Genomic DNA, 144,179 nt, shown 5'->3' on the forward strand with positions numbered 1-144,179 from the left:
TGTCTATATATACACATCAGATAGATATCGATATAGATAAACACACACACACACACAATGTAAAACCAAAGCAGGATTCTCCCTTCCCATGTACACAAAGACAGGTCTCCCTTGCTAACTTCCCATTCATAACCATGGCTGCCCATTTAAATCCCCATGGTGCAATTCCCCCTTGCCCTGCACAATCTCTTCCACTGATGTATATATAAAAATCAAACATTCTACATATATAAAGGCCAGACCCATCCCATACATACAGTCCCAAGCCCTTAAAATCTCTCTGTCCCACATGGGATTCACTGCTCCAGCTGGTCAGGAAATGGTTTTCTCGTCCTATTAAAAAATTTGAGATTTCAAAAAAATTCACATTTTGTATCAAGACAAAACTGAGACCTTTTGACATTTTTTGCAAATAGTGTGAAAGCCCCATCCTGGACTAGCCAATAGCTGAGTGCTATTGGACTCACCTAGCATGTAGAAGACCCAGGTTCAAGTCCCTATTGCAAGAGTAAAGATTTGATTCTGGGTCTTCTGCAGCGCCATCCCTCCCCCCTGAGCGCCCTAATGAGGAGGCTATTGTGGGGCCTCATTGGCCAGAAATTCCATCCTGGACCTGAGGGACCATCCCAACAAAAGATTTTTTGAAATGGACTCTTTTGCAAAAAGTTTCCACAAATTGGCATTTTCCGACAACAACAAAAAAAGTCTCATAAAAAATTCCCCACTGGCTCCATTCCCAACCCTGCAAGGTAAATTCCTTGGCCTATTTTCTTGCTTCATGCACACTCCCTTTCTCCAGGAAAGGTGCAATGTTAAAGTTGTATAGATTTGTACTGGGCATGCAGGTCATACCATCTGCAGAGAGACATTTATCATGTAAAATCATAGAAGTGTAGGACTGGAAGGGGCCTCAATAGGTCATCTGGTCCAGTCCCCCGCAATCAAGTGCCCTAGAATGGAACATCGAACAACGAAATGGCATCCTAGGTGAGGCGCGTCTTCTGCGCCCTCCCCCCTCCATTTATTAAACTTTTGAATACCCTGTTTTTACTGCCTTTGTAGCCCATTTCACAACTTTTGATGCACAATTTGCATGCATGATTTATCCCTGTCATATAAGATGATACATTTGCATGCTAGGATCTGTAAATCTGTATTTGTTCATGCCCTATATAAGCAAAATGTAGTTCTCAGAAAATCTGGAAGGTTCCATGAGATTCTACAAAGGTCCAGAACTTTCTAGAAAAATGAATCCTCATACAGAATACTTGAAACATGTTATTTCAAACATTCTCTTTTCCCTTTTCTCGCTAACAACAAAAGCACCCCCCTGAGCTTGGCATCCCCCAAGCCTGGAACCCCAGGTGTTTGCCTGGGTCACCTGCCCCTAAATCCAGCCCTGGTTGTGGCATGCCCAGAAGCACAGCCAGCAGTAAAGTAACAAAATACCCAAGATACATTCTTAACACCTAAAAAAATTGGGAGCGGGACCTCAATGTGATTTACTAGCAGGTGCAATGCACAGAGAACTACCTCTTCTTCCTTTCCAACGGCCAATAATTCATTGGATTCATCTGCTGTCAGGTCTTACTATTTTATATATCAGATTGCTGGCTAATTTATGATCTGCAGCCATTCACTCATCACACAGGTCTCTGAAAAAACAACAACCCACACAAGAGTAAAAAAGCCTGCCAACAACTGACAGCAAAGAGATAATCCCGAGATTAATCACTGACAACCCCTATGATTTAAAGGCCTTCGGAAACACCTTCCCCTATCAGTCATCTGAGTGCTAAGAGTCAAGTTAATTTTCAGGGTAACACCACTGACTCCTGTAGAGTTACACCCCAGGGCTGAGTTTGGCTCAAGACATGCCCTGCCCAAATTCTGCCCAAAGGCTTTCTGTAAAGGGATAAACCATAATGACAGGCTCCAGGGGACTCCATCATACCAGGGATGTGGTTGATGGGATGATATGACCTGGTAACCAAGTGGGGCTGTGCTGACAGAGTTCTGTGGGAACTGCTTGACACCCCTGAGAGCAGTGTATCAGTGCTGGACCCACCTTCTACTGACCTTCCTCTTTTCTGTCCTGCCTGGAAGAGCAGACTGGGATGGGGCAAAAGAAGGCCGGACATGGAATCGTAGGCCTTGTGACCGGGTATCCAGTCAGGCAGCTCCACAGAGGTGCCCGGATCTGCTTACTGAAGTCAGTGGGGGCATCTCCATTGACTTCTACGGACATCAGTTCAAGCACCAAAAGCTCCCAGACTTTGGCCTCCAAGAACCTGCACCAGCAGACTGTTCACTGGAGCACTACAGCTGTTCTCAGCTGTCAAGAGGGCACATGGGGGAGAGGAGTGGTCAAACTCAACCATCCCAAAAGGAAGAGCAGTTTAAGCCAGGTTTAGACTTGATCCCTGGTCTCTAAAGTAGCCAGAACGCAGGCCTTTCTCAGAATATTTCAGCACATCAGCTCCTGAATTAACATGTCTAGTCAAAGGCACTTGGAAATTATAAGAAGCAACAAAACCAAGTTATCCACATTTTATTCCCCTCCCCCCTCCCACACACACAACCCTCTTAAAATACTCTAGTTTGGCTTGGGTTGAAGGGGAAGGTCCAAACCAGTCACTAATTAACATGGGGTTGTCTGGTTTTCTGGTATTTATGTGCCATAAAACTTAATAGGGGATTTCTTTGGGCAAATAAATGGTGAGTTGGAAGGTGCCACTTTTAGCCTTCATGGGTTTTTTTTTTCCTGTTGAGTCATAATCTCTCAGTGAGGTTTCCTCAGAATTTTGAGTCAGTTTCATCCCAGGAGCCTATACCGGCTTCCCAAAGCCTATGCTTAGAATGGGGAATGACTACAATCTCAGGTACCGTCATGCAGCCACTCTAGGGAAAAGTTAATTCTTTCATGTTGACCTCAATGGGCATTAGTATCCCGATTCTACAGAAGCAGGGAAGGGAGCCACAGGTTTTCCGAAGTGGCCTGTCATTTTGAATGCCTCCATTTTTTTCTGGGTACCCAAACTGACACAGCTACCGTCCAGCTTTCAGAAATGCCAACCACGCACAGAACCCATAGGGAAGTCAATGGGTGCTCAGTTCCTCTGAAAACCAGGCCCAGAGGGGTTTAAAGCTGGGCACCCAAGAATTGGACCATGAAAAAATTGAGAGCTCTCTCGAAAAAAATTGGCCCTATGTGATCTACTTAAGGTCACAGAGCCAGTCAGTGATAGAGTCAGGGATCTCACCTAGATCCCCTGACTCCCAGCCCTGTGCTTTAGCCCCCAGCACTAATCTGTACTAAGCCTACGCTAACTGCTGGGTTTGGGATTCCGTTCCCTTACAGCTACTTCACATTTCCATCTGTAATATCCAACAGCCTCCGCCAGAAAACCACCAGTAGTTCCATTCTAAGGGTACGGAGAGTACTCCATACTTTGAGTATACTCAGAATTCAGAGAAGGGTAAGCTTCAGAACATCATGAAGAACATCACTGATACTACTCCAGATCTTCTGGTGGAATAAATGGTCAGCAGAGCTCTGTTGATATCAATGGAGTGACACCAGTTTACATCAGCCAATCCTCTTTGAGTTGCTTCCCTCCCCTCCCCGCCCCCCACACACACTGAGTCATGAACCATTCTCCCTAATGAATCCCTTTCCTCTAATAATATAGCATCGAGAAAGAACTCCTGTTGGATAGAACATTTCTACAGAGCTAGCTCTTCTTGGAGGCCTGAGGAGAGCTGCAGGTGTCTGGCATGGGATGAAAGCAGGCAACTAACAATGCTGTTTTATTCCTGACACTAGTCCTGATATTTCACTGGGCTGAAGTATGTCAGTGATGCATGAGCCAAACCTTAAACTATATATGTAATACACAACATTGGGACCTATGTAATGGATTAAAAGGACACGATTATTATGGTTACCACGACTGCCGTGCCAGCAATACTGAGTCATGTTCAGCCAAGGAAGTATCAGGGAGACAAAATTTACTTCTTTATATACTCGAGGGGGGGTAGAAGGGAGACAAATGACTCCAATTTGAAGGATGAAGACACCAACCAGGCAAAGTTTGCTTCTTTGAATGATCCACTTTCTGAAGCGGCAACCACAAAACACAATGTTTAATCCATTAAAAGGGCCAGTCTCCAAGATTCAAAAGCTGGATTTTGTCAACACACCAGACCGCAACTTGCTGGGTGGGCTCTGGCTGGCTAGGTGATACTCTTGCATTTGGTTCCTTCAGGAAAGACCAGGGTGCCACTAGCTTTACGTCTGGTTATCCAAAAGCCTTCACTGATTGTCATCATGAGCACGATGGGACAACATATCATTATCTTAGAGTAAGTAAGATCAAATGTCTCCTGGTCAAAGAGAGACAGGATGCTCTTGTGGCTAAAGCAAAAGCCGTAGGAGAAAAGAAATCTGGATTCTCTATCTCTGGCTCTGTCAGAGTCTTCCTGTTTTACCTTAGGTACGTCCCTCAGAGCCTACCATTGTTCTTAGCGTGAGGAAAGGGGGGGAAGATTCGCCATTTTGCTCACTGGCGCCGTTGGGTGGTGCATGCTTTTGCAAGTCTGGCCAAAGAGGTACTAAGCACCTCCTGAGAGTGGATAAGTACCCTCAAATAGCACTGAGGTCAACTGGAATAGAGGGTACTCAGCACCTTTCAGGATCAAGCTATGGGCTTCTCCATGCCTCCCCTTCCATAAAATGGGGAGGATAAAACCGGCATCACCAGACAGTTCGGAGGCATCATTCATTCCTGAGCAGATCCTGGCCTAGAAGATGCGAGGAAAGGTCAAAATACTAAGAGACTAATAGATGTAGCATGAGAAGCAGGACACAGAACCAGAGATTACATCGCTCTGGTAGCATAGAGGGCCCATGGAGAAATCACATCAGCCCAAAGGAGAGTTCCTCTGGCATAGGAGCTATGTAAGGTCAGTGGGCATAGTTTCCTGCAGTCCCAAGGTAGGAAGCATGTTTGGGGTGGAGTTGGGGCCAGAAGGTGGAGTGGTCATAACCCTGAGCTCTGCACAGATAGGTGTCAGGAGACTGCCATAAGTTATGAGAGCAGGTCTATACAATCACGGACGGTGTGGCGAAAGTGCATAAGGAAGTGTTATTTACCCCTTCACATAACACAAGAACTAGGTGGTCCCCCAATGAAATGAAGAGGCAGCAGGTTTAAAACAAACTTAAGGCAGTACATCTTCACAACACGCACAGTCAACCTGTGGCACTTGCTGGCAGGGGATGTTGTGCAGGCCAAAAGTACACACGGCTTCAAAAAACAAATTAGATGAGTTTAAAGAGCATAGGCGTATCAATGGCTATGGTCAGGGATGCAACCCCATGCTCTGGGTGTCCCTAAACCTCCAAATGCCAGAAGCATCTGGCACTGGCCACTGTCGGAGACAGGATACTGGGCTACGTGGACCACTGGTCTGACCCAGTATGGCCATTATGTTCTCATGAACTACACTACTACCGTACTTTACACCGGGAGTCACACAATCCCCCAAGCAGGCCGAATCCATGTAGCACAAAGATAGCTTAAAGCCCCTTCCACCCCATCCCCCATCCATACTCGGTCTTGGACAGAGTCTAGTCCATATCCTACCGAGGTTATGATGATATGGGAGAGCTGGGTTCTTATGGGATGGCTTTTAGAATCACAACTACAGCTGGACCAGAAAACGAGGTCAGTATATTTGGCAGGACAAAACATTATAAAATAAATGAGCTTTTTCATGTTTGACATTTTCTGTGAAATTTTCCATTTTTCAACACAAAACTTCATTTTGTTTTGGTCGGAGAGGGGAATTTCCCCCCTTTTCCTCCCCACTGGAAAAAAATTGGAGTGGCAGGAACTAAAAGTAGTGGGGGAAGGATCTGGGGGTCTACCCTGACTTTGCCTGCCTGCCCCTAGCCTGGCCCTAACACACCCCTGGTTTCGGAGACAGGGCCGTGGACAGCCATGCCTAATGGTTAGAGCAGGAGTCAATAGTCACTAATCAGTTCCCAGGGTCATAGCCAGAGCCGGAGGCCAGCTGCCACAGCCAAGGGTCAGAGCTAAAGTCAGGAATTGGAGCCAAGGGACAGAGGCGGATTACCTAGAATGAGGCAAGTCTGGGCCCCGGGCAGGAATAGTCCGAAGCAGGAACAGGGCTGGAGCAGGACTGGGAACAAACAGGCGATATCACAGCCAGGGCCGGATTTCCAATTAGGCACAGTAGGCACGTGCCAAGGGGCACCAGCTTTCTAAAAGTTAAAAGTGGGTTAAAAGTTAAGAAGTTTGTACATACGCCAGTGGTTCTCAACCTGTGGGCTGCATGCCGCCCAATAAGCACACAGCTGCGGGCGGCCCAGCTGCATGCTAAAAAAAATTCAAAGTCTGCTGCTCCCAGATCCTGGCAAGGGGTGGGACTGGCTGAGGGGGAGACAGCCCCACACAGCCCTGCTGGAGCGCTCCTGCCATCAGGGAAGGCAGAGCAGCTCGTGTGGCAGGGGAAGAGCTCAGAACAGTCCAATGCAGGGGGCCCTGACGGGCAAGTGGGTGCTGAGGGAGCCCGGCCTGGGCAAGCCCCACTCCTGCTCCAGCCTGGCTGATGGCGCCTCTCCCGAGGGGCCAGAGCGATCCCCAACTGGCCCCAACCACGCTGCCAGTTCAGCCTGCTGGACACGGTCACCTCCCAACGGGGCCGGTGAGTGCGGCCGGGGGGGCAGGGCGCGGGAGAGTGGGTCTCTGGGGGGAGTTGTGGGGGACTGAGCAGCCAGGGGGTGGGGGTGCTGGGAAGGAAGAGGGTTGTGGGGGGTGCTGGGCAGTGGGGGAGATCTGTGTGTTTTGGGGTGCTGGGCAGCAGGGTGGTCTGTGTGGGGCACTGGGCAGTTCTGGTGGTGGGGCTGTGCAGGGGGTGATGGGCAGTAAGGGGTCTGTGGGTGGAGGGGCGCTGAAGAGGCTGTGCTTAAGGGCACATAAGGTGTAAATCCGGCCCTGATCACAGCCCAGGGCAAAGGCTTTGAGCCGCCACCGAACTGCTGCTAGTGCCGGGCTACAGAGCTGGTCAGCCAATCGGGCCCTATGGGCAATCAGGCAGCCTACTATGGGCCAGCTGCGCTCATGAGGTTGCCCAGAGACTGGTGCTGCTGCAGGCAGATACCTGGTCCTTCCAGGAGTTCCCCGTACACTGGGGGACTCCTGTGAAGGTGGAGCACAGCCAACCTGGCATAGGGGATCGGCTTTGCTGGGGGTAGGCCCCAGAGGCCCTAACAGTTGCCTGGTATCCCCTCTGGCACAAAGAGACTATGGGGCAGCAATAAAGTGGGCCCAAGGAGGGCTGGAGTTAGCCCTTCATTTACCAGAACCAGGTAGGGTTGCCGGGCGTCCGGTTTTCGGTGCAGCGGCTCCGGTCGGCAGTGCAGCGGGGATCCAGGGCTCGGGCAGGCTCCCTGCCTGCCCAAGCTCTGCGAAGCTCCCAGAAGCAGCCGCTGGGTCCCTGAAGCCCCTAGGCACATGGGCAGCCAGGGAGGCTCTATGCACTGTCCGTGCCCCGAGTGCCGGCTCCGCAGCTCCCATTGGCTGGGAACCGCAATCTGTGGAGGCTGTGGGGACGACGCAAGGGCAGCGCGCAGAGCCTCACTGGCCACCCATGTGCCTAGGGGCCTGGCGGCTGCTTCCTGGGAGCCGCAGTAAGTGATGCTGGGACCCCACACCCTCTCCTGCACCCCAACCCTCTGAGCCCCCTCCTGCACCTCAAACCCCTCATCCCCAGCCCCATCCCAGAGCCTGCACCCCCAGCTGGAGCCCTCATCCCCTCAAATGCCACCCCCCCTACCCCAGCCCTGAGCCCCCTCCTTCACCCCAAACCCCTCATCCCTGGCCGCACCCCAGATCCCACGCCCCCAGCTGGAGCCCGCACCCCCCCCCCGCACCCCAACCCCTGCCCAGTGGAAGTGAGTGAGGGTGGGGAAGAGCAAGCGACAGAGGGAGAGGGGATGGAGCGAGCAAGGGTGGGGCCTCGCAGAAGAGGCAGGGCCTGAGGGCAGGAGTGTGTGGTTTTGTGCGATTAAAAAGTTGGCAACCTTAGAACCAGCCTGTGCACCGGCCCCCTGCCATAAGGGCATAGAGAACAACTGGAAAGGGGGAAATAATGAGGTTTTGAGGAAGTGTCATAGGCAGGAATGTGGGGCTTTTTGTTTGTTTGTTTAAAAAAAAAAATCAGTGTGAGCTAAGGAGAAGTGTTTCAAATGTGTACTGTTTCCTGAGTAAAATAAAGACAAAATCATAAAATATGAAAAAATGAAGAGTCCTTATCTTGACATGAAAATATTATTCAGAATCTCTACAGATTGTTTTGCTAATTTCCAGAATGAATGATCAAATAGCGAGGGGGCCTTCTTCGGCTGCCAATATTTTTAATAGGCATCTTAGTCAATGTTAGTACAGCTGCCCTTGCAAATCAACTCTTGTGATGACTCATGCTTGGATTCAGAGGTTTCCCAAGGTTTATCTGCTCTCTTAATGCTCTTTGGTGGACGCGTCTTTGTGTCCCGTAGCAGGAGCGCGCCATCCAAAACACACAGCCCCACTGGGTAATAAAAAGGACACACACAATGAAAGGAGGTGAGGATGAACTGCTTTCCAAGAGCTCTATATTTATACAGAGCACTCAGAATCCAACACTTCTCCAGCCTTACTCATGGCTAGTTCACATCACCTGTTTCCCCTCTGAGTCGACATTTCCAAGAACTCTGGCTTCCTGACATGCCCTCGGAAAACTAAGAAAGTGAAGTCTTTGGAGTCACAAGAAAATACAGCTGATTGCAGAGCACTAGGAAAAGTGTCAACAGCCAATGCAAACAAAGAAGAGAAGGGAAAAACCTGAATATACACGAGACATGAGCCTGGTGAAAGACAGCAACAAACAAAACAATTCATGTTATTTTAGGAACCTAATTTCTCTTTTATTCTACATTATCTTCGTCACGCTGGCCTGGTGCTTAACGGCCGTCAGTGGACCAGCAGGATTCGGTAGCAGAGCAGGGGAGAAGGAAAATCAATAAAATCAAGGATGCAGCCTTCCGCTGAAAAAGTGACCCTAGGCCCAAAGGTAACGTGGGAAAGGCTTTGTTTAACTCAGGGATGTTGTTCCTTCTTCCAGACCAGTCTAGATCCTCCGATAAAGGGAAGCAATCTCTGAGCTGAACAGTCCAGTTTTGGAGCCTCCAGTAGATTGAAATATCTCCAAGTCTATTAAACCCTGAAACCAAAATAAGCATGTTGTCTTCCTTTCATGGAATCATATCAAAGACCTCTTAGGTCAACAACTTGTCCATTTGCCTGCCAATGTCAGATTGTGCTCTAGAGTATGTTCTCCAGGTCTTTGTCAAACCAACTTTTAAATGTGTTAAACAATGGGAAGTTCTGCCACTTTTCCTGGAAAGTCTATTTCAAAATCTTTTTCTTACGCCCTTATCAAAAACGCACCATAAATTAAAGAGGCAGAGTGGGTGAGGTAATATCTTTTATCAGACGAACTCTCTAATATCCGGGAACTGACACTACTACAACTACATTGCATAGCCATAAATTAAAGGCATGTATAAGTACCGATGTAATATCCAGCTAAGAATTAGCCTTTTCCTTTTGCATTGCTCCAGGGACTTAAGCTACTCAGCTATTCATGTATTAGGAAATGCGTTTCATAGGAGAGAATGCCTGTAGTGCCACTGAAGGATGCCTTTTTAATAAAAGGGTACTGTCCATTTTAATTGGTGCATTCAGTCCTCCTTATATAGGGCTGACACCTCCATTTCTCCTAGGGTTCTATATACTGCCTGTTTTAGGATTTTATACTTGCATCAATATATTATCTGAGGGCGCTGATATGTTTCCTACAGTCCCTATCCACGCAGCAAAGCTCTTAGTCATCGGCTAACTTTAAGCAGGTGAGTAGTCAGTAGATAATTTGGATTACTCAGGTCCTTAAAGTAAGTATGTGGTTAACTGAGTTTCTGAATCGGGGCCAAAAAACCTCACTTGACTTGGAGCCTGACCCAAAGCCTATTGAGGTTAACGGGAATCGTTTCTGCTGACTTCAGTGGGCTTTTGAGCAGGCCCCGGGTAGGTGGATATCAACAAAGGGGCACATGTTCTCTGTATTCACCATCTTATCAATTAAACATACATACGTCTGTTTCTAGAACATGTCCTCCTGCCTATGTTCCGGATACTACCATTGAGAACACATTCACTCTGCTATCTTATTGGCTCCTATCTTAAGTCAAGGGCCCATTGCACATCTTTTGCAGGCTAAACTTTCTGGCATTGATTAATAAGTATTCTGCATATAGTAGTTGATTGCACTGTCAGCTGTTTAGTATTGATTTATAATTGGTCTTCAAGGAAAAACTGGGCAGTTCCAGGTCGGCAAGACGCCAATGAAAATAAAGCTCACGTTAGCCGTCATCAGTTTTTTTCTGGTGCTAAGGATATGGGGGTGAGGTATAGCGGGGTGAACACCCGCTCCAGCCCGGAAGGGGTTGGAAAAGCTTTACGGAGAGCTGGGGCTGGGCAAGGGAGTAAAACCCTGGCTGATTGGGGGAAGTGGCTGCAGCTGGGGCCACGCCCCAAACTGGGCCTTATAAGAAGGCCAGGGGCGCCAGAAGAAGCAGCAGTCTCTCTCTGACTGGAGAGGGAGACAGGCCTGGCTGCTTGGAAACTCACCCATGGGTCCTAGAGTGAGGCAGGGCTGGGGAAAGGCCTTAGGAGCTGGGAAGCCCTAGGCCAGCAACTCCCCAGGCTGCAGGGCCTAGTTCTAGGCCCACCTAGGTATTGGGGTTGCAGAGGGGCAGCCGGAGGGTGGGTAAAGGCAGCCAGTCCAAACCCCGTGTTGCCTGTGATGATCGGCTGATAGACTGCAATCCACCCCAGGACGCGGGGGCTAAACAGAGACTGGCAGTAGATATGACTGAGGCAATGTGGGGATAGGGGGTGGGGGAAACCCAGTAAGACTGCGGGGTATTACAGGAGGCAGAACCCTGAGATAAGGGCACTGGGGTCCTGGGAGGGACACGGGGGGGGGCTAACGGCAAACAGATCACCGGCCTGCAGAGGGCGCTCCTGGCTCGAAGAGCTAATTCCCGGAGACGACCAGCAGGAGGCGCTGCAGGGGTGAGTCGTGCCTTGCTACGGGGGGCGAGATTTGTGCTCTGTTCACAGAGATACTGATCCTCAAACAGTTACCTCACCACAGTCCAAACCAAGGATAAATAAGGTGGGCTCCGAGCAAAGGATCGGGAAAGTGAGGGGAAGGCTAGCTCAGTGAAATACAAACAAGGCAGACGTTAGACTTTCCAGCATTCTGAAAGGGCAGGTTCTTTGCACAGTCAGGGAGGGAAAAAAACAGATTTACTAAATAGCGTGACATAACTTGTTTGCACAGCATTTGATGACGTCTATTTTATTACCTACACTACCTCCGCGTTAGCCCCCAGAGCCTTTTCCAGAGGGCTTGGGAAGAATGCATACAGTATGGAAAAGAAATAAAAGCAGTGTGAGGCTGGATGGCACAGCTGGGTGAAAGGAAAAAACCACCAGAAGCAACCTGGTTGTGTGTAAATAATACTGACCAGCGGGGGAAGAAATATGGTTCTTTCCCTTACACTCACTGTCATTTGCCCACTGGGTATAACTGCAAGCTCTGGTCCTCATTACTAAGATGTGCGCGATTGCTGGCACAGTGTGGTACTCCCATGAATGCCCATCTGTTTGCATACTCCGGCTCTCCAAGACCTGTTTGCAAACAAAAGGGCCATCGTTAACATGGCAGAAGGAGGGCACCTCTGGGAATGCTTTTTAGCAATTCATTTCAAATCAAGGCTGGGATAAGGCATAGACACCAGAGGCCTAGGGCTGAGCCCCTGAAGTCAAGTGAGAGCAGAATCGCCGTGTTAATTAAAAAATGACAACAAATAGGTAACCTTTTTCAAATGTCTCTCTGGCTTGCCATGTCATTTAGGCATCGTAGGCCTTGGCTACACTGGCGCGGTACAGTGCTGCAACTTGTTGCGCTCAGGGGTGTGAAAACGCCCCTGCCCCGAGTCCAGCGCTTTAAAGCGCCAGTGTAATCAGATCCTGCACGCTCACTCGCAGCGCTGCAAGCTATTCCCCTTGGAGAGGTGGAGTACATACAGTGCTGCGAGCAAGCTCTCGCAGTGCTGGCAGCACGACTACACTTGTGCGTCACAGCACTGCCACGGCAGCGCTGGGAAGTCCCGAGTGTAGCCAAGGCCTAAGTCACTTGGGCTTTTGAAAATTTTACCCTCTCTTCCTAACACTCATGGAAGCAAAGGAAAACTTGAAAACACTGACCGAAGTGTAACTGATGCCTGCCTGAGTTTGCAAAGAGCCTGAAACAATAACTCCAAGAGGTGTGAACTGTCCTATACATCTTAAATCTGAAACCTGCTGCCTCACCAAGAAGGGGTGGGGACACAGCATGGAGGGTGGGATGAAGGGGAGGAGCGGATGGGTTGTGCCTGAGTTCCCAGTTGCCTTAATTTTGCTCTGTTTCAAGGAATTCAAAAAAAATTTCAAAAAAATATTCCAATAAACATTCTCACTGTCTTCTAATGAAATACTGTGTTCAACTGGAGGGGGCTGAGTGGGGGAAGGTGTGAATTTCCCTGCACCGAGTTTCCTCTCCCTTTAGGGATACTGCTAAACCGCCCACCCAGCAATGACTTATCATCCCTTGCTCATCAAGAGTGAAATGCATCTCCCCTGCATGTGGTCTGCCCAAGGTCTGGGCACGATTTCCCACATGAGCTCACAAAATATAGATCTTCAGCACAGGACAGAGTTTGCCCACAAATCCTGCTCACCTTGAACAAAGATGGCAATAAACCATTAGCAATACTAGCCCTGACTGAAAATCAGAATGTTGTTCCCGGGGGGTGGGGCTGGGGGAAAATCCCTAGATTTCAAGATTTTTTTTTTTGTCCCAAAACTGGATGAAAAGTCAAAATCTCAGAACTGATCATTTCAACCATCTATATTGTCACGTTTCAAATTTTATGTTCTATTCCATAACAAACATCAAAATGATGAAGTCAGAATGAAAGGGTATTGTTGAAACAAAACATTTCGATGAAATCTGTCCGTCCCCACCAAATGCTTCAACTCCTTCTAATCAGCATTTTCCAGAAGAAAACGGTCACTGTGGAACACTTTCAGCCCTTGCTATTGAATATGGGTTGTACTGGGGCACTAACACCCTATTCTGTCCTGCAACATTGAAGAACTCAACAGGCAAAACCAACCAATGTTCACATCCAGCCCAGGCGGGCTGTTAGAGTAGGATGACCAGATGTCCTGATTTTATAGGGACAGTCCCCATATTTGGGGCTTTTTCTTATATAGGTGCCTATTACCCCCACTCCCATCCTGATTTTTCACCCTTGCTATCTGGTCACAGAGAGACAGCCTGGTCCAGTGGATAGGAAAATGGACTGGAGATCAGGAGAGCTAGATTCTGTTTCCAGCTCCATCACTGACCTTGGGCAAGTCACCTCACCATTCACTGCCTCTAGTTTTCATATGCATCCGAAGAAGTGGGCTGTAGTCCACGAAAGCTTATGCTCTAATAAATTGGTTAGTCTCTAAGGTGCCACAAGTACTCCTGTTCTTTTTGCGGATACAGACTAACACGACTGCTACTCTGAAACCTAGTTTTCATTGTAAGCTCTTAGAGGCAGGGACTGTCTCTCACTATATGTGCATACAATACCTAGCAGAACAGAGCCTGGATCTTGGTTCGGGCCTGTAGGTGCTGCTTAGAATAAAACTAATAATACATAGCTGGAGTTAGAAGATGTAAAGAAGAGAGCTGTGCATGAGCATCTAAGTAACTTTAATCACCAAGACCGGATATGCACACGCAGAGCAGCCCAATCTGATTCTGTAACATATTATACCTGAAATGAAATACCAGCACTCTCTTATTACCACCTGTGCCGTGTGTGTGAGTAAAAGGTTCTAAACGCCCTGCCTCAAATTGATCAAAAACAGGCCCATCACTAACCACCAGAACCAACACTGGGATTTGGACGGAGACAGTCTAACTCCAGCTATTTATGATTCGTTTTATTCTAAGCTGCACCTACAGGCCCCAACCAAGACTCTCGTATTTGATATTTTTCTGAAAGCCGCAGCTCCTGGCCACAAGTGATTACCTGAGAATCTCAGTGTTTTTATTTTTTCCCCCTAAGTACGTTTCTAGCCTCCATGGTTCGAAACGGTTGGAATTTCTGTTTTGTGGGAAGTTTTGTGGAAATCTATATGATTTTGGCAAAATCGGCATTTTCTGATTTTGATCCTTTTCCGCCCAGTTTTACTCATGGTTGCAGAGAAAAGCTTGAAAACATGCCCCCTAGTGTAACCTAGAGGCTCTGAAATCATGAGGCAAATAAAAAGAACCCAACAGCGATGGGATATTAGACGAACTGGATCCCAGCTCTAATCCATTTTGGTATTTCCTGTATTCTCAGGAGGCATGAGATGGAACGAACCCAGCCTGATGAGCTGATGTATTTGCAAGGCTGGCAGTGAAGAGAACACAGCTAAGCTCTTCAGGGCAGGCATTGTCCTTTTGAGATGTGTTTGCGAAGCGCCTAGCTCCATGTACTCCTGATCTCAACCCCGAGGCACAGCTGCAGTGCAAAATATAAACACCAATGAGCACATGCGATCTGGAACTGCTGAGAGACAAAGCAAACACAGAGACGCAGAAAATTACTTTCCAGACTAAACCCACCCTTCAGAGCTTTGAAACATCGGAGTTGCCTTTTTTTGGTCGCTCTTCTCACCCAGAGCATCTGTGAGCTGGAAGGGAGTTGAACAAGTCTTTGAACCAATATAAATATTAAATATCACTAAAAATAAAACAAAAGGGAAGCCACCGAATCTTGCTGCAAGGAGAAAAACCGGGAGGGGATTCTTCCGGTGAGAGGTGAAAACAAGAACAGCTGGGGTGACATCCAGTTTAAAATAATACCAACACATCAAGTTGCGTTCGTTACAGGAGAACGGAGTCTATGCCTTCAAAAAGAAGAACAGGAGGACTTGTGGCACCTTAGAGACTAACAAATTTATTAGAGCATAAGCTTTCGTGGACTACAGCCCACTTCTTCGGATGCATATGCATCCGAAGAAGTGGGCTGTAGTCCACGAAAGCTTATGCTCTAATAAATTTGTTAGTCTCTAAGGTGCCACAAGTCCTCCTGTTCTTCTTTTTGCGGATACAGACTAACACGGCTGCTACTCTGAAACTTTTCATCTATGCCTTCAGTTCATCCAGCAGAGTATAATCTGAGCTGGGAGAACCAGTTTGGATAAGTAAAGATGAAAACCATTGTCCCCATGCTGGAACCAGACCAAACCAACCATTAGAAATGAATGTCCCAAGAGTGAAGCGCTCTCATGAACACCCTTGCTGCAGAAATATTTGTTGCAAGTGTTTCTGTGCTAGCAGTGAAAGAAGCACACCCAGAGATGGCCCCTAAAGGAGGTGGGCTTCACCCAGAAGGAAAAGGCCCTTGTCTGAGGAAGTTCAGGGAGTGGGGATGCATTTGTGCTTCCTGATGGGGGGCGTGGGAGGAGAAAGCCAAACTCTCTTCTACATCAACATGAGCAGCAGGAGAGGAGCTACCTCTGCAGTGTCTCCAACTCTCCTGAATCTCACAATATTTGGTGTTTTTCTTAAAGCAGCAATTGTTTAAATCAGGACTTTATATGAGAATCTCCACTTTTTAAAGTAAATGTCTAGCCCTTTCCGTTGCAAAGAAAAGCTTGAAAATATGAAGCAAGAGCAACCCAATGGTCAGAGATCAAATAAAAAGAACCCTGTTTTTAAAAAAAAAAATTAAATCTCATGATTGCTAAACCAATCTCATGATCTATGGGGGGGATCTGACTCACCATCTTTCAGTGCTTGGGGCTGGCACCTCTGTACCCTTTTCCAGTAATAAACAGATGCTGTTCTGTTGTTCACTGGGCTTGTGCCTGTGTCGTTATTCGGAGGACACTGCCTGCTTGTGATGATCCACCAATGAGGAGAGCACGAGGAGGCATAATAATATTCAACACTACTCTGGCCACTTTCAGAAGCAACTCCAAGCCCAGGCCTTCCCAACTGATGCAAATGTTACTCTCCTACTTACTGGTAAAATTGCAGGTATTCAGTCTCTCTCTTTGATACTCCAAGAGTCGTATCACGTGCCTTATCACCAGGGTGATGGCATAAAACCGTTGTTTGCGATAACAAATTAAGTAAATAAAGAACAATGAATAATTATGCCCTAGCTGCAGGAAGTCTTTCTCCCCCTATTCATTTATCTGAACTCCAAACTCGTGCATTATTTTCTTTTCATCAACATGGCCTCAGCTTACCTTACCTGCCATACTTGGCATGAAACCTTCTATCAAATGCACAAAATAAACAGTAATAATAATAATGTGGCTTTAGCTTTCCCTCCTTGCCGACAGTCTGCCTTTGAAGTACAGGTGGATTATTTGGTTTCCAAGAAAAGATTTACACCTTAGCTGAACAGAATTGTTTGAAAACAAGACCAAACCTGACTTTTGGTTTTTTCTAAGATTTTTTTCTTAACAAGAAGAAAATGATTCTGCTGGTTTCCCACAGGCAAGGGTCACTTCAGTGCGGCTGTTTGACAGTCCCTGTAATTAATTTCTCAGATACATGGATTTTGTAATAATCTGAGGATGTAGCGCACTGGCCCTTTAAAAGACAACCATGTCCTTCTCCTGTAGCGCCATCTGGTGTTGGAGAGGAAGGATACACGGGGTTTAGGCACTGAATTGGGTCTCAGGAGATATCGGGGTTCAGTTTCTAGCTCTGCCACTTCCACTTTGGGCCTCAGTTCCTCATCTGTAATATGGCGATAAAAATCCTTCCTTCATCTGTCAGGTCTCCTTAGACTGTAAACTCTCTGGGGCAGAGACTGTCTCTTGCTATGTTTCTGTACTGCACCTAGCACAATGGGTCCCTGATCTCAGCTAGTGCCTCTAGGAGCTATCATGATAATAGTAATGGAGAGGGATCAGAGAGTGCTGTGAGACAGCAGGGAGGGTCTGGAGCTGACTGCCCCTTCTGTGTGCTTCTTCTGTCTAGCCTGAGACCCTCCTGACCTCCAAAGACTATGAGAAAGTCGTCTGAGGCAGTGGTTGGACCTGATGACATGTTCCATACCCGAAATTCAGGAAACTAATAATTGGATGGCCAAGAAATCTGATAAATGACAGTTAATGGGAGTCTTTCTATAGACTTCCATAGAAATTGGATCAGGCCCAGTGTTTATCTTATTTGGGGGTGTCACCTGCTTCTTGCAAGTTGGTGGAACAAAGTAGACCCTGGTGTCCAATTTGTGTTTTTCTCAGTGGGGTGAGCTAGGTACAGAATCGCAGAATCATAGGGCAGGAAGGAACCTTGAGAAGTTATTAAATCCAGTACCCTGTGCTGAGGCAGGACCAAGTAAACTTAGACCATCCCTGACAGGTGTTTGTCCAACTTGGTTTTAAACTCTTCCAATAATGGAGACTCCATAACCTCCCATGGAAGCCTTTTCCAGAGCTTAGCTACCTTTAGAGTTAGAAAGTTTTTCCTAATATCTAACCTACATCTCCCTTGCAGATTAAACCCAATACTTCTTGTCCTATCTTCAGTGGACATGGAGAACAATTGATCACTGTCCTCTTTATAACAGGCCTTACAATATTGGAAGACTGTTGGTTGCCCCCCAGTCTTCTTTTCTTAAGACTACACATGCCCAGTTTTTTCAACCTTTTCTCATAGGTCAGGTTTTCCAAACCTTATCATTTTTGTTACTCTCCTCTGGATTCTTTCCAATTTGTCTACTTCCTTCCTAAATTGTGGCACCCAGAATTGGACACAGTACTGCAGCTAGGGCCTCATAGTCCAAACAGACAAGACAGACCAAGGACATGTTACCATCCCACTATACAGATGGGGATCTATAATTTTAAAACTTAAAAAAAAAAAAAATTGGACCAGATTTGCAGCTGCTTAAAAAAACAAGGAGAAAATGTTATGAAAAATTCTCTCCATTTTTTTTCTGGATATCAAAATATGAGCAAAAAACCTGACCAGCTCTGGTCGCTAGCTAGCTAAGATGAGTGCAAATCTAAACTCCAAATGCCATGGATTTTTACATAAAGCTACTTACAAATACCAGCACTGACATTCGTGATTGCTGGAGATGCTGTCATGAGGGCACGTTCAACTCTATTAAGAGCACTTGCCTCACCCACCAAACACCAACGTAGATCTGATTCCAAGCATTCGAAACCGGTTTACTCTGGAGTGGAGGGTACCTGTAGGAGAAGCTTCGAGTCTGGAGGAGGGAAATCTTTGGCGGAAGCTCCATGCACAGCAAGCCAGAGGCCTAGTTCCAAAACATGCTGATGCAGCTCTAGAAGAGGAAAAAAAAAAAAAAAACCAGCAAAAAACCTCACCCCTGCCAATTCACGCAGGAGGTTCCAACCCCTCGGAATTCCATAAACGGCCCAAGCACATATTAACAAAAAAGCCAGATCACGTGTGCCTGGAATCTGTTGGCAAACAGGTCAGAAATGCAGATGTTGTCCTAATCTAACCTCCACCCACTAGTAATATAGTGCCAGTTTGCTGCTGACTGTCCTCCACCCACTGGGGCTGGTCACTCGGGGAATCCAGAGATGACAATGTGAACACTGCGTTTTACCCAACATTTGCTCTTCTTGCTATGGGGGGGGGAAACCTCACAAAGGGCATTTCCAACCAAAAGGGAGTCGTCATCCCCCAACTCCAGAACTAGCTGAAATGCTTGGAAAGAAGCAATGTGGAGCCAGCACTAACCGATAGACCCTCAGGCACCATAAGCTGTGGTCTTGTCACTTCTTACTAGCTAAGCAGCCTTTGGCTTGATGTCTGCTAGGAGGGGAGCCTTGCCAAGAAGAGTCTGTTATCTTTCCTCTGATATGTAGATTGTAAGCTCTTTGGGGCAGGTACTATGAACAGTACCTAGGACAATGGGGCCTCAACCTCTCACTGGGGCCTCTTAGTGTCACCACAAAACAACTACTACTAATAAAACACATGGCCCTTCAGGGAGTGATGGAGATTCAACAGGAGACACACTTTGCTCTAAGCCAGTGCCTCAGCATGGTGCTATCTTTTAGGGATGAGATAGAAAACTGAGGCAGGTAGTCATTAAGGATCTGGAGGGTAGGGGGCAGTTCCAGGTGGTGGGAGGAAAGGCACTGAAAATAGGAGTCCATGTTATTACACAGGGAAGCTTTCCAGGACATCGCACATACTAAAATGGAGCCACCATGAGTTAGTCAAACATTTTCCATCAGTGGGAAGTTTGGTTTTCAACTAAATGGCATTTTTCAAGAACGGAGTCTGTTTTTTCAGAAAAATTATGAATACCTGGAAAGCCAAACTATTTTAATTTAGATATGTCACCATGGTGCCCCAAGGAAGCTATAGTTTGAGTATCTCATGTCCCATTCTCCTCTATGGGCTGGGCTCCCCAGCCAAACTTTATCTCCCATGATGAAGGGACTCTCATGATGCACCAAGATGGACAGCGTGGTGCATCATGGGAGATGTAGTCATCGGAGATGAAAGGAGCCCAGTCTGCAGAGAATAGGACCATTAGGCACACAAACTACAGTTCCCATGAGGCACCACAGCTCATATCCAAATTGAAAGAGTTTGGTTTAAAATTTTTCATTACAAAAAAAATTACGTTATCCATAGAAGAAAAGCCCCATTTTCCAATCAGCTCTGGGAGCTAGCATGACCATGCGATCCATTCTGATAAGATCACCCATCCCCAGGCCTTTTCTCCTACCAAATCTTTACAAAACTCTAGGAAATTCCGAAACTTCAGAAATAAAATGTTATTTAGTTTCAATTCTTGCAGCCTCAAGCCATAACTGGAAGTGGAATTAAAAAGTTTCTTCCATCACATGACTAAAAACTCAACTCTCCCCCACACTAAGTGCTTACCCGGTCCCGGGATATTAGAGAGACAAGGTGGGTGAGGTAATATCTTTTATTGGACCAACTTCTGTTGAAGAGCTCTGTGTAAGCTCGAAAGCTGGTCTTTCTCACCAACAGAAGTTGGTCCAATAAAAGATATTACCTCACCCACCTTCTCTCTCTCTCTCTCTCTCTCAGATCAGTACCAAGTATAACTGTTCACTCTTTCCTTTCACATATTCTCTATATCCAACATTCCCATTTAGCCCAATGGCCACATTAGCACTCCTTCCTGGGCCACCCAATTCCAAGCAATCCACCCTCTTCTTCCAAACCAAACCAAGTGCTATAAAGGGGCCATGCAAGGTCACCTCAAAGTCAAACAACGTGGACATTTCTTCCCTGTCAATATTGTGCTCTTTAGGTTGCATGAAAGGATTTTCTTCTAAGCCTGTAAACCACCCCCACTTCCCCAATGACACAATAAATAAGGATCGTAATAAAGCTTTGAAATCAAAGGAGAGAGGAATCACAAGGTTTCCAAATCAACTTTGAAGACCCAAAGGTGCTCAGAAGGGCTCCAGTGATGACCTCTCCCCACCCCATCCTCCATTTTCCTTCTGCGTTTCATGTGTCAGACCTCCCAGCGCAGCTCTACAATTCTGCTGGCAGTGACATGGCTTGGAAGAGAAGGGTCCTGTTTTAATGAGATTAGTCTTCGGGTGCTTCTCTTTTAAGTAGCGGGAGCGGTGAGGGACAGTTCACAACACGAGTTTCTGTAATTTACACCTCAGAAGATCACACTGACCAGGGAAGCTGACAAGACAACAACCTAAAATGTTGCCAGAGCACAAACATCATTCTCCTGCTTTGGCAAAAACCCTCCGGGAGCGAACAGAAGTTTGGGAGATGATTAAAGACTGGAAGAACATGGTCTAGTGGACAAGGCCTCAGCAGACCTGGGCTCCAATTCTGTCTCTGCTCCTGGCCTGTTACGTGACCTTGGGCAAGTCTGTGCCTCTGTCTTCTCTATTTAGATTGCAGGCTTGGCAGAAGAGGGACTTTTACTCCTAGCTCCCAGCACAGTGGGCCCCTGATCATGTTTGGAGCCTCTAGGGGCTACTGTATAGAAATAATTAATAATAATAGAGGTCTAGAGACTTGCCTGAGCCCAGAGATCTAGACCTGGAAGTGCACTCACTCACCATCCAAAGCCCATGGAGATCTTTGTTGATTTCAATGGCCATTCGATCATGCCCTGGGCTTTAGAGAGTCTTATAGTGAAAGTTGCCAGCTACAAAAGTCAGACTGGATCCTGATGTGGGTTCCACAAACCCCCTTAAGCCTGTGGCTGTTGAGATCTGGTGTACACGGGCTGGGGAGAAGGTTGCTGTAGACTAGAGAAAGAAACCCTGTAGCCAGGATAAGACGACACCACCCCATTCTGTACTCTTTGAGCTGGGTGCCCAGTCAACAGCCGCCTCTCTCCGGTTGCCCAGCTCTGAAGGCCGCACAGAAGTGAGGGTGGCAATACCACGACACCCCTCCACTAAAATAACCTCATGACCCCACCGCAACTTCCTTTTGGGTCAGGACCCTGAATTGGAAAAATGCTGGTCCCCCTGTAAAAATCTCTATAGCATAAGGTAACAGCAAACAAAAGACCAGATTTCACAGGGGGAGACCAGATTTCCACAGTCCATGATGTGCTTTTCATGGGCGTGGATTTGGTAGGGCCCTAGCAATGAATAATTAGCAAAGCTGATTCCTCCAGACATATCAGGTCCTCCGATGGCACTGTGCGTTCTGACGGAGTTCTGTTAATCTGTTTGCGACGATGCGGTGACCACGTTTCATTGTAAGCAGCGACCACAACCGCAGTTTTGCTCTTGCTCTTATCACAATAGATCGTTGGTTCTGTTTGAATCCAGGCCTTTCTTTTTTTGGTATTTAGTGAGAGTTGCATGTTGATTTTTTGGTAAACGGTATATGTACCTGTGTGGTGGGGGGAGGGGCATAAACTAGTACAGACAAAGAAGTAGGGAGAGATCAAATCAGTTTGAGAACCACAGTCATAGAATCATAGAATATCAGGGTTGGAAGGGACCTCAGGAGGTCACCTAGTCCAAGCCCCTGCTCAAAGCAGGACCAATTCCCAACTAAATCATCCCAGCCAGGGCTTTGTCAAGCCTGACCTTAAAAACCTCTAAGGAAGGAGATTCCACCACCTTTCTAGGTAACCCATTCCAGTGCTTCACCACCCTCCTAGTGAAATAGTGTTTCCTCATATCCAACCTAAACCTCCCCCACTGCAACTTGAGACCATTACTCCTTGTTCTGTCATCTGCCACCACTAAGAACAGCTGAGCGCCAACCTCTCTGGAACCCCCCTTCAGGTAGTTGAAGGCTGCTATCAAATCCCCCCTCATTCTTCTCTTCTGCAGACTAAATAATCCCAGTTCCCTCAGCCTCTCCTCATAAGTCATGTGGTCCAGCCCCCTAATCATTTTTGTTGCCCTCTGCTGGACTCTTTCCAATTATTCCACATCCTTCTTGTAGCATGGGGCTCAAAACTGGACACAGTACTCCAGATGAGGCCTCACCAATGCCAAATAGAGGGGAATGATCACGTCCTCCTAGAGGGCTGCATGGGTAAGAGCGTGTGACACACCAATGCCAAGTCATTGCATTTTAAGTGTCACTTCCAAGTTATACGGGGCTCCATTTTGTTCTCAGCAGATCTGCCACCCCACACATTAGGGCTCAGTGAGGCCTAAGGGAGGTGGGCTGGGCCTTGGATTTTAATTATTTTATTTTGAGAGAGAGAGAGAGACTGAGACTGACTCTAATTCTGTATTTTTTTTTAAATCCCAAATTTTTACAATATGTGTTCTAGCTTCGCCTCCTTCCGCTGCTGGAACAGCTGTCAAAACGCGGCTGGATCCGAGGCTACTGCGGCTTTACGACTCACATTAGCAGCTCTTTAAGGGTCTGGCAGAGACTGGCTGTGAGGTTTCAGCCTGCAATTTCTCATTACCCAACTGGCAGGAAGTGTAACGTAAGGTCAGAAGGGAAGCACCGAAGGTATGTGGCAGGTCTGGCCCCATGGGGTCTCCAGCTCGGATCACACCGCCTACACCCTTCCCTTTGCAAGGCTGGCCAAACGCCCTCCAGCAATAGATTGTGCTCCAGTTCCTCAGGGCCCTATCACAGCTCATCCCCTGTCTTCACTTTATCCCCACTCCATGCTGTCCCCTTGCTCGGTCAGCCCAAAATGCTCCATTCATTTCTGTTTCTGTGCTCCCTCCCATGCCACGCCTGTGCCCAGATTAGTCTCCTTGCCCCGTGTGGCATGCCACCTTGCCCTCAACAATCACTGCTTCCAGTCAGCCTCCTTCCAGTGCCAACCTCCTGCCACACACACACCCTGGCATGTCCCACAGTCCCTAACTCCAGTGCCTAGCCCCTGAAAAAAACAGAACCCAAGAGGGTCTAATAAGATGCATGTATAATGAGCAGTGACGCTCATGACCCTCCCATGGAATCCACACCGCATTTAGCACCAGCCTTCACTGTGCCAAGTCTAACTTGGGGCTGGTGCAGATCATGGAAAAGCCCCAGTGTAACTGCATCAGTGTCTGCTCTCCAGGGCCACCAAGCATCGGCAACCAATGGAGGAAGCAGGGAGCTTCCTTTTCCCTTCCTCAGCTCCCTGCATGGAGCCTGGCAGCGGGTAGGGAAGGGAGAAGAGGGACTGGGGTCAGAAATCCAACGCCCTCCTTCCAGGCCCACGGCCCATTGGCATGTGATGTGATCTCTGGTTGCTCTCAGAGCCTCCCTGACATCTGTGCTCCAGTCCCTGGCCATTCCTGTACAGTAAAGGGAGACAAGAACATCTGAGGCCCTCCACTAACCAGGACTGTCCACGCCTCCTTTGATGAGAGGAATCTACTACCCATCCTAAAACGTGCACAGGGTTCACCAATACCAGAGAAACTATTGCTCAGTCCAAGAGCTCCCAGAATCCACGGGTCATTACGTGCAACTGTCTTCCACCTCCAGAGCTCCTCATCTCTTGCATGGTATTCATATCTATATGAAGCCACTGGGAGATCTGGTCAGGTTGAAGAGCCGGCAAAGACAACACCCCACTCTACATTCCGACATAAAACAGAGACATCTCCCAACTCTCTGAATGCCTAGCTGAGACCAACAGCTGGATGCAAGACAGCTGGCTGCAGCTGAATCTGGGCAGGACTGATGCTGGCAAGAAGAGGGAAGTGTTTCCAAGGATTTGCCATCTCGCCATTGAGGACATCTGCCCTCAGATTGCTAACTCAGTCCACAGTCTTGGGGGTCTTCCTTGCAATCCCAAATCCTACTGGATGCCCACATAGCCATGGAGGCCAAAACAAACAAACAAACAAAAAAAACCACCACTCATCTTTGACTAGCCAGATGGCTACCCCCTCCAGCTGTCGGACTCCAACCTGGCTACCAAGATCCATTCACGTGACCTCCAGGCTACACTACTGAAACTCATACTCACGGGTCCTGGAAAACAATGCAACTGGTGCCCCACACAGCAAGTCCTTCTGCTGAGCAAGAAAGGTCGTCATGAGCCCATCCACTCAGGGCTCTGGTCTCTGCCCTGCTCTCCTTGAACTACAGAGTCCAGTTCGAGGTCTCAGTCCTGATATTCAAAACCCTCCATGAAACTGACTGGAGCCATTTGAGAAATAGCGTCTCGCTCTGCAACCCTGGCCTCTGACAATAGCTACATGCCACCAAAACCACGAAACGGTCAATTAGCAAGGGAGTATGGGACACCAAGCTTTCACCAGAGCCTGATCGAGACTACGGGGCTCCCTGGCACATGAAACAAGAACGACTGTGGGCCTAAACCATCTTCAGATTGAAAGGCAAGAACCTCATTTCAGCATGGCTTTCCCTCAATGAACAGTCCTCATGCACTCAGGCAAACACACAAACACGCCCTCTCCCGCACAAACTAGAAACATCCAAGCTAGTCCAACTATTTCTCCAGCAGCCAAGTGCACAGGTCCTACAGTGATGGAGGGAAAAAAGAAGAGAATAATTGTCCAGGACTCCCTTACACAGCACCAGCCGGAGCTTAGAAGTTAGGAGGTCTTATCTCAATGCTGTTGCTGCTTCTGTTCGCGAAGGAGGTGCGGGGAAAGACAGTTGGACCCCAGCCCGTTAATTAATAACTGGCTATTGACCAATTACTGGGCACAGCTGGCCTTCACTAACAATCCAATGGATCGCATTGCCAGCCTGGTTTGAAAGAAATGGAAAACGTGGCTCCGGGATGTTGACCATCTTTCACTGTAGAACCTCCCGTGGTATTGCTACTCGTGGTAACAAGGCTCAGAGAAAGGCACCGCCAACGCTAAAGGTGGACCAGAGTTTTTGGAATAGCACCAAAGGTGAAATTCACTCCTGTGCAGAGAGCAGCTATCACATTGGTCATGGGACCCAACGCACCAGGGACCTCTAGAGCAAAGGCACAAGCTGCTACACCTGGAGATAAAGACCGAAGCTCCGTGCCTGGGGGCTGGAACAGCTCATCCCCTTGGTGGTTCGGCACAGAGGGGGACCTGTAACCCACACTCATCAGTGGGTTAGGGCAGCCAGAGGCCCAGCCATCGATCCTTCAACCCTCCGGGGTTAACTAGTGCACGGGCTTTGCGCTGCCCCTCTGCACAGGGTGAATTTCATCCCCTCTGCTTAAACTAGGAAACCACCATCAGGAAAGAGAGCGCAAGATGCGTATGTGGCAGTTACCAAGGGAAAACACTAGGCTTTTCCTCTGTCCGCCAAGTTACTTTCTGCTAAGAATGGGGGAAGAGGTGGCATGGAAGTACTTGTGAGGTTTGCCATAGTGAATAATGGGAGCTGAATAGGTCAGTCTGGAAAAAAGAAAAAAGAAAGAAAGACACCTCACCCCACCAGCACCCTTGCAACATCCCTCTCATTAGAGAAGAGATGGAGCTTAGTTATAATAAAGATAAAGGGGGATCCTTTCTTGAGGCTGCTAGATACACAGGATATGCCGACACTACATTGTAAACCCAGCTCAGTGGGACGCAGGCTTCTTCGGGCTTGCCAAGTCCACGCTATAGCGTCCACACTGCATTGGTAACCTGGGTTTACAGTTGCTGGACCCGGGTCTCACAGCCATGCTAACACGTCCATACTGCACTACACAGACCTTCTGACTCAGATCTGCGGCTTTGCCCTGCAGCCACACTGCAAAATGACAGGGCTTGGACTTGAGGGCTCCGACTCTGCTCCTCTCTCAGTAGAGTGCTAGGACCTGGGTCCTGAGTGAGATCACCGTGTGTGTGGACAGAAGGGGAGCAAGGGCTCAAACCTGAATCAGGCCCAGACTTAGTGTGCAGTGTAAACATACCCTCAGACCCTACGGTTCTCTCCAGCTCCTAGATCAACACTGCTGGTGCTGCCTAGCGTCACTGCACAGGCTCTCTCTAAGCCCTGGCCTGGATTAGGAACTCATTGAAGGGTCTGCTGGCCCAACTCACAGCAACCATGAGTAGGAACCGAGTCAAGGTCAAGGTCTCAGTCTTTATCTTCAAGGCACTCAGTGGCCTGGACCCAGGATAGCCTAATGCTCTGGGATGAAGAGCATGGTCAACAACTTTATTCTTAAGGTAAAATGGAACCATCGACAATAAAGGTAGAAGCTTGTCTATGCAGGAGACGGAGCTTTCTTGGGGGTTGGAACAAACTCCCCCAGGAACGAAGGGCCATCACACACCTCACTATCTTCCATTTCAAATGCAAGGCACATTTCAGCAACCTGCCTTCTCCAGTAGAAACACAGAGCTGTGTGTAAGTTGTTTGTTGTGGTTTTGTGGGGTTTTTTTAAAAGAGCAAAACAAACCAATCCACTGCACACTCAATTCTTCCTTCGGAGAAAGGATGAAAGAAACATGTAACAGATGCTAGTCATATCACTTAAGGCATTACTGGAAGGTGTTCAGATACTACTGCGATAAGTGCTGGATAAGAACCTCTTTAGAACAGAACAGAACAAAACAAATTGGTGCTTCACTAACATGCTAGAAGCATCTCCATGGACCAGCAGTGATTCAGGGAACAGTTTAAGAAGCTCTGATCTAACCTGTTTTCTGAGACGGCACATGCACCGTAGATGCAGACTTCTAGTAATTTACTAAGATCAGTCGGTCTGGTCACTGTCAGTCCTACAGTGTCTTTTGCTGGTAACATTAAAAAAGTTATCAGCCTTGCCAGATGGAGCACAAGTAGGAGTAGGGTTTACATAGTCCAGTTCCCCACGTAGTTGTTGTTGGACAGTACTACATAGCATCATGATGTTCTAATCATTAGTGTGGGAATACTGAGACCCCATGGCATCCTAGGTTCAAATGTAATCAGGGCCAACTGCATCCTTCAATCTCTTTCTGGGTGCATTAGAATTCAAAAATGACTTTCACAAATTGGAGAATTGGTCTGAAAACAACAAGGTGAAATTCAATAAAGGCAAGTGAAAAGTACTTCACTTAGGAAGGCCAGGGGGGCGGGAATCAAATGCACAACTGCAAAACCGGGAATAAGTGGTTTGGTGGTAATTCCACTTATAAGGATCTGGGGGTTATAAATTGGAAGGATCACAAATTGAATGAGCCAACGTGATGCAGTTGCAAAAAAGGCTAATATGATTCTGGGGTGTATTAATAGGAGTGTTGTATGTTAGACATAAGAGGTAGTTATCCAACTTTGCTCAGCCCAGGTGAGGTCTCAGTTGGAGTAAGGTTCCAGAATTGGACACCAACACTTCAGGAAAGATGTGGACAAATTGGAGACAGGCCAGAGGAGAGCAACAAAACTGATAAAAGATTTTGAAAACCTGACCTGAGAAAGGTTAAAAAATGGGCCTATTTAGTCTTGAGAAAAGAAGACTGAGGGGAGACATGATAACAGTCTTCAAAAATGTTAAGGACTTTTATAAAGAGGACTGTGATCAACTGTTCTCCACTTTCATTGAAGGTAGAACAAGAAGTGATGGGCTTCATCTGCAGCAAGAGAGATGTAGGACAGACGTTAGGGAAAACTTTCTATCAGGATAGTGAAGCTCTGGACCAGGCTTCCAAGGGAGGTTGTGGAATCCCCGTAATTGGAGGTTTTTAAGAACAGGCTGGACAAACCTGGCAGGGCTGGTCTAGGTTTACTTGGTCCTGCCTTTGCACAGGGGGCTGGACTTGATAACTTCTTGAGGTCCCTCCCAGCCCTATATTTCTATGATTTTGTGTCCCCATGAGAACTGCTGGGTGCTGGAGACATTTTGTGGTCACCTAACATTTATATTGTGGTAGCACCTAGGGGCCAACCAGATTGGACCCCTCCTCTGTGCTGGGTGCTGTACAGAGTAAATAACAGCTCCTGCCTCAAGGAACTTCACCTGCTAAGAGACTAGATACAACTGGTGGATGGGACACAGGCAGGCTGGAGTGGGAGAGACGAGCTAACAAACAATAGGATGTATCGCAATTCTTAGCCAATCGGGAGCCAAAATCACAGCTTAGCAGCTGTCTAGTTGATACCTTTTGATTATCTAGCCTTTATGGAGGTGCCCACCTGGGAGCCGAGCTCTTCTGAAAAAAAAAGAGACATCTAGCCCAAAACGAGGATGCTGAGCACTTGAGAAACCTCCCCCCTCCCTCTAGGGACTACAGTGACGAGTAACCTAGAAATACCAGACATGCTTAGAAGAGCTTCACTTACTCAGTTTAATCCACTGCTGGTGCAGCCTCACAGCCCTCCAAACTGGATAGTGTCAGTTCTGTGCTTTAGAGGGTAATGTGTAAGACTCAAAGGGGAGGCAGGCAGAAAAACTTGGACAGCCACCCCCATGGCACTTGCCTTTCTGCCTCTCTCTACACAGTGGCTATGGATTTATGTGCTGTCTAGTTTTGTATCTGTTATTTAAAATAAAAATCCTAGAGTCTGGTGGCTTCTACAGAATACAGTGAGGTTTTTCAGGCTGGAAGAAGCAGGCTCACTTGTTGAGCCGTAGGTGCATTGCACCTATGGGGCAGGGGGTAGATCAGTGCACGAACATCATGTTTCTGCAGGAGTGGTTTGTAATGTGAGGCATTTGCTCCTGGCCTGTAGTTTGCCCTAGGCTAGCCCTTCACTGCAGACATCTTCCACACCCAGAGGCCTCGCTCATGAACAGCACCCCAATGATATGGGCAAGGCTCATAGACTTTAAGGCCAGAAGGGATCATCATCGTTTTTCTGTGGAAAAATTGGAAAGAGTCCAGCGAAGGGCAACAAAAATGATTAGGGGCTGGAGCACATGACTTATGAGGAGAGGCTGAGGGAACTGGGATTGTTTAGTCTGCAGAAGAGAAGAATGAGGGGGGATTTGATAGCTGCTTTCAACTACCTGAAAGGGGGTTCTAAAGAGGATGGATCTAGACTGTTCTCAGTGGTAGCAGATGACAGAACAAGGAGTAATGGTCTCAAGTTGCAGTGGGGGAGGTTTAGGTTGGAGATTAGGAAACACTATTTCACTAGGAGGGTGGTGAAGCGCTGGACTGGGTTCCCTAGGGAGGTGGTGGAATCTCCTTCCTTAGAGGTTTTTAAGGTCAGGCTTGACAAGCCCTGGCTGGGATGATTTAGTTGGGGATTGGTCCTGCTTTGAGCAGGGGGTTGGACTAGATGACCTCCTAAAGTCTCTTTCATCCCCTAATTTTCTATGAAAGGTTGAGTGCCACTGCTGTAGCCCAAGTCAATGGACACGGGCCAACCACGGGTCTCTACACTGCAGTTAGACACATCCCTATTGTTTAGGCCCTGCAATGGCAACCCTGAGGAACTGCCAGGGCTTTTAATAGTCCCACAGTTAGTGCAGCATTGAAGTACATACAGTACAATATTAGCATAAAGAGGAAAGATGGCCCAGTGGTGAGGCCACTTGCCTAGGATTTGTGAGATGTGGGTTCCAGTCCCTGCTCTGCCACAGATTTCCTGGGTGACCTTGAGAAGGTCACTTAACTGTTGCACCTGATCTATAGGATGAGGAGACTAGCACTACCCTCCCCCACAGGAGTGTTGTGAGCATACACACTATAAATGTTGAGGTGCTCGGATACTATGGGAATGGGAGCCATAGAACATACTATCTAAGGTATCAGAATTAGCAAATCACAAGACCTCAATCTTTGGGCATTAGGTAGGGATGCTATACCACCAAAACTAATATCTCCATTTTAACACCCCATAGCAACCAGTTCACAAGGTGCCATTTCTCCAGGTGGCATTGTGCTGGGAAATACCATGAATACAGTCATCCTTCATGCACTTATGAGTCTCAGAGCCATTAAAGGTTGAGATCCTCCTCTTGAAGGCCTAAATCCCATTGGGGTAGAAAATTCAGAAGTTGGCATTTAGTGCCAGGCTGGTAAGGCTAGCTTTAGAAGTTTGGCTGAGGAACCCCATGAAGACACAAATATGTGCAGGGGAAAATGGTCATCCACCATCAGATAATCTGCAAACACAGCAGCAGGATGAGTTACAAGTTCTTTTCCTCGCCTTAATGAGATCAGCTTTTCAAGTTCTTCTCCATTCAGTCGGTCTTGAAGCAATTCCCTGGAAGCTCTGCAGCTAATCAAATCCTTGTGTGTGCCACCTATCCACCTAGTTTTGGATCTTCCAACCCTTCTCAAACTTAAAAGTGGAGGGTAACACCCTATTTCCAAAATATTCTTCCAATCTCCTTTTCACATGCCCATACCATCTAAACCTGAATTCCCTCAGGTTCTACAATTGGTACCCCCTTCAACATTTCCCCCCCAATTCATTCATTGCAAAGGTTTTCATTTCCACTCCATCCAAGCTCATCTCTTAATCAGTGCCCTGCATTCAGGCCTGCACACTTGTAGGATTCTATCTACAGTCTTGTAGATCTTACTTTTCAGTTGGACAGGCAGTCTATCACAAATCACTCCGCTTGCTTCTCAATTTAATCCATGACTTTTCTGTTCTACTTGTAAGTTCTTGCTTGAGTTCCAGCTTGTCCTGTTCTATTGAACCAAGCTACTTGAACTTCTGTACCTTTGGTAGTGGCCAGCCCTCCAGATTTACTCTCATGGTCTTCCTGCAAGTTATTGAATCCATAGACCACATATACTCTTTATTTCTGCTGACTTTTATGCCATTTGTTGCAAGTATGCACCTCCATCTCTCTAAATAAAACTGAGGGATTGTTGTGCATTATTCACTTGGCTCGGAGGGATTTAGGGCAAGACAAAAGGCAAATACGAGAGGGAACCATCTCAGGTGAGGGCTTGGTTGGGACTGCATGGAGTATCTGCCTGTGAGTCTTTGCTATATTTTAACTTTTGGTAAGATGCCAACGCACAGGAGATAAACAGAAGTCCAAGCAGCTGTGCAAAGCTAATATCACCTAAGGGTCCAATCCTGCACAACCTTAACTCTCAGGGGTTAGCTCAAATGGGTGGGAGTACAGAATTAAGTCTTAATGGACCCTTATGTCTTTTGATGTCCTAGAGGAGGGGCATCCAGCCTGTGGTCCTTGAGGTTATAAATTGTTGCCCTTGAGGACTACTGTATTTAAAGAAAGGTACCTCCTGAGCCACGCTCTGATTTTTAAAACTGAAATGTTTGGCTCAGCCCCATCATTCCAGAGAGGGAGTAGGGCCTCCTAAACTCCATCCCACCCCTCCAGCCCCAAGAGCAGCTCTGACATGAACTGGGAGCACCACGTAACTACTGCCCCTTCCTTGATGTGGCTTTTCAACAGCTCCCCCTGATGGCCACCCATTGCATGGCCAGGGCAGCCTGAAACGAGTGGGAAACAGGACAGAATCTGCCCCCCAAGGATGGGTTGTGGCCACTTGACCTCTTTTGAAAGGATCTGACACCACTGCCCTAGCGGAGATGGTCTCAGACAGCCAGCCAGCCCAGGCAAAGAAAGGGGAACAGACGTCATGTATAATTTAAAATACATTTATTGTTTCATTTGTTCTGGCTTTTGTTATACAAAGATGTTAAATAACTTAAATACATTCTCAACAGTCACTCAGAATCAGATTTATACCTACAAGCTGTACATATGAGGTAGAGAAAAATAACTTAGGCTCCCATAAGACATTAAAAAAACCCAAAGAAAATACTAATCCTTCATATGTTAGTGTTCAGTCCCCCATCTCCCTTGCAAAAGGAAATGCCATTCTCAAGTGCACAAAACAAATCCTAGACTCCACATTCAGACCTCACAGGGAACTGTAGCAAAATGGGAAGGGGGAGGTCGGGGGAGAGGGAGGGTCATGTGCAGAGTAGGAAAAGGCTAGTTTGGGTTGGGTTCATTTAAAAAAAGCGAGGAGAGCTGGCAAGGCTGGGATAAACCCAACAGGCAACCCAGCTTCCTGTTCATACCTCTTTGCAAATTGTGTTATTTAAGTGCATTTCTCTAACTTCTTGAGACTAAGTGCTTCTACACTCATTGAATGGAGGCCAGCCCAGCATAACCCTACGAATACAGGATGCACAACGGGAGAGCGGGCGGTGGTAAGAAAGTGACTTTTCAAAGCTTGGCTCTCGGGAAACATTGAGCCGTGTGCCTTTGAACACAAAGGGTGGGGGGATTCAATTGAACTGTGTTGCCATGTATTGCATTAACTTAGGTTTTCCATTTACTTTAAAAGGGATCATTCTTCCCCTAGATTTGTAAGAGCTAGCATAAAATGGCACCCAAGTTAAGGTGCTGTCTGCATTTCTATTCTACTCTTGCCTACAAGCTTTGGAGCTATACAACTTCCCATCAAAGATACCCTTTCAGCTTTAACCTTTAGTGTTAGGCGGAGAAGTGACTGGAGGTTCAAGTGTTCCATATCATGGACCTGGTCCAAGTCTAGCCCCACATTGCACTCTAAATCCAGTCACCAATTCAGCAATCTGGTAACCTGCATGAAAGTAAATTACTGTCTCAGCCCAGGGCCTTATGGACAGACGTCTGCAGGATCGATCCTGCAAGGTGCGGAGCATCCTCCACCTCCTGCTGGCATCAATAGGAGAGAAAGGCACTCAGCACCTCACAGGTGAAGCCCATTTTACAAAGCCACCCACCATGCATAAGCCAAGGACTGAATGGGTGAGGGAGACAAGAGACTTTCTGCATTAGCTATGTAGCTGCTGGAGATGACCAGGCAGGGAAAGAAGCTACCAATGGCATTGCCCAGGCTGCAGCTGTTCTATGGGCTACAGAAAGGCCTTGATTCTCCTAGGAACATTTCACAAGCATTAGAAAGAGTTTGCAAGTGACCAATACCCTCTAAATGCTCCCTTCCAAGCAATGGCCCTTTAGACATCTTTTCCCTCATCAAGCTTGTACTCTGATACTTGGCAAAAAGGTGGAGAAATGGCTAATGCCCATGGCAAAAGTGGAGCAAAAGAAAGAGTAAGTTTGCAGGCCACCACCCTCCTGGTATTTCCTTACAGGAAGGAGTGTAGATGGCCAGCTGAGGACATACTAGGTGTTAAGTCTCCCTCATCCCCTTCACGTTCCTTTCCAAAGGAGCCAACCACAGTAAGTCATGGCTTTTGACAACAGGTCCCTGACTCTATCCTTTGCCTCCAAGGAGGACTGCCAAGTGTCCTTAGCTGCCACGGACAATTCCAGCCTCTCATGCATTCAGCAACTACTGAACTGAAGTTAGTGAGAGCTGTGTATGTTGGAGGCCAGAATTGGGTCCTCGATGTTTAAACCCTTCCATGTCTTTTCATCTCCCCCATTGCTTTCATAATAGCCACCTCTGCTGCTCCAACTGAAAATCGCTGGCAAAAGCATCATTCATTTCAGGGACACAGTGGTATTGGCCCTGGATTCATTATATTCCACCCACTACAGCACAGATCTTAAGTTCAGTTGACAAATTTTAGGTGTGGGGATCTTTACAGTAAACTTCTGCTTCCCTCCACCTCTGATCAGAAATTCTCATTTCCGTTTGAGGGAAGGAACGGATGAACAAACACGGTCGTCACCGTAAGGTAAATACTACTCAGTTTGCCAAGGTAAGGCCTCTGAAGTCAGAAGAGAACAGTACTGTAACATTTAGGATTTGTTTTGTACTTCACATCCAATATATGGAAGTCAGTCGCAGAATTCAGAAGCTTGTTAAAGAGATGATGGGTGCAACAATTATTTGTGTGGGATTTTTTATTATTTTTAGTAGAAAATTCTAAGATAAAACAGCAAACGTTTTCAGTTTGCCTGGTTTACAAAAATAGGTTTATATTTCCGACATAGCTAAATGCACTGCTCAAAAAAATATTTTTCCATCAGCTAACTTCTCTATGATAAAAAAATTAAAATAAAGTTATATAAATAATGGTTGCACCCTTCCATTACCTTCCAAGTCTTGCTGGATTAGATAAGGAGAACCAGCCCTTAAATGCTGGAAGGGAGAAGGGGAGGGGAAAGCAGAAAGCTCCCCATACACACACCCTGCTATCCCTCTCCAGTTATATCTGCTGCAAGAGTCCATTTTAGAAAATGAAAAAAAAAAAAAAAGTTAAGCTTTGCTTTCCTTGTAAAATGGCACCATGGCAGAGACCGGGTCCAATTCTGCTCTCATACCAGCTTTATAGACTGAGTCATTGCAATGGAGTTACATTGGCATAAGTGACAGCAAAACCAGCCCTTATGGAAGAGTAGAACTTAATATGGATGAAGACAATAGATTCTCTAGAGGTTACTCTAAAAACCCTATCTTTATGTCCTATATAGGGTTGTTTTTTTTGAGCTACCCTATAGAGCAGCAGGGATAGAATTCTCTGGTAAGTTCCATAAGATCATTTTAAAAACCGACAGAGAAGGGTTAGGAACTATTAAATTCTCCTTAGGGGTCAGAGGAATTTCTGCAAAGACACTACTGGATCCATCCTAATTAAGTTCTATAGGACCTTCCCATAAGGGAAAGACCTAATTCCCCCCCCCCCATCCATTTATTTTCCAAAAATAAGGCAAACATTGGAAAACCCTAGAATTTAACAAAAAACAAAAACAAGTGTGTACATTATACCTCCTTAGGTCAAAAAGGCAAGTTCTCCTGATTTCAGGGTGTTAGTATATTTTATACACTGCCTATACATTTAATGCATGTGCCTCGCTACTATTTTAGTAATTTATAGTTTTGCTTAACCACAGGAGAATAAACCTTACTATTTACAATATATAACAGGAAAGTAATATATCCAAATTAACATAAATACAATTTGTTTTTAAATACTTACAGAAAGCATCCAGGCTTCAGTGCGTGAATTATAATACACAGAAGAGCTCTTTCACTCAGTAGTTCATTCACTCTTTGCCTTTTACCTCACTGTGATCGTTTAGTTTGCCTTATTGCCCCAACCTCTCTCTCTCCATTGTCAAACACATTGCTTGGAAATATATGCCATGTGCAAGCTAACTTATTTGATGCGTCCCATCCACAACCCCCAAACTCAGTGTCAATTCCACACCCTCTTCATACATATATATGGCCTCCTTGTCCTCTGGCATTGACGAAAGCATGGCGTTACCCCAGACAGGTCAACGCAGATGGATACACAGGTTAAAAGGAGTGGGGGGGAAACTCAGGCCCCATAGTTACAAAAAAATAAATGAAATCCAGCATGTAACTGTCCCACTTTAAGAGACTAGAGGGGGTCTGGACCCAGCAGCTCAGATCTAAAATGTCTCAAGTTTGGGGTATGTTTGGATCTGGGTTTAAGCCTCTTTTGGGGGGAAAAAAGTGATATGAAAATATTACTGCAGTGAGTTTGCATCCGAGAGAGAGAGATTGGACATAATACCACATTGAAACCACAAGGTCCTTCTGAAAGGCTTTACAATAAATAAATGTTCGTTCAATACTTATATATAATTATGCATATATATCCACACTGACTAATATGTTTCTGTTCAGTCTATTTAAAAAAATAAAAAACCACCAGGTAAACTGCTTGTGTGCGACTTTCGAACTGGCGCATCTGGCAGAAGTCACGGAATCCTCCTTATACCTCGCATTCAATGCGTCAATGTGCATTTGCTATGCAGAGTCACCAGAAATGACAGGTGGTGCCCCAGAACTGTCCTCCCCCCACCCGCCACCCTCCCCAGTGCACCCAGTCTCCAGAAATGTACAAAAAAAAGCGCTAATGTTTCGCTTTGCAGGATTGTAAAGCTATTTAAAAAAAAAAAAATAGGGAAAAAACACCTTCCCTCCCACACTCTTCCCCACCCCACCACTCACCCACCCAGGCCAGGCTGGACTGCAGTTATCTGTTGATTAGGAAAAGAGATCCCCTCCCAGTAGATGCACATGAACAGCTTAAATATTAGTGGCTACTATTTGAGAAGATGCTCCAATGATAGTCCCTCTTGGAAAGTCATATGGCTCATTACGCAACCATCTACTTTTCCTTGAAAACAAGAAAAAAATTTTGCCAGTCAGCCTTCCTCCCTTGAAAGCCAGATATGGGTTATAAACTAGTGACAATCACTACTACTAGACAATCAAAGACTGCTACACCCCCCCCCCCCAAAAAATGCCCTCCACTCTCCAGTGTTTCCTTAGAAAGCTTGTTAAGGCATTTACCAGCCGCTTCTGATCCCAGCAGTGTTATATGACTGAAGAACATTGCCACATAAAGTACTAAGTTGTAAATATCCTCTTTAAAGAAAAATATGGCGGTTGTCATCTAGTTCACAGCATTGGAGCTCTCTGCCATTGCATTTGGCTTTTCTTTCTTTGTCCACCCTTGGGTAGAACCATATGTTGACTAGGCATTTGGACTCCCATGGTTTGTTACCTTTAAAACTATGGTTCTCAATCTAGTGGTTAAAAAAAGCTTAAGGTCATAGGGTCTACATATAGCTTGTGCCATATTCTCGAATAAATGGAATTCTGACTAGGAAAATAAAATCTTTTCCTCCAAAAAGGTCCAATCCAGTCCAGAATGGCTGCTATTCAACGAGAGCATCAAGTCGGCCTTGCCTTCTGAGAGGCAACGGAATGGATATGGTCATAAGCCAACTATCCAAAAAACACACACTTTCGAATTCAGCCTAGATAAGGCTAAAGAGTCCTCATTTGGGTTTTTGAAGCAGCTGCCACAGGGTGATTCTAATCAACAAGAGATGAAAGAAATTAACCCTCTACAAAACGAAAAGTGAAAGGTCTTCTAGTGGTTTTATTTTTTAAATTAAGACAGTGATCGTGCTAAAAAACCTGCATCTGAAGAACACATGAAGAGGAGTGTCCAATCAGGCTGAAGGGGGCGGGTGTGTCTGAACTCTTCCCAAACTTTTTGTTGTCTGCAACATGGCAAGCTGGACGGACCCCAACATTTCTGAAGCTATGTTCACTGAAAAAAAACTGGATAGACCCACTTTTGAGGGTAGCTCTTTGTCAGAGCTTTTTATGCTAGATCTGCAGAAATTCCACTAGAGGAATGATTGGTACTCTCTACGCTTAGCCCACCCCCTATCTTTAGGGCGCCACAATTACCTTGACCACAACGTTTCAAGGCAAAAAGATCCGAAGTCAGTTTATCTCGCTCATTTGCGTAGCTGTCTGGACAGTCAGGTAGATTTCCAGGAGTTTTGGGGAGGATTGGTGAAATAATCAAAACCTCAAGATAAGTGAGTGATCTATCAAGCTGATGGGTTCATGGACCGCTTTGGTGAGGGTCTACTGGTACCTAACCCCAATATGACAGGCACTTATTTCCACACGGTTGGACCTCATGGTTAAAATTCAGTCTACAGAAAAAAAAAAACAAAAAAAAAACAACAGCAACACAGCTGGGTCACCTGTACCCTACAAAGTGCTTATGTCTCAACATAGCTTTCAGATCCTAGAATGTCAGTCAAACCCTGTTTGTCTCCATGTGTAGTTCTCATAGATCATAATCTCCCACCACCGAGGATCTCCATTAGGCAGAGCATGCATTAGTCTTTGCAGGTATAAACTTCTTCTCTTTGAGTACACTGCTTGCACTCTACGTAGCAGCACCAGCGAACCTGGCACTGGCACGGCCGTGTGACCACCCTGCTCTGTGTGTTGTGACCTCGGCCGCAGCAAATGCTCTCGCAATTCTTGTCCTTGTAACATTTCCTTCCTGAAGTCCCAGGCGAATACCTGCTCATCAGACAGAAACTAGGGGAATCGTCAATGTAGACAAGATCTGTAGTCCTTGGGATTTGATCGCTGTGGCCAGGGGTGGATTTCTTGGGTGGCGAGATGTCCCCTTCCCCCGTGGCCTCGTTGGTGGTGCTGCCCACTTTGAGTGACGTCTCATATTTCTGCTTCAGCTGCTTGCCGATCTCATGGAACGGAGAGAGCTGCCGCCAACACGTTCGGACAGTGCAGGATCCGGACACACCATGGCACTTACAAGTAGTCTCCACACCAGCTTTGATGACCTGCAAATAGAAGAACGAAGCCTAAGAGAGTCACTTATGGGAGCAGGAGAAATTTAACCACAGAGCAAACAGACAGTCTACAGGCTACCCTGTGAAACCAGGAAGTCATGGCAATACAAAAAGCGATCTCCTGGCTGGAGCAGGAACCTCGGGGGGGGGGGAGGGGGGGCACAGTTCTTTTCCTGGTTCTGTCCCACGGATTTTAGCCAAGTCATTTAACTTCTGTATCTCAGTTTCCCTGGCCTCCCAGGGGAGTTGCAATGCTTAACTAGTTAATATCTGAAGTGGTTAGGGATCCTGTGGTACTAACCTGGAGTTTATTGTTACCCATTATATTTGCACAGGTAGATTTTTTTGAAGCTGGGATGAATCAGGGGTTGTATATTGCAGGGGGATCATTCTTGTGTTCATGGTTAATACAACGTTCACCTTGCTTATCATAGTTACCATTCGCCCTTCCAGGGTAAGTTACCAAAAGCTACCAACGGCTAAGCAAAAAAAAAAAAAAAGTATTTCTAAGACTCTTAATTTGGATGGGTTAAATGTAATCCTTTGTTACAAGTCTTAGATTCGTACCTCTAGTAGCCCTCTGTTGGGTCAGAGTTCAGTTTTTCCTACAGTGGTGGTCCATAGACCACCAGTGGTTTGCACATCAGTTGGTCACATTGTGGAGGCTTTCCTCCATTTCCAGTAACTACATTGCATTAAAGACAGCTAAACACTTTCCACCATCTAATCACAGGCAGATAAGCAATCATGAATAGAGGGGGAGCACCCACAGGAGTGGAGGGCTACACTTCAAAAAAGTTTGAGCCTATAGTGCTAATTTCAGATGTGTCACTTACAGTAATTTTAGTGCGACAATGCCCATTTTGAGACAGACAGCCCAAATTGGCAGCATCTGGGAACACCAGAGAAGCAGCTCACTAGGTTTCAGACCACACGACACACTGTCCTACTGGTAGGCATGAGGTTCTGGAGGGATTTAAGACCTAGTGCAATGTCCTGTTCTCAGGATGAGCATACGGAGAACAAGTTACTGTGTTTTGAAGCAGGGTAAGAGAGGAAGCAGGAGATGACAGCTGTGAAGTTCTAAAGGGCTACAGATTTGACATTACGCTCCATGCTGAGGCCACTCAAAACTTCACGACTGGAATTCTGCCTCAACCTTCCTTCTCCAGAAAGCATAGGGTCCCTATCACGAGTGCACAGAACCCGCATTAGCAGGGTGGCACCTATGGAAACACAGCTGAGCAGTTCAGACTCCAGCGAGCAGATGCCAATAGCATACAGACACCGGTCAGGTGAGTACGTCAACAGAACACCTTTGCATACAACTAACGTCAGAGGGTTCCCTCCAGTTCATGATCTTATTTTAAGAGGTCGACAGCTCATCCAAAGAGCTGCCAGAACTTACAGCAAGAGGTCATGAGCGCATATGTTCTCACAAAGTATCACTGCTTACTGGCCAAGCGCAGGTTTAATGAACCATGCTGTAATTTGCTATGAAACCCCAGGACGCCCCTTTGTTCTTGCGTCTCGAAAAGGAGAGGGTCAGATGGGAAAGGATGGAATACATTCGTGTATGTGAACACCATGATCTCACTGTCCGTTGCAGAGCTGGGCAAATAACTGATTTTTTGATTCACTGGCAGTTAAAAAAAAACGTTTGCTTCGAGTCAAGCTGAAACCAGAAGTTTGGGGGAAGGAAGCAAAGGGCTAGATTTACAGGGGAAGTAGGCACCATTAACAAAATGGAGAAGGAGGAGGAGATGTCCCCCACCCCCATAACCACTGGGCTCTTGGGTAAGGCGTTCACCTGGGATGCAAGACCCAGTTTGAATCCCTGCTCTGGAGTCATAATTGGAAACTTGTTAGCCACTGGGCTGGGTTGTGGAAAGGACTAAATGGACCATTTCAAGATTTCTGAACCTGTCCCCTTTCCTGAAGCAATTTTCCAAAAGAGACACCAACTGGCAAAATGTTTCAGTCAACCCAAAATCAGCATTTTTCAGTGCAAAAAAGGTTTCACCTAGCCCTAGTCAGCACATGGGGTTAATAATTCCCCTAGTCAATGCTACAGGCAAGGACCAAGTTGTTAAAAACCTAGAGCCTTCAGAAGCAATTCTGCATAGGTCACTAGGCTACGTTGTTACCCGTGCAGGGTCAGATTCCCTCCCAATTATACAGTATATGGTACTCCACAGATCTCAATGGCGTTCTCAAAATCCAGTTGGTGGAAGAGGCCCATGGGCCCAAGCCTCAGTCTGAGGGATCCCAAATAGTGGGAACTATGAGGAAGTTGAGTGGGGTAGGAACAAAGGCCTTGCCTTTAATCCAGAAGTGGGTGGCTTCATACAAGAGACATATTAATGGAGCCGGCTACTTGTTCTCTAGACACATTGCGGTCATGTGGAAAGACCCATCATGATGAGAACCTCCATTACTATCCCATAGCACAGAGAAGCCCACTACAGATCTCAGTGGGATGCAGGATGCACAGGGCCTATACCAGGGGTTCTCAGGACAAATTTTTTGGTGGCCAACTCTGCCTGGTGGCCACTCTCTCCCTTTTTCCCTAAAGGATTTAATTAGCTTTCGGAAAAAATCAAATAAATATGCACATCGAAATCATTGTCATTTATTTATTGCTCGCTAGTAAGTCTGCTTTGGGAGGGGATATTCGCAAACATACAAGTATCACTTCTCAAAGCAGACTTGCTCAGCCCTGGCCAGCCTGGGGACAAATTAAGTCCAGGGGGCGGGCAAGGGGAGATGGGGGAAGTTAGTGAGAGCTGGAGCCCAAAGCCCTGAGGCCAGAGCCCAAAGTTCTGCAGCCAGAGCCCAAGGATGGAGCCCGAAGCCAGAGACCGCTGCCCTGCCGCCCTGGAGCTGAAGCCCAAAGCCTGAACCCCATTGCCCCTGGGAAGGTGGGGGACTCACCAGCTGCCTGTTCCTCCAGTGTTGTGCCCCAGGTGACTCCAAGGGGGGGGGGGGCAACCCCTGCTGGCAGCCCCAGCAACCAACACTAAGGCGGTGCATCCAGGATAGCAGGAACTACTTTGCCCTCCCCATCCCTCCCAATCACAGCCTCGGCTTGTGGCCAGAAGAAAAGCCCCTGGTGGCTGCATGTGGCCACATTTGAGAAACACTGGCCTATCTGGTGTTTGGCCTCCACTCCACAGTAGAACCATAGTTTAAGCTCTTCTGGCCCTTCCAGGGGTAGGATTTGACCCAGAGTGCGATGGCAACTGAGGCTGGGAATCAAAGGCCATTAGTTTGCAAAGGGTCTATGACTGAGTGGCAGAGCCACGGGCATGCCATGCAGGTCTGCCGAAGACTTCAAGTCGCCACAGTGACTCACGTTGCCTCTTCTGTCCTTTTTAGTCTACCTTTCATCTCCCACTTCCCTCCAGAGCATGCTAGTTGGGCAAATCTTGGAGCCTCTTCCCACATAGTATGTTACAGAGCGAGCCTACACAATCTTGTGACAAAAAGGTCAGGATCATCATCATAATTATCCCTACTGTAGAGATGGGGAAACTGAGGCAGGGAGATGAAATTACTTATCCAAGTCGCCCAGCAGGCCATTGGCAGAGCCAGGAACAACCTAGGTCTCCTCAGTTGGAGTCCATTGCTCTACCCAGTGGGTCACAACCCTGGGGGAGCAGGGGAAACCAACTGCTTTCGAAAGAGGCCACATTTGCATGATTTCAACCCCCCCCCCCCAAAGGAGGGGCAGTTCCACTTGAGTCCTTCAAACTCCAAGTTGGGGGTGGGAAGGAGGCAGCGGCTTAGAAACCCTGCAAACTGAAACCAAAATGGACACCTTCGTATAGGGGGTCTCGTGTCAGATTCTGCCCTTGTTTAAGCCCAGTGACTTCCGTGGGGGTGCAAGGGTAGTGTTTGGCCTGGAGGTGAGTTTATTTCTTCACTCTAGTGTTCCAATCTTCCACCATCACATCCCATTGCTGCAGAAAGGCGGAGGTCAGAGGATGGAGACATCAGAAGCAGAATGTGATTTTTAAGCAGGGCTGGGGGGGGAGGGACAGACAGAAAGACAGGATCTATTTCCAAGGTGTATGCACACCCATCAACCTAGGGAGTTCTTCCTGTTGCAGCTTTAATTTGAACATGGGTTGTTCTTACTTCGCACACATCAAAATAATTCAGAGCTAAGTAGGAGTAGAGGTTGGGCAATGGAAGGAATGTGTTTTCATAGGCGATGGCGTGGGGAGACGGCAAGATGCAGGTGCTGCTGCACGAGTGGCCTGGTTTAACGGAGGAAGCCAGAGGAGGCTGGTGCTAGGTGAACGCAAGGAGAGGAGAATAAGGGCCAAGTTCTCAGCTGGAACAAAGCGCCGTCGCTCCACTGACTGATTTATACGAGCAGAGGATCTGGGCCAATTTGAAGGCATTATTTACCAGACGGTGCCAGAGAGAATTCCTATTACCGGAGCCCATCCACCTCAGAAAGGGCTCTCTAACCTGCTCCTCCACCCATCCTTCTCCACAACTTCTTTGTGGCTGCTGGGAAAACCACGTGGGCACCTTAATTGGACAGTCATGGGCAGCTTGTACTTTTCATGGATTGTAATAATTATATTTTTATAGTTCTAGTTCTTCCCCCGCTCTCCCCAGAGGGCAATACAATGCCACCGCCACATTTTCCACTAGAGAGACTTTGTTTTTACTCTAAACGGACAAGCTATAACCATCCCTTAAAATAGCAAAGGGGAACAGTCTGTTTTAGAAGCTCCCTCCCGTAAAAGGTACCACTGCTGAGCACTCTTCCTTTGGGCCATCTGGCTTTATTCAGTATCTTGAAATCAACCTTCACGTCCCCCTCCCGCCCATTATGGTGTCAGCCTACGTTACAGCCCCACAACAGCAGATGACTGGCTCAAATCCATTTTCCCGACCAACGGGTTCTTAGTTACTTGGCAGCACGAATCCCAAGCACCACATGCAAATTTGCAATAGGTCATGGACTTGGGAGCTGGGGCCCGGCCCAATCCTGATATTACACAGTCATTTTTAGAAAGATGCTCCGCATCATACGGCCTTAAGTAAACCCCAGCCAATGGTCACACTTCATTCCTGTGACAGCCAAGACCTTCTCAAATGCAATCCAATAATACACAGTAGCATTCAAACAAGTGACGGGTTACAGAGAGCGATGTGTTACTGCTTACGGTGCTCGGCTGGGCCAGCTTGGTTAGACGCCGTTACACACTATGTGCCAAACTGTCTAGCCAACTCTGCAAGAAATCCCACAAACGTTAGACAAGAGCACACAGAACACATTTCAAAACACTAAGAGAGACCCTATGCTTGCTCTTGCTCTCCTGCAGTCAAACTGGTTCTCCCCCCGCACCCCACCCCACCAGTGAAAACTGAAATAAGTTCTTATGCCTGACTTCATGCCCAGACCACCAGTGTGCCGGGCAAAGCCGACGAGAGAGGCTTCATAAAGGTCTGCCCTGCAGTCACTTCGTGCTCCTGGATCAAACGCCCGAGGCTGCCGGTTCTCCTCCTCGCTCCTACAACCCACTCCCTAGTGCTCCGGCAAGCAACCCAGTGTGTGAAACTATCTACCTCCGGCAGCACCTCACTGTTGACTTGGCTGGTGCCTAGGAGTCTATATAAGAAGGTGGCCATTTCAAAAATGCTTGTTATGACACTCTTGCAGTATCAGATGGGATGGACAATTTGACCACCTTGGCCCATCTCTCTGCCAACTGCACTGGAGGAAACGCAAGACTCTAGGGCTCCCCCTAGAGGACAGGCAAGTGCAAAGTACTGTATGCAGGCTGCAAGCCTTCACTGCAGTGCCCAAGGTGGGAGGAGATTTATTGTGTCTGGGTGAGGTTTGTTTGATGGAGGCGGGGACCGTTGGAGAAGGAACACGGCAGTTTATGAACCATAAGTATTAAAACCACCAGACAAACCTGGCACCATTATCCTGATCTCCCTGCCAGCCCCATGGTTACCCACAGCCAGGACTACTCAGCCCTGGCACAGGGTGGAAGTGAGCATCAAGTTTCCACTCCCCTGCTTTTAACGAGCACACCAGTTCCTCTGTTCCAGAACGCTGCATTTACACTGCCGGCGCATAACAGGGACACATACCGAGCTCCCCATAAAAACGCCTCTTCTGGGGCTTGTGAAGACTCAAGAATCTTACAAGGCGGCTACAGTGAAAATCCTAGTGAGCTTCCTCCCGCAGCCACCCTCCCTCTCTGCCATCAGTCACAATTCAGCTGCTCATGGAAGGCTTCCATGGAAAGCCATTATTTAGGGGTCTCGCCACGCTACAAGAGAGGCGGCCAGGAGGGGGCATCTGCTGGTGGACAGGTCTATGTGGTGCTGGAGAACGCATCATATATACTAGTTAGTCGAGTGGAAGCCCATGGGGAGCCCTGACTCACCTGCTTTGCCCCCATCCCGCACAGACTTACTCTGATCTTGCATCTACCACTGCGGTCCTTTTACAGCAGAAATATTTCAGCTGTGACACTAAGGGGATGCAAGTTCACACAGCAGGTTGGGGCAGAATCAGGAACAGAAGCCCAGCTGCTCTATGCCCAGGCTTGCCTGACTCCCTTGACCATGCTGCCTTCAACACCATTGGATTTACTTGTTGGGGAGTGGGGGGGAGAAGAGACAAAAAAGTTTTTAAATAGAGCTTTATCTCCTTCCTCTAAAATCAGAGATAGTCACAGCTGGAGATGGGACACTGGACAGGCCAGGGCGGGGTGGAGGTGGTAGAGCATTCTCCCTCTCCAGTGCTTGGCTGGCTGGTTCTTGCCCACATGCTCAGGGTCTGACTGATCACTATGTGGTATCAGGAAGGAATTTTCTCCTAGCTCAGACTGGAGCGGCCCTGGGACTTTTGCCTTCTTCTGCAGCGTGTGGGTGTGGTCACTTGCCAGGATCATCTGGGTGTCTCACTTAATCCCCTTTAAGGACGCACGGGAAGCTGATTAGGGTACACCCCTTCCAGAATCTGGAGCAAAGCCAAACGGATTAGCCAGCACTGGAGGACCCCACTGCCAACACACTCGGGGAAGGGATCACAGCAGAGCATCACTGCAGTGCAGCAGCATAAGTCTTCCCCACAACAGCAGCAACTGTAGCCTGTGCTTGGTAGCCAGCTAAAGCCCAGTCTAAAAAAATAAATCCATCAGTTTTGGACACACTGCAAACAAACACTCTCTCCATTTTAGCTGAAACACTGAGCACCGATCCCCATTCACCCCCCACTGGGCAATCAACCTTTCAATGGTTTTAAGCCAGTTCCTGGAATGGTCTAAACTCAGGAGCTGGACACAGTCATGGGCATCGGTAGATGGTTTTATTCTTCGAGCCCACCCTGCAGCTCCCTTAACTCAGATCAGTAACCTGCTCCTCACCCCTTTTTTTCCCCAGGTGCAGATTCAGACATGTGTTCAGAGCAGGGAAAGAAAAACCCAACAGTACAGAACTTCCCTTTCGATGGTCATTCTAGAAACAATAACAGCATCCGTTTGCCCCCCCCTTTTAAAAAAAATCCAACCCCATTCAATTTAATGAGACTTAGAAGAATGTAACCCAGCTTTAAAGCGGTGTTTTGCAGGGAAAGTTTAGCTTCAAGATTCTTGCTGGTTTGGTTAACTTTTGTAAGCACTTCTGAAGAGGAAAAGCACTATGTAAGAGCTAAGTACTTTTCCTGATGGGGTAACTTGGAAAGAATTCTAGTGGCAAGTTCATTTTCAGGCCTTCCTTTTCAGAATGTTTTTTTGCAAGGCAAATCTGAACCTGGACAAATAAAATGTGCGCTTGCATCTTTCTGCCTGCAGTTGCCTTGCTAGCCATTTGATTTGTAGGTATAGGTCAGGTAATTAACCCTCCAGCTGCCAGTATTTTGCTGGAGCGATTTGTTGTGGATGGAAAGATGCAGGTACAATTTGCAGCCATATGTACCCCTAAAGAACTGCATATGCAACATGCTTGTGTCTCGTGCTTTGACTTGTTGTTACATATCCTTGTGTGTGTTTAGCCTTAGAAGCCCTGCCGGACAGCTCTGGAGATGAAATCTCCTTGTCTGCAGGGAATAGAAGCAGGTAGAAAAAGGAAGGATTGTGCAGCGATCTGGGCTGTAGGAGTCCTGGTTCAAGTCCCTGCTCTATCAGATGTCCTAGGTGACCTTGGATAGGTCAATTCGTCTCTCTGCCTCAGTTATCTTACAGATGGGGATATTAGCACTTCTCCCCTTCAAAGCGCAGTCTGGTCAGATACTCCAGTGATTGGGGCCAGGGACAGTACCCCAGAGAGGGACAGGCTAGAATTCCACCTCAGGCCTGATATGGAGAGGTGACCTCCAGGGGCAGGAGAGCTGACCAGCCTGACCATTCAGTCCTAGAGCTCCCTACTGATACTGACCCAATTTCTTTTTTTGGCAGTTACAATGGGGCCCCAACCACGCCCTTCGTGCTGAAAGCCAAACCATGGCTATCCTTAGTTGTTACCAACTGGGGTCCAATGAACCCTGTGGGCCTTGAGGGGAAATGGTGACCTGCTGCTAAAGCCACTTCCTCTAGTACAGTAGTCCCCAAACTTTTCATGGTCATGCACCCCCCTTTACTGTGATTGTGTACCCCCCAGGGGCAGGGCCACAGCTCTTCAGGGGAGGGTTGCATGGATATGGGTAACAGGGCCAAGAACTGAGCCGGGGCCAGGCCGGGAGCAGAACTGTGGCTGGGTGGTGCTCCTGCCCTGATCTCACACCCCCCCCAAAATGTTCCTCCATGCCCCCTAGGGGGCATGCCCCAGTTTGGGAACCACTGCTCTAGTAGGATTCTCCCACCCATTCTTGCCCTTACAAACATGAGCTGTGGGGGTGGGGGTGGGGGTGGGGGGAGGAGAAGAGAGAGAACACTGATGCAGAGACCTGAAATAAGGTGGATCCATTTTATAGCCTTGCAGTGGATGGCTTGGGAAACAGGCCTTTAGTAGGCGTATGTGATCTCAGCAGGCCCAAATCCCTCAACTGGCCTTTCAGGTTACTCCAAAATAAAAATAGAGGAAACTTAAAATTACTGCATGAGGGGGAACAAGTTCTGATGGATTTATTGTCTAAAGAGACTGGTCAGGGAGAATTTGCTGCTTTGCTGTTTTTTCTGCCTCCTTTGCTCTACACCCTCATCCTCCTTAGCAGAACTGGCCTTTGAATGCACCACCCTGCAGAGGCAGCTGACCATCACCCACAGTCCTGCGCCCTTCAGCTCATTGAGAGGCAGGGAGAGAGGGCTGGGAACAATGGCCCTCCCTGGCTAGCTGCGTCCCCTCTAGTAGCGCCCCTCAGACTGGAAAAAGGTCAGGCCTTTGTGGGATTACAGGAATTTAGCAACGCTCCAGAGAGAGAGTTGCAAAGTCATGTTTAATGATACTTTGCTGAGAAACATGGACGAAAATTTAATTAAAAACATCACTTACTCAAGCCTGGTGGAACTAATTGAGTGCTCTAACATTCTGACTTTTCATTAATGGGTTACAAAAGAGGGGGCGAAGAGGGTGGTGGAAGAGCGTCCAGCCTCGCTTTGTATAAGAGCGGAGTGGCTTCCACTTCGCTGCCAGCCATGGAACTTTACTGAGTGGACTTCTTTCAAGGGGGGGGGGGGGCGGTGGGTGGACAGAATAGCTGAGTGAGCTCGAGTAGATTTGGCAGAGGAAGGGAAATTGCTTTTTTAATAAGTGGGCTATTCAGAGCCCATGCTTCACAATAAAAGAGGATGCTGGAGAGGTCTGAAGTCTAATTACCTCATCCTCACGCCAGACAAGCTTGCCCTTTCATTAGCAATTGAGGTCATATGGGAAGCACTTTGCAAGGCCGAACGGCCATAACCAGCTCAGAGAGGAGTTCAGCATTTGTGGGAAGTTACAGTCGACCCAGCGAGGGTGTCAAGACGTGAAGTCAGAACTTCTACCAAGAGAAGCTAGGATTTGTGTTTTTAAAAATGGAGTGACAGAATAATACCACCACCTAGAACTACATAGTGTGTTTGATAGCTTCTTCCCATGGAGAAGTTGCTCTGTTGACTGGAAGGAGACTAGAGTTTGTTGCCAGCCAAGTTCTCTTCTGCTGTATCTCAGGGCACCCGTTATACGTTCTGCCAGGATTGGGGAGTAACATGCTGCTGAGAAGTGGGGAAAGACCACCAAAAATTGTGCTGCTGCACCTTTAACAGATTGTTCCAGTGTTAGTGTCTGGGTAGGGCTCTCCATCCCCCCATGGACCATCTCCTAAGCAAGCTATTGGAGGAAGGAGTCTTCTTGCCCACACCAAGCCAACGCAAAGCAGGATCTATGGTGCACTGCACTGATGCATCTAGTCTACACTGGTTTAACTAAACTGATGCCTTTAAGCCAGGGCAATCCCTCTAGTGTGGGCAGTTGTGGCCCAATGTTTAGGGACCTAGTCTGGGACTTTGAGCAGGGAATTCAACTTCTGTCTCCACCATAGACTTCCTATGTGACACTGGGCAAGTCACTGGCTTTCCAATCTGTAAAATGGGGATAAGTGCCTCATATGAGTGTTGAGGGGATAACTACATTAAAGCCTGGGAGATGCTCAGATACTTCAGTAACAGAGGTCCTACATGTACCTTAGATATTAAAAGGGAGCTCTATTGCAGTCTCTCAGGTTGGTTTATGCTAATTCAGATGAAGAGTTCCCCATTTTGAAACACACAGGGGGATTCCCCCATTTAGTTAAATTGGTTTAGTTAAAAGTAAAGGCGCCAACTGGTTTTCCAGCAGCCCTCCCTCACAGCTATCGATTTAGATTTCCGTGCTAGTCAACAGTTGGAGAATCTGGAGCACAAAGAGCCATGTCCAGTTTCTTTAGGAAGAGATGAAAAGGAGGTTGCCAAGAAACGTGACCTTGAACTGGATTGATTAACTCTTTATCCTGTTACCTTCACAGAGGGGGATGCCAATAGAGGGGATGCTAAAGCAGAGGGTTCCCACGCTTCCCTCGACATGCACACCTAGCACTCCTTGTTATCCCTGGGAATTAATGCCTGGCTCCACGTACAAGTGACAAGATGGACACAGGGAAAAAAAAACAAGTTTCAGAGAACGCTCCTTATTCTACCTGAAAGAACAGCCACAACCACACCGTACTAATGGGTTTAGCCACCTGGTTTTAGCACAGTTTAGCTCTTATTGCAGCCAAAACAGGGGTAGCATTGGTTTGCCAGCCAGAGTGAACAAAGCCAGGTCAAACACAACAGCCTCTTGTCTACATCTTTACAGTTATCACTGAATGATGGTGGGGAAAACTAGCCTGACCACATTAAGCTACATGCTTAATTATAGAAATGGAGGGCTGGAAGGGGCCTCAAGAGGCCATCTAGTCCAGCCCCTTCTGTGAGGCAGGATCAAGTAAACCTAGACCATCCCTGACAGGTGTGTCCAAACTGTTCTTAAAAGCCCCCCATTGATGGAGATTCCACACCCTCCCTTGGAAGCCTATTGCAGAGTTTATAGAAAGTTTATCTTAATAGCTAAGCTAAATTTCCCTTGCTGCAGAAGGTGGGAAGCTTCTCGCACGAGCTCTGCAGGGGCATCTTAGTCTTGACAGCAACGCCGTGCAGTTCTGCTCCCGCTGAGGGGAGGCACTCATGCACCCTGGCAGTGGCCATGGTATTAACAATATCAAGAGATAGCCAGATGTGATCCAGTCCAGAAGATGGGGAGGGGAGACTTCCTCTGATTCCAATTCAGACCCAACTCAAGGGAGGTGAAAGGCCAAGTGAATTAACCCAGATCACCCTCCCCCCAAGCGCCGATTTCCACATGACCCAGATCGGGCAGCTGGAAGGAGTAATCTCTCACCTTCATGCCCACGAGGTTGTTGTGAAAGTCCACCCTGGCTCGCAGGTCCTTGTTGGATTTCTTCCCTAGGAACTCCTTGACAAACTTGTTGCTGTACTTGAGGTTGTCACCGCAACCGCCCCACTGCCAGGCCTCTCTGTTTTCCAGATCGGGAGCCTCGTCGCAGGTGCAGCGCTCCATGCGCCCAGCGCTGCAGGCCTTGGCCATGGCGTGGGTGAGCCCGGCCGAGGAAATGGCATAAAGGAAGGCTGTTTCCTTAAACCCTAGGAAAGGAAGAGAAAGAGGACAGTGTTACTTTGTGGCAGACTGCCTTGCTGGACACCGTTATCTCCAAGGGACTGGACTGAAGGGAATAAGTCATGCCAAAAGCATTACTCCACACCTGCCATTTATACAACACGGGGAGAAATATTGGAGAACAGAACAGAGAACAATCTTTCCATGGCAGAGAAGCGAGGAGAGAAAGGACAGATCAGAAGTCAACCTGCAGCTCTCATCCTCTGTGTGGCTAAGCCCTTGTCTACACAAGGAAACTTTTGCTGGTGTAGCCATTCCAGCAAACCCTCCTAGTGTAGACGCAGTTTATATAAAAAAAGGGCTTCTTAGGGCATAGCTCACTCCAGTTCCCTAAGAAACAAGCTGTGCTGGCAAAGACACTTTTATACTGGTATAAACTATCTACAGTAGGGCTTACACTGGCATAGCTAGGTCAGTTAAAAAACAAACAAAAAACATCACATTCATACCAGCATAGGTATTATGGTTAGAAATTTTAAGCGTAGACCAGGCCTGAGTCAGAGGAAGGAGGAGGGAAATAGAGTGTGTGGGGGAGCATTTGTGAAGATCCCCAGCCTCCAAGACCAGCAGAGGAACAAGTCAAAGCCATCATCATCATCATCATCAAGTAATCCACATACAACAAATTTGAGGTCAGCAAGAGCTTCATGATCATGACTGCGTTGCACAGCAGAACCACTTACAGTTAAATGGTTACAGTGGGGAACAGGAACAAACAACTTTCTGCTCCAGAAGCACATGAGCTCAAGGAAACAACGATCTAGGTATGTGTTATTATTCACGATAAATATCCAAGACACAGTTGAGCAGGGAGGAGAGCGACCTACACAGTAGCTGGCCCATCATCACAGACACTGCCCCATTTGAAAAGTTTCTCGTAAGTCTTACACACACTTTACAGTGAACCTGTCTGTGCCTCAGTTTAAGTGATCTGGCTCGAGATTACTCAAGGAGCTGATGAAGACAGAAATGGCTCCTAGGTCCCTTCTATCAAGGCAAAGCTATTGCGTGTTTGAGATCAGATCCCAGAATTCTGTTCTGGATCTGGCTCAAGAATCCTTATCTTGTGAATGACTCAAGCGAAGGGTGACAGTGGCTGATGTCCGTCTGCTAGTCTGTCACCCAAAGACAGGCACGGCCACTGCCAGATCACTTCTAGCACTGTGAGCCTTCAAAGCAGGGAGTGAGATTACATGGTGCTGTGCCAGCACCAGTTTTAGCATTGCCAGGGCATTCCCAGATCCAGGGATTTCTAGGGACACAGCACTATGTAAGAGTCAGGTTGACAGCAAGGGCCTCCTGGATGGTCCGGTGGTACTAGCCTTGAACTTGGGAGATGCAGGTTCCATTTCCTGCTTTGCTACAGACTTCCTGTGTGACCTTCGGCATGCCACTTGGCCTCTCTGCCTCAGTTCCCCATCTGTACAATGGGGATAACAGCACTGCCCTACATCACCGGCGTGTTGGGAAGGTAAACACACGAGATTGTGAAGCACTTTGAGATCTGCTGACGGAAGGCACTGTATAGGAGCTCGGCATTATATTGTCCTAGCCCAATGTGATGGAGTGTTGAGCTCACACCAGCCCTGAAGGTGTTCAGGTGGCCCAGAAGGCTCTGACAGGAGGCCTGGGGATTTATAAATACTAATTGCTGATGAAGCCCAGCTGGGGGAGAAGCTGCAGTAGCAGGAGAAGGCTGCAGGGAGACCAGTCTGCCATCAGAGAGACATGAGGTGGGAAGGAGGAAACTCAGGGGGAAGAATGAGCCCTGGAAGAAGGGTCAACCCCAGAGGAATTGTGGGGGAAAGAACACCTGAGAAGGCAGAGTAGGAAGAAGCCCAGGGAAACAGCCGTAAGGAAAACTGTCAGGGTTGGCTGCTGGTTATAGGGTCCCTGGACTGGAACCCAGCGTAGAGGGTGGGCCTGGGATTCCCCTACCAGCCACTGGGAAGTGGCACAGGACTGTTGGAGGTGCCCTCCATACAGTTGGTCCTGTGAGACTGATATCCTGGAAGTGGGGACCATGTAGGACCTAGCCGAGGGCTGAGCTGTGAAGAGAGCACTGAATTATGGGAGGAGACCACCACCACCACCACCACCGTAGAGTGGCCATCAGCAGCAGGAGGCACCACATGGCAAGAAAGTTGCTGTGCCATGCCTAGCCAGGAGGTGGTGCTCTTGCGGTGGGTGAACTCCATCACCCCCCATTTATTGCAGGCCACACAGAGCTAAACATCTCTACATAGGGCCATTCCCTTCCCCTTCCCCCCCATATGAATGCAGAGAGGCATGGCACCTACGGAAATCCCCAATTCCACAGACAGCAGCATTCAATGGCTGTTTCTCCTCTTGGTACCAGGCAGGCTAGACTCTAGACGTGTTACAATACCCGACGTTCAAAGGGCGGTAGCCAAAGGTGACTGTTGCCCATGCCACAGAATTATCACACAACCCCATGATTTGGCCCATCTCAAGCAGGCTAACCTGTATTCAAGTCAGACTTGCTCAAATCATGGTAGGGGTGCTCCATTGCCATAAGTGACCCCCTTTCACACAGGGAAGATTGTGTATTACAGAACGGCCACTGACAGAAGTGTACAAAAATAAATCAATGGGAGCATTCAACACTCCAATATGGGTTTGTGGCAACTTTGTCCTGCTCACTTTTGGATGTGAACGGGTCAGCGGAGAATCTGGATTTGGCAGAGATTTTACTAGGTTTGTAGGGTGACGCAGTGTGCTCCACCAGAGGGATTCCAGACTCAGGTGTGTGTCATAGGCTCTATATAGCTAGAAGTGGTTCTCTTTAGATAGAGGCGAGTGCTTTTGGAGTAGGACATTGTGGTCTCTCTGCTGAGAGTGCTATTGTAACCCACACATCGCCTGGGTTTGGGGCTCTGTCCCACCTAGTGGCATTGAGACAGACCACTTAGAGATTAATGAGTCTCCAACAGCCTTAGCTAAGGACCATGTGGCTTTAAGCTCATGCAGTAGAGACTCATGCATGTAGCTGCAGAGGTCCCAGGTTCAATCCACAGGTCTGTTAGCGTTACACCATAAAGTAGAGAAGTGAGAATTTGCACCAGTATTGTAACCCTTCTGCCAGGTGACACCAGCAGCAACCAGGGCTGGATTCAATATCTAGGGGCTCCTTTCCATGGATACAATACAGAAATGGCTTGAGCCCCCACCCAGTAACCTGGGAAAATTACACACCACCCCTGAGCGCCTCAGAGAGGCAGTACTTCCCCACTCGCAAGCACAGACTTAGTGTAGAAAAGAAACTTAATAAAAAGGAGGGAAGTAACTTGGCATTAATTTGAGAAACCACCACAAACAGGGTTCATAAACACAAACCATGAGTAAAAGACCCACCCCCTGGGGGGGCGTTGTGCAGCTTCCTGACCAGAACACCAGAATTCCTGTCTTCACCCCTATTACTTTCACAGGGCTCTGACATTCGAGCCCCTGCTTAACGAGGTTCTTTCAACTGAGGGTGCCCCCCGCCATTTGGGACAGTTTAAGCACAGTCCAGCTTTCCTGTATTCCTACAATAATTACAACACTGGTAACCATATTTCAGTACCCCTGCATTCAGTACTAAGGTCATTTGTACCCACCACCAGCCAAAGTTGATCCTTTGACACTGCTGTAAAGATGAATATGTAAACAGAGCAGGAGCAAACTGTATTTACATAAACACACCCATAGTCTCTTCCCCTCCCAGCTAGCGGTCAGGGAAGCATTCATTCAGACCCTGCTTACTGTATAAAGCATGAAGCCCTTATTGGAACAGGAGATAAAAATACCTTCTGTGGCTAGGGATCCTGAAGGAAACGCCATCAACCATCAATGTGAAACAGCCAGCAATAGACGTGCTAGAAAGGCAACAGGCATTTTTGCATCTGAGTTCTCGGCCTTGTCAATACAATGCTACCTTGGATACACGGTGAGCGCAACAGGCCGCAGATAAATAGCCCAGGCTCCGTGCACTGCATGGGGCGTATCAAAACGCTGCCTGAAAATGAATTTGGTGAGAAGGGATCGTTTGTCTGGCATGCTGCCACGACAGTGCTTAGTGGCAAAATTTCAGTATAAGCTTGCTCCTCTTAGGTCGATTTCACAACCAGCCCATTAGGTATAATAGCTTATTCTCCACTTCTCCCTCCTCCATCCTTCGAGACTCAGATTCCCAATGCCCACCGGCCTGCGTATCATCTCACTCTCTCCGGCAGCTCAGCCAGTTCAGTCAAGTTCATGTGACATTTGGCTCTGGCCAGAATTAGAGCCATCTCTGCAGTGCACTATTTGATTGCACAGAGATATTTTGTAACAAGATAATAGACTCTAAATCAATGCAGGCATTCTAACCTCAAGTGTCTGGAGAGCCTGCCATCCACGGCGATCCAGTTTCAGCCGTTTCCAGATCACTTGCAAGTCTCCAAAAAGGGCATCCAAAGAGGATAACAAACACACAGTTAAAGGGATTTTTTTTTTTTTATTGTTAAAAAAGGAGCACTTATCTGGAAGTTACAACTCAGTGATCAGGCACTTTTGGTGACCGAATGCAAGACACAGAGAAGACAGGCAAGTTTCTCTCCTCCTTCAAAGGTGGAGTAGTTCCAAGGAAGCGCACACACAAAAAGATCCCCATGCTGGCACATTTGAGTAACTGCAGATCACTAGATAACACCTTCCCCTTTGCCCCAGGGCAATGGCTCTTGCAACGCGGAGACAGGAACCAAGAACTCCCCTTGTGGAGAAGTGGAAGATTCAAAGGGTAGCATGTTATGCTACAGACACAACATCTGCAGGATTTATAGCCTCTGTGGAGGGCAGAGACCTCCAAAGAAATAAAACATGGAACAACGAGGCAGCAGGCAGACTCCTGGAACCTGCAGGGTTGTCATCTGTTATGCAAAGCCATATTTTTAGGCAGCTAAAATTGAAGCACCTTTAATGTGGTAATGGCTGTCCATCAAGCCAGCTCTCAGCTGGAAGGAACAGGCTGTGGCCTCCAGGTGTCAGTATAAGAAAGCTTGTACTCTAAGCTCCATTAACCAGGGGTAGTTCTGGCAAGCAGAGATATTTTTAAACATCTTATAGCTCAGGTTCAGCGTCTAGGATTTCATAGGACTTTCCTTGTTCCACACAGTCAAGGGCAGACCATCAGTTTAGACCCAACGCTTCAAGTGATTAAATTTTGGACTACTTGAAGATGGTGCAGAGAGGAAGGAGTGGCTCATGGTTAGAGCAAAGGCAATGCTATGCCGTTTGTGTGTGCATGGCATGTGTTGTAGGACCCACAATTGGCAAGACCTGCAGAACGAGTCCATCTAGTCCCTGAACACGATGACATCCTCTGCACAGAGTGACCTCACAGGTCCTGTACGTGCAAGGCCATGCCACATGGAGGACGTCATTTTGCAAGCAAATGTGCAGTTGCATGCCTGACTCAAAATGTCACAGCATGCCACTGAGCAAATGTTGGAGTCAGGACACCTGGGTTCCATTCCTAGCTCTCTCATTGATGGGATGACTTTCCGTTAATGTCTCTTGGGTCTTAATCTGGAAGATGGGTATAGCATTACTCAGCCACCTCAAAGGGGATGCCAAGAGTTTGAAGTTTGTTTTTGCCTTTCCAGGGCCCCACTTTTCACCCAGGGATCTCTAAGCACTTTGCCAAAACACCAACTTATTTTCTATTAGGGAAACAGGAAGGGGGTTTTTGCCTCTTCCAACTAGCTTCCCTTGTATGGAGTATTATAGCCAGACTTGGTTCCCGCCCTTCATACAAGGTTAGGTGAGTTACAAGACTCACCACCAATATTCACTCCCCTCTTCTGCTCTACAGAGCAGCTCAGAGATAGTGTAAAGTAACCATCCATATTGTCCTAGACCTGGAACCATTCCAGGCCGGGGCAATTAGGGCTCATTAAAAGTTGCAAAAGCTTCATTTCACTTTGCACTAGGACCTGGCAAAAGCTGACTCTGCATAGCCTCTGTTTCCCTTTCACAAAATAAAGCCGTTCGGCACATCCTGCTCTTGTGCCTTCATTTTAAGGAGAGGATTCAAAGCACTTTGGTCTGAAAGTGGAGTACTCTTTAGGCACCACTCCAGGTTTCATGGTTTATTAAGAGTGTTTCTTACCTTAAAAGAGAAGTCTGGGGGGCAGATTGGGGCAAATTCTACCCTCTGTTATAACTCATGGGTTTAGAGACAGAACAGAGGGCAGATAATTTAGCCCAATCAGTCCATCTGTGAAACTCCACTGAAGTCAATTGGTAGCTGGAGTGTAAGTGAGCATACAACTGGATCCATGGTTACCACATCCCCTTTGGTGACCCACCATGTTCTAGAGAACAGGGGCTCTCAACCTTTCCAGGCTTCTGTACCTCTTTCAGGAATCTGATTTTTCTTGTGTACCCCCAAGTGTCACCTCACTTCAAAAACGACTTGCTCACAAAATCAGGCATAAAAACCTACAGATGTGTCCCAGCATGCTACTAATGAAAAATTGCTGACTCATGTTTACCATACAATTATAAAATAATCTGTTGGACTGTAAATATTGTACTTACATTTCAGGGTATGGCATAGAGAGCAGTATAAACAAGTCATTGTCCATATGAAATTTGTTTGTACTGACTTCGCTAGTGCTTTTAATTGACTTAGTTTTACAACACGCTACGTATCTAGAGGAGTTGATGTACCCCGGGGGATTGGGAAGGTCTTCTAGGGGTACATATACCCCTGGTTGAGAACTATTGCTCTAGAAGGCTGAGCAAATCCCCCCACTGATCCCTCACTTGCCTCTCTTCAGCAAACTGGCTCTGTAGCGCCCCTCAAGGGTGCAGTTCCACCGTTCGAAGCGGAACTGGTACTGGCACTCCAGGGCACTCATGCTGATGGCCTCCACGAGGGTCTCGGCCACCCCTGGATCCCGCCTGCACATCCTGCGCTGCTTCTTCTCCAGCTTCAGGCGGTCGCACACTTTATAATGGGCCTTGACGGCAGCTTCCTCCATTTCTGAAGTCAGAGGGAGGATGGTCAGAGGTTCATTCCCAGTCAGCCTGTGAAGAGACCGGGGCACAGGTTTGGGGGGAGGGGGGGGAAGAAGAAGAGAGAGAAATAAATAAAAAAGAAGAAGGACTAGTCAGAAGACCACTACCATGCTCAAGCTACATTCTAGTATCTCTAGCCGGTGCCAGCCATTGGCTGGAGATGCCCTACCTCACGGAGTCAGGGGCAAAAAGGAGAGAGATACACAGAACATGTCCTACATTATGGCTCTGCAATCATAGAATATCAGGGTTGGAAGGGACCTCAAGAGGTCATCTAGTCCAACCCCCTGCTCAAAGCAGGACCAATCCCCAACAAAATCATCCCAGCCAGGGCTTTGTCAAGCCTGACCTTAAAAACCTCTAAGGAAGGAGATTCCACCACCACCCTAGGGAACCCATTCCAGTGGTTCACCACCCTCCTAGTGGAAAAATTTGCCTTAATATTCAACCTAAACCTCCCCCACTGCAACTTGAGACCATTACTCCTTGTTCTGTCATCTGCCACCACTGAGAACAGTCTAGATCCACCCTCTTTGAAACCCCCTTTCAGGTAGTTGAAAACAGCTATCAAATCCCCCCTCATTCTTCTCTTCTGCAGGCTAAACAATCCCAGTTCCCTCAGCCTCTCCTCATAAATCATGTGCTCAGCCCACTAGTCATTTTTGTTGCCCTCTGCTGGACTCTTTCCAATTTTTCCCCACATCCTTCTTGTAGTGTGGGGCCCAAAATTGGACACAGTACTCCAGATGAGGCCTCACCAATGCTGAATAGAGGGGAATGATCACATCTCTTGATTTGCTGGCAATGCTCCTGCTTATACAGCCCGAAATGCCGTTAGCCGTCCTGGCAACAAGGACACACTGTTGACTCATATCCAGCTTCTTGTTCACTGTAACCTACAGGTCCTTTTCTGCAGAACTGCTGCCTAGCCATTCAGTCCCTAGTCTGTAGCAGTGCATGGGATTCTTCCTTCCTAAGTGCAGGATTCTGCACTTGTCCTTATTGAACCTCAGATTTCTTTTGGCACAATCTTCTAATTTGTCTAGATCCCTCTGTATCCTATCCCTACCCTCCACCCTCCCCCCCATAACTCACCCACCTTCAGGCCTAGGTTCAGGTGATGCAGTCAAGAGGCTTTAGTTTTCAGGTTTGTTCATCTAAGTTAAAAGATTTGGGAGCTTTAAGGGGCGGGGGGGGGGGGGGGGAAATAGGTGTCCCATCCCCTTCTTCAAGTACAAGGTCCTTGACTCATACAATGTGCAACAAAAGAAGCCAGCATACTGTTCCCGGTGTCAAGTGACTGGCTGCTGGACGCTGACCAGGCTGGCACCCGCCCCAGGGAGTAAAGAAGCTGCAGGAACATCTGCTGGAAGCATGAGCCGCTTGTTGGCTTTTCTACCAGTAGCCAGCTCTCCTGGCTCTGCCCTCTTCCGGCCAGGTGCCAGTGCAGCCAGTCAATGGGAATCACTATACTGTGTTTTGAGGGACCTGAAGATGCATTTCCCCCAGCCAAAAAGGAAGAATTGCTAAAGCCAGAATGAAAAAAGCTTTCTGGAACATTTCAGCCCTGCACAGACACACACAGAGCGAGTGCAGGGCTGGGCGTTTGCCTTCACTGAAGCGTACTCTGTTGGTTTCAGAACTTGCACAGAGTAGACCCCTAACAGAGCCCAACATCAGGGGAGGGCAGGAAGAAGGGGAAAAAATGGACCATCACTTCCGGAATTAAAAATAAAAGGTTCTAGAACCTTAAAAAGTTATACTTGTTTTAATTTTAGGAGGAACTCCATATTATACATAGGGATTCTCCCTACCATGCAGGCAATCAACCCCCAGCCAATAGCCGGAATGCTGGAACTCCAAGACATTTCTTTACAAATAGATTTGTATTCCAAGTCCCGATGCAAGCCCCCACACCCAGCAGAGTTGACTGTTGACTTCTATGAAGTGGCTTCATTCTCCTTCTGTGGGATTCAAAAATGGACCCAATTGTTTTGCTGATGTTGTTTATGGTTCTCCCCCCAAACCCTTGGCCACTTTTGAAGTATTGGGATTATTTTTTTAAATGGCTAAAGGAAAAAAGGGGACAAAAAATAAGGGGGGGGGGGACACTGATAAGTGAAAAATATCAGAAAGTGATTAAACACAATTAAGTGCATGAAAGTATTCAAAAAAAAAAAAAACCTACACAGTTTTCCCACAAAGACACAGTTTTCAAAAAAGGTAATTTTTTAAACCACTCTTGTTCATAGGTTTCCACCATTGCCACTGGTTCCTGATCACCCCTTAATAAAATTTTACAGAAAGGTGCCAGATTCCATCTTCTGAGGTGTCAAACTGTCCACCATGAAAGTATAACAGCTCATTAGCTCAGAGTCCTGACCATGGAAGGACCAGCTCTAGTGAGTAGGGAAAAAAAAAAAAAATTCTTCGAGTCCACTCTTTGGATTTCAGCCTGCTTGCTGGCCCTTCTCTTTGCTTAGTAGCCCAGGCTTTGGCACCACTTCCCTCCATACCCTTCAGAGGTAACTTCTGACCTTAAGGGCTTGTCTACACTACAGGGGCTACAGCAGCCCTGTAGCTATAACCCTGCAACAGAAGTGCTTTTTCCAGAACTGGAGTAACTCCACCTCCTTAAGCAATGGCAGCTAGGCCAAGGAAAGCTAGGTCTACACCTGGGGTTAGTTGGTTAGAGCCACAGGGTTCTGGGGTATAGATTTCTCTCCACATCCCTGAGCTATGCCAACTTAAAATGCAAGTTGTGACCCGGCCTAAGCTTCAGAAAAAATCCCCCCACTACCCCCACATTATGCTCAGTTTAGTGAACAAAGACTCATCCAACAAGCATAAGCAAGTAATGGACATTTGTCACCCAACCCAGCTTCATGGCTTTTTTGGTTCAGGTCTGCTTGAGGCCAAAGCAAGAGAACAGGTTATAAAACCAAAGCACGATTACAGGGTCAGTAGCAGTTGCTGCTTCTTGGCCAACAAAGGCCTGTCCCATTCAGGCAAAAAAAGGAAGGGAGAAAACAAGTAAAATGAAGTGTGCCTCTGCTAGCTGTTAAACAGAACCCTTCTTCCAGATGAAGAATTCCTTTGGAGCAAATGTAGAGTAATATGCATCTTTGGCATGAGACCTATGCCCATTCCAGCAAGGGCACCAACCTAGCAGTATCAGGACTTTACTGTGACAGTTCAAAGTGCTGAGGTGGCATTTTCAAGAGAGTGCCAACACCACACACACACACACACACAGCCAGGGAGAGTCAGTGCCGGTGCCTGAAATACTGGCTTAGGGGCTGCCACGGCATGGAACCCTTATAATCCATCAAGCCCTTTTATGCAACCTAGGCTGAGTGAGGTCTTGTGAGGCCATGGGGTCAGAGTCCGATGCCCTCTCAGCTCTGCACAGAGGCTGAGCTGTTCCTGCCAAGGAGTCTGGGGCTCTGTAGGGGTGAGGGAAGTGCACTTACTCTCCCCAATAGAGATAATTCCAGCAAAAAGTCTAGGGTGCATATGATGGAGGTGTTGTTGCTCAGGGAACACCACCACGTGGGAGGAGCTGGGATTATTGTTGGTGGGAGCGATTGCTAACATTGAAGGTGGGCTTATATTAGTCATTTTACCCTTCAGTCTGCATCTGACTGCAAAATACAGTGCTTAGTTGGGAACCCTTAACTAGTCTCTTCCCGTTTGAAACAGATGCCAACATTATACCTACTTTAAATATTGCAATAAACTGTTGGCAAGTGGTAGTACCCCGGATGCTCAGTTGTGCCCAGCCCTATGAGGCGAAAAAGTTTTCCTCCGAGATCAAATTGCAGTGATCCAGGCTTTAATAGTCAAGATCCGGCCCTGCTCTCACTAAAACGTTCAGCTTAGCATAGTGTGCCCCACATGGACAGCAGCAAAGTCCCTAGGCAGCTGTGTGTTTGTGGCAATATGCTACCCCCCAATGAGCCCTGGTTTTAGACAGGCTCTAAACCAAAGCTTTAGTTCCCTACCTAGCAAGAGGACTTTTTGTGATCAGTCAAAGCAGGACGAGAGAGGCAGGGTCTCTGCAAAAAGCCAGGGAGTGCACTCCCAGTTTGACAAAATCAGGAGTTGCCTAAGCCCTGCCACAGCCAAGCAGAGCCACATCACATCACTGCAAGAAAATTGCTCGTCTATATCTGCCTGGAATGCCAGGCCTGGTGAAATCCACCATGCCACTCTCCTCTTCCAAAGGATTTCTCAATGGTAAATCTGTACAACACTCCCCAATTGAGATTTTCCTTTTTATGACTACTTTGCCTGTAGTTCTACTGCCTATACCAGCCCCTCTTTGCCTTCTGACCTTCTCCTTTCTTCCAAAAATGCTTTGAGGCACGACTCTACTGTATCCAGTATGAGTGTATATGTCATAGCCCAAGGCATAGGCCAGTGACTCAAGTGAAGGAAGCCAGACACTAGTTCAGACTGGACCATGTGGAACAATCGATCGGATGTCCTTTTTCTTCCAGCTTTCTGGCAATTCCAAATTGGGATTTTCCCCTCCTCCCCATAACTTTCCTAACTTGGGCCCACATCATGCCCCCTTCTACAAATTAGAAACACTATTTGGAGTATAATGGGTCCAATTCCTCTCTGGGACAATTCCACAGACTTCAATGGAGATTAATCTGGACATTGGTTTGATGCCCGGTCTAGTCTTTGAAGGCCAGTAATTCATGAAGCAGTCACCACACTTTCACTGGTCCAATGCTTACAGAAAATACGACAGTGAATTGTAACCAGTAGGCTATTTAGAGTCCATAAAGAGGAATGCAACATATAGCTCTGTTGTAGACCTCAAAGGTCCACTGAAGAGGTTTTTGGTTTTACCAATAAGAGTCATGGGGAACCTCCCATTAAGTTATTTCAGATTTCCAGAAGTAGCCATCCAGCTAGTGTGGTCAATAGATTCCAGTTTATAGAACAGGAGATGCTGATACCAGACTTTTGATGCTCAATCCAACTTGGACCAAAAAGCCATCAAGAAATCCATCACCACAAAAAGTAAACAAGTTGCAAACTTCCAGTCTCTGAACTTCAGCTCAACACTACAGTTCCCCCCCCCCCCCCACACACACACACACTTTGGCTACCAAACAGAAAAAAAACCCACACCCACCCACCCCTTACCCCCATGCCACAATAAGATTCCCTCCAAACCTCAGCCCAGATTTGTTGGCCTTCTGGGTGTCTCAGTGCAAGTCAAGCACCATGCCTCTCAAGAGCATCCTGTCAGCAGCTCCCTCAGTTATAAACTAAGGGAGAACTAGGTGGAAAGATGCTGCTGATTTCACCCTGTGCCACACCACCACAGAAGGGGGCATCACAGGTAGACAGATCCTAGGCCACTTAGAGTTTATGGTGTTCGGTGCTTTAGAGGTCTAAACCAATCTGGAAATTGACAGACAGCTACTGGTCTTTTCAACATTCTCTTGCCTCTAGTGTGGCTCATACCAGAGGGTTGACCAGTTCCCTGCCACATGTCGGCTTTGGAACCACTGCCGCATTCTTCGGTTTTTCGATGATTACATTCACTCCCTCGTTTGGGAGCTTCTGGGTAGCTTGGCACCCCGAGCTCCCAGTGACCTAATTCCCCTGGAACAACCCATTTTGTTTGTAAGCGAGCTGGGTTTTGCCCCCCTCCCCCTTCATCCTCTCAGGAATGAGACAACCATCAGCTAGATTTATGGAGGATTTTTACTCAACTTAAAACCTGCTGGTGAACTCTGGTGCCAGTGGAATGCGTGGGCCAGGGAGCTTTCACTCTCAAATTTAAGACAGCATTAGCTTCACTCTCCGCAGTTTGTGCCAGGAGTTCTTCTCGCCTCAGCCTTTTCCCCCCCCCTCTCACCCGCATTGGCTGCGCAGCTTCATGGATAACCCCCTCTCCACCCTCCCAGGGAATTCTTAGCAACCCAGGACTGTTAATTATTCTGACTACTTTTTTTGGCTTCATGTCATTCCTTCTGGCATGGGTCCCACTAGATCGTAGGCAAGCGTAACTGTGAGTGTTGGTACAGGGAGGCATGAGAAAAAAAAAAAAAAAGCAGTGGAAGGAGAGAAAAAGGCGGTGGGGGGGGGAGTTTAACCCCTTCAGTGCCCCACTGTTGGGGACAGCGGCTCCAGCATTAGCTGCAATTTTCAGCGGACCAAGAAGGGGTGGGAGATCGCTGCAGCAGAAGCTAGGACAAGAGACCGCTACAAGTTCTGACAGTTCAAGTCATGGATGTCCCCTCCTCGCCCCCCTTTGAGTCAGCAAGAGAAGGCAAGGCTGATGGGCGGGTTGTGGCCAGAGATCTTACGCACAAGAATGAGTAGTTATTACAGCAGCAACGGTGTACGGCCACGGGGCTAGGTTATCTGTTGGCGTAAGCCAGTGCTTCTCCATCGACAATAGAATTACATCAATATAGTCCACTTGAGATTTTAGTCCAAGAGCTTTCCCTGCTTCGTAGTTTCATGTGTAAAATAAAGGCACCTGAAATTTCAATTCTTCTCCAAAAGTGGACACAGCAGGTACAAAGGACATGAGCAAGGGTCCTTTAAAGAGGCCAAAATCCAACCCCCACCCTATCCAGGTCTGCACCCGGCATCTCTGGCCCATCTGCTACTTCACAAGAGAGCGTTGCTACATAAGGCACAGTGGAATGCCACAAGCTTGCCCAGAGCCGTGTGGACTTTACTGTTATAAAAACGTCTCTACCCTCCTTAGCCCTGCAGAGGGAGTGACTGACTTACTCACAGATGCTTTACGATTCCCTTCTTGCTCTGCGTGATGAGAGGATTGGGAGTCAGAAGACCTAGATGCTCTTTGTAACCTTTGCTACCAATTCATTGGGTGACCTCGGATAAGCCACCTCATCTGTAAAGGAGCTGCCCTCACTTTAGTCACCTGTCAAGGTGCTAGATGTTGCCTATGGTTATTTTCACGTGGTCCTCCTGTTAATATTAAGGGCACAGCCAAAGGGTTTTTGGTTATTAGGATCTAGGTGCTATTAAGACACTGAGGGGAGTCACTTCTACTTGGATTACAGAATACACTGGATTTAGGCACTATAATGGTGGCAGTTCTGCTCTATTTCCAAAATATTTCTCTATGACTCAAGCTAGCCCTCAATTCTTCAGGACATGGGCACTTGTGGCACAGCTCCAATAATCCGCGCAGCATGCCATGTGTTAATGTCAGTCTCGTCTGTCCGCTCCGGTGCCAAAGAACACATCTGACTTTGTAATGAATCACTCATTTGTCTCCCCAACACCTCAGCCAGCCTTTTGTTAAGCCTCGCCTCCCAAATTTAACAGCTCCATGATGGATGTTCTGCAAAGCACTGGCCTCTCCCTTTCCACGCTCCCCCAATCCTGCACGTCCAATAAATCCTGCTTTCGTCCAGATGCAGAGAGTTATATAGCCCTGGATCAGCCAAAGATTTGCAGAGGGAAGACTCCTTGTGGCAAAAGGCAACAGTTTCCTTAATTGCCCAGAGATTAAGTAGTGTGTTTAGAGCACAATCGCTTAAAGAAGAGGAGTTTATGGTAATATGGAAGTCTCACGCTTTCCCTCTTGGTGCTTATTTGACTCTTCCACAAAAGCAAAGTTAGACAGAGGAGCTTTCTAGGCTAGTACCCCTGGTTTTGGTGGGGCCAGAAATACTTCGAGAACAGCCTCTCCTCTTGTATTTGGCACTTGTGTTTCACAAGTGGAGAGGAGAGATAAGACTCAATAGGGTTCATCCAAATGTGTCATAACCGTCAGGAAAGGTTTTAGCCTTAGTGCGCACAGCTGAGCAGAAGGTGCGTTAGTTCCCATCCCACCCCAGCTCCTCCAAACAGTTCACCCATCCCCAATTTTACAGTCCACAGCTATCAGATCGTAGAGTATTCGGATGGTTGGGCAGTTTGACACATCATCTGCTCTATTTTGGGAGCAGTTTACAGCTCTGCAATGCCTCTGCCGCACAGCAGCGATAGCTATTTCACTCAGCCACTGGCTTTAGTGTCATATTATCCTGGAGGCAGGTTTAAAAACTGAACAGGTGAAAAAACAAACCTATCGGGCACTGGAGAAACCAGGATGCATGAACGGGGATTATGCCTCTGGGTTGGTATAGGCTTTTCTTACTGAACCGGAGAACAGAATGAGTTACAAGTGTAGTGGCTGGTTCTGTCCTTAGTCAGTTAGGAGAGGAGGAAATTAAGAGGCTCTGATACACCCGTCTCTCTTGAAGGGGTATTTACAAGCTTTTGAAGCTAATCAGTGGAAGCGTTATTACTAACAATTGTATATAACAAGTGATATGCACCCTGTTTCTGGGCAAGCGCTACATAAGCAAAGCCGATTTAGTCAATGGAGCTACAGATTAATACCAACTGAAGACCTGGCCACTGCTCTAAGAGATTCCCTCATTAGGTTAAGTATCGGTGCAGGAAGCAGAGTTTTCTTGGGGCCAGTCCCGGATTGTGGAATGAACTCACTCAGGAACTAAGGACCATTGCAGCCCTCACAACTTTTGGCTTCAAGTGTAAGGTGTATTTCAACCTGCCTTCTAACAAAGAGCAGCATTACAATCATATATTAAAGAAATCCCACCACTCACAACCCTATCAAGACACCACTTCAGTGTACACACAACCCTCCACATAGAAAGATAAAGGAAAAAGTAGGAACGGACAGACTAGAGAGAGAAGGTAGGCAAGGTGATAGTTTAGTGGACCAATTTCTGTTGGTGAAAGATAAGCTTCTGATCTATACAGCGCTGAAGGGCTCCAGCAAAAGCATCTTTCACCAACAGAAGTTGGTCCAGTAAAAAAATTCTCACCCACTTTGTCTATCGAGTATCCTGGGACTGACACAGCGACAGCCATACTGCAGATGAGGTGACAAGATATTCACCACAGTTCTTAATCCACTATTGGAAGGTGCTCATCTACTCTGGTCATGAGGGTGGTGTAACCACCTAGATACGAATCCATTTGCAGCCCTCTGGAGAAGTAGCAGGGGAGTCCATCTGAGCCAGGGAGGAGAGCAACGGATAAGTGGCTCTTGAACTGCCCTGTGGTTTAACTTTTGGTGTGGACACCTCTTGGGTTGAAGGAGGAAAGCAAGTGCTTTGTGTTGCCTGCAGTTTTCCTTCCAAGTGACAGATGTGGAGCTCAGCAGCTACTCAGAGAGAGTCCTAGCTAGTGCTCCCAATCCTAAGGCCTGGTCTACTCTGGTGGGGGGCGAGGAGGGAAATCTAAGTTACGCAACTTCAGCTATGTGAATAACGTAGCTGAAGTAGACGTACTTTGATCTACTCACCACGGTGTCTTCATTGCGGTGAGTCGACAGCTGACGCTCCTCTGTCGACTCTGCCTCTCACTCTGGTGGAGTACCAGAGTTGACAGGAGGGCGCTTGATTTATTGCATCTAGACTAGATATGATAAATTGACCCCTGCTGGATTGATTGCTGCCTGACGATCTGGCGGGCAGTATAGACAAGCCCTAAGTAGCAGCAAAATGTAGGAGGACATCCCAGCCCATGGCTCTCACCCCCCGCAGCCAAGAGTGTGATGGAACTGAACAGCTTACAAGAACCACATGTGTAGCTTTAACAGGAATAGTCACCCGTGTAGCTGGGCAGTGATATTTGAATAGATATACTGATGGAGCTAGAGAAACATGGATTGCCATGGGGTTGGGTGTACGTGTGTGTGCGCGCACTCTCACGGGATCATGGCAACTAGAGTGAGACAAAATCAGATCCAGACCTGAGCTTACGTTGAGTCCTGCGCAGCCAAACAGATGGATGCAAGGCAACACCAAGACCCTGATTCAGCCAAGGTGCTGGAGCACATGCCCAGCTTTAAGCATGCCAGTAGCTCCACTGACTGGACCGAGTTCCATGCCTCGAAGGCAAAAGCGAGGTGAAACAATTTGCCAAGGCCCCTCCACCAAGTCCATGGTAAAGCTTGGTACTGAAGAGGTCAGTCCTCCTGACCATCACCACAAGTAACCCACTCCTGCCCTTCTTACCTGAGGAGGGCAGTGAAAGTAAGTAATGATTGACATGCTAAGGTATTTCCTGTGCAATCTTGGGCATGTCACCTATGGTAGGACTTTCAAGAGAGGGCGAGTGCTTGCAGCTGGACTGGTCATGGACTTCCATGGGAGCTGCTGTGCTCAGCATGTTGCGGGGGGGGAAGAGAAGGGGAGGAGAAAAAAAATAATCAGGTTGATCTGTGCATCATTTCTCCCCCCCCCTCCCCCCATCTGTAAAATAGGGATAACACTCCCTTTTGTCTCTTAAAGATCTAAACAGATCTCTTTGGGGGCAGGGGCTGTTGCTTACTTGGCAGGTTTGAACAAAGAGCCCCAGTTTCAATTGGGGCCTGTGAGTGGAATGAACAAATTGAGGCCGATGAGTGTCTCAGCGCTTAGCAGTTGCTCCGTACTTTATAGGCTCACAGCACTTTGCACAGATTAGTCAAAATAAAAAGATCTATTATCCAAAAATCATGCAGACCAGTGTATTAAGACACGCATTTCCTTCCTGTATTGATTATGTACCAATGTATTAAGTTAACCTCCACCACACACACACAAAAAAAAAAAAGAATCAACCGAGTGTTAAACATAGCAAGTTCCAATCAGATTAGGGAAAACTAAGATCTTAACAAGCGGACAGTGGACATTTACATAATTAGCTTGCTACTTGTAAATTCCTTCAGTGGTGCCAATGGCAGATTGTCACCACCTAAAATAGCCCAAAGCCGTTGATTCAGGAACTGTTGCCATCCCAAATTAGATCAACCCAAATACAGAGGCCATAAGGTGTTTTTGTTACATCAAGATTATGAGTTGAATGGGCCGTGTGTGTCAACCGGAAGGGGTGAGACTGCAGATGAGAAAGTCCGATCACAAGGTTACCCATGATCCACCTCAACACAGGATTGTTCCTTTGAGTTGTCTGAAACGATTTACAGTATGGTTCTTCTGCCACTTCTCTTACAGTGAGGTTCTACCCTAAAGAAACTGGCTCTCCCTCCCCAGGGGAAAAAAAAAAAAAAGCCAGCAATAATATGCATTGTGGGAGTCCATGTTTCGCTCTCACTCACTTTGCAACAATCTGCCCCTGCAGTTGCCAGCCCCATAAATGGACCAAATTGGGTCCCTTCCATCACATCTCCATCTAGAGGTGCTCGACAGGCCAAGCCAGGCCTCCGACTACACCCTTGTTACCTCAGAGCCTTCAAGTCATGCCTTCCAGGACACCTGTGCAGACACATCTTGGGCCCACAGGCCACATTATCATTGAAAGATATCAAAAACAAAACGAACACCACTTGCACATGGATTTCTAAACCAAAATTCTATATGTACTATGAGATCCAGTGAACATGAAACCACACAATGCCATTTCTACAGACTAATATATATATGTCCAGTCCAATAGCTTTCTTGAGACATGTCCTCAGTCCCATGCAGGGCTTCTGTTTTAGTTCTATGCCCTGGGGAACAAATCTAGAACATTCTTAACCTAGTACACCGTTAGAATACTCCCCTCCTCCACCCATTTAGAAGGTGGGCTAAAAAGCTATACCTCTATCCCAATATAAACACGACCCGATAGAACACGAATTCGGATATAATGCAGTAAAGCAGCGCTCGGGAGGGGATGGGGGTGGCGCTGCGCGCTCCGGCGCATCAAAGCAAGTTCAATATAATGTGGTTTCACCTATAACATGGTAAGATTTTTTGGCTCCTGAGGACAGTGTTATATCAGGGTAGAGGTGTACTAGTAGGATTTCAAGGAGTGGCCATGTCAAAGGAAGAGGGGATCTATACACCTGGCATCAGATTCTGAACCTCAGAACAGGTGTGCAACTGCCAGTGAAGTCATTGGAGTCGTACACTCTTACAAAAGGTTAGAATTTGGCCCATTGTCAACAAGACAAGAGGAGACCTCCTGAGCTAGTTAATCCAATCTTCTGCATAAAATGAGAACGCTCCTCCTTCCTGATCCTGACCAGGGCATCATTGCCCATACGACTTTTGTAGAGACTAACTGGGGACCGCGGATATAAAAGCATGACCTTCTACTGCTTCAGCAAATGGTTCTACAGCTCAAGAGATGGTAGCAAACAAAGTTTGTGGCTCAGCTGCTAGAGGGAGAGACAAGGAACTAAAAACTGGATTTATGTTGATTACAATGATGCCATTTCTCCAATACCCAGCTCTACAACAGATACTGTGTACGGCTAGAGTAGTCCAGTCAGCTACTGCAATCTGATACGGCATTTCACTTGTCTTCTGAACCGGTCATTGCTGTGTGCTGTTGGACAGCTACCAACATTCCCCCTCCTTTCAGTCTTGTGGAAGGTAGAATTCTCCCACCCCTCCACCACGCTAGTAAGGGACAAATGACAAGGAATCTAGGCAGGCTGGAGACAGTGGCAGGAATTCAGATTAGATTCTACCATGCATCTAGGGACAAATTCAAAAGAGGGCAACACCTGGAAAGCCGTAATGTCAAAAAGGAATAAAGTCAGAAGCCATAACAAATTGAAAGCAATGAAACAATGCCCCTCCTAAAAACAAATCCACGAAATCTATCCTCCTGCATGGACTAGGATGACAAGACCTGGAACATAGCATTCAGTTCAACAACAAAAAAAAGCTAGAGTGTTCAGAGGAAAGAGGTCAAGGGGCTGGAGATATGCAGGGAAGGCTGAACTATATGTGTAGCTGGCTAACTGATGAGTTAGGAGGGTGTTGATAGCATAATGGTAGAGCAAGGGTGTAAATACAGATTGAGGGAGAAATTGAACCAATTTTAGCTAAACAAAAACCAGGTGGAGGATACTGTGACAAACTACTAGAAAGTAGTGCACCTATTTAATTAAAGAAGTTGATTCTCCAAAGTTCCATTACAATGCTTTTTTAGCACCAAGGCCCCCTCCTCTGACTATATCCATCACTAGTCACCTTCTGTCTTATGCTTTTCAGTCCAACTGGTGTTCAGTGAATCAGCCCCATCTTTGTTTCTCCTTCCTGAAGTAGTTCTTGGAATTGTTCAAATCTTCCAAGGTCCATAACTCATTGGGTGCCTCTCAGCCTCAGTGTAAGAAGTCCTCCAATGTTCTTCACCCTGCTCCCCAAGCTAGTAGAGTTAAGCTGCATGTAACCCACCCTTGCAATCAGAGATCAAGCACAGCAGCTCCTCAACCAACCACTTTGCCCATTTTCTGTCTGCTAGAGTGATGTTGGTTTTCCAGGTGGAGAAAGGGACCCATCAGAGCAGAAGCTTACTGCTATTAGACCACCATCCATGCATCTGCTGAATCAATGGCAAGTCTATTCCTCCACCATCAATTAATTCAAGCACAAAACAAAAATAGCCCCTTAGACTTGCGATTTCCCTCCCCACTGTTTTTCTGGTGAAGGATATCCTGTTTACACCTTCAACAATGGATCTGTATTCTGTTCTCACTTGCCCTGATGAGAAGTAGGAGCAACTTCATTGAACATGGGTTTAATAAAGGAGAATCAGGCCACCTAACTCTAGAGCTGAAAGGAGCCATCTATTATAACGTCTTCTGAGTTAAGCAAGAACATTAGCCAAGTTAAAGAACTTTCAATTAAATAAAAATAAATAAATAAATAAATAAATAAAGAGTGTCTACATTTCCAGAGTATTTCAAGTGATAAAGCTGAAGGGTACAGCTTGAAAATAAGTTCCACCTATAATTTGCACATACCTCAGAAGAGCTACACCCCAAAACCAGAAAAATCTTGCATGTGGTTCAGTTGAGTTGTCAGTCAATATATGTAACACTCAAGGTTTCCTATAAACACAATCTCTAATTATGTGGTTATATACAAAGCAAACTTATACTCAGTATCTAAGGCAGGTCAATTATTTTTTTCTTCAAGGTCCAAATGTCTTGGTCAAGGTATAGTCAAGGCCCAGACCCCAGAGAAAAACAATTCATAATAAATACAAATATTTTGGGGTCTGTTCAAAAGCATCTGGTGGTCTGGATTTGGCTCACCATCTGTCTATTGACTACCCCATCTAAGGAGACACCCCAGGAAACTTGCAATACGGTATGGACAAGACCATTTAGACACAAGATAAGTATTGTACTAAAGACCACCGTGAAGTCATCTTGCCAGCAGCCTGCAAATAAACTGCCCTTTGGACCATCAAGCTAGTTTGCTACTCTCATTTTAACTGGGCTGTGGTGCCCAAAGAAGGGGTCATTTTTGTTCTAGGTTTGTACAGCACCCAACACCATTGGGTTCTGGTCTGTGACTAGGGCACTATGGTAATACAAGTTAATAATCCTGACAGCCCTGAAGATCGGAGTCTTTTCCATCCAAGTATAGGAAGCAGCCTTATCTTTCTCCTGCATCTTTTCCTTTTATGCCTAGTCTTAAAAAAAAAAAAAAAAACCACAACAACACACCAAAAGCTCCCTCCAGGAATTTTGGGGAACATAACATCCATTCTGGATCAGACCAAACATTCATCTAGCCCAGTATCCTGTCTTCTGACAGTGGCCAGTGCAAGGTGCTCTAGAGGGAATGAACAGAACAGGTAATCAAGTGATCCATTCCTTGTCACACATTCCAAGCCTCTGGCAAAGAGAGGCTAGGGACACCATTCCTGCCTATCTTGGCTAAGAGCCACAGATGGACCTATCCTCAATGAATTTAATCTAGTTTTTTTTTTTTTTTAAAACCCTGTTAGTCTTGGCCTTCAGAACATCTCCAGGCAAAAAGTTCCACAGGTTGACTGTGGGTGTGCGGAAAGAACACACACCCCCCTTTGTTTTAAACCTGCTGCTATTAATTTCATTGGGTGACCCTTAATTCTTGTGTTAAGAGAGTAAATAAACTTCCTTATTTACTTTCTCCATACCAGTCATGATTTTATAGCCCTCTATCATATCCCCCCCTTAATCATCTCTTTTCCAAGCTGAAAAGTCCCAGTCTCCGATGAGGAGAGATGAATGGCAGCTGTTCCATACTCCTAATCATTTTTGTTGCCCTTCTCTGAACCTTTTCCAATTCCAATATTTTTTGGAATGGCGCAACCATATCTGCACATATTCAAGCTGTGGGTGTACCATGATTTATATAGAGGCAATATAATATTTTCTGTCTTACTATCTATCCCTTTCTTAATGATTCCCAACATTGTTCACTTTTTTGACTGCCGCTGCACATTAAGTGGATATTTTCAGAGAACTATTGACTCCAGGATTTCTTTCTTGAGTGGTAACAGCTAATTTAGAGGCCATAATTTTATATGTATAGTTGGGATAATGTTTCCCAATGGGCATTACTTTGCATTTATCAACATTGAATTTTATCTGCCATTTTGTTGCCCAGTCACCCAGTTTTGAGAGATCCTTTTGTAGCTCTTTGTAGCCTGCCTGGGACTTAATCTGAGTAGTTTTGTATCACCTGCAAAATTTTGCCACCTCACTGGTTTACCCCTTTTTCCACAGATCATTTATGAATGTTGAATAGGTCAAGGCCAGTACAGACCCCTGGGGGACCAGCACTATTTACCTCTATATTCTGAGAGCTGACCATTTATTTCTACCCTTTGTTTGATCTTTTAAAGAGAGTCACCAATCCATGAGAGAACCTTCCCTCTTATCTGATGACAACTTACTTTGCTTAAGAGCCTTTGGTGAGGGACCTTGTCAAAGGCTTTCTGAAAATCTAAGTACATTATATCCACTGGATCCCCCTGTCCACATGCTTGCTGACCCCCATCAAAGAATTCTAGTAGATTGGCGAGGCATGATTTCCCTTTATAAAAACCATATTGACTCTTCCCCCAAATTATGTTCATCTATATATTTGACAACTTTGTTCTTTACTATAGTTTCAACAAGTTTGCCTGGTACTAAAGTCAGGCTTACCAGCCTGTAATTGCCAGGGTCACCTCTGGAGCCCTTTTTAAAAATTGGCATCACATTAGCTATCCTCCAGCCATTTGGTACAGAAGCGGATTTAAAGGATAGGTTACAGACAGTTAGCAGTCCATTTGTTCCAAAACCACCTCGAATGACACCTCAATCTGGGACAGTTCCTCAGATTTGTCACCTAAAAAGAATGTCCCATGCTCTACAAGAGGTCAGACTCTATAGCTTCCAATCCAGCCATTGTGATAAGTGTCTTTCCAGGAAGCATACCCTCAGCTTCAGCCAGGAAACCTGCCACTAGCTCCTGACTGCCTCTGCCTATAACAACCCAAAGCCATCACAGGCTAAATACCTGCAAAGAAAATGAAACTAGCCCTTGCTGTGGGAGGATACATCAGACGAGCTTCCCCCAAGACGGAAAAACTTGGGCCATTCCTTGCTTAGGGAAGACTCAGAATGCATCCAATCCATGAAGCGCCAACCATCTCCAAATGCAGCAGGCAGTTTGTAAACAAGGGAACACCAGGTAACTGTCTCCTGTGCTGACCTGCACCAGCTACTTCAGAGGAAGGTGCCAGCACTTTTTGCCTTCATGTGAAGCATCAAGAGCAACAGTTCAACTAATTGCACAATAAAATAGTTGTGTGTGCAGATGGGGGAGCACCTTCCCACCCTTGGGGTATCCAATTAAAATGGTTTCCATGTGAAGAGGGGAAATAGAGAGGTCTAGTCAATACCTGCTGACCAGAAGTAACTGAGCTATTCCAAAGTAAAAAACTCTAGTGGTTAGGGGGACTCACTTGGGATGGGAGACCCAGGTTTCAGTCCCTGCTCTGCCAGATTCAGACCAGAGATTTGAACCTGGGTCTCCCACATCCTGGGTGAGCGGCACTTGACCTGTGGGAGAGGGAAACCCAGCCCCACAGCCCTTTTCCTCCAAAAAGCTCAACAGGTCACTATTTTGTCCCAATATGGGAAAAATTCTCACCTGAAGACATCTCTGCTCAGCTCTGCCATTCACATGGATCATTAGAAGGTCCCTGCTGAAGCTAAGTAGGGTTTAAAAAAAGAGTTTTCATTGCATGATCATTGGGAAAGCCAGAGTTTGTGGTGCCAGTTAATTAGCCTACTTCCAAGGCTTTCCGGGGTGGGAGGTCCTACTTTGTCAAGTTATTCAGGGGTTGCTTTTAAGAGTCTTAAAATAAACGGTCAGATGTTTCTTCTTTCTAGACATGTCCCAACTGGGACATATAGAATTAATTAGTAACTTTAAAAAAAAAAAAAAGTGGGTGGGAGAAAGGTGGAATCTATTGAGGACAAATTCTTATAATTCCTGATGTCAGTCTAGCTTGATATGTCCCACTGAGAATTCAAACAGCTATGAAAGGGCCCTGTGCAACCAGGAAATACACTAGTCTACAGCCTGCCCGTTCCTAAGCCAAAAAAAATCAGCAGGATTTACACAGTGGTTGCCAATTAATTCCACTGTTCTGAACTGACATCAAGGAACTGTTACAGGACCTTCGCCTAAGTAAGCCTCCAGAAGTCGATCTCCAGAAAGAGGTAAATAGTAGAAAATAAGTTGCATTATTGAAACTGAAGGTAGGTTGACACTTTAAGGCCTGCTCTTCACTCAAGAGTCGGGTTGACCAATCTGCATCGCTCAGGGGTGTGAAAAATCAACACCCTTGAGAGGTGTAGTTAAGCAGACCTAACCCCTCGTGTAAACAGAGCTAGGCTGATGGAAGGATCAGGGAGGTGGATTCTCTACAGCAGTGGAAGAACCCCTCCCTTTGGGGTAGTGAATGTCTACACTGAAGTACTACATTGGTGCAGCATTTCAAGTGTAGACAAGCCCTAAAAGGCAAAAAGGTTAAATGTTCACCAGTGGTCTTGCTATTAGCCACGTAAATTGCAGAATCTGAAAGTCCCACTCCAGAAGTCTCTGGAGGAAGGCTGTTACTGCCATCAGCTTGTCTTCAGAAGGCTCAGTAGTGGTAGATATCGCCACCTTGTTATTCTTCAGTGTCATCTTATTCCAGTGCATGACAAGGGTGAGGGTCACATCCTCCAGAGAGCAAACCAAATCATTTACAGGGTGTTCCCCCTCACCATGTCTCCCAAGGTGGGACAGGTCTAGATCCTGGGATGAAAGGACCCGAATGGGGTCAGGCTCAAGTTCACAGGATCAGGCTTTCCTCTCACTCACTAAGTGATTACAGAGTCCCCACCTCAATTCTATGAGTCCAGCCTGCTCCTTTCTTGCAAAAGCAGGTCATTATGCAGCTAGAGTGGAGGGGAGTAATGGGACAACAGGACATACCTCATGAAGAGGAGCTACAGTTTAGTTAGTATTCCCAGCCAGATTGCAGCTTCATCTCCAAATACAAGTGTGTCTCTCTCCCTTCACCCTCATTGGATTCCTTTTTGTACACTACACTTGCAGATTGATTCACCTAGCATGTATGTAGGTAGCACTCAGTTCAGTGCTTGTAATCTTAACACTCCAACCCAACGGAGATTCTATTCCCCTTTGTTTCCCCCACCTGCCATAGTCAAGGCTATTTCACAGCAGTCCCTATGGAGCTGGGCTGGTAACAGGTGTTAAAGGTGACAAGGAGGGGATGGGGGTGGGAGGAGGGTCAGGAGGAGTGATGATTGCCACTTAGCTACCTACTAGGTTCCTCTGGAGTTAGAGAGAGTGGGGTGGAGAGAAATAAAGTCTTACTGCAGCTACAGTCAGGAGGGAACCTCAAGATCACAGACCACTTCAGTGCATGCACATCCCAAGGGTCGTAGGAGTCAGCCGCTGCCTCCAGAAGTAAATGTCAGGAGAGCAGGAAATAGAGTGAAGTTGTAGCTAGGAATTTGTTTGCTCAAAAGGTATTACTACTAGTGCAATCAGGACTGGCGGGTCTGTTCTGTTCGGTAAAGAACCAAGCAAGTCCCTTCTCTAAAGGAATTCCACCCTTTTGTAAGGAAGGATCCCAAGACACTGAGGGTACATTACATTGCAATAGAAAACCTACCGCACCAAGTCTCCGACTAGAGCCCAGGCTGCAGAGCGAGGAACCGCCGTGGAACTACCAAGCAGCAGATGTTTTGGTCCTTTATAACCATGATCCCAGGAAGCAACTCATCTCTCCCAGCACTCATGTGCCCACTTCAGTGTCACCACCTGATTTGCTTTAGCACAGTGTTCAGACAGTGATGTACCTCCCTCCATGTAACACATACGCTGTTGCATGTTAAGGCAACCAGATCACAGCATGCTAGTGAGCAGCTCCTGGAGCATCTCAGCCTGCAGATGATAGACTTTCACCACCTCTAATGGGAGCAGGCAGATACCAGCTTTCGTGTGCTTAAGCAGTGAATTAGCGTGCCCTCCTACAATGTATTCTGATCCACTCAACTCAACCCCATGCCATCAATGCAGGAGTCAGCTGCAGGGCTCTGTACTCCATCACTCCTGTCCTGCACAGTAGATACTGGTGCTTAAGATGTTCCCCGTACTGCTCCACGTCAGCTCTGGAAGGGCCATCTCCAGACACAAGTGGTTCAGTTTTCTCCCCGCTATGCAATGAGTAGCAATTAAAATGGCTGCATCTCCCTTCATACGCTCTCGAGTATCATACAGAGGACTTGGCTCAGGGGGGAACTGGAGGCTGACTGCACAGGAGCAGCAGACTGGAGGTACCAACCTGGGAGCTGGTTGCTAAGACGACCAGACAACTTGGGAGCTGGGAATTAAAGGCCAAGCAGCAGTCTGTTGCTGCTGGCAAGGGGTGCCAATCTTTGCCCCTGGGTTTCCACCTGTTGTGGCTGCCTGTAGGCAGGGGATCCATGTAAGTGTAGCCACATGGGACAGACTAGAGGCATTGAGCACTGTGGTGCTCAGAAGTTGGTCTCTTTGACCGATAAGTTGGTCCAGTAAGAGGTATTACCTCATCCACCTGGTCCCAGCATGAGAGACACAAAGACAGCTACAACAATGCTGCAAAATGAACATTTATGGCACTATTGTTTATAGTAACTGAAGAGCTTCAGAAGCTTTGAGCACAAACAACAAAAACAGTCACCCTGGCAACTGTGTGTGAACATGACCATGTTTACCCACCCATTTCTGTACTGCCTAGTCCCACCAAGGAATTTCAACCCCTGAAGCCAAAAGCTTCTTAAGTCACGCTATACACATGGTCAAGAAAGAGTTGACCAAGTTACAAGAACTTCAATAGCAAGAGGTTGGCAAGAATCAGAACAATTCTCGAAGCCTGAATAAAGACACAGCCCACAAGATGTAACCTCATCCACCCCTCCGCCCCCATCCATGAATAAGCAACACCTCAATGGTGGTCATGTAGCAGATGCCTCAAAAGATTAAAGTCATTGCTTTGCAACGATAACCATGTAGAGGCGATTCAAGGCTCCAGGAGAGGTTAACAATGGAATGTTTGATTTACTTATTCAAGGTCTGTTACCGTCTCTCTGGCATGTCATGCCCACAGCAGGCTCTTTAGAAACGTGACAAGTTTGAGCGAAGCAAACTGTAGGTTTGTTCCCAGAGAAAGAGCCTATGAAAACTGCCAGCTGCTCCTATGACCACCCAAACTGTCCACATATTTCTTAAATAGTGCTGAATTAAGTACAGGAATTGAGATATCAGGAGGGAAGAGATGGGAGATTGGAAAATGACAGAACTACTGGACAAGTAAACCTCAGTTCTGGCGAGGGGGACCATATTTCCCCATGCTGAGTACAGGACACCTGGTAAAATTACTCACATTCAAGCAAGTTCAACAGCAATCAGAACTATGCAGTACAAACATTCAGTTGACTGAGGCGGTGTTGAAAAGAAACACTGCCCGTAGTTGGATTCATTTTATTTACCTTCTTATCTTTAAGGCTTTGGGGATAACACACACACACACACACACACACAGTGACTGACTGACCTGACCCTCCATGCCTGGGTGGGCCCCTGGGACAGACTCACCTCTCCTGGTACCACATCTTCAAGGCAAAATGTGTGTGTGTGGGGGGGGAGGGGGGGAGGGAGAAGAGCACATTCTCCCCCCCCCCCCCCAGATTTCTGCCAGGGTTCACACCAGAATGTGACCAGCAGCTGCCTTTCTGCACAGTGCAGGAGGGAAGGGGCGGGAGCTGCTTCCAGCTTCAGGGGAGGGATGACCTGGCCAGTCTCTTTGCAGAGCTCATCTCTCCCCCCGGCCCCACCACTCCCCTGTGGCTGGAACCAGCTTGTCCCTTCCTGCCTCCACAGTGTCCAAAGGCAGCTAACAACTCCAGGCCGCTGCTGGCCATGGACATAACTCAGCCACCGCCTGTCCCCTGACTACAGCGTGAGCAGGAAGGGGTTAAGCCCTAAGGATGCATATGCACCAGGGCCCAGGGAATCTGACTGCAGGGGCTTTAGGGAACCTGGCCAGAGGGGTGGCTCAGCAGGGGAGAGTGCCTAGGGGACAGAGCAGTCCCATGCTTCTTGGGGGCAGGACCTAGGGTGGGGTGGGTGAAGAGTGTGTGCCTGGGGAGCTGCTGGAGGGGCACAAACAGGCTGGAAATAGCTTCCCCCCCACCCTCCCCCTGCAAACTCCAGAGCATAGCCAAGGGGCAGAGAGACTTCCCCATGCCAGTGCTGTGCGGGGCTCTGGCACATGCAGGGCTTGGCTCCTCCTAGCCAGCCCCCAGGCTGGAGAGTCTTGGGCTTTTCCAGGGTGCCAGCCCAGCCAGAGGCAGTGGGGGAAGGAAGGAGCCTGCCGGCCAGGCTGTGATAAACTGAGCACTCCGACCAGGGGCTGGTTCACCACACAGCGCTGGAGCAGGATGTGCCCTGTGGGGTGGGTGAAGGGGCAAAGCATGTAAAGGGCCAGTGTGGGGGGCAGCAGAGGTGACACATAACCAGCTGTCACCTGGCACCTGCCTGCCCTTACCAGCCACTGCAGCTTGCAGCCCGTGCCGGCTGGAAACAGGATGAGGCCCTGCTGACCGAGAGCCAGCACGCAGCGGGGGCTGTGCTGACGGACCAGCACGGGGAGCGGCTGGCCCTGTGTGCTGCAGCTTTGCCTCTCCATCAGCCTTGCACCCCCATCCTCAGCCGCTGGACCCCTGCCACTCACCAAGTGGGCCACTGGCGAGCAGAGATCCGGCCAGCAGCAGGACAGGCCAGTACTGATGTCGGGGGAGAAAAAATATGGGACAATTTCCCCCTTTTTAAAAGAAAAAGTCAGGACACCTGCAGGAGGGCTTAAATATGGGACTGTCCCTTTAAAAAGGGGACATCTGGCCACCCTAGTTCTGGCAGGCTGAAGGAGCAGTAGCAAGGAGGATTGCAGACATTTCAGTCACAGGTTTTAACACTTTGGTTTAACGGCTTTGCTGCCACCTACCCTTTGAACATCGAAACAAGGCAGAGTGCTACTTAATAACCTCGCTGTCTGTTCTGGTGACAGCCCACCTGCAAGGAATTTTGAATGTTGTTAACAGGCAGCCTGTTTACCCAGGCAGCTGTCTCTAGAGCACAGGGGAGGTGGGTGGCTGGATTTTTCAGTAAGATCCCATCTGTTGCAACAAGAGACACCAGGAAACAGCCTCCTTATGAAGAGGGCTGCTCTGAAAACTTCAGTCTTTTCATTCTTGCCCCTCACATTGCAGCCATCATCTTAGGGGACATGGTACGTCTCTAGTGAGAATTCAGACCTGCATCTCAGAAGATGCGTCTGAATTTAAACCCCTGCCAAGATTAGGAAGAGAAATCTCCCACAGCATCATGTGCCAACCCCTCTCCCAGATTTAGAGTTCAGGTTTCCACAGGCACTGTTCCATGAGAATGGTTTTGCTTTTGGGGGTGGGGAAGTATACTGGAGGCTGATTTTGTGAGAACCAGCTGAAGTTTAAGTTAGACCCCAGAAAAGTGGACATCAACGTGCCCCATACCTGACGGGATTCCCCCCACTCCCCTTAAAAGTCTTAAGGAAAGACTGAAGAGGAATGAAGTCCCGTTCCCTCACTCCAGCTGTCTGAAGCAAAGAGCCAGAGTCAGTGTCACCAGTACTTTGAATGTGTAAACCACAACAAGGGCTAACCACTAAACACGAGTGAGGAGGGTTCCTTTTCACGGCACTGCCACTTGGTTTATTTGGGATACCTGGCTCATGAGGGGCCTGGTGCGGTTATTGGAGCACTCTTACTTTACTCCAGTGGGTTAAAAAAGCAGAGAAAAGTGAAAAGAGAAAAGGTCCCTGCTGCCCTGGATTTAAGTGAAAAAGCAAGTAGCATGGTCAAAAGGATGCATGCAGGATTGGGGGGAGGGGGAGACAGAAATAGCATGGAATGCAAGAGGGGAGAGACTGAACACACCCCACAATGCACCCCCAGTTAGTTTTAGACACTGCTTTGGTATGGGGGCATTTAGCTCATTAAGCATCTAATTTGGCTAGGAAATTTCTACAAATGTACTTGAGTGTCTGATTACATTGTCCACACTTAGATGTGCATGAACGGGGAGGGGAGGGGAAAATCTACTGAACTGGCAGTAGGCAGATCACTTCGCCTATAGTGTTTTACACAAGTCTGGTTGGGGGTTGGGAACTGCATGGGAGCTTATTTCACTACTGCTTTAGCCTCTCCTTCATGCTGGACACATTTGCTATGCAGCCTTTGGTAGGGTCATCTCCCTCCATGAGGGTAGCGGTAGTTTATATATAACTCCCTACCCACACAAAAAAGTGTGTTACAGGCTCCAGTAGATGGAAAACACTCAGCACTTGCAGAGTACATATATTATTCTCCACACTATAGGCTAGTCATTTTGACGCTAGATTTGTACCGACTGGTTTTCTTTCAGAGAAATTCCCATCTCTTTAATCCCTCGTGCCTGACTCATCTACCAGTCCTCAAATTTTTGTGACTGAGGATGGGTCCAGATAATCCCTGCTGCTTTGGTATGATTGCAGTTTCCACCTACAGCCTTTAAAATGAAGCAAGGTTCAAGCCTTCTGACAAAACTTGACCCAAAACGGTTTGTAATGGAACTGGAAAAATTCAGCCCTGCGCATGCCCAATCTGTTTCTAGATCATTCCCTACTATTTACTGGGCATTACTGCCTGGCAGTGGAGGAGGGTGGAGGCAAGAGAACAGGATACTTCATCTTTATGACCACTGAAAATGCTTTTATAGAGTCCCAGCTCTACAGAACTGGGCTGGAAATATTGCCCAGATGGACCTAAACTGCAAAATCCTATGTAGACCACCACCAAGTTAGGTTTTCTGGCACAAAGGTTTACTGTTACATAAAGCCTCTTGCTGGTCATTATGGCCCTTCTGGTTCCAGATGGAATTTGCCAAGTACAGTAGGTAACAAAACTAGACTGAGTTTTGGTTTTGCTTCTAGAGCTTGCTTGCAAGCCCTTCTCATTTTGATCTGAACTGGTTCTTCCACTACTAATAATCCACACGGCTGCTGTTTGATCTACGTATTCCCAGGCAAGCCCAGTGGTTTTATCTGGTAGATATACCGGGAAAGGAGGAGTACATCTGTGTGTGTTCACGCTAGTTAAAGTTTCCTGTGTGGTTCAGCCAGTTGTGCCTACAGGTATGTTTATTTCACTACTTTAGCAAACCAGCAGACTTTTTAATGGAACTGTTGATATTTTTCCTGGCTGGAATTCCTGGCTGGGCTAGGCAGTGTACAACTGAAGTTCATTCCTAGCTACAGTCTGAAACTATTATTCTCCTCGTGGGACTGAAGAGAATTGAAGGTTTCCATTGCATCGGTCAGATTTCTTCCTTCTCCATCCTTCAAATTTAAGATATCTAAATAAAGGATCTCAGGCAGTTGACAGTAGCTCTTGCATAAGCCAAGGCTTGCTTGAACACCAGGCACATTGGACATTCATCTCCATCACTGCAGCCATATATTGCACTGTAAGTAGATACATTGCTGCACCCCAGCAGATGAAGCTTTAAGCATCGGACTTGATTCAAGGCCAAATACCTTGGGACAAGGCGGGGGAAGATTCCAGCTTTGTTAGCTTAGGCCACATGATCAATAGATCATTCTTTTGGTATTTTTCTTGGCATTCCTTTAGATGCTGCAATGGGAACAGTAACTCTAGTCTGCAAGCAGCATGCTTCTGTTTTGCAGGGCATAGAGACAAGGTACCACTACCAGCAAGACATTTATATTCCAGTAGCACTCAGAGGTCTCAACGAAGATCAGAGATCTATGCAAGGTACATTAGATATGCACAATACGAGTTCCTGATCCAGAGAGCTTAACGTCTTCAGTACACAAGAGAATTCTCGTTTTTACAAGAGATTAAGTAACTTGCCAGAGGTCACACTGATTGTGGCAGAGCCGGGAACTAAACCCAGATTGCCAGAGTCCCATTGCAGTGTCTTAAATGAGGAAGGATAGGCTGAGAGGTCTAGCCTTCCCTGAAACAAAGTGAGACAAGTTTAGATCAGTCAACTATTGACCAAGTACAACCCATCAGCGACAGTCCCTTAAAAAGGCCAACAGGGCATGCATGCACATATCCTCTGGGGTCTTAGAGTGTCGCCTGGTCAGACAGTAGGATGGCTCAAGCAGTCTGATTGCTAGATGCTGCCTTTGTTGAGAACAAAATGACAGCTGGTGCAAGACAGTAACAGGCTGAGACAATGCTGTCCTACAGAACAAGTGCTGGATTTGTTCTTGTTGCAGGAGGCGGTTTTTGCTCTAGCCTGCAGTGCATTCATGCCAAGCAGCGCTTAGACCCCTTGGGAGCCTGATCTATGGTGATTGGTCTTGGAATTCTTTACTGATTCTGGGGGGCACTTCAAAGTGAACTCTACCCCTGCTCCCATCCTAGACCTCTGGCTGAGTTAGGCATTTGCCAGCTCCTCATTCTATAGCCACAATGTCATGAAGTGCTTCATTGAAGGTCCAGGCGCACCTGGCCAGGAATGTAGACAATGGCTGGGGATTTCTGCCTTCATTGCTGAGAAGAGGCTGGTTTCATACACTTACTGACATCACACTGGTCTTGCAATTAGACAGACACACATGTTTAAAGACAAAGTTCTAACCTTGGCTACACCAACAACTCCCATTGACATAAATGGGAGCTGCATGGACATATGGTAGACAAGGGCTGAATTTACCTGAAGCTTTAGGGTCTTGGTATTCTGAGGGGATCTCTGAGGGGTACCAGTCGAGTTAGTGTGTACAACAAGAAGCAGTCACTAATGTAGGCATTTGCTCAGAGTAAGTGCCTACAAGATCCGTGTCAGATTCCTTTACAGAGACACTTGCTGTGTGCCTGAGTTTTGAGACCAGTCTGTGCAAGAACGCAAGTTGCAGCCTGCTCCTCTTCCCTAGCTCTGAGAACCTCTCCTCCACCCAAGCCTGTGGGCTAGTACATTACCCGTCAGGAGACATTTCTCAAAGGCACATGCTCACTCACTGGATTCTTCACCCTGGGCACTTTGTAGTGCACTGGACTGTGAGGACTAGCTGGGGAGAAATGAGAAGGATGCAGTTATGCTGCACTGCCAGACCAACCCACCCCACTCAAACCCTTGTTTGGTGACCAGGGCTTTGGAGCTGTGCTCTGGCTCCGCTCCAGCTCCAGGCAAAATCCTGCAGCTCCACTGCTCTGCGCTCCAGCTCCGGGCTCTGCTCCAAAGCCCTGGTTTGGTCCATCTCATGCTCTCTCTAGAAGGGTTCTTTCACCTCTGTCCTAGCCCACACAGACCCAGTCTAATGAGATTTTGCATCTCTAGGGCCAACATACAAGACTGATTGGAAGCTGGTAGTTCCTATTCAAGCAAAGCCAGGGAAGAACTTGCTAACTTGACTGCATGCTACCTTTGAGTCCAAATGCAACAGCTGTTTCTTATAGAAGCGATCTTGTTGAGCCAAGCTAGGGTAGTGTATTGGAGGGGTTATGTTGCCTGTGGGCTGTCTGGGATCTGCCTGCAATTATACAAGGCACACACACACTGTGTGTTGGGGGGAGAAGGGGGAAGAGAAAGACTCTCCAGGTAGCTCCCAGCAGTTTTGCCACAGAGCTTGTGTCCCAGAAGAGATTTCCCTACTGACAGTGGCTAGAAAGCCTTTGATTGTAGGGGTGTGCTGAGGGATGTGGGGATAGAATCTGGCTGGTTAGTTTGCTGTGTCTTTAGAGATCTGGCCTTTTATTTGAGCATTAGGATAGATGTGCCTGAAGTAGAGGCACCACCAGTGAGTTTTTAAAGGCAGATTCTTTTTTTTAAATGCAACACTTGTTTGCATGGAGCACCCACCCCTTCAAGGCATGGCTGAGTAACCAGAAACTGAACTAGAGGGGTTCACAGAGCAGAATCAACACCTTGTGTGGCACACGGAAGTAGACGGAAGAGACCAGAGAGACTCCCAGCAGCTCACACTAAGTTCAGCATCTTGCAAATATCAGGCTGTAAAACAACTCAGTACAACCTGTTGGGCTAAGTGTGCCCAAGTCCAGGAGATGACAACTAAGCACTCTTATTGGGAATAGTCTTGTATATTTTCCTGCTCAGCAGTCCCTGCTCAGGCATCAGCTACCACTCATTCGTTTCACCAAATGCACCATAAGAATGGCCATACTGGGTCAGACCAAAGGTCCATCTAGCCCAATATCCAGTTTTTGACAGTGGCCAATGCTAGGGGCTTCAGAGGGAATAAACAGAACAGGTAATCAAGTGATCCATCCCTGTTGCCCATTCCCAGCTTCTAGCAAACAGAGGCTAGGGACACCATCCCTGCCCATCCTGGCTAATAGCCATTGATGGACCTATCCTCCATGAACTTTTCTAGTTCCTTTTTGCACTCAGTTATAATCTTGGCCTTCACAATGTCCTATAGCAATGAGTTCCACAGATGTGCTTTGTATGATGAAATGCTTCCTTTTGTTTGTTTTAAGCTTGCTGCCTATTAATTTCATTGGGTGACCTCTGGTTCTTGTGGGATAAGGAGTAACAAATACTTCATTTACTTTCTCCACACCAGTCATGATTTTATAGACCTCCATCATATCCCCCTTTAGTCATCTCTTTTCCAAGATGAAGTCCCAGTCTTATTCATCTCTCCTCACATGGTCTCACACAGAGCTGGGGGAATATTAAACTTGGCAATCTTTTATACACCTGATCAGCAACAGAAACAGCTATAAATAAGGCACCTCATGAAGATGGAACTGGAAGTGTCTGACTGGTGCTTAGCCTAACAGGTGTTCCTACGAAAGGTTTGAGTTCAGCCAATTCAACCCAGGTACAAAGTTAACAGCTGAAATCAGTGGGAGCCTCTACTTATGCCAGGTTAGAATGACCAACAGATTGAGGTGGGAATACGGGGGGGGGGGGAGAAAGATATTTCAGGAATGTCTAAAATATAGGAGCACAAATCCCACTGATTCACAAGAGGACTTGTGACTAAATCACTAAGGCACTTTAGAAAGTCTCCCCTTTAAAAAAAATTAACAAAGCCTTCTCCAAACAGCAAGATAGTCAATAGATGAGAATTAGTGACAATGTTATTCCTTCAAGTAGACTAAGGAACCCAACTGGTAACTTCACTGGGACTCCATGGAATGGCCAAGGATTATGTGGGTGGGATCACAGAGGAGGGAAGCCACTTACATTCACCTGCTACTGCCAGTGCAAGTGCTCCCTCTCAGATATTTTTCTAGTCCAGAATGCCAGAACCCCATGGCTTAGGTCTACTTCCCTTGGGGGATGTGCTATAGTACATATTCTACAGTTCTTGGAAGGACAGAGAAGACAATTTAGTCCTGCTAAGCTCCTGAATGACCTTGAGGCAGTATCTCCAAGGATGGAGCAATGCACATAGCTTCTCATATCCTTCCACAACAGTGGTGGGACAGTCATTACATAACCACCCAATAAAAGTCTAGTGTAACTAACTTCTGTTTTTGGAGTCTTCTGGTACAGCCTTCCCCCTCCTCTCCTCCCCCTCCCCCCCATTTAAAGCAGCATTTTTGCAGCAGCTACTCCTTTTGACAAAAGGAGTTTTTAATTCCAGGCTTTCCTAGATACTTACCCATCCAGCAGAGCTACAAAACCATTGGTAAGTTAATGAAAACAGACCAACATGACTTTTCTTCCAGTCTCTTCCTGTAAGAGCTGGTGAATGAGCAATCTAGACTTCTAATGAAGACTTGCTACTCTTAAAAGAAAGAAGATTGACTTGGGATCTGTGTAGTAATTCTGTAAGGTTTACTAGTATGGATCTGTCTCATGGAAGGTGATGCAGTAGGTGCATTCCAAGTCAGTACAAACTAAGTTTTAACACCAGATCTATTCCAGTTTACACATGCTCAGAGTATCTATTGTGTCTTATGCAGTACAGAGTTGCCCATTTGCAACCCATGGGAAAGTTGAAGTATATATTTAAAATATTCCCTCACCTCTCAAGTTTTTGTAAAGAGCTCCCCACCCTTGACTCTTCTGGAAGAACGATTTAATATTAGAAGCAAAAGCAAAGAACCACACATCAGAAAGTTGTTTTGACCATTTCAAATATGAAGTTGTTTGCAACAGCTATATAAAACGCTCTGATTTTTCCATCAGCCAGAGCAAGTCCCTCGAGTTTAGCCAATATGTTTATCTACGTAAAGTCATGAAATACTCCCTGTTCTAGTTACTACTTTGCACTGTGCTGCTACCATAAGGAGTAGAGCTTACTGTGGTAGATTAAAAAAGTCTGAGATTTTAACCAAGATCAGCTTTTCATCCAGCAGAGGTCAGATCCTGGATCTAGATTGCACTTGGGGACTGCATGAGTATGAAGTCAGAGTTTTATTTTGCAGTCTCAATTTTAGAAGTAAAAGGGAGTTCTGTAGCAACTACATTTTGGAGAAACATGATAGCTCATTTTAATGCCAAAGCTGCTGCAAAAAGGATGAGAGATGCAGCACCAAATGATTTCTGACTTGGTTATCTTGATCTATTTTAGACACCGGAATAGTTCATTAGCACTTGGCTTTTATGACTTTCTTGTGAACAAAAACACGCAAGGCTATCTAAAGAGATAGAAACTTACTAGGACTTTGTCAGGATTTCCAAGCCAGTCTAGCTCCCATAGACTCCTTTGAAAATCCCGGTCCAAAAAGAAATATGTAGGCCAACACTTTACCCCTTCTATCGAAAATCAAAATTCGGCCTTTAAGGTTTTATCCTCCCACTCCCCAGCTTCCCAAATGAAGGTTTGTTTTAAACCAAGACAGTTGCACTTAAGATCTTTAGCTTTTCTCCCACACTCCACTGGCTTGGGTTCCACTTGAATTGGACTAGTTCTCCAGCAGTGGGATCTGACAGATCAAGATGAGTAAGTGGACATGTGTGTATATTGGCTGGTTACAACCAGGGCTACCTAATGCTCAGTATTTGGTAGGGGTACAGTCTTCAGAGCACATCACGAGATCTCTGCCACTGTGTGGTCTAAGATGTAGCTTTAGATACTGTATTTTCCTACTGTGCCTGGCCCAGCTGCCCCACTTAGAACCTAAGGGCTGCTCACTGAAGTGGATTTCTGTACTGTTTTGCTTGCAGGTTCAGACAGTGGTACGTGGCATTAGCATGCCACTAGCAATAAAGCTTCAGGCAACATGGAGAAGGGTGCTTCTTCATAACCAGTTCCAAGCCTTTAGATTGAGTTTTCCATCTCAGTTGAGAATTAAGGTCAGATGCTTAATGTGGGCAGGGAGGGTTGAAAAAAAAAAAAAAAAAAAAAAAGGGTTTCCTCCCCATGTTTATACATCACTTTTACTATTGGGGGGAGGGAGAGAGAGAGAGAGAGAGAGAGAACGTGAATACCTGTTCCCCACATTGGATTTGACAGGTGGGTTTCTTTCACTCCATACAAGAGCCAGTTAGCTCTGCTGGCATGTACCACACTAAATTGGAGCGGAATACAAGGTGATCTATGGAGTCTTGTAGTCTTTCATGAGACTTCACTAGGGGTCTGATGCAAAGCACTCAAGGGACTGGGAGCTTTTCCAGTGACTTTCGGATCAGTCCCTAGAAGGGCCAAGGTTGGTTGGCGTCATTCCCATTCAGGAGCCAACAGCCTCACTTACTGCACTGTGACAATAGCTAGAGATGCCTGTACTATCTGAGGCCTGTAGATTAAAAGGCTAAGAGGGACCATTATGATCTGGCACGACCAAGCACAGAACTTCATCTCAAGTTCAGTAATGGGATTCACTCCATCCTTTGGGAAGCTGCTACAGTGTTAATTACCGACACTGAAAAATCTGCATTGTATTTCCAATTTGTCTGGCAGGTGAAGCCATCCATCCATCAGCTCTTCTGTCTTTGTCTGGTAGGTTAGAGCATCCTCAAACTTGAGGAGGTCTTCTCCCTGTGTAGGTACTGTCTGGACTGATCAACTCACCTTTTAACCCTCTGATGATTTCAGAAGCTTGAACTCTTAGTTGTGTAAGGTGCATTTTCCAGACTATGAATCATAGGTCAACTCTTCTGTGAGCCTTTCCCTATTTAACATCCTTTTTAGAGTGGATGAACTGCACATATTCCAGTAGTGGAATCCCCAATGCCATGTACAATAGCATATCACCTCTTCATGCTTAGCATGCCCCTAGTTATACAGCTGAGTATGGTAACAGCCCTTTGGGGAGTTCATGATCAATGCAGCGATCCCTGCCTCCTACCCCAGTTGTTTTTCAGTGTCACTATCTCCTCAAATAAGGGATAAAGAAAACCATGGGGGAGGGAGGGGAACTATCCTAGAAGTACCCCACATTTTCCTCCTTTCTGCCCTGAAAGGATCTCACTGATCGTTAGCCCAGCAGAGCATCCCATACTACAAATGTTTTCCTTGGGCTAGCAATGAACAGACGGGAAGGGGAGGGGGACAAGCAAACATTGACATGACCTAGAGTCTGGTGCGACAGTTCCCTAGTCTGAATGTATCAGGTTGGTCTTTGTTCCGTTTTAACCCCTTCTGTTCACAGCCCCACCAACAACCCACTCTGCAACTTAATTCAATTAACAGCCACTGAATAAGATTTAGGCAACTTTGTTAGTCTGTGGTAAATCATGAGCCCTTTAATAATTAAACACTCATGAGCTTTCTGTATTGGATTGTAGGGCTGCAAACTGGACTTCCTTTCATTGTGGTTAGCAGCTTCCAAAAAGCAAGTTAATCATTGACCTGCCCCTTCACCAGGAGACCAGAGTCCTAAAGATTTCAAGTGTCAAGTTCTGCATAGCCAGTCCCCCGAAAGAAAAGAACCTGCCGAGTCAGACACTAAAATCCTCAGAGCTGATGAGCTCCTCCTTAAGGAGTGATTGACAGTTGCACCTAGAAGCCCCAGCCAAGGTTGGAGCCTGGTTGTACTAGGTGTTGTAAGCAGGGTTACCTACTTAGGTGGTGAACATCAGGATAAGAGACAAAAAGCATTAGCCCCATTTACAGCAATAGAATTGTAGCAGAGCCAGGAATTGAACCCAGGCCTCCTGAAGTGCAAGGCCATCCTTCTGCTCCCAAGACTGTAGGGCAATTTCCCCCTGGTCTCCTTGCACACTGGTGGCAGAGGGAGCCTACATAGGGTGACCAGATGTCCTGTTTTTAAAGGGACAGAACCTTTTGGGGGACTTTTCCTTATATGGGCACCTGTAGTGGGGCAGCTGCCCCACTCCCCCAGAAGAGGGGTTGAAAGCAGCCCTGGAGAGGACTGCAGCAGGGAAAGGGATCAAGAATGGCTGGGGGAAGCTGACTGGGTAGCTGACCACAGCTGTGGCCAGCTCAATCAGGGCCCAGCAGCTGGGAGGAGAGTCTCTCTAGCTTCTGAGAGAGAAGGACCAGGCTTCCTTGGAGCTGAGAAGGGTACCTGAGGTGAAGCAGTGCTGGGGAAGGGCAGAGGGAGCTGGGAAGCTCCAACCTGGTAAACCCCCAGGCTGCAGGCCTTGCTAAAAAGGCCAAAAAGGTACTGGGGCGGCAAGGAGACAGCCCAGAGATAGGCAAAGGCAGCAGGTCCTAACCCCCTTGCTGATGAGTGGTTTATAGACTGCAGTCTGACCCAGTGAGCGGGGGCTAGATGGTAACTGGCAGTAACCACTGAGGCAAGGTGTGGAATAGAGGGTTGGGGTTCCCCTGGGTAGGGAGACCCAGATTGTGGATTACTGCTGGGGTCAGAACCCTGATGTAAAGGGCACTGGGGTGCAGGAGGGACACAGGGGCCAGCAGCAGGTGAGACACTGGCCCACAGAGGGTCCTCTGGGCTGGAAGAGCTAATTCCCAGGACGACCAGCAGAAGGCACCACGCCAGTGAGTCATTATCCCCCACCCTATCTTGTTTTCACAGTTGCTATCTGGTCACCCTAAGTCTATAGTTCCCAGAAAGTTACGCACCCACATGTGGATTTGTGCATCCAGGTCTGAAAGCACTGTCCTTCACTTTCTGTTGCAGCAATAGCAAGTCTATTACAAGGTCAGACTGCACCAGGTCTATGGGCAAGAGCTACCCTCTAAGCTCTTCAGGTGCTCTCCACCTTCAGGGTATTTTGCAAGTGCAGTCCAGTACTCCTGTTAGGCAGACTAAAACAAATGCTTCTTCATCTGCTCTTCTGTAAGTGGTTCCCTCCACAGAGGGGGAATAGTTAAAAGCTGCTTCTTGAATTCACCAGGTCAAGGCCTACAATTTGGGAACTGGAGATCACGGTTTGTTGATCATATCCATTAAAAGAAGCCCACACGTGCACTTCACTCATTTTAAATGGGGTGAAGAAACTACTATTCCAGCTCAGGACCAAACCAAATGCTTCCTCATTTACTCCCATGAAATGAGAGACGAAAGGCAGAGTCTTGAACCGATGTCCTGTGTAGAAAAGGGACTAGAGAATCTCACCCTTGCTCAGATCCCTCTTCTGCTACTCTTGATTATGGTCATTGTTTGGATTCCAAGACCACACATTTGGTCTGGAGGATTGAGACCTCTGTATGGACCACTGGGGTCATTAAAAGGTGCCATGGGAGCGTTAAACAGCATTGAGGGGTGTTAGACCCACACTCCTGGCCAGATTCCAATTTTGGGAATTACATTCTGCCTATGTAAATTCCAGCTGTAGATTCAACTGGATACAGTATTCATCACAGCTCATTTTTCTAAACAGCTGCTGCGTTTCACTCCGGAGAAAAATGAACTAGACGATGGTACTTGTTATAACACAGTCAGGCCTGTACTTTGGACTAGTCCATAGCCTATACCACAGTTCAAGAACCTGCAGCATAGGTAACACTTTGAGTGTATGCACCACTTTCCCTAGATCACACTACCATCCAATATCCGCTGCAGAAATTCCCTACATGGAAAGGCAATATTAGGATAGTACTTAGATTGTTTACATTGTGTTTCCAGTTGCCAAAGTCAAAGAAACAGAATCCTTAGCTTTGTTTATTACCCAAGGCGCTATAATAAAAAGAGAATTATGCAAGTATCCAGACAGTAGTCTCTTATCAAGTGATCCCACAAAAAGGTCATGAGTTCCAGTATCAGGCAATACCCAAACGAAAGGGCAAGTGCTTCGTGGCCTGCCAGGACAGAAATGCTTATGGACCAGTAAGTGGTTCTGAACGCTGGAGTGGACCAGGAGGGGAAAAAAGTCACTCCACATTGCAGGAGAAGTGCCAAAGGTGGGCATAGGACATCCCCTGGGATGTGGAAGGAGAGTCAGCCTGCATCTGGTACCAGAGAAGGCATTCCTGAGTGGAAAGTGTTGCACTGACTTGTGACCCAGCCAGCCTGCCCTGACTCCAGAGGTAGCTATAGCAATCCATGTGTGGAGTACAGATCAGCAAGGTTTATGAAGAACATTGGGGTCTGTCAAGATGGACCACCCCTAACACAACTGTTAGGTAATGTTATTACCTTATCTTGTCATGTTTTTGCAATGGGACAGACCTGACGACTTAAGCTAGAGTTTTTCTGCCAATGGGACGGACACACACCTCTGCTTCCCTCTCACCTGCAGTAGTGTGGCACACATGACTGGCTTTAATGATCTGTCACCCAAACAGGACACTGTTAACCTCATCTGTTACTTCGGAGGCCAATAATGCAAAGTCCACAGGGATTCCCTGAATGTTATCCTAACATCTGCCCTACAAAGCAAAGTGGAGGAGCAAAATAACCCAAAGCTTTTAAACTACAGGAAAAATGAGGGGGGGAAATGAAGTGCAATGCCTTCTTGGGGATTTTCCTTTTCCTTTGGGCTGATCCAAGCTACCCCCCTCCATTATCAAAAAAATGGTTTTGATAGAAGTTTGGCACATCCTATGCAGCTCGTCTAAGTGCTCTTCATATTCAGGAAGCAAATATCTTTAACAATCACTCATGGAAGAGAGGAAGAAGCCAATCTGTAGGAGATGCCTTCATATGGCATATACTGCTATTGTAGTTGTGTTCTGCCTTATAATGCCTTTTACCCTAGCAGTTGTGTTGTCCTTTCCTCAAGGTGTGTCCCAAATCACTGAAAATCTAGGTTCTTAATAAGAGAACAAGGCCTGTCTCACATTAGCAGAGAAAGCCTGTTGTCAGTTCAGTTTGGGAGATTCAGGTACTATAGTGATGAGGCCAATTAAGAGCCTAGATTGATCTAGGTCACCTAGTTTACCCTAAGGGGCTAGTATAGGATTGTTTCCTATAGCATGTTCTCTAGACCAGAAGTTCACAACCTTTTTCTTTCTGAGCCCCCCCTCCCAACAGGCCATAAAAACTTCACAGCCCACCTGTGCCACAACTAGTTTTCTGCATATAAAAGCCAGGACCAGCACTAAGGGGTAGCAAGCAGTGCACTTGCCTGGGGCCCCCATACCACAGGGCCCCCCCAGGAAGCTATGTTTCTCAGGCTTTAGCTTCAGTCCCAGAAGAAAGGGCTCAGGGCCCCAGTTTCGGACCCATGTGGTGGGACTTCAGCTTTCTGGCCTGGGCCCAAGTGAGTCTAACACTGGTCCTGCTTGGCGGACCCCCTGAAACCATCTTGCAGGCACTCAGGAGTCCCCAGGCCACAGGTTGAGAGCCACTGCTCTAGACTTTATGAAGTCAGTCATACAGATACAAGGGAGGAAGACCTCCCCTCCCCCCTTCCCTTGGCAGACTCCTCATCTGTCATCACAGGTCTTTCTCCCCTACCCAGTGTTCATAGAACCATAGGACTGGAAGGGACCTTGAGAGGTCATGAAGTCCAGTCCCCTGCTCTCATGGCAAGACTAAGTATTATCTAGACCACCCAACAGGTGTTTGCCTAACCGGTTCTTAAAAACCTCCAGTGACAGATTCCACAACCTCCCTAAGCAATTTGTTCCAGTGCTTGATCAGCCTGACAGTTGAGAATTTTTTCTAATGTCCAACCAAAACCTCCCTTGTTGCAATTTAAGCCCATTGCTTCTTGTTCTATCCTCAGAGGTTAAGAACAATTTTTCCACCCACCTCCTTGAAGCAGCCTTTTATGTACTTGAAAAGCACTAGCATGTCCCCCCCCAGTCTTCTCTGCTCTAGAAGAAAAACCCATTTTTCCAATCTTTCCTCATAGGTCATTTTTTCTAGACCTTTAGCCATTTTTGTTGTTCTCCGCTGGACTTCTTCTAGTTTATCCACATCTTTCCTGGAATGTGGCACCTGGCTGGAGTTTTGTGTCCAGTTCCAAGTCCCTATCAGGGCAGAGTAGAGTATTCTGTTTGAAGACCGTTTATTCCAAGAGTACCAAACATGTTAAGCTTCCTTGGGCTACCACCATATATTCTTTCCATGTCTAGTGTCTCCATTCAGACTTGTTTGGGCACCACACCACCACCACTCCAGGAACAACGCTTGTGACCAGTCACTTCTGATCTAATCTCACACTGAGCACATCAGTTGACAAACACCTGCTTTTCCTCCAAGTGGAAGAGATTTGGGATTAAAGGGACAGGAGTCATGAGATCCAAGTTCCAATCTGTTACAGCTGCAGTCTGACTTCAGGCAAACCAACAGTGTATGCCTTTTCCTTCTGTTACATGATAGTGTTGACCCACCTTTGTAAAGCGCTTTGAGTTTCATGGACAGAGCACTGTATAACCAGGGGACTACACTGTCTTGTGCAATTCTAGCAATTAAGATTCTTCTACAGCATGTACACAAAGCAAGAAACTGCAATGAATTAAGATCAGGAAAAAACAGGCTATATTTCTCCCCCCTTTCTTCCCCTCCTCCCAGTCCATCACTTTTCAGCTACTCTACAATTCAATGGATCGCTCTCAAGAGAGGGGTCTTCATGGATCCAGAGAAGAAAATTGAGGAGCCCCCTCTATTGTGTTCACCCCATCAATCTACTGCATTCTAGAGGGATACTCATCATCCTTGCTAGACCAGCCTGTTACTTCTGCAGTCTCCTTTGCAGGCGGGCAGACACCAGCGTTACTGCATGCTGACACAATCTCGTTAACATGTAACCATGCACAATTCCTGTCCCAGTGGCACTAATTACTGGGTAGGCCACCCATTTGGAAACATTGAATTCTTTCCCTGAAACAATTAGTTTGGGTGGAATGTGGGGGGGCACAGAAGGGAAGAGAAGGCATCGTCCACAGCTGTCTCAATTCCTTTTCAGACCGCGGAACGGAGCAGCCAAGTTTGGAGCTCCAGGGTGACGTCTGTTTAACACGGCCGCCTGCAGTTCACCCCTCTCTGCATGGAGACTTTAAAGAGTCGCTACAGAGATGTTTAAGGCTCCTAGGAAAGGCTCCACAAAGAAGGGAAGTCCATTTTAACGGCCAGAAGAGGAGTACTGCCACATAGGGGTGCGTGCTGAAGGCCAAGCTAGATTCGCACTAGACACCTCGGTGCTTTAAAAGCAGCTCCTGCTGACAGGACGAGGCAGATTCTGCTCTGCTACACTGGTGTAAATCCCAGGTACGCTGAAAGAGGGTATATGTTGGTTAATCTGGTATAGATCTAGGAGCAGAATTTGACCTACAGAATTTCCCTTGGATATTAGGTTCCTTGTGCAGTTTTCACTTTAGTCTCATACCGAACAGAGGAGTCTCACAGGAGATCTTTGCAAGGGGAGTCAGCACAGCCCATGCTGCCTGGCAGGGGAAAAGAAAATCACATGCATGTTTATAAGAGTCCCCTAGAGGCCTGCTGGGCTTCTTTTCACCCACGCTCTGGCTTGTAAAGCAGAAGCACTTCCATTCTCAACAGTAGGGGTGCCCGTACTAAAGAGTGCAGCACACCCAAGTATACCTTCCATGCACACTGTGCATCCACAACAATGCCTGATTTACAAGGACCATGAACCCAGTTATTGAATATTTGTGTGTAAGAAGGCTCAGTGAGCATGATCTCTGCTTTAGTCCTCTTAAAGAACAATGAAGAGATTAGCAGCAGATGCTAATCATTTGCAGGGCTCTAACCAAACAGAAAAGATGCTTAATTTACATAAGCAAACTTCATTTTGCACAGCAAAATCCCCAGGACCTGGGATGCTCACCTAGCAGGATAGAACAGCTGGCATTTCCCCCACACACACAAGATGCTTTAGAATAGTCAAGCCCAAGTCTGGAGAATTCAAGTAGCAACACAAACAGCCCGTCTGCTCAGCAATGCAAGAAATTCCCTGAGACCAAGAAGGGAATCTGGAATTAAGTTGGGCACAGTGGACATTGCACCTTTCTCTTGAACCAGGCTATTAGTTTTGAAGTGCCTATAATCTAAACTGACTGTTGACAGCTGGCTTTAGGAAAGGCTACTCTTAACAGCTGCAACAGACTACCTGTTCCCCTACAGCATTAGCACTGCGTGGTTTAAACAGATCTCGGAACAATCCCCATCCAGCATAGAGAGTGGAGTCAGAATGCAAATGCTTAGTGCCATCTGCTATTTTAGATGATGCATGATGTGGTTTGCAGAAGGCACAAACTTCCATGTGCTCACAGGACTGCACTACCCTTACCACAAAACCCTCACAAAATGAGAGGTCTTCTCTCACGAAGCTAGCCCAGGAGCAAAGAGTTAAACAGCATGGGTTTGGGAAGGGAGCATGCAAGCCGCAGTGTTTTGAGACGTTTGCCAGACCACAGAGCAAGACAATAGACATGGTCTTACTGGAAGAAGAAATCTCAGATCCCTAGTGGGTGGTTTACTAATGGATTGTGTGGCTCAAGGTGCTGGAGTATACAAATCCCAGAGACAGAACCTAGATTCACTATTAGATTTCACATTTGTTTACTGGACTGGCTCTCCCGATCTTACTCCACCCTGCTCCCTCTACCCATTACAAGCTGATCCCATTTCAAACAGATTCTTGGGGGGGGGGGGGGGGGGGGAGAAGAAAGAGAATAAATAAATAACCCCACAATGCTTCCCCCAGCCACTGGGAGTGGAACTACACCAGGATTAACAGAGCGTGAAAGACAGACTGCTTCAGTGTCTGAACTCAAATTTCTCTACCGAGATCAGTTGAGGCTTTAGCCCAGTGACTGATACGGGAAGCAAAGCCAGCAGCAATTAGAGATCGATCTAGTGATAAAAGGGAAAGCCAGGTCTTCAGTAGGATGCAGAGGTAAAGCAGGAGAAGAAACCAAGTTGGGGGGGGGGGGGTGTACTTTTTCCTCCTTTCATATGTTTAGCTTTAGACTTCAATTCAGAATATTGAGAGAATGGATCCTCCCATTGAAGGACAAAAAAAAAAAAGGCAAACTTTCCCATGAAAATATTCTATTTTCTTTGAGAACAGGATACACCTGCAAGTCTCCAGTCAATTCCCCTCCACTCCACAGGCTTCATTAATGGGTTGACGGAACCCTCTGCTGGTGCAACTGTGAAACTGCATGCAAAGCCTCTTCAAACTTGGGGAAGAGGTAACAGGTGACAAGAGCAGGGAAGTCGCGGGTGGACCCATGCTAGCTGCACACCACATCCACGCTGCAAGAGAGAGGACCAAGACTCTTGGTCCAAGAGGCGCCATGTAGCCAAGGAAAAAGGTGTATTCCAGGAGAGCAGTGAAGAAAGCACACTCCAGAAAAGCCATGTGCCTGCTGTTACAAGGGAATCTGCACAACAGGAACCAGTCTTGTGCTTTGTAAGCATTAAGCAAACTAAGCTGCATGCAAGAAGAGTGAAAGCTGTAAACATCAAACCAAAACCCCAGGCTTCCTGGCTCACTTTTCTTTACCTGCAGACTAGAAGGGGTCTTGATAGCACTGGAAAACTTACTGATCTTTAGTATATACCAAAGAGAGAAGAGTTGTCAAGACTTTTCTTTTAAGAGAGAAAACTAAGAAACTAGAGCCAGAATAGTTGAACTAGACAAATCTGGTGTGTTTAAACCAGAAAACTATACCAATTCAGAAACTACATTCAAAGCCCACATGCACACTTTGAGACTGAGAGTCTTGAGATGGGGGGGAGAGGGAGAGAATACTTGTTCTTGCTGTTTTGATTTCCTGTCCAAAAAGAGCAATGATCTGACACTTTCAATAGAACAGCGAGCGGGGGGGGGGAAATCGAGGATTTGAGTTATTTTTCTATAAAACAGTTTGTAAACATCTGGATTTTGCAACGGTTTTATGGTTATTAACTTGGTGGGGAGAGCTATGGTTTGGGGGGGCAGGGAGGACAGAGGAGAATTTATCCCTTAAGGAGGCTTCCCATGATGTACTGCAAGTTTAGACAACTGAACAACAAAACCACACCTAGAGTGTGCAAATCCCTTTTCCCATCCTCTAGATTCCAAAGCAATCACTCCCTCAACACAGACATTCAGTTTTCCCGGCTACTGCCAGGTTTTTTAAGTCACATTTTGTTTATGAAACTAAGGAGTAGCCTGATTTCAAAGAATCGTGGCCCCTAAACAGAATAGCTGGATCCCCAGGACAGACCCACAAACGTGCCGTTTGCCATTGTATAATGTGCCCTTAAGTTGCACTGCATGCAGAAAGAGAGGGAAGGGGGTGGGGGGAGGGTGGACCACAAACATAAGAAAAATATCTGCTTGGAGACTACACTGTTCCCCCACCACTAAACATTACAGGAAAGACAAAATAAGACTCCAGAATCAGCACAATTTTGTTTTTAAATCAACCCCAGTTAAAATGATCTCAGTCCGTCTGCCCAGGCTACAGGGAGAGATTCAAAGCAGACGCCAAATACAAGAGTTATGAATACAGCGCTGCTATTACTATAAGAAATAGGGAAGGGGGGGGGGAGAAATCCCACTTAAAACACAAACAAACAGCTCCCAAGCAACAACCTGCAGCTTCTAGACTCCCAGTGATTAATGACAAGGTGGAATTCAAGGAAAGAAGCAACGTCCCGCGGCCGCTTTCCAGGGGCTTGACAACAAGCAAGGTTACTGGAGCTGAGGGACTCGACCAGAAACAGAGTTGCCAACACTACACTGCTGGGGGGAAACGGGGAGGAGAGGCTGGGTTCCTTCCACGCACCCCTCTTTCTCTCTCTGCTGTTCTGTGCGGACTGATCCCACTCCGCCGGCTCCCAGGGCTGGCCCCCTGCCCACACCCGCCAGCTGATGTCAGTTCCAAGAACTCGCCGAGTGGGTCAACCACAGTAAAGGGTTAGGAGAACTGGCTCCCAAGGGCCCTAGCATCTCGCCTCGAGGGGAAGGCGGGGGGTGCCCAGATGTGGGCTAGATCACTGGCCTCGACCCACCCCAGGCAGTCAGGAAGTGGGGGGCACTGACACAGTCCTGGCACCAGGCCAGAGAAGGAGCATCCTCGCTCTCGAGGGGCAGAGATGGGGGCTCCCCCCGTATGATCAGCACAAGCCAAGCACTTTGCAGACAGCCCCAGCACGCCCAGGGCAGCGCGCCCCAGCCTGGTACAGGGGGCAGAGACAGAGGGTGCGGGGGACTTGACCATGGAGGGAGGTGGCCCGGCTGACCAGCCCGAAGGAGAAGACGGGAGGGTCCCGGGGCGCCGCTGAGCGGGGGGGGGGGGGTCGCAAGGTGCAGCGAGGGGCGTTCACAGCGCACACGGGCTAGGTGCGAGACGCGCAGGGCTGCGAGCGCCAGGGGCACCGAGAGGGACAGCTGAGTGCAACCTAGGGGGAAGGTGGGGGACTGCTGGGCTCCCTGAGGTGAAGGTGCAGAGGGAGATGCTTTGGGAGCAGACTGCGGAGGGAGAAGTGGGGGTGCAGGGGAAGTTGCCTTGGGGTGCCGAATGAAGCTGCCTTGGGAAAGTGGGGGGTGCAGGGCGCGGGGAAAGCTACATGGGGGTGCAGGGGAGCTGCCTTGGGGGAAGCGGGGTGCAGGGCGCACTGAGGTGGGGTGCAGGGGGAGCTGCCTTGGGGTAAGAGGGGTGCAGGGTAGTGGGGGAAGCTACATAGGGGTGCAGGGGGAACTGCCTTGGGAGAAGTGGGAGGTGCAGGGCGCACTGAGGTGGGGTGCCGGATGAAGCTGCCTTGGAGGAAGCTACATGGGGGTGCAGGGCGCACTGCCTTGGGAGAAGTGGGAGGTGCAGGGCGCACTGAGGTGGGGTGCCGGATGAAGCTGCCTTGGAGGAAGCTACATGGGGGTGCAGGGCGCACTGCCTTGGGGGAAGGGGGTGAGGGCGCGGGGAAGTGGGGCAAGCTACATGGGGGTGCAGGGCGCACTGCCTTGGGGGAAGGGGGTGCAGGGCGCGGGGAAGTGGGGCAAGCTACATGGGGGTGAAGGGCGCACTGCCTTGGGGGAAGGGGGTGCAGGGCGCGGGGAAGTGGGGCAAGCTACATGGGGGTGCAGGGCGCACTGCCTTGGGGGAAGGGGGTGCAGGGCGCGGGGAAGTGGGGCAAGCTACATGGGGGTGCAGGGCGCACTGCCTTGGGGGAAGGGGGGTGCCGGATGAAGCTGCCTTGGGGGAAGTGGGGACGCCCGGCGGACCTACCCGAAGTAGGCGGCGGAGGGTCCCGGGGCGCCGCCCAGCAGCACTAGGAGCGCGCAGGAGGAGAGCCATCCCAGAAGGAGGTGTCCATCCAGCATTTTGCTGCAGCGCTAGGGCTGATCATCTCGTTTCCCCGCAGAGCCCGATGAGGCTCCGGCTGCCCGAGCCGCCTTCTTATAGCCTGGGAGGCAGCGAGTGCCCAGCCGGGAGCGGGGCGGGGCCGCGCGGGCCGGCCCCGCCGGGAGGCGGGGCCCCTCCCACAGGCCACGCCCACACGCCGTGAGGGCTCTGCGGGGAGGGGCGGGGACGACCGGGGAGGGGCGTGGTTAGGAGCTCAGGCTCCGCCCCCAGCGGAGGCCGGCACATGCGACTGTGAGGGGAGGGCTGGGAGCAGCTGCGACAGGCAGGCTGGGACTCACAGGGAAAGAGGCAGGCAGATATAGCGGGCTGGGTGGGACGGGAGTGATCGAGGCACGGAGTGCGTGTGTGTGTGTAAGAGAATGCCTGTGCATGAGTGTGAGAATCAGCTGTGTGAGCGTGATTGTGCACACGAGCGTGAGAATGAAGCTCATGGCTGCGATTGTGTGCATGAGCGTGAGAATCAGCTGCATGAGTGTGACTGTGCGCATGAGTGTGCGCGTGTGCATGTACGCTTGATTGTGACTGCAGGAGTGAGCAAGACGTGAAAGTGTGACTGGGCTGGAATGCTTGCATGATTGTGAGCATGAGCATGTGGGACTTGTGCAAGAGCTTCACTGTGCTTGTGTGTCTGTCGTGCCTGAATGAATGGGGTATGTGAGTTTGTGGACATGCGAGTGTACAGAGTGTGCGTGAAGGTGAGTATGAAGTGTGTGAATAAGTGAGAGTCAGAGGAAATGTGCATATGTGAATAAACATGAATGACCAGGAGTGTGTAGTGGATGAGTGTGAATGAGAGGCAAAGAATGAACACATGTATGTGAATGAGTGTTTTGGTGTAGTAAGAAGTATAAGGTCCAGGGACATGGGGGTTATACTTCAGTGGATTTATTTTTCCGTGTGTAAAATGCACCTCTTGCAACCTCCAGGTGCATATGATATAAAAACTATCAAAATAAAATAATCATAAAATTGTCAACATGTCAATTAAAAAGAAATTCCTTGAGCCCTAAATAGAAAAATCTTTCTGGCATTCCCAACTTTTTGGGGCAACTAGACCCATTTAACCAGACTAAAACCTTGATCCTATATAGATTCATAGAGTCCAAAGCCAGAAGGGACCATTGTGATCATCTAGTCTGATCTCCTGTATGACACAGGCCAGAGAACTTCCCCAAAACAATTCCTAGAGCAGATCATTTAGAAAAACATCCAAGCTTGATTTAAAAATGGCCAGTGATGTGGAATCTACCACAACCCTAGGTCAATTGTGCCAATGGTTCATTACTTTCACTGTTAAAAATGTACACCTTATTTCCAGTCTGAATTTGTCTATCTTCAGCTTCCGGCTACTGGATCGTGTTATATCTTTCTCTGCTAGATTGAAGAGCCCATTATTAAATATTTGTTCCCCTTGTAGATACCAATGGACTATAATCAAGTCATCTCTTAATCTTCTCTTTGTTATGCTAACTAGATTGAGCTCTTGGAGTCTATCACTATAAAGCATGTTTTCTAATCCTTTAATCATTCTGCAGGTCTTCTCTGAACCCTCTCCAATTTAGCAACCTCCTTCTTGAATTGTGAGCACCAGCACCGGACATGATATTCCAGCAGCCGTCACTCCAGTGTCAAATACGGAGGTAAAGTAACCTCTCTACTCCTACTCAAGATTCTCCTGTATATGCATCCCAGGATGGCATTAGCTCTTTTGGCCACAGAGTTACACTGGGAACTCATGTTCCACTGATTATCCACCATGACCCCCAGATCTTTTTCAGAGCCACTGCTTCCCAGGAGAGAGTCCCCCAACCCTGTAAGTATGGCCTTCATTCTTTGTGCCTAGAGGTATGCATTTACATTTAGCTGGTTTAAAACGCATGTTGTTTGCTTTCGCCCAGTTTATATCAAGTGATACAGGTCAGACCTAGCCTCTTCGTTATTTACCGCTTCCCCAATCTTTGTGTCATCTGAAAACTTTACCACTGATGAATTTATGTTTGTGAGTGTATATGAGAGACCATGCACACAAGGATGTGTATATGTCCACAAACTGCTATATAGTAAAGGAGCGGGAAACTTTCGAGGAAATTGTATAGCCCTTCATTAAATACTTGCTGTGCCAGCTAATGCCCACCTCATATCCAGTAGTGCTGAGCAGTTTAACCAGCCCCTTCACTTCGAGACTGCGGTTTGCAGTATTGTTAACCTGAAAAACAGAAGACAGACAAAACTTCCAAACCCTGAGATGTGTCTGTCATGAGATTTCTGAATTGGAACCCGGTTGAGAAAAGTTTTGCTTCTTCTCCCGTGCCCTGGGAGCATGTATGATGCAGGTGGTGGATTCACACCTGAGTGAGGGGCTCCCCGTACAGCTACTGGCAAGGGGATTCCACTCTGGCCCTTTTCCGCACCTCTCATGCCTCAGCCACTCTCCCTGGGCAAATCCGGACCCCCAAGCCTGCACTGTTGACCCTTGACCTTAGTTCTGCTCTGGAGTGCCCCTTGGGGGTGTTACCATGAAGACAGGTGCTTTGAGGAGGGAGCTGGCTGAGTGTAAGCCTAGAGGGAAGCATTTCCATACAAACCACACATACTAACGGCCAGCCAAATCCTGCCTCCACAGGAAGTCAAGAAGAGGGCTCTTAAGGAGCAAGCGGCATCGGCATAGCATTGACCACAGCAACCAAGCCTTGCCTCCATTTACAGCTTTTTGTAGGGCTCACATGATGGCCGCCATTTTGGACAACACACCAAGGATTGAACCAGGGAACCTCCAGAGCTGAAAACACACATCTCTATAGCTTGAGCTAAAGAGGGGAGGGTACATTTCCAAGCTCCACCCACAAAATAAGCCCCACCCACATGATACCACCTCCAGTAGATGATGCAGGTGTTCAGGCTATGATTATGCATGCTCTTGTAGGGATTTTCAGACTATAATCCTCAATTCTCCTTCTTTACATGCTTGGATGAGCAGTGAAATAGTTAATCTCTTAAGGATCAACATTGTTAGCATCACATATCTGAGTTGGAACTCACTGAGATGAAGGGTGCAGGTCTCGCTTCTCAGTTATTGTTTCAGGTTCTTCGAACACAGGCAGACGTCGCTGTGCCAGTTACACTCAGCTCGTGTTGTCAAGGCTCTTTCAGCAGCTAGATACTTTTTAGTAAAATGAAAGGTTAAATACTGGAGAATAAAAAGGCAATATGAAAAAGGTACCAGTCTGCCATATCAGCTGCATATGACCCATATCGTCTGCGGATCAGACACAGATGAGGACATGTAATAAACTGGCCAAGATTACATACCTCCTCTGGACGAAGGAAGCTTGTCCCCAACAGTTCAAACCCCGGACAAATCCCCAAGTGACAGCTGCCATCTTAACTGATACACCAGGGATTGACCCACACAGACCTCCAGAGGTGAAGGCATGAGTGTCTACACAACTTGAGTAAAAGACCGAAGCTGTCAATCTAAGAGCTGAAACAGACCTATATCTTCTGGGGATTGAGCACAGAGCAGGACACTAACACTCTGACTCTGACCAGTAGGTTACACTCATACATGACAAAACATCCAAAATCACAAAGCTTGCATCTAATTCATGAGTTCTGGGATGGCTGTGTTTGTGCAACCTCCAGGCCCCTGGATACTTTATGGACAGGCTAGGTCAGAACCTCATCCACTCAGAGGTAGATAAGTGGGGAAAGTCTTCAGGGGCACTTCAATCCCAGGCCAGTCCCTTTGGCAGATTCAGAAGCTAGACGGGCTCACTCTCCCTTCCTATTGATTATGCACCCATTTGTCATTTCAACCTGGGAATCTACACACACACACACACACACCTTCCAGGTTTTGAGCTTTTCCTAACACCAGCCCAGCTTTGCAGATCTCAGCTGGTGTTCCAGTGACTTTCAGAGAAGATCAAGTTCAGATTGCATTTCACCTAGCTGGAGACACCACAGAGAGCAAAAAAAATATTTCCGAGGTGTCATGGAACCTTCCATGGCCCAGTGTTCCATCTCCCCTGGTTAACTAAATAAACTCAAGACAGTTGCCACCCAGCTGAGCTCTAGCCCACTCTACATGGACAAGTTCAGGGCAGCCTCAGTTCCCCAGCCAATTGCAATGTGCAGAACCGAATGGAGAAGCAGGCAGTAGTTTCACCCCAGGCCCCAGCAGGGAGTTGTTTCTTGAGGAAAGCCAGTGCTGGTGGCACCTATAGAATAGAATATCAGGGTTGGAAGGGACCTTAGGAGGTCATCTAGTGCAACCCCCTGCTCAAAGCAGGGCCAATCCCCAGACCCCTAAATGGCCCCTTCAAGGATTGAACTAACAACCCTAGGTTTAGGAGGCTAATACTCAAACCACTATACTGCATGAGCCTTTGCTTCCACAGGGCTGCTGACCTCTCACCATTTAAATGAGAGAGTTCTGCACAAAATAGCCGACATTTAAAAAAACTATGAGCGGGGTCGCAAATGCATCTTTGGGGGGGTTGGCACGAATCCTTCAACCGATGGACAAGACGCTTTAAAAACCATCCTCCATCTTCATCCCCAAGAATGAGCAAGAATAAGGCAACAGGCTTGTGTGTTTGCGAGAGATTCCGATTGTGGAAAGGAACGATAATCTACACGGCCAGTCAGTGCAAATAGCAAGAGTGCTTGGAAAGGTGGAGTGGCCATAACGTCTCGCTGTTTCCCCGCTCTTGACGCTGAGTAAGGAAATGAAGCTGATTCACTTTGAAGTCCAGACTGCATGTGATTCTTTAATGAATGAGACAACACAGGGCATTTTCAGGAGTTGCAAAACAGGGGCTGACAAGAAGATTCCTTCTTTCGGGAGGCAGGTGAAAAGCACATGCAAGGTGTCTACAACTTTGCCCAAACTAACGTCTTTCCTGACTGAATACTCTGCTGAATGCTTAGGTGGTGGATTCGCATTGTTCTCACGATCACTTGCTGATCGAAGCCATCTACTGGATCCCTTTCCCTTATTAAAAAGGAAGTATATAATGATTTCAATATAGCACATAACAGTGTCACAACATTATATTTGGTGAGTCTAACCACCAATGAATACAGTTAGGGTGCATTGTATGCACCACACATATAGAGAGCATGAATGGTGCCATTCTGAAACAGACCTGTGGCTAGCCTGGATTTTCAAAGTATCACTTCCCTAGGAAGTCACAGTCCAAAGCAAAATGCAGGTCTTCCTGTTCCCGGCTCAGCACCTATTGGACACTCATTTGAGCAGGTCTGACATTCCACCCAGCAGAGGGCACCGCTGCATAGACATACGACACGGCGTTAATAGAGGTTTTACCAACAGTTAAAACAACCAACAGCCATTTTTAAAAAGCCTTTTAATTGATAGTGTTTTGCAGAATTTCAGTGGGCGCGCAATAGCCTGCCTGAAACAAATAGACTGAGCAAACAACCACTCCGCAGTTCAAGAAAGAGCATTTAAAAAAAACCAAAAACGTACACACTTGCAACTACATCTAAACCCGCGAATAGTGCTGCTAAGGAAATATAAGATAGATAGCCAATACTTTATCATTGGAATAATGGACTGGAGCTAGAAGGCTCTGTGGAGAATGACTGGGACAAAGGCATGGAACTTGGTCGACTCGCCAGTGGTGAAGTCAATTATTTGTAATGTGCTAGCTAGTGTGTGTGTGTGTGTGTGTGTGTGTGTGTGTGTGTGTGTGTGTGTGTATACATACTTCCGCCTGTCATATGACAATGGTGAAGAATCACAGAGTCACTTTCTTCTAACACTGAACAAGGAACTTTATTAGCAAAAAGAAAACAGTCCTATCCGGGAAGCGACCCTGTTCCCAGTCTGCTTCAGTGTAGTTAGAGCTTCTGCCTAGAATCTTCCCCTACCCCCCCTTTGGTCTCACTTCCTACTTCACAGAGCACATATCCTACGGCCCTCCACTGGATGGAACGGCAGCTCTTTTCAATTATTTGTGATCGCTGTTTAGAGGTTTGCCCCGAAGAGGATAAGCCATTGTCCCATCTGCCCCTTGCAGGCCAGACTTCGCCTTCCAAAATGGGAGGTGAGCTTTGATCTCTGCAACCAGGTCCTTACACAACTACAGCAGTTGCTTCACCTCCCCCCCCTCCCCCCCGTGCCTATAGGAGCCCTATTAGATCACAGGGAATGACCAGGGTGACTTCAAGTTTTCCCTCTCTGTGACTTGTGAGTCAGCTCTCAGGCTCCTGGCTCAGCCAGGGCAGAGCCAGTTGCAGGATCGAAGCGATTTTTCTTTCCAACTTGCCTCTTTTACTAAATGAACCCTTGACTTGCTCCCTTTTACTTCATGAAACTTGAGCTGGTCTACCATTTTTAAACATTAGCTTGAACTTCCATCCTTTTATTTTCCCTTCTTGTTTCGTTCCTTTCCCCTTGGTTTATTTTTCATCGAGCTCCCCCAAAACATTCTCTCTTTCTGAAGGCATTTCCTGGCAGAAACCAAAGTGCCAACCACTCAGCTCTTACGAGTGGCCACTCAGCCAGAGCTCCGACAGCGTGAACCAAACCTCACTGATTCAATGACTACAGCTCAATGGGGGGGTTGAGTCATAGAAGTCAGAGCAAAGGGAAATACCTATGAGGTCACGTCGTTCATCCCCGGTTGCCAATCCGGTATGATTTCCTACAGTATATTTAGTATTAGGTTCCAGTTTGCAATGACTTTAGTGGTGCAGTCTAGTGAGGGGTGGAGAGGGCTAGTTATCCCAAGAAGCCCTGAGCTATCATTCCTGCCCTGACCCAGATTCCCTCTGAGGCAAATCACTCACACTTCTCTTCCTCAGTTTCCCCAGCTGGAAAATAGAGATTAGTTATCTACCTCACAGAGGGTTCCTGCTGTGTTTGAGGCGGCAATGAGCCCATATGTGCCAAATGAGTAATTATTTTAAAGTGTTTATTCCACAATCTAATGGAGCTTAATGGCTATTAGCCAGGATGGGTAAGGAATGGTGTCCCTAGGCTCTGTCTGTCAGAGGGTGGAGATGGACGGCAGGAGAGAGATCACTTGATCATTACCTGTTAGGTTCACTCCCTCTGGGGCACCTGGCATTGGCCACTGTCGGCAGAGAGGATACTGGGCTGGATGGACCTTTGGTCTGACCCAGTACGGCCGTTCTTATGTTCATTGTTAGGAATTTTCTCCCTGATCTTCATCCTATATCTGTTTGCTTATTTTCACCCCGTGACGCCTGCTCATACCCGTGAACAATTGCTCCCTCCAGGGTGTTTCCACTATTCAAATATTCATAGACAGGTATTGATGGGGAAAAGGTTCTCTGTTCTTTTCCAGCAGCAATCAGCCAGATCTGCATAGCTAAGAATTCCCCCCAGTGCAGAGAGCTCTGAGCTGGCGCAAAGCCAGCATATCATACTTCAGGGCTACACCTCCCTGTATACGCACTCAGTGCCAAGGGTAGGGGAGTCTGAGGAGGGACCCGGTCAGAATGTGCTGTGCTCCAGTTATACCCTCTGGTGTACTGTCCCTACCACTGCCAGTTGGGGTAAGAGTAGTAGCCAAGCTTTTCTAGCCTATGCCCGGGCTGAAGATGGTGCATGTCTGCCCTGAGAATCAGGGAGCTGTAAGTGGCTACCTCGCATCACCTTCCCCAGATGCTCCAACCTCTTCAATCCCAGCTCTCACTCCTCCTGTCTGCCCTCCCATTGAAATTCACCACCGTGCACCACTTAAACCCCCCTATTTTAAGGACTTTCAGTGGTGCATGGGGTTTTATGCAAGCCCTCCACACAGGAGCAAATGTCATCTTCTGTGCAAATTCCAGGATCCCCCGCCCTCTTTACGCCTGGGGAGGGGACCACAGGGAACCCTGCCAAAACCGATCCTGAAGGCACAATCTGATCCTCCAGTTGTGTCAACCCAGCTTTTTGGCTTGTTCTTCTGCCTCTAGTAACAACACACAGAGCCTGAGCTGATCTCACCTGCACAGGTGTACGTGGGATCAGGCCTATCAGGCGTAAGTAACATGGACAAAGCTACACGGAGTCATTTTGCAAGCGCCTCATTCACACAACCTCAAAGCACAAGAGGTTTGACCATCCCTAATTTGCACCACGGAACCACTTTCTCTCGCCTTACCAGCCATGCTCAGAGGGGGCTGACCACACACCCTCGACCATCAGCATGTGTTACAGCAGCTGTTACTGGGTGAATATTAGGCCACATCCAAAGAGGCTTAACAAGTGGGTGGCACTTCTAAATGAGTGTCTGTTCCACAGTTGTTAAACCTTATTAAATGTTGCTGACAAGCAATCACTATTCCTAGCGCACCATCATGGACTAGCTCAGATCCCTTCCCAATGTTGCAAGCTCTTTCCATTCTATCCCAAGTCTCCCGGCAATTAGGGTTTTTCTTAAAGCCCCAGTTCATGATTTTTAAGCCAATCTCATTTTGGGAGGGAGGGGGGAGCAATGGTCTGACTCATGATTTGTGAACAGCTGTTTACAGTGTTGTTTTCCTGATGCACCACAGACAAGGACTGAGAGGGGAATGTTACTGGATTCCCCAAAGATGCTCTGGAATGGCTCACACCTTGCATTCATGGAGTCTGGGGTGAGGGGAGTATGACCTTTGAGAATCCTCAGCTCCTCCATCCTGGTTTCTAACCTTTCATATCAGCTATAGCCCAGAAAGGACAGTTCTCTGCCTTAAGGACAGTCATGTGCATCACATGTCTTAAGATGAGACCATCAGCTTGAAAATTTATCTGTTGGGGTTTGGGCTTTTTTAATGAATTCAGGGTCATCCTGCACCTTTCCCTGGGTGTACACAGGCTCCAAAGGAAGGAACACAAAATCCATCCCAAGGCTTAGCTGTTTCCAGGGGTCCTCCTCAAGGACCGCTCAGCTCACACCCTAGGTCCTCTCCTTCTAGAGAGCTATTCCCCCTCTCCCTTATAGCCAAGTGGGGAAATTGAGCCATCTGCAATTGTGAGCCAGCAGTATACACTTAATGCTTCCCAGCAAGGTCAACACCTGCTGAAAGGGCAGGGAACCAGGCAAACACTGATGGCCTGTCACGTGTGCAAAGTAAACAGTTAAAAAAAGTAGAGGATAGGTTTTTTCCCCCTCTAATACTTTTCAGTTATTATAAGCCCTGATCCTACAGGAGATTCACTAGCATGGGCCCCTATGCTCATGCAGAACCACAATTCAGTCAATTGAACTTCACACTTCTACAGGAGTTTACACTATCAAACCCAGCTACAGGAGCAGGGCCTTTTGCAGTATACCGGTAACAGCGGAAGGCAAGATATTTTGACACCGTCTGATTTTAGTTAGTGTCCTGTTAACTATTATCACAGTGTATTATTACGAACCTTAGTTTACTAAAAGCAAATAGATTTTAAAGCTCTAATTGACTTTTCACCATTAGTCTGGTTTGCAATATGTATGCATTCAGGGTGCAGTAATAACCCTAACAGTACTTTGCACCTATATAGATCAAAGTGAATTACAAACCTTCACTTGTTTAGTCTGTGATGATCTCTAGCCAGTTTCAGTTCTGATCCTTGTGACCTGCCACAAGCTGCTGTGTTTGGGCCCCTGCCGCGCTGTCCTCCCAGCCCAGCAAAGAACCAGTCTGTCCAGGCCACTTCTTTAATGCCCCAACCGTTTTCAGCCAAACTCCAAAATAAAACAATTCTCCTGCCCCGGGGCTTCCTTGCCAGAGTCTCCATGGTTCTTAATAGCTCTTCCCCTCACTTGAGCTTTCAGCCTTTATAGGAATCAGGTGCTCAACACTTGATCTCTTGCAAACTACCAGCCTATTCTTAACAGGGCTTTCTACCTCTGAACAGGCCTGGCTGACCCCGGGCTCCTAAAGCGGCAGCCCCAGGTCACACAGCACTGCAGCACATGCTCAGAGTTAAGCACCTGCCTAAACACTTTACCGAACCTTGGCCTTTGGGGTCAGCCGCTGCAGGAGGGTGTTTGGTTTAGTTGCTGCTTTCAGTTTTTCTTTAATAAATCACAAAAGCCTAAACTCAAGCCCTAAGCTTCCCGCTGGTGCATAACGAAAGCTGGACTCTTCAGCCCGGATCCATGTCCCACAGAAGCAGGGCAGGCTCCAGGCACCAGCGAAGGAAGCAGGTGCCTGGGGCGGCCAATAGAAAGGGGCGGCAGTCCATCCGTGATTGGGGCGGCACGTCCGGGTCTTCGGCGGCACTTCGGCAGCGGGCCCTTCGCTCCCCCTCTTCTTCTTCAGCAGCACTTCGGCGGCAGCTCAATCGGTTGTTTTTTGTTTTGTTTTGTTTTTTAATTTGCCGCTTGGAGCGGCAAAAAAGCTGGAGCCAGCCCTGCACAGAAGTCAACAGGAGTCTGTCCTTTGACTGTGATGGACGATAGAGGGCTGATCCAAACCCCGTTGCTGAGATCCCTGTTCCCTAGGATGAGCTCAGAGCAGGTCCTTTATTGGTTTGGGCCCTGATCTTCCAAAGACTTATGCTCATGCTTAACTCATGCTCCAGGGAAAATGAACAGAACAGGTAAAGATCAAGTAATCCATTCCTGGGTGACAGGGGATGGATCACTTGATGATGACCTGTTCTGTTCATTCCCTCTGGGGCACCTGGCATTGGCCACTGACGGAAGACAGGATACTGGGCTAGATGGACCTTTGGTCTGACCCAGTAGGGCCGTTCTTATGTTCTTATGTTTAAGCACCTGGGTAATCCCAGTGAAATCAGCGAGACAGCTCCTGTCTTTAACGTTAAATAGGTGCACAAGTCTTTGCAGGACGGGGATCTTAATTAGCACGTTCTATGGGCCCAAACCTTCAAACAACCCTTATTAGACATAAGGAGTTAACTCCCATGGCACCTTAATACCTTTAAAAATCTAGCCCAGAATGCTTACTACTGTGATTTGCCTCATGGCAAGATTGGGTCCTGATTAGCTTTGTTGTGTTCGGTGACTTGAGGAAATAATGTTTTATTCGTTCTAGAAAGCCACCCGGGGCCTTGGAGGTTCCAATCCAGCCAAGTATGTAAGCAAGTAAGAAATGCTGCTGATTTCAATGGGGTGAAGCAGGTCGCTAAACATTGTGCTGGGCTGGGGCCTTAATGTGTTTCTGTTCCAGCCCAATAAAAATAAAACACATATTTACAGGAAAGTCTCTAAGGATGCCCATTGCTTAACTCACCCACAAGAGTGACAGTTGCCCCGGCAACCTGTACCTCTATCTTAAGGTCACCCACCTTACCTGTATATCTGTTATTGATAGCATGACCAAGGCAGGGGTCACTGACCTTGAAAACGTATGAAACAAGCTAAGTGAAGGACATGCCAGGGCCCCACAAAGGAAAGGAAAAGAGAAGTGGAAAAATGAGTGCGGGGCGGAGGGGTGGGGGACGGAGAGCGATAAATAAATTTAAAAAAAAACAACCAAAAGAAAAGAAATTGCCAGACAGGGGGAGATACATGGTCCAGCTAGTCCGTTATCCCGTCTCTGACAGTGGGCAGCACCAGATGCTTCAGACTGAGGAGCAAGGAACCCCATAATGGAATAACCTGCAGTGATGGGGTTAATATGGGCCTGAGAGGCCAATTCACCAGTCTGGGTGCACCTGGAAGGTGGGCCAGGCCTAATTGGAAATAGAGTTGCCAGGTGTCTGGTTTTTGACTGGAATATCTGGTCAAAAAGGAACCCTGGTGACTCTGGTCAGTACTGCTGACCAGGCCGTGAAAAGTCCAGTTGGCGGTGCAGTGGGGTTGGCAGGCTCCCTACTTAGCTCCCAGAAGCATCCAGCATGTTCGGCTCCTAGGCGCAGGGATGGCCACAGGGGCTCCACGTGCTGTCCCCAGCCCTAGCACCGGCTCCGTAGCTCCCATTGGCTGGGAACCATGCCAATGGGAGCTGTGGGACGGTGCCTGCAGGCACGAGCAGCACATGGAGCCAGGGGGACATGCCAGCTGCTTCCTGGGAGCTGCCTGAGGTAAGTGCCATCCAGAGCCTGCACCCCAACCCCGTCCCAGCTCAGAGCCCTCTCCTGCACCCCAAAGCCCTCACCATGGCCCCACCCCAGAGTTTGCACCCCCAGCCAGAGCCCTCACCCCCTCCCATACTCCACACCCCTGCCACAGCCCAGAGTCCCCTCCCGCACTCCAAACTCCTCATCCCCGGCCCCACCCCAGAGCCTGCACCCTCAGCCGGAGCCCTCACACCCCCACACTCTGAACCCCTCGGACCCATCCCCTCAGTCTGGAGCCCACACCCCCTTCCACACCCAACCCCCTGCCCCAGCCCTGAGCCCCCTCCTGCACTCTGAACCCCTTGGCCCGAGCCCCCTCCTGCATTCCAAACCCCTCATGCCCAGCCCCACCCCAGAGCCCTCACCTCCACCCAGAGCCTTGACCCCCTCCTGCTCCCAACCCCCACCCCAGCCCGGTGAAAATGAGCGAGTGAGAGTGGGGGAGAGTGAGCGATGGAGGGAGGGGGGATAGTGAGCAGGAAGTGGGGCCTAATTAGAAATAAAGCCCAGCTGGGTGAGGCCCAGTGAGGCAGGGACCCGGGAAGGAGAAGGGGGAAGTGCCCTCTCTCTAGAAAGCAACCTGAAAGGAAACTGAGGGGGAGAAGGGGGGGAGGAAGGTCAGAGATGCTCCTCCAGGGGTGATCTGGAAGCCTGTCCGAGACAGGGAACCTGATAAGTTAGAGCCAGCTGGAAAGCCTGAGTAAGAGAAGGAGTGTGCAGCTCCTGGGATTGATCAAACCACCGAGGAGGAAATGCAGTAGCAGCAATCTATGCACACCTGCCCTGAGCTGACTGGCTTCTGAGCCCAGCCAGACCGAAGGTTTGGTTTGTGTATGTTTTTGCTGGACTTTGACAAAGGACTCTATGACCCTGGAAGGGGCTGGACACTGTCAAGTGGTCTGGTTGGATGGCCAGGACACTCTTACGGCTGGAGTAGGTCAAAAGAAGGTGGGGGAAACTGAGGCAAAGTTCCACAGCCAGTCAGATGGGGGCAGCAACTTTGCCACCTCCACCCATAGGAGACATTTCATCAGGGGGGAGGGATTGCTCAGTGGTTTGAGCAATGGTCTGCTAAACCCAGGGTTGTGAGTTCAATCCTTGAGGGGGCCATTTAGGGATCTAGAGCAAAAATCTATCTGGGGATTGGTCCTGCTTTGAGCAGGGAGTGGGACTAGATGACCTCCTGAAGTCCCTTTCAATCCTGATATTTGGTAATACTGCTGGTAAATTAGCTGCATTATGCCATGTAATGTGGATTTGCATACATGTTTGATCCACTCTAATAGAATTGTGGAAGCTTTCATTTGTCCTAGAAACACCTAGTCCTTTCATTGAATTCTTCTGAGGTCTCTGCCACAGTAATTTCACAGCATGGTGAGTTCACAGCATGGTGAGTTCACCCTGGTTAATTATGCACCATGTAAAACAAAGAAACACTTTTTTTTTAATCAGTTCTTATTTTCTTACCTCACTTTCATGGATGTCCTCTTGTATTTGTGTCACGAGAGAGGGCAGGTAGTGGTACCTGATTTACCGTCTATAGACCAGGTGTGATTTGTATATGTATGTGGGGGAGTGAGGGAGAATGGAATGTGTGTCGTGCTGGCATTGTATAGATTGTACATGTGTATATCTGCCCTGAGAGGCGAGAGCGGATTTTGTGTATCTGTTATTATTCATTATTATCCAGCTCCGCCACTGGCTTCGGTGGGAGTGGAGACTTCTACATCTCCCTTAACCAACTGTCTCTGGGAGGGAGTGATAGACTTGGCCTGGGAGTGCTGAGGTTTGGTTAGCTGGACTGACTTGTGGGAGGGGAGAGTGGAGAACTCTTAGAAGGCACTCTGAGTCAGGGCTCGGATGGCAACCGCTTCATTGCAGGATCTCCCCTTCCTTCCATGCTCTGCATGTTAAATAGGTGCATTTATTTGAACAAGGGGGAAACTGTCCCCCTCCCCCCCCAACAGCCTGCTTCAAACTTCAAAGCTGGAAGAAGGAGCCCTGGGATGTCTTTCAAGGAGCTCTGGGCAGCTCCTCCTCTGAAACTGTGTTTAAAAACAATCAAAATTAAGTTGAAATGCTTGTAGTAGAACTACCTTCCCACATCCACTGCTTTTGCTCAAGTCAGCTGGCTTAGCTAGCAGGCCTGTCCTACACATCCTGAGGTGTACCGGACCCAGCCAAGAGATCTGGCTTCTGGTCGGCTGCAAAAGAGCCAGAAACAAACTGAGGGAAAATATTTTTGCTGTCACACTATCAAGCCCACCCACCGAATACATGTCGAGTATTTTCCAAGGCTGCTGAAAACGCTTTGCTCTCAGAGAGAGGGCAATTTCGGTCATGTTGTTTCTCTTCATCCCTTCCGGGCTAATCGAGCTGCTCTTCAGTAGGCTTGTTTTAAGTGGGTGTGAAACATAGAAATGTCTTGGATGAACCAGTCCTGTGCTGGTGCATGGGAATCTAGCCCTGGGTGTGTGAATTGCGTGGGTCCTCGTCAATGTAGTCCATTGACTGTGTGCGCCAATCACAATTATAATATCAGAGGGACAGATCATGGCCTGCCCACCCCATGGATATGCAAGAACCGGTCCCCTCCCATTCTTGTACAAACCAGCCTCTGCACCACCCCTCCCCTTTGGGTACAATGATGATGCCCTGCTAATGCTCTCCTGGGCTTAGGTGCTGCCAGGTGAGAGCCAACCACACATACCATAGCCCTCAGGCATGCCAGGGCGCTCCAGAGGTTCTAACAGCTCCCTGAGCTCCTGGTGCACCTCTATCTTCACCTGTCCTCGCTGCAGCCACCATTAAGCCCAGAGGGAGAAATGGGCCCAAAACAAACCCTTATCCCAGCTCACCTGAGCTTTGGGGAAGCTCTGTCCTGGATCCAATCTCTGCCACCAGTTCCTCTGTCACAAGGAGAATCACACTTAATCAATTCCTCGGACACTGAGGCACCTCGGTCCCTTCTGATCTCTGACTGTGGTGCCTAACAGTATAGTACCCTTTTGGCTGTAATAGTTTGGTCTAATTTTGATTTGGGGGTTCAGCATGCTGGTGCTGGTCTGTGTTATATCAAAGTTCAGACTAGATGGTTAGTGATCGCTTCTGAATATTCATTTATTATAAAGCCAGATCTGCTATTCTGAGCTTTTGATTTGTAGCATTTAAGTCCAGAACACCAGATCTGAATATTCATTTCTTATCAGTCCAGAAGGGACCACTGTGACCATCTAGTCTGCATAACGCAGGCCACAGGACTTCCCTAAATTAATTTGTTTGAACTAGAGGATATGTCTTAGCAAGTTATTGGATCTTGATTGAAAAGGTGCCAATCCTGGAGAATCCACCACGACCCTTGGTAAATTGTTCCATGGTTAAGGCATAAATTTTTGAGTGAGTATTTCCAGTCTGAACTTGACTAGTTTCAACTTCTAGATTGAAGGCACCATTATAAGCATCCACATAGGGAACAAATATTTAACAGACATTAAATATTATCGCTAACGGGCCTGCTATTTCCCGCGCCAATTCCTTCAATATTCTCGGATGAAGATCGTCCGGTCCTCCCGACTTAGCCCCATTAAGCCGTTCAAGTTTTGTTTCTACCTCGGATACGGTAATCCCCCATCCCGAACTCCCCTCTGTAATGGTGCTAGTATCCCTAATCCCTTCATTGGCCTCATTAAACACCGACGCAAAATATTCATTGAGATATTGCGCCATGCCTAGATTGTCTTTAATCTCCTCTCCGGCAATAGTCTTCAGCGGTCCCACTTCTTCTTTCTTTGCTTTCTTCCTGTTTATGTGGCTGTAAAACCTCTTACTATTGCTTTTAATTCCCCTCGCTAGGTCCAATTCTACACGGCCTTTGGCCTTTCTCACTCTATCTCTACATTCTCTGACTTCACTTTGGTACATTTCCTTACTGATCCCTCCCCTCTTCCACTCTTTGTACGCTTTCTGTTTTTTCCTAATCGCCCCTTTGAGTCGGTCGCTCATCCAGCTCGGTCTAAATCTCTTGCTTGGTAATCTTTTTCCCTTTTTGGGAATACAGGCCTCCGACAGCTCATGCATCTTTAACTTAAAGTAATCCCAGGCTTCTTCTGCCTTTAAATCCATTAATACGTTTGCCCAATCCACTTCCCTTACCAGTCCTCTTAATTTGTTAAAATTGGCCTTTTTAAAATTATAAACCCTAGTCTTTGACTTAATTCTGTTACTCCTTCCCTGTATTTTAAACCGAATTAGCTCATGATCACTGGAGCCCAAATTGTCCCCTACTACCACTTCCTCAACGAGGTCCTCACTACTTACCAGAATCAAATCTAAAATGGCCTCCCCCCTCGTCGGTTCAGCTACCACTTGATGGAGGAATTGATCATCAAGCACATCTAGGAACATCTGAGCCCTATTATTGCTACTAGCGTTTGTTCCCCAATCTATTTCCGGGAAGTTAAAGTCCCCCATAATTACACAGTTTCTATTAGTAATTACTTCTCTAAGCACATTAAATAGTTCCTTATCCATATCCTGGGTCGATCCCGGCGGTCTATAGCACACTCCAAGCACTATCCCCGGAGAGGCTCTAGAAGTCCTATTACCCATTGTGAGTATTGCCCAGACGGACTCTGAGTTGTCTAATCCATCCACTATTATTTCTTTACAGTTTATTTCACTATTGACATACAATGCCACCCCCCCACCTTTACCTCTGTTCCGGTCTTTCCTAAACAGCGCATACCCCTCCATACCTGTGTTCCAGTCGTGACTGTCATTCCACCACGTTTCCGTTATTCCTACGATATCTGGTTTCAGCTCTTGGACCAGGAGCTCCAATTCCTCCATTTTATTACCTAGGCTTCTGGCATTGGTGTATAGACATCCTAATGTATGTCGTTTAGCCCGTCTCCCATTAGTAGCACTATATGTTGCGGGCCTCCTAGTGTCCGTCCCTCCTGTCCTTCCTATGTCCAATCTCATCTCCACAGCTATCTCTCCTCTCATTTTACTCACCTTCTCCATACTGGAATCTGGCGTGGAGATTAACTGTGCATCTCCCAACCGTCTCCCCAAACTTGCTAGTTTAAAGCTCTTTTGATAAGATGAGCCAGCCTCCCTCCCAGAAGTCTATTTCCTTCCCTACTCAGGTGAAGCCCATCCCGCGAGAACAGGTGTCTGTCCCCGAAAGCCTCCCAGTGGCCATACATCCCAAAGCCCTCCTTATAGCACCACTCCCTTAGCCAACTATTTATTCTCACAATCCTATCAGCCCTTTGCTGCCCTTCCCTCGGAACGGGCAGAATCCCACTAAAGATAATCTGAGCCTCTATCTCCTTGAGCGTCTTCCCCAGCCTGGCATAATCACCCTTGATCCTCTCTAACGAGAACCTAGCCGTATCATTCGTTCCTACATGAAGGATTATCAGGGGGTTCTTACCTGCTCCTTGTAGGATCCTTTTCAATCGCAGGTCCACATCGCGTATCCTTGCGCCCGGTAGACAGCACACCCTTCTGTTCTCCGGGTCCGCCCTGGTCACAGGCCTATCCAATCTCCTCAGTAAAGAGTCTCCAATTACATACACCTGCCGTCGCCTGGCAACAGTGCGATCTAGTAATCTAGTCTCCGATCCCTCTAGTCCTGACCTGTGCCTATTCCTATCTTCCCTTATGCCTTCCTGAATCCTCACGGGGCCCAGAATTGGTGCTGTCTCCATCAACTCCTCCCCCCTCTCTCTTGGACTAGCAGCTCTTCTCTTCTTCCTCACCCTTCCACCTTCAGTCGCCACCTGCTGCCCCTCCACCTCGCTATCCAAACACTCGAACCTATTCCTGAGTTCTATTCCCCCCTCACTGGCCCTTCTTTTCCTTGGCCTGCTTCTCACAGTCACATGCTTCCACCTCCCATGTTCTCTCCCTTCCAGTCCCCTCTCACCGTCCTCTACCTCTGCCTCTACCTCCACCATAGGGCATTCTCCTTCAGTCCCCCCTTGCCTGTCCTCCATCAGCTGCTCAAACCCCCGCCTAAACTCCACCAGGGTATCTACCTGCATCTCCAGCCCCTTAATCTTTTCCTCCAGTAACACTATCAGGCGACATTTCATACACACATACCTGTGTTCCGGCTCCCCTGCTAGGACCATATACATACCACAGCTTCCACATGCGGCCATCTGCATTCTGTCTGCTGCTGCTGCTGCTTGGCTCATGGCTGCTGCAATCTCTGCCCACTGCACCTGTGGACTCGGAGCACACACCGCGCCCTCCTGCCTCCCCCCTTACCTCCCCCTGCAAACTCCCTCTCAAACTCCCCTGTTAGCCGCCCTGTTTGCTGCCTCCGGTGCCGCTGCTCGCAGCTGACGAATTACATCACCCAATAACTTTTTCTTTTGTTAAATTAAATGGCTTGAGCTCCTGGAGTCTGTCACTATAAGGCATTTTCTAACCCTTTAATCATTCTTGTGGTGCTTCTCTGAACCCTCTCCAATCTATCAACATTTTTCTTGAATTGTGGACACCAGAACTGGACACAGGATGCCAGCTGAGATCACACCAGTGCCAAACACGGAGGTAAAACGACCTCTCAAGATTCCCCTGGTGATGCATCCAAGAATCACATTAGCTCGTTTGGACACTGCATCACACTGGGAGCTCACGTTCAGCTCATTATCTACCATGGCCCCCAAATCTTTTTTAGACTCCCTGCTTCCCAGGTGGGTTTTTTAATTCGATCAAAGCAAGGGAAAATAGGGAAGAGAATATTTAGGGAATATTCTATCCCAGTTCTATCCCAGCCTAGGGTTGCTGGTGACCGGAAGCTTCCACCAACTGTGTGTTTGGTGACCAAGGTGAAAAGAGTTCTAATAGGAACTAGACAGGCAGTAATTCATGTTGATATTAACACTATCCTACACTTCTAGGACCTGCTGTAAACCACGGCTGTGTGTTACACGTCTCCTCCTGTGCTGATCCATGGAGGATGAGTCCCTTACAGCCCCAAACAGGGCTCTCACGCTCATGCTTCTAGGTCTGGATGTCCCCAGTGAGTCAGCCAAGAGGGCAGGTGTCACCATGGCAACTTTAAGGAATAATTAGGCCTCCAGCACCTTGGGGCTTAGTGTAGGTGCTTCAAAGCGGATGCCTACAGCTAGAATGACCAGAAGTCCCAATAAAATCGGGACTGTCCCGATATTTAACCTTTTGTCCCGCGTCCCAATCAATGTATGATCTGGATGCCGTTTGTCCCGATATTCAGGTAAGGAGGCGAGCGGGAGGGAGGTGCTGACCCCGTGGGTGCTCTGGGGCTGGAGCACCCACGGGGAAAAAGTGCAACCAAGCTCCCCCGTCCTCGCCTCCTTCTCTCCCCCCAGCGCGCCGCGTCCTCACTCCTCCCCGTCTCCAGCGCTTCCCGCCGCTTAACAAATCCCCTTGGCCAGAACATCCATAAAAGCAAGGATCCTCTTGCTTCGTTCCTGGTCTTCTCCAGCCACATCATGTGCTGGGTGCAATGACCTCCCATAGGAAGGAACTCAGTGAGTCATGTCATATTCACATCAGAACAGAAGTTAGATGAAATCACAAAGACGTAGCAACATAACACTTGGGATTTTAGAATCAAGAACCCCAAAACAGACAAAGCAGGCTGCCGCCCCAAAACAGAGAGACCCAACCCAGCTCACATGGCTGGAGCCCCCGATTCCACATTTCTCTGCAAAGTCTGCTAGCCTTCAAACAGGACTAGGAACCCCCTTACACACTTGAAGAGGGAGCTTGTAATTTTAACTTTTCAATACACCACACAGCATGGCTCTGTGGGTCAAGGGAGAAAAGGGCAGCATCCGGCCCTTTTTCATCCTCACATCTGAGATGTATCTGTAGCTCTTTCTATAGATTGGGAAACTGAAGCAGTAAGAAAAGTGACTTGCCCAATATTGCAGAGCTGGAAGGGAACCGCGATGTCTTTTTATTCCCTATGTTGCACTCTAACTACAGGATATAGCAAAGTAATTAAGTTCATAGAAACGTACAGCCTACATGACCTCATCTACCTAATTACTTCATTAGGTAGATGTCATAGGTGCTCCATAGCACCCTCTGATAGTCAAGCACAGGACTGCTAGTGCTACCTGCCTCAGTTTCCCTCCCTAAGGTGGGTCTCCTCAACTCTCCACCCCCCAGTCCACGCTGAAGATCTGGCCTAGCCCTCCAACTAACTCTCACCAAACATAACCCCTTCCAGGGTACCACAAAACTCAACTAAAAAGTCCCCACCAAAGAACAAGGTCCTGCTGCCCTTCAGGGCCCTATTCCCAACCCCTTTCTAGCCTCCATGCCTTGTGTCCATCCTAGCTTCAATATAGCACCTAGAACCCCAGGCTGCTTCATTCATCTACCCGTCCTCCCAACTGCGAACTAAGCTCACACTCAGGCCTTTTATAAGGCCCAGATGTCCATTAATCTGTCTCCTGACCCTCCTTAGTCTCACCCCTCAGGCTGGGAAGTAGCTCATGATGGCACAGGTGTGGCCGGTCCCATCTCCCCTTAAAGGGGCCAGTCATTCTGTGACAGACGATGAGTGTTGTGTGGGCAGCTGAGCGAGCTGAAATTGAGGCAGTATGACGTCCAGCATTGAATGACGCTCTCAAGGCATGAATTGCTTAATAAATAATAATCTATGGAGATATACCTATCTCGTAGACAGGGCCGGCTCCAGGCACCAGCCGAGCAAGCTGGTGCTTGGGGCGGCAGCTTGTAGGAGGCGGCATTCCGCCCAATCCTAGGGCGGCACGGACACATTGTTTTTTGTATGTGTTGTTACGCTCCGGCTGCCCTGTAGGGGGCGCCAGCACAGAGGATGGGAGCGCCCTGCAGCAAGCCTGAGAGGGCAGCCCGCGTCCTTCCCTCCCAGCCGACCAGAGCAGCGCAGAGCCCAGGCGGCGGGGGCCACATGGCAGCACCCCGCTGAAGCCCTGGCCGCCCCCCTTCTCTCTCTCTCCCCCCTGCAGGTTTGTTTGTTGCTTTGCCGTTCTGGCCGCCCCGGGGTTTTTATTTGTATTTGCTTGGGGTGGCCGAAAAGCCAGAGCCAGTCCTGCTCGTAGAGCTAGAAGGTCATCAAGTCCAGCCCCCTGCCTTCACTAGCAGGACCAAGTACCGATTTTGCCTTAGATCCCTAAGTGGCCCCATGAAGGATTGAACTCACAACCCTGGGTTTAGCAGCCCAATGCTCAAACTACTGAGCTATCCCTCCTGTTGACTGTCTGACTGGTATGCACCATGCACTTTCAGCAGCTTTGCGCTATGCTGCACAGAGCAAAATTGAATTGCTGCTACAGCTGGCTTGAATCTCTGGCTTCTTGGATACCTGCAAGTCTCAGCTTGTTGGGGAACTCCCTGGTGAATAAGTCCAATGGCTCCCTAGCTTCAGTGTCTATGACCAGCTCTGCCAGATCAAAAGATAAATCAGAGTGGAAGAGAGCCCCAAACAACTGCTCAGATGGGCTAGGGATGAGTGCCTCTTGCAGGGAAATAAAGGCAGCCTACCCACATGGACATGTTGGACTATACCCAGGGTGGGTGGCTCGGGGGATTGGCACAGCCAATTTGCCTCTAGGTCAGTAATTCAAATCTAGCCTAAATCACCAGGGTCTGGTAGTTATTATCATTCGCTGACTCCCGTGTGAAATAAATGGTTGGTTTCAGTCCAGTGCCCAAACGCAGACAGCAGCCTCTGCACAAATTCTGATCCACTCTATCACCCAGCACGGGGGTCTCGTTACAATGGGTTGGGAGATGCCCCAGCATGCAGGAAACTTGTGCTGCTCCTGTTTGATAGGTAAGAAAAATACTTCATTCTCTAGGGCTGGTAACATGGCATCTCTCATGGGCATAGGAGTCGTAGCAAAGGCGCATACCAGGAATTTGGCACGAACAGCCCAATCAAGGTCTCACTGCCATCCATGGTTGGGCTCTGCTGATTTCAGTGAGATAAGGCTTCGTCCGAAATGACCAAGATGCATTTAAAAAGAACCCTGTGTTCCTGAACGTGATTGATCAAAGTCAATGAAGAAATTTGCAACAAGCGAAGAAGACTACGTGCCAGATTCTGATCTTGGAACTCCACTGTAAGTGTGTAAAAACAGGCTAGCAAATGGGAGGTGACTCAGACATTGGCTGTGTTAAGGGGATTTGAAGGGATCGGCTCAAATTGGTAGAGACCAAAACTGACTGACAGTTTGGGGTTTTTTAGGTATCTTACATTAAATGACTTGGTCTCAGACTAGCTCTCATGGGGCAAGCGTCCATGCCACAAACCCCCTCTACTATTGGCAGGCTAAGTAGGGAGGCCAAAGAATGAGTGAGCACAGAACCACATTAACCTCTCATCCCTACAGATGGGCTTTTCAGATGAGGTTTGAGGCACATGTGTGGATCAATCTGGGGTGTGGAGTTGGTTGAAATTTTTCAACCAAAAACTGGGGAGAGGGAGTTGTAATTCTCAATGAGAACCTGACAGAGTGGTTGGCCCTTGAAAGAGAAATGGGACCAGCCATACCTGTGACACACTTAGCTCACCTCCCCAGGTGGAGAAAATGAGCAATGTCACACGACAGGCAGATCATGTGATTAAATCAGGCCTTTGAAGTGTAGCTAGGAGAATTCTGTGGAGAACTCGGAGAGTCAAGAAGGACTCCAGGTAGAAAGCCTTGAGCGTCACAGCTTGATCACATGTAAGGAGCACCTCAAAGAAGCCCAGGCAGGACTGACATGAGAACACATACCCTTGGGGGCTGTGACCAGTTTGAAATTGGGGTGGAAGACTTTTATGTTCCATGTCTATTTTGAGGTTTTCTTTTGATGACTTAGCCAGAGGGCTTAGTTATTTCTCCACCCAAATAGGAGAAATAGGAGGCCAGCAGCGGGTCTGGGCTGACAGAGGAGAAACTTAAAGCCATGTTTAGCCTGTAGCCAGATGGGGTAGCTGGTGTTAAAGGGAAATCTTGAAATGAATCAAAATAAGAACTTTTGTTTTGGTTTGAATTGAAACTATTCAGTTTTTTGAAAACTGGGAAACTTTTTTCTCCCCCTCCCCCTTTGCCTTTCCTGATGCTGAATGCTGTGGAGTAGATACTGCCTAAAAGTGTTGTTTAGATCCCTTTTTTTCCCATTCTGTAATTCTTCAAAGCTTCCCTAATTCTGGAAAAGTGACAAAGTAGCACATTCACAAAGTTAAAGAACCTTTGAGAAGTTACAGAATGGGAAGGCGCGGGGGAGAGTACCCTGGGTGGTGGTCACCGTGTGCAATAGCAAAAAGGGGGAACATTTAATTCTGAAAATTCAACACACGTTGTGGGGACAGGAGAGAGCGTTGCACTTTGATTCCAGCAGAATGAAGACAATGAAATACCAGATATTTCATGACCTTATTTTTCCTAGCCCCAACTCTAGTCTGGGGGAAGCTGGCACTGCCCGTGGGGGTGATGTATCTGCCATAGGGAGGGGACTGAGACCTTTTCTCTTCCCTCCAGGGCTACCATTCCAGTGACTTTCTCCAGCCCTCCTCTAGTTTTGAAATTAAACAAATTAAGAAAACGTTCAGTGGCAATGAGATGACTCAAAGGAATAACAGTCAATGAAATGAACCTAGGAAAAAGGCCAGCAGGCTTAGAATCAGAAATGGAGGGCTGGAAGGGACCTCGAGAGCTCATCTAGTCTAGCCCCTGTGCTGAGGCAGGACCAAATAAACCTAGGTCATCCCTGACTGGTGTTTGTCCAGCCTATTCTTAAAATCCTCCAGTGATGAGGATTCCACAACCTCTCTTCGTAACCTGTTTCAGAGCTTAACTCCCCTTTATAGTGAAGATTTTCCTGATATCTAACTGAAATCTTTCTTGCTGAAGATCAAGTCCATTACTTGTCCTACCTTCAGTGGACATAGAAAACAACAGATCACCATCCTCTATAACAGCCCTTTACATATCTAAAGACTATTATTATCAAGTCCCCCCTCAATCTTCTTTTCTCAAGACTAAATATAGCAAATTATTTTACCCTTTCCTCAGAGGTCAGGTTTTCTAAACCTTTGATAATTTTTGTTACTCTCCTCTGGACTGTCCACATCTTTCCTACAGTGTGGCACCCAGCATTGGATGCAGTACTGCACCTGAGGCTTCACCTGTGCTGAATATTTCCATGGTTACCTCCCATCTCTTGCATTCAACAGTACTGTTAATGCACCCCAGAATATTAGCAACTGCATCACATTGACTCATCATCAATTTGTGATCCACTATAACCCCCAGATCCTCTTCAGCAATCCTATCATCTAGACAATTGGTCCCCATTTTGTAGTTGGGCGGTTGATCTTTTTCCCCCTTCTCAAGTGAAGTACTTTGCACTTGTCTTTATCAAAACACTAAAGGGGGAGGGATAGCTCAGTGGTTTGAGCATTGGCCTGCTTAAACCCAGAGTTGTGAGTTCCATCCTTGAGGGGGCTATTTAGGGAGCTGGGGCAAAAATCTGTCTGGGAATTGGTCCTGCTTTGAGCAGGGGGTTAGACTAGATGACCTCCTGAGGTCCCTTCCAACCCTGATATTCTATGAATTTCATCTTTTTTATTTTAGACCCACTTTCTAATTTGTCCAGGTTGTTTTGAATTCTAATACTGTCCTCCAGAATGCTTGTTATAAGCATGCTCTCCACTCCATTATCTAAGTCATTAATGAAAACATTGACTAGTACTGGATCCAGGATTGACCCCTGTGGGACCTCACTAGATGCACCATCCCATTTTGTTAGTGAACCATTGACAACTACTCCTTGAGTATGATCTTTCAACCAGTTGTGCATCCACCTTATAGTAACTTCATATACTCCCTCACTTCCCTAGCTTGCTTAGGAGATTATCATATGGGACCATGTCAAAAGGCTTAGTAAAATAGAGAGATCATCCTTTGATGGAAGGGAAAGGAGAGCCCATTGAGAGCAAAGACACTAGAGCCATCTGCAGAGGCTATTTGTATGTATTTGTAGATGTTTGGAACCAGTTGTCTGGTTGGAATACTAATAAATACAAACCCAGGAAGGGCTAGTAAACAAGTTTGAGGGAGGAGAGGGCATGGTCTTGTGGGTTAAGTCTTCAGCTTGGGAGCCCTGGCTTCAATTCCCAGTTCTACTACAAAGTTCCTCTAACCTTGGCCACACCTATGCCTTGGTTTCCTGTCTGTAAAATGGGATATTGATTCTGTCTTGCCTATTTAGATTGCAAGTCCTTCAGGAGAAGGATTGTCTCTTGCTATGTGTCTATACAGTACTTGGCCCAATAGGCCCCTATTCTCTGTCTAGACCTCTAGGTGCTGTTGTAATAAATCAAAATTATAATAATGCCAGGCTAAGCTAAACCTTGGTATATGGTAAGCAGGAATAACTCTACCAACCTCAGTGGAGAAGCACCAGCTTACAGCTGATCTCAGTTAGACCCACTATCTCAATGGGAGTCTGGCCTTTAAATACCTCTTAAGGATTTGAGCCCAATTCTGATTCTATTGAAGTCAAAGGGAATCTTACCATTGACTAAAACAGGAGAATGGTTAAGCCAACGCAGAGCCTTTGAAACTCCCAGCTCTAAAAATTAGGTCATATTAGAGAGGACTGTTCCATGGGTTGTAAAGATTAGGCTTGGGTCCTCCTAGGTGTGGTGGTTTGTAGCTCGGTCTTGCTCAGCGCTGAGCAATCCATGCCAAGTAGATGTTATATTCTAAAGGCCAAATATTCCCGGGTGTCTAGGTGCTTACCTGAGATTTTCAAAAGCACCTCATGCCTATTGATTTCAGTGGGTGGTGGGATTTTTTTAAGTCAGGCACCTAGTGAGATTTTCAGAAGTGCTTATAATATACAGAGGTATACCTATCTCATAGAACTGGAGGGGCCCTTGAAAGGTCATCAGGTCCAATCCCCTGCCTTCACTAGTAGAACCAAGTACTGTCCCTGACAGTTCCCCCCCTCACCAATCCCTAAATGGCCCTCAAGAACTGAATTTACAATCCTGGGTTTAGTAGGCCAATGCTCAAACCACTGAGCTCTCCCTCCCCTTGAGGTGCCTAAATACTAAATACTGTCTGTAAGACTTTTTGAGTATCACACACTGTAAGGATGGGTCTGATTGTTCCACTTAGGGTTACTCACTGGTCCAATATTATCAGGACCACCAGGATGTTCTTAAGATCCCACAACCCATGTGCAGGACAGTCAACGCCTAACATAATTTCAGGGGGGCCAGTGAAACACAGGTGGGTTGCCTTGCTGTTGTGTTAGCTGGTCATTGCATGGTGCCATGACCTGTTGACACAACCTAGTGCGACACGTCCTAGGGGTACCCAGGGTTGTGAGGCACCTCACTACCACCTACCCTTAGCATTAGGGAGTTTTCTCTGTGCCTGCCGTGGATCTGTTCCCTGAAGCCACCGGCCTCTGGCAACACAAGCACTGCGTGCCAGGCCTCTAGGGTGACCAGACAGCAAGTGTGAAAAATTGGGACGGGGTGGGTGGTAATAGGTGCTTATATAAGTAAAAGCCCCCAAAATTGGGACTGGCCCTATAAAATCAGGACATCTGGTCACCCTACAGCCTCGCTTTCTCTGTACAGGTTAGCAATAGGCACGCTCCAACCCCTGAGACCTCCGAGCAACCCTCTGCAGGGTCCAGCCCCTGTTCCATTGGATGCTCTCAGAACTCTTTGATCCGCTACTGCCAAAGGAATAGAACACCCCAGCTTGTAAGATTCAATTCTGGAGCATCGCTTTGCTTAACCCCCGGCCCTTATTATTCTTTCCAGGATATGGATATAAGTTTAGCAAAGAACAGAGATTCAAGTTAGTGAGTACGGACAATGGAAACAAAGGGTGCCATGTAAAACAAAATCACAACGTGCCTTCTAGAGCCTAAACTTAACTAACACGGCACTCGCTTGTCTGCCCCAAGTTCTAGCTGGTGGGAAAGCTTCCCCCAGCATTTTGAACTGGTTTGATTGAGACCCCGTCTCATAAGATCAAGCCCACTGGCAGCCTGTCATCCCAGAGTGAAGGAATAATGAGGGGTTGATCTGTACCCAAAGTATAGTTCAAAAGTTCAGTCTTACCACTAAATAGGATTAACTCCTGCTGTTTCGTGTTTTTTTTTTTTCTCCAGCCCCTTTCATCTGTTGATTAGTATTTGGTTCAGAAGGTAAGTGGGTGTCCTTTGTAAACCATACAATGCTCAATTGGCATATGACCCGCTCGAGTGAGATAAGCATCTCTTCCCCTCTGCCTGCTAAGAGGTACGCAGATTATCTTTTGGGGACCTGTCTTAACTCACAGACCTAGAGTAGGTAATCTTTAGTGTGTGTGTGTGGATATACACACAACTCTTCATGTATTTTCTGTACATACATCTTGCAATGATTACAATGACCAGGGTGGCACAGACTTTCATTAGAGAACTTGGTGAATCCAGTCGCACACAGCCACTTAAATGTGGTGGTGTCATAAATCTGTCTTCAGAGGTGACAACTCCAGTTACCTGTGGTAGATGGCAGATCATAGTATTGAGTATGCACAGAGCAAGGGGACAAGACCGGCTGATTAACTGGGAGTAAGTTTGACGGGGAAGGCAAAGGAAGCAATCTTAAAGGGCCTAGATCAGCAGAGCATGGCTAGTTACCAGAGTTGGGCAGGAATTGGCTATTCTGTTTTGTGGGAAATTCTGTGACTTTGAAAATTTGGTAACCCTGAAGCAGAACAAAAAGCACTTCCAAATTCTCACTAAACAAAATGCCAAACATTCATGTTGGGTCAACTGCAACACTGAAATCTTCTGTAAAATTGAAATCTTCAGTTTTGACTCTGACCTTCTTAAAAATGAACATCTCAGTGAATTTCACTGTGAAAAGCCATCTTCGAAAAATCAAAATGTGGAACCAGGACACATTGACATAATTAAAACGCTTGGCTCTTTTCTTTTTCTTTTTTTTTGACAAAATTTTCCAAAGTGAGATTGACACACTTCAGTTTTTACGAAAAATGTATTTTTCATCTAAAACTGCTTTGATAAATTTCCAGCTGGTTCAGTAATACTAGCCTACCTTGGAGTGGAGTGATTAACTTGGCCACACAAGGCCCAATGGGAGTTTTCCCAGTGACTTTAAAAGAGCAGGGGTAGACTCTCTTTTGAGGTAAGTCAGTTCTGACATGGTACATGTACAGCCTCAATAACTAAACAAATAATGTAACATTTCCTCATATCCGTGACACTGCACAGTCATTGACTGACTGTAAATGTGGGGTGTATACTGGGTGACAGCTGTTAATAAGCTAGAGGAAAATTGGACATAAAGCCAGCAAGAGCCACTTCAGTGACAACGTCAATTTATATATAAATGTTCCAGATGTTTCCACCGATTTTTAAATCGCAGCCTGATTTTGATCCTCTGGAGTATTTAGAAAAATGTGTGGAACCGTGCATACCAGCATCTGACTGGCTAACAGTTCTGTCGACCAGCGTGATTCTTATGGAACAATTGCATGGGTTGGGACATGTAGTGACATCAGATGGAAAACTTGGGGTGCCTTTTTTGTATTGAACCTATTGTCTAGCAAACTAGAAGTCCTTCCTATTTGGTTAATGGGTCAGCAAACTGTGTTGCTTTAATGGTTAATCATTTACCCGCATTGTTAAACAAGTAAACCCACTCCGATAATGTTCTGTGCCTGCAAAGCACGTGAGATTGAATTCACAGCAGGGATCAGAGAAAGTGATTGAGACAGTAAGAATAAGAGGATAAAAATCAGACTTTTTTTGAAATGGTGGAAGCATCTGGAGAACTTATTTATATAATTACACGCAGACAATGGCAAACCATTTTCCTAAATGCAAACTAAGATCAAGTTGCTCTGTCTCCACTGGCCCATCTAATACCACCCAAATGAGTGTCTGCATGTTGGCTTGGAACCTTCATTCCAACCACTTGTAACTGACTAGCTGTGGAGAGGGTCATGATTTCATAGCAGTTCAGAAATTCATGGTCTTTGTCAGTGTTGCAGTTCAGGCAACTACATTTGTATTTCTCCTTTGTGGTCCAGCAAGGGAGGGTTCTCCAGGCTCCCAGCTCCTCAGCCATGACCTCTCTTGGGCAGAAAACTGTCTCTCTCTCTCTTCTGACCGGGGTTTTTCCAGGCTGCACAGTTCACTAACGACACTGTGAATTCCCCAGCAAGTCAGACTGCCTAAGCAGGCCTGCTTTGCTTTCTCCTCAGAAGCTATAAACCATGTATTTGCCCCAGTTAGAAGTCATCACACTCCCTTTTCTAAGTGCATTTATTTTTAAGGTGAAAGCATTACAGAGAAAATATATTAAACAATAACAGAACCTGCAGGCATGCAAGTGATCTTACCAGAGATCACCCCTACGCCAGGCAGGGCTTCAGCAGGTGATCAGTCCTTCAAACCCCACACAGCAGGTTTTCTGTGGTTAAAAGCTCATAACACTTACGTTCAGAACAAACACCCCCATGAATCTGAGTGTCATTTCTTTCTGCCATTTGGATCTTTGGTGTTGGGACCCTGGGAACAGATAATTAGCAGACAGTCATCCTCTCCTCAGACTGTAGTTTCAAAGGGCTGGGTTTTTGCATAACTGGAGGTGGGCGGGTGGAGGGGGGGGGGTGCTTGTATTCACCTCCCCTTAGATATTTCCCAGGAAATTCACTTTGCAGGTGTTGTCCCAAGAGTTCATTCTAATCTACCACAATGTTCAGTTTATGCCTTTGATCATGCAGGTCCACAATACTACATAATCTTTGCATTTAACACTGTGGACTCCAAAAATAAAATCTATTGAATAAGATCTCCCAAAGATACTACAGTAAATTGCCATATATGGCAGTCAGTACCTCTTGTTGCGGCTGGTTGGAGTCTACGGTTGTCAGAAGGGACAGAACTCAAAACACAGGTCCCTTAACTTCTGATCCAGCAGTGGGATATAGGACTGGGAGTCAGGGGACCTGAGTGCTAATCCTAAATGCCATTGACTTTTAGTGTGACCTTGGATAAGTCCCTTAATTAGCCATTTTAACAGCTACACAGGGACATGGATGATTCTCCATCACTTTAAATAAAGATTGGATGACTTTCTAAAAGATGTTCTCTCAATCAGTACAGCCAGTGACACTAATGAAGTAAAGCCAGGGTGACACCATGGTTGTGAGCCAAACTGGTCTCTGTTCATTTTGATCTTTCTTTGCCCTATAACTTAGAAATGTCAGGTAATTAAAATTGTACCTAAGTGACTTAGGCACCAATGACCTATTTTTAAAAGTGACTTAGGCACAAAGGAACTTAAATTTCATTAAGGCTTCTAAGTGCCCAAGGCTCAGTTCCTCAAAGGTATTTAGGTGTCTGACTCCCATTGGATTTCAGTGGGAGTCCGGTGCCTAAATACCTTTTGAAGCTCTGCATCCAAGTTAATTTGGACTAGATGACCTCCTGAGGTCCCTTCCAACCCTGATATTCTATTCTATTTCTGAAAATGGGACTTGGACTCTCAACCCACACCAGGTGTGGTTGAAGATTTTTACCCAATGATTATCGCATTTGGGGAACCTCTTATGCCATGAAAATTAAACTCAACCCTTTCCTCTTACTTCTCTCCACTTGGTATATTCAATGACTCTCCTGTCAGCCCAGTGATCATCTTCTCAAACTACACCCAGGAAACACCGCGGCATCAGACGTTGCCACCAAGTGAAAAGTTGAAGACGTGTCTCGGACAATAGTCCGGATGAGAAATGTTCAGAGGAAATCTCGAAACACTTGGGTCTCCATACAGTCACACTTCAAGTCCACTCTGGCACAATAGTTCACTGATCCCATTGGCTGACAAAGTTAGCATTGGCACTTCAGAGCATTCTATAAAGACGTAGTGTTTGTTCCTGTGCCGCAAATACTCTGTTAGCTGGGAAGTGCGTCTAGCATTTTAGAAGGCAGGTGGCAAACTTTGAAGTGAATGTCTCCTTCAGGGTTGGAGAGGGAAGCTAACAACTTGGCCTCCCCAGCTTTCTTTGTTGTCAAGCAGCGAGTACTCTCCCTGCAAGAGGACGGAGAAAGAACATGGTCTTGAGCAGAGAGCAAAGGATCAGGGGTGGAAGCCACAAAGCTTGAGACATTTTTTAGCCTTTGTCTTCACTGGGGGGGGTGGGGGAGGAGAGGGGTGGGCGCAGGGCGGGGGAAGGTGTGCTGTTAGTTTGAGTTAAAATCCCAGTGATGATAAGGCAGTTTGTAGTCTTAATATGAATTAGCAGCTAAGGTTTAAACCCTTGACTTCCTTAGAGTTTAATTCAAGTGAAAACTGCAAACTGCCTTCTCTTTATTAGGATGTTTAACTCCCGTTAGTTAAACAGAGATAAGAACTTAACTTCATCCTAATGAAGATGCACCCTTAAAAGGGGGATACTAAGATGAAATGGAGACTGTTGTAAAAAATGAGTTCATGTAGATTGAGGTACTACGCCTGCCTTTGAGTCCTCTGACATTTTGGGGTTTTTAAAAAAAATTAAGAACATTGTATTACCGTCCCATTTTTCTCTCCCCTGGTGAGAAGACACACGCTGTCCAATGCAGCCAGTAAACCATGGTTTCTCCATTATACTTAGGCTTGGAAAGATAAGATTTTTATCAGTAAACATTGATTTCACTGTATGCACAAACTATGAGAAAAGATTTCCAGTGAGGATAGACATTTACAGATAGACAAAGTAAGAAACATGCTTGACCTCATTAGTGTGATTTTTAAGGTTATTTACTTGATATATCTGGACAGCTGATGACAATTTGTGCTTTAACCATTAGAAAGCTTTAACGTTTTGAATCCCAATATCTCTGGTCATTAAGTAATTGTCAGTCACCCTCATAACTGAAAATTTCAAGTGAATTAAAACTGGGGGGAAATTGCTTAAAACCCATAACTTTGCCCAACTGTGAAAACTGAAATAATTTTTAAAATAAATGGCACTGTTATCTACTGAAATGATAAGAAAATCAAATTCTGCCAATTCTACTGCTACTGATGGTAGGTGTTACTCAGAATGGTTTTAGGTAGACGTTTCAGACAAAGGGTGGAGTTGACACTGTTCCTTTAAAATGTGGTTTTTATTCTGAAATTGTGACTTTTTAAAAGTAGTATTTTGGAGTTCCACGGTACCTGTTTCAGTGATTTTTTTCCCCCTCCCACCCATCAACTATGCTCTTTTTACAAATAAAACCATGTCTTGTTAGTTAAGAAACAAAACTGTCAGCTTGGCAAATTCAGCTGGGCTTTGCGTCAAGCTTGGTTCTTTCTTTCTCATTCACCGTCACCAGTAAAGGCACTGCAGACCAAAATAAACCCTCCGTTACACCCCATTGTCTCCAATCATCCTCCCCCTCCTCCCCCGCACGTAAGCCCTATTGCAACCACATTGTCTTTAGCATGAATCAATGCTATTGATGATGCACAAAAATGAATAAAATCCAGGTACTTCTCCCATTGCTGGAGTGGTAAAAATTAGTCTGTAATCTGGCCCCTGTCCATTCACATTTGCTGGATAAGATGCTGACGCTCTTACATAGTCACTTTACAAAGCAAAATCTCATTATAAAACACTGGCCAATGGTGCGTAAAGAGGGGCCAATGGACTTGTGATTAAGGAGCATAGCTGGGAGTTGAAGCTCTCTCTCAAACTTTGTGTGACCTTGGGCAAGTCACCTAGTCTATATGGTGCTTTCGCACCAGCAGGGGTGTATGTTCTACTACACGTCGACTGGCCTGTGTGAATCCTGCTGGTGTGCAGTTTTGATGACGTTTTCATCTGGATGGTTTCCTGGGTCTAGGCTCTATGGTCCCGTCTCAGGGCGGGTACTGTCATGAGAGACCTATGTTCGAGTCCCTGTTTCAAGGGGGAGGTGGAACGCTCTGCTGTGAATGGGGTAGAGCAGGGACTTGACACTGGGTGTGCCCCAGACACTGCTTTAACCACCAGACTCTAGAGTGTGAGAATCTCTCACACACACACACACATATATATCAGAAGTGGCCAAAGAACCCTGGGCCCCAAGAAACTTCCTGCATTGCAAAGCTCAGATTTTGATCCAAACTATATATCATGACTATTCTATTAGCTAGGGAAAGGGTCAGTTTTCCTTCCAAGGTGGCATGAAGACCAATGTTGAACGCTCACACGTTACTGCCAAACAGAATTGCCATCCTGCAGGCAGCTCTAAGAACTCGGTTTTGTCCCTTCGCCTGTGCCACAACACACAGGATCCCAATCTTTCACTTACTGTTTCTTCTCTCCGAGGGGGAGGGGAGAGTCGGTATGTAGCTCACAGTTGACTTTCAGTTCTGTCCTTCCTATATTTGCCTTTTCAGTTCAATGTCTGGCTGCCTGTAGGCATGGAATTAGGAACACTTTCCGATGCATACACCGCAGACAATGAGCAACGGTGCCCTAGTCCAACGGGTTGCCCGGTAACAGGGTCACACCACAACACTAGCTGTGTGTATAGTCTCGCAGGACTGTTGGTTCGGTGGGGGAAATGTTTGTCCAGCATTCTGACTTTCACACTGGACAATTTTCCCCCCCATGGGACTCTCATTTCCTGCCCCCTGCCCACCACTCAAAGGAAAATGACATTATCCCAGATCGAGGGGGGGTGGGGGGAGAAATAAGCACAAATCTTTGCCAGGTCACACTAATAATGAAACCTAGTTCTTATATGATGGTTTTTTTATCAATAGATCACAAAGCGCTTTACAAAGGTCGGTATTATTAGCCCCACTTTACAGATGGGGAAACTGAGGCACAGACAGGCAGTGATTTGTCCACGGTCACCTGACAGGCCAGTGGCAGAGCCTGAAGTCCCCATCCAGTGCTCTAGCCACTAGGCACCACTTCACTGGGGCTATTCCTCACAACAGTCTGGATTTTTCTTCAGAGAAGTCCATGGAGTTATTCCAACTAGAAGCGGTATAAATGGAAAGAGCCTTGGCCCTCTGTCTCTTCATCTGAAGTACTAATATTGAAAGGGTTGCCGGAGCTGCATTCTCAATGGTGAACTGAAATCCTTTCCCAATGATAATGGGCCAACTTCTTCCTGCAGATATGCGTGACGCTCCCCAGTGAAAACAGTGGGTGTTGCCTGAAACTGGGCACTTCCCTACCAAAGCAATGGTCCCACGAAGGCAGAATAACCAGCCAGCTGACGATATCCCTGTCATTGGAGTTCCCAGCTGGGAGAGAGCTGGCATGGCTGGTTCCACATCACCTCCCGCTCACAGCCCTCAGTACAGAGCCGGGGAAAGGCGCACCCTTGCGTTTCAGTGATCCCAGCCTGCTGGGACAGCCCCCGAGGGCCAATGCGCCTGATGCCAGTTAGAGCAGCCCTGGAGGTACCTTGAGTTGTGCTGGGCTCCAAATTGGATCAGGGAGCACAAGGGTGGCTGAGAACCACCTCTCTATCCAGAGCCGGCTCCAGCATTTCTGCCGCCCCAAGCAAAAAAAAAAAAAAAGCCACGATCGCGACCGGCAGTGGCAATTGGAGAAAAAAAAAAGCCGCGATCGGCAGTGGCAGTTCGGCGGCAGGTCCTTCGCTCCTAGAGGGAGTGAGGGATCTGCCGCCCCCGAATTGCCGCAGGTGCCGCCCCTCTCCCTTGGCCGCCCCAAGCACCTGCTTGTTAAGCTGGTGCCTGGAGCCGGCCCTGTCTCTATCTCCTCCCCATGTATTGAAAAGCAGATTTTGGCCTTTGCTAAATAAATAGTTAAGTCTGTGGAACTGCCTGAAATCCTCAACAGGATTGGGTTTACTGTCGGGTTGATTCTGATCAGCGTTTGTTATTTCGATTCCAGTAGCTTCCAAATTGCACTCGACGCTTTCCGAACAGCGGGGATCGCCAGGTCCTTCTGAGCCTGATGCTGGCAGAAATCAGGAGCAGCTTCACTGAAGGCACTAGTTAGATCTTTGGAGCAGGGGCCATCTTCCTCTCCTGTGTTTGTACCGCACCTAGCGCAATGGGGTGCTGGTCCATGGCTGGGGCTCCTAATCACTATGGTAAAATAAATAAAAGGGTGCCGAACAGGTGTGAGATCAGCATCAGGCTCAACATTTTTAAACCGAGGGTGGAATTTACCCCATCTCAGGATGTTCTGTACCTCCTAGACCCCACATTCTAGGGTTAAAAAGGGGCTTCATGTGATCCAAAGGGTCTTTCACAAATCCTCTGCCCTGGGATGACTTTCACCCCAAAACCATCCTGGTCCTGATTCTCCACCAGCCTCCCGCTCGTGTTGTCATTGACACCAGTGCCAAGCGAATGTACAATGATCTGGCCACGTTGCACGTCCCTAAGTGACTGCGCCAGGGGCAAAGCCGCAGAGAACCAGAGGCCCGGGTTCCCTCTGTCGCTGGGTTCCCATTGTGTGTGTGTGTGTGTGTGTGTGTGTGTGTGTGTGTGTCAGCATGCCAACCACCCATAACCTGTAAATCATTGTCAACGCACACACATATTAGGCCATAGTTCAGGGACTAACTAATGAAGCATCCCCTCTCAAACATGGCATCACGGCCCTGATTTATACCCTGGGGGCCCTCCGCTGCCTCTGCAGAACAATCCAAGGGAAATCCCTGCTGCTGACCTAGTTCTGAAGTCGTAGGATCCAAAATGCATTTGACTAGAGCCGGTCGAAAAACATCCAGCGGAACCGGCTGCCATCAGAAAAAGCCGTTTCATCAAAACTGAACCCTGGTGCGGGAACGCGACGATTTGGCTGACCTTTTGGAGCAATTCAAAACCAATGGTTCTGACCTCCTCCTTTCAGGAACACCAACCTGTTTCATTTCAAAACAGTGCAGCACAAATGTTTGATTTCAACTTTATCCCTTTGATTCATTTCAGGTTGACTTTTAGAGAGTGTAACATTACACTAAAATAAATATTTTATGATCAGACTGCCCCTACTTTCTCAAAAGCTCAAGTCTACAAGAAGTTGTTCTTTCGGGGGTTGTGTTTGGTGGTTTTGGTCCCGGGTTGGAACAAACACAAATGTCAAGTGTCAGAATTTCATGTGGAATGGAAATTCCATTTCCTGGCCAACTGTACATTTGCCTAGGGTGACCAGATGTCCTGATTTTATAGTGACTGTCCCGATTTGGGGGGCTTTTTTCTTATAGAAGCACCTATTACCCCCCATCCCCGTCCTGATTTTTCGCACTTGCCCTCTAGTCACCCTACGTTTACCCCACACAACTACCCTCATGCATCAAGATAGGATGCGGAGCATATCTGGGGCCTGGGCTTGTTAATTTTAAATTTGAACCTTTCCGTGCTATTGATTTGGGCAGAAGTAAGGAAAAGGGGGTGTTCCAGGGTGGCTGCTTACTGAGCATCCCTTCATGGCTAGAAGGTGCTTTTTGGGTACCCTGTCCCTGTGAGTCCCCTTTTGCAGGCCCCTTAAACATGGAATCGCGACTCTCTTGGGGCTAACCATACCCTCACCCAGGGGCTGGTTTAATAACAGAAACTGTTCAAACAATCCTCAGAGTCCCCCAAATAAAGTCTGCCACTCAGGCCCTGCTGGGCGGTACGTTCTGCAGTCTAGCTTCAGAAGGTACCCCCATGCAGAAACCTAACCTAAGCTTCCCCGAAAAATCAGAATGGGGTGGGGGGTAATAGAAGCCTATATAAGAAAAAGACCCAAAAATGGGGATCGTTCCTATAAAATCGGGACATCTGGTCACCCTACTGGTAATGCAGAAAACAGACAGATCAGCGGCCCGGAACGTCCCAGGTTCTAGTCCTGCTCGGTCTTACGTGTTGGGGGCATAAGTTCAGTACCTTGCTTTACTATGGAATTTGTGTGTGACCTTAGGCAACTAATTTCTCTGTATACCTCAGTTTCCTATCTGTAAAATGGAGAGAAGGGTATTTTCCTACTTAATAGGGATGTTGTGAGAATAAATACTTTAGAGATTGTGAGATGCAGTGCTACTAGGATGATGGGAAACTGAAGTGAGAGAAAGAGACACTTGCATTAAAGGAAGGAATCACATAGCATCTTAAACTTCCTGCATGAGTAACTTTTGTGTGTCCCCAATTTTCGGTGGTTGCCACACCGTGCAGCCCCCATCCAAGCCTTGGCAATTTGGGAGGGACAGTGGGGACCTGCAGCTTCCAGATGTATCTTTTCAGAACAAGCAGAAAGTTTGTTTTCCTGACACCAGTTGTTTTAAATGGTTTAGTTACTTGATTATCCGCCCAATTCTTTGTTGTAAAGGGGTCTCCGGCCTAAAGAGTATAAGGAAGGAAGGGTATATTGTAGACATGGTGCTCCTGTGTTATCCCAGGATTAATTAGCCACAGGAAATAGTTTTAATTGATGGGTAACAGCCCTTCTACATTAGGTAAAACAATTCACACTCTTCATGGAATATGAGGTTTGCAAAATTTATCAGTGCAAGACGGGAGAAAAATCTTTATTCTAGTGCATCCTTTTGACTTCAACGGAATTACCCGCATGAGAAAGAGTTTACAGGCTCTAATCCTTATTTAGGACAATCCCGAAAGCTTCTGCTCAAATAAATTTGTTAGTCTTTAAGGTGCCACAAGTACTCCTGTTCTTTCTACTTGCAGTAAAGGGGCAATTTAATGGGGCAAAGGTTGTGTCTGTATATGGATGGGAAGCATCCATCATCAATTGGGACAAGTCTTCCCCTTGGCATAGCTAATTAACAGACCCCATGCTCCGGGCAGAGATGGTTGAATATTTTTTATCTGCCATGGAAAATCAACTTTTGTTTATTTACAAAAACTGATGTTTTTGTGTTTTGTTTTCAGACTAAACCCTTTCCGTTTTTTGCAGTTGGAAATGTTCAGTTTTCCAAAAAAATCAAAAAAATTCAAGCAAAGAAGAGACTTTCCATGAGAAGCCCATCTTCCATAGAAAATATATTTCAAGCAGCCCTGGTCTTGGGGCAGATAAAAACAGTTTTCTCTTACTTTATCTATGTGTGATACGCTTTTAAAACCTGCAAATGTATATATGCATTGCCCTCGGTTGAACCTACCCCTGCTCTAAATTCTGGCCCTTTAAGGACAGGTATTCTGGGACTTGTAGTTCCCTGGAGGAATCACATGATTGTAAACTACAGCAAAGCCTGATGGGAAAGGGGGCTGGGCTATAAGAGTTGCCTGTGGCTTAGAATAATGGAGGATAGTGGGCAATGAGTTGGCAGACAAAATGGCAAAAAAATGCTCACAAACATGAGCCAGTTGATTTAGAAATCCCTTTCAGTAAACTGGAGTTTAACAATCTAATTTTAAAACGAGTTAAGCGAGGAATGGCAGGAAATATGGGCAAAAGAAACAAAGGGGGGAAAGGATCCATTAAATACGCCCAAGAATTGAAAATGCTGATATACTCCAAGGCCTGTAGAGAAGATTGAAATGGCTCTAGTTAGAATTTTAACTGGCCATAGTGGATTGAATAGTAATGTATTTCCAATAAACATAAAGGTGGATTATGTGGGACGTGCAAGGTACAGGAAACAACTGATCATCTCCTGTGGGAGTGTAAAACATTTACCATTGAAAATGGGTATTTATAGAAAAGACTTTGAAGCCTTAAATTATCTTTTTTCTTTTTTTCGCTTTAACACCTTTGCTTTAAGACCTTTACTTTTTGGGAGAGGGATAGCTCAGTGGTTTGAGCATTCGCCTGCTAAACCCACGGTTGTGAGTTCAATCCTTGAGGGGGCCACTTAGAGATCTGAGGCAAAATCAGTACTTGGTCCTGCTAATGAAGGCAGGGGGCTGGACTCGATGACCTTTCAGGGTCCCTTCCAGTTCTAGGCGATAGGATACCTCGTAAGAGCATCAGGAAAATGGGGCTCTGTTTTTTTAAAAAAGCAATTTTTCAAGAATGTTGGGAAAGACTTTCATTGCTGAATTATATATGGCGTTCAGTGCTTGGCAGTCATAGACTGCAAGTGGGTCTGCTTTGCCATAAAACGCAAGCAGCAGAAGAGCAATGGAAGGTGTAGCAGAGTTTTAGTTAGGGTGGAGTTAGGGGTAGGGACGCCTTGTTGAAATCCCTACAGGGTTCAGGACCTAGATCAGTAGTAGGTATCTTCCTGATGGGAGCAGAGCCTGGGAGGGGTTGAGTTGAAGAAGCTTGTGAGGCCTGGAGACAGGATGGAGAATTACCCTGGGGAAGTGTGAAAGAATAGGCCTGGGGCTTGTGTGGGGCTTTCCTTGGGCATGTCTCCATTCTTGTTTAGGGGCCCTGGACTTGGATTTCCAGAGAGGATGGGAGGAAGGACACTCTTCCTCCCCTGCAACCAAGGAGGATCTTGTCTGGGAAGGGCAGAAGGATTGTCTGACGGAAGCTTTTATGGTTTGGCTTCTTGTTCCTCCCCAGAAGAGAAGGACTCTTCAGTTGGTTGGAGGGCCAAGTCACCAAGTTCCTGAGACCCAGAAAGAGTGAGGGGAGACTAGCTTCAATGAGCTCTAAAGGCAAACACGCTTAGAACAAATATTGAGTGTGCTGTGTGGCTGAGTAGACATGGCTGTGTGATCTGCCTGATGCCAAGACATAAGATGTACTATTACACTATAATATACAAATTTTACGCATCTTCCTGTTTCCCTCTTCCCCTGCCCAGCACTTTGTATGTCAGTCGTCATCTCAGCCCCTTCAGGGCAGGAACTGAGTCTCAGTATGTGTTTGTGGAGGGCCTGATCCCAGCTGGGGCCTTTGGGAGCTGCCACCATACACGTATTAATGGCAAAAGGTCCAGAGGAACAACTTGAATTGACCGGAACACAGACATTCTGCCAGTGAGGTCTGTTAGCTTGTGGCACAGCCTCCCAAGGGAAGCCCCATCATCAGAGCAATGGTGCGTTGATCCCCGGGAAACGGAGAGACCTGGTGTGCCATCTCATCCTATCTCAGTCCGATGACTGTCTGATTGATGCAGTGCCTATGAACAAGATCTTCTGATGCTGCCCTGCACCAGCCCCTTACTGCAAGTTATGACCTTCTATGGAGGGGAATCCTGGACTGTGGACGGTTTGTGTGATGTGGATAACTACCCATGAACTTAGATGCCACCCAGACTCTCTCACAGCTCTGACTGAAGCTAGCATTTGAACCATCGGAGGCTCTGCTCTCCCCACTCCTGCTGGGGTACGGTGGCACCTGGTTAGTGATACCATTGGTAGGGTTGCTTGCCTTTCCTTCTGCTTCATTTGATCTCTGGCTAATACAGGTCAATATTTCAAAGCGGTGTCCTCTGGATTCACTGCTGACCCTGAATGCCCCATCCGAGAGCATCTTCTTCTGCTTTCAGCCAGTGTTGGGTGCCTGCTCTCTGACTTACAATGCCTTGAAGAGGCCTGGTGTTTAATCAGCCAAAAACAGAGGGCACCCCAAAATCACTACTTGCTCTTATAAATGTAGCTTCTGGCTCAGAAATGTCATAATTACGCTAGGGGGTTAACTGCCGTTCAGATGAATGGAAGGGGGGGCACTTAGAGCTCTTCCAGGCTGCTTGCAGCCTCAGAAGTGAGACTCTCTCAGTCGGCACTCATTTCACGTTCAGAAGGTCTCATTGATTATACGGATTAGATGCTTACTACTAACCATGAAACAAAGCTTGCATTCTGCAGAAGCTGAATGCATGCCGCAAGCAAGTGAGATCTGGCCAGCAAGCCGGCTGTTTGACACCACTATCTTGGAGGTACTGCTCCCCCCACCCAAGCATGGATGCAGAAGATGAGTTTGACAGTCAAATAAGGCAGCTGGCTGGATGCTTTGGTGCGATTGGATGGGGAGGTGCTCGGAAAACGGCCCTGGCATCCTTCAGCGAGTCAGAGCTCTTCTCCCTGGCGGCTGTCTGCTGTATGTGCTGAGGCAGTCAAGGAAAGCCCTGCTTTCTCCCCTGAAGGAACAGTGCTGCTTTCCTGGCATGTTTCATGGGGAAGGCCTTCCAGACGCCTATGACAAAAAAAAATGGTTGAACTCTTTGACGGGGCAGGAGGTGGAAGGAAAGTTCAGATTTGGTCCTGTGTCTCTGTCGGTCCCATGAGGAGAGATCTCTGACCTTGATCCAACTGCGTACCATGGACACTTAGGAATGGTTCATCCACCCACTGACGAGAAGGGATCTGCAGGCAGGGCCAGCTCCAGCCTTTTTGCCGCCCCAAGCGGTGAAGCAGGGGCAGGAAAAAAAAAAGTTGCGTCGCGGCCGCTCAATCGTGCTGCTCCATTCTTCGGCGGCGATTCAGTGGCTCGTCCTTCAATCCCTCTCTTCCTCTTCGGCGACACTTCGGCGGAAGCTCAAAGAGGAAGAGAGGGACGGAGGGACCCGCCGCCGAATTGCCGACCTTCCGCCCCTTTCCATTGGCCACCCCAAGCACCTGCTTCCTTCGCTGGTGCCTGGAGTCGGCCCTGTCTGCAGGCACCTGAGCTGGAAGGGACCAATTTCTGGGGCCAGGCCATTAGCAGAGGTGCTGAGTTAACAAAGAAATAAACGGCTCCACCTACTGGTCAAATAACTGGTCAAATAACTCATACCCTGTATAGCACGCTCAATATTTGTTCTAAGCGTGTTTGCCTTTTAGAGCCCATTGAAGCAGGGGAAGGTGACGATTAAACAGTCCCCTCCCTTATCTTGATGGCGAGACGTGCTCGGCAAAGTCCATCAGCGTAAGCGTGTCCATATCTGACTCCTTCGTTTGGTGGCTGTTCAAATACAGGCACAGGTGGGGAGAGCAGCAGCAGCCTGCAAAGAGAGACACCTTTGCAGCAGGTCTTATCCATGCCGAGTGACACAAGCTTGTAATGAATTGTGTTTTCATGTTCTCGCCCCTTTAAGAAAGCTGGGCTGTTGGAAAGGAGGAGGGGGGACTGTGCTGGACAGCGGAGCTGGAAACGCAATCAGCGGCGTTATAGACTCTGGCGTTGTGTCTTAAAACTGTTCTACAGATGCCATGAATTGAGGAGGAGTGAATGTGAGGGCCTGGGGCCAAATCCATCCCTCGTGCAACTGAAATGAGCGGCACTGCCCCAAGGGAGGGTAGCCATTGCCCATCAGCCCGGACGCTGGCTCTGAAATGATTTTGGTGCAACCAGAAGGGAAAACCCAAGCAGCCGAGAGACGGCTTCTGAGACCGCTGAGGTCATGCAGCTCCACTGAAGTCCATGGGAATTAGTGGCACCCAGCGGAGACCCAAGAGCGGAGTGGCAGCATAGATGGTGCGGAATGGCTGCTCCATTCCACGTCATGACTCCGTCAAGCCTCCATCGCACCTGGAACACGCTGGCTTCCGCGTTGGTAACCGCAGCAGACAGGCCAAGGATTGGCTTGGAAAAGGACTGTTTCTCCCACCTCTCCAGCTGGCGGCTCCAGGGCAGAGCTGTCGATCCATCCCCTTCCACCACCATAAAGCGTGCATCAAGTCAGCCTTAACCGTGATGTCTCCAAGGGGGGAGATCCAGGTGCAGGCTCGTTCCTTATGTAGGATCCAATGTGACCTTCCAAAGCCCTGGTCACAGGCCAGCCCCGCATAAAGCTACACGTGTGTTCTGAATAATCCAGCAACTTGCCAGGCCCTGGGAGGTTCTCCAGGAATAGCTTTCCCTGGGCTCAGGGGCCCGTGCTACCAGCTCTGTCAAGAAACTCCACTAGATCTGAGCCGATGCACCTGTTGCTGGATGGGGCTGTCGTGGAGAGTCAATGCCACCTAGTGGCAGGAAATTCATTTCCCCTAAATCTGCCGACTTGCATGGTACGGGGGGTTGGAGCTCTGTTTTCTGAAGTCCATTCTGGGGGGGAGAGAACGTAGCGATAACCTACCGCAGGCCACGCATGCTCTGGGCTCTCCTTCATTTGTTACACTACAGCCACTTTATGCCACTCTAGCAGCATAAGGAGGCCTTACGCTGAGGATACATAAGGGGTGGGGCAGGGGTGTGGTCATATGGCATTACACTGTGGGTATTCTCTGTTTCCCAGGGCCTATACAAAGCAGAAGGGTAAGTTAAAGAAGCCCTGGGGCTGCTCTGATTTACGCCTGAAGAAAAGACATGCAAAGGTCATTTTAAATCCACTTTTGCTCCTCCCCAACCTCCTTCCCTGCTCCAAGTGCAGTGATGAAGTTGGAATTCAGGGTGCCAAGTAGCTCCTGGGGTTCAGGGCACTCAGCCCTTCCCAAGACAGCACAGC

The 144,179-nt window shown here is 47.4% G+C and overlaps 1 protein-coding gene and 1 long non-coding RNA gene across 2 annotated transcripts; both read right to left on the reverse strand.

The window, feature by feature from the left end:
• Nucleotides 1-34,920: 34,920 nt before the first annotated feature.
• On the reverse strand, nucleotides 34,921-100,890 carry WNT9A (Wnt family member 9A). Its single transcript, XM_008170706.4, has 4 exons — nucleotides 100,718-100,890; nucleotides 57,594-57,853; nucleotides 50,483-50,745; nucleotides 34,921-38,602 (listed from the first exon to the last, which is right to left on the reverse strand). The coding sequence occupies exons 1-4, from the start codon at nucleotides 100,810-100,812 to the stop codon at nucleotides 38,129-38,131; spliced, it is 1,092 nt and encodes a 363-aa protein (XP_008168928.1). The 5' UTR covers nucleotides 100,813-100,890; the 3' UTR covers nucleotides 34,921-38,128.
• Nucleotides 100,891-130,429: 29,539 nt separating this feature from the next.
• Nucleotides 130,430-134,412, reverse strand: LOC135981074 (uncharacterized). Its single transcript, XR_010598046.1, has 3 exons — nucleotides 134,241-134,412; nucleotides 132,493-132,575; nucleotides 130,430-132,009 (listed from the first exon to the last, which is right to left on the reverse strand). It is a non-coding gene; the product is annotated as an uncharacterized LOC135981074 (long non-coding RNA).
• Nucleotides 134,413-144,179: the final 9,767 nt, after the last annotated feature.

The sequence above is a fragment of the Chrysemys picta genome, chromosome 2 (genome assembly GCF_011386835.1).
Source record: "Chrysemys picta bellii isolate R12L10 chromosome 2, ASM1138683v2, whole genome shotgun sequence".
Lineage (NCBI taxonomy): Eukaryota > Metazoa > Chordata > Testudines > Emydidae > Chrysemys > Chrysemys picta.

Bases quoted from the DNA above. Each gene is read 5' to 3' on its own strand.
- WNT9A (XM_008170706.4), bottom strand. From the start codon at position 100,812: ATGCTGGATGGACACCTCCTTCTGGGATGGCTCTCCTCCTGCGCGCTC. The intron at 57,854-100,717 runs GTAGGTCCGCCG...GTCTCTTCACAG, and splicing joins CCCTCCGCCGCCTACTTCGG to GCTGACTGGGAATGAACCTC. The intron at 38,603-50,482 runs GTGAGAGATTAC...TTCTATTTGCAG, and splicing joins ACAACCTCGTGGGCATGAAG to GTCATCAAAGCTGGTGTGGA.